This window comes from Grampus griseus (genome assembly GCF_964374135.1).
Source record: "Grampus griseus genome assembly, chromosome: 15".
In the NCBI taxonomy this organism is placed as follows: domain Eukaryota; kingdom Metazoa; phylum Chordata; class Mammalia; order Artiodactyla; family Delphinidae; genus Grampus; species Grampus griseus.
The window spans coordinates 59,430,726-59,572,254 of NC_139009.1; the positions used below are offsets into that span (position 1 = coordinate 59,430,726).

At 50.5% G+C, this 141,529-nt stretch overlaps 5 protein-coding genes across 6 annotated transcripts; 4 read left to right on the forward strand and 1 right to left on the reverse strand.

The window, feature by feature from the left end:
- Window positions 1–23,503: 23,503 nt before the first annotated feature.
- On the forward strand, window positions 23,504–50,218 carry VAX2 (ventral anterior homeobox 2; the record flags this gene model as incomplete). Its single annotated transcript, XM_082672039.1, has 3 exons — window positions 23,504–23,741; window positions 43,356–43,543; window positions 49,781–50,218. 3 exons carry the CDS (start codon window positions 23,504–23,506, stop codon window positions 50,216–50,218), a joined length of 864 nt encoding a protein of 287 aa, XP_082528165.1.
- Window positions 50,219–52,514: 2,296 nt separating this feature from the next.
- Window positions 52,515–78,800, forward strand: ATP6V1B1 (ATPase H+ transporting V1 subunit B1; the record flags this gene model as incomplete). Its single annotated transcript, XM_082672726.1, has 14 exons — window positions 52,515–52,632; window positions 59,228–59,283; window positions 71,835–71,933; window positions 72,142–72,235; window positions 72,827–72,904; window positions 73,793–73,932; window positions 74,838–74,939; window positions 75,456–75,553; window positions 76,532–76,655; window positions 76,801–76,951; window positions 77,191–77,273; window positions 78,116–78,220; window positions 78,417–78,546; window positions 78,637–78,800. 14 exons carry the CDS (start codon window positions 52,515–52,517, stop codon window positions 78,798–78,800), a joined length of 1,542 nt encoding a protein of 513 aa, XP_082528852.1.
- Window positions 78,801–92,268: 13,468 nt separating this feature from the next.
- On the forward strand, window positions 92,269–97,768 carry ANKRD53 (ankyrin repeat domain 53; the record flags this gene model as incomplete). The annotated part of the gene is made up of 6 exons (XM_082672754.1): window positions 92,269–92,520; window positions 92,707–92,940; window positions 93,277–93,476; window positions 94,772–94,936; window positions 95,311–95,431; window positions 97,049–97,768. The coding sequence occupies 6 exons, from the start codon at window positions 92,269–92,271 to the stop codon at window positions 97,766–97,768; spliced, it is 1,692 nt and encodes a 563-aa protein (XP_082528880.1).
- A 2,755-nt stretch (window positions 97,769–100,523) lies between these two features.
- On the reverse strand, window positions 100,524–106,817 carry TEX261 (testis expressed 261). The gene is made up of 6 exons (XM_082672450.1): window positions 106,642–106,817; window positions 105,675–105,754; window positions 104,126–104,279; window positions 102,208–102,275; window positions 101,423–101,525; window positions 100,524–101,160 (listed from the first exon to the last, which is right to left on the reverse strand). Exons 1-6 carry the CDS (start codon window positions 106,709–106,711, stop codon window positions 101,045–101,047), a joined length of 591 nt encoding a protein of 196 aa, XP_082528576.1. The 5' UTR covers window positions 106,712–106,817; the 3' UTR covers window positions 100,524–101,044.
- Window positions 106,818–131,781: 24,964 nt separating this feature from the next.
- On the forward strand, window positions 131,782–140,740 carry NAGK (N-acetylglucosamine kinase). Of its 2 annotated transcripts, XM_082672233.1 has the most exons (10): window positions 131,782–131,915; window positions 133,690–133,774; window positions 133,930–134,028; window positions 134,854–134,995; window positions 135,798–135,908; window positions 136,611–136,723; window positions 138,000–138,087; window positions 139,076–139,173; window positions 139,677–139,755; window positions 140,414–140,740. In XM_082672233.1, the coding sequence occupies exons 1-10, from the start codon at window positions 131,887–131,889 to the stop codon at window positions 140,602–140,604; spliced, it is 1,035 nt and encodes a 344-aa protein (XP_082528359.1). In that variant the 5' UTR covers window positions 131,782–131,886; the 3' UTR covers window positions 140,605–140,740. The 2 variants fall into 2 exon arrangements, with proteins under 2 accessions (XP_082528359.1, XP_082528360.1); XM_082672234.1 differs by lacking the exons at window positions 131,782–131,915; window positions 133,690–133,774; window positions 133,930–134,028; window positions 134,854–134,995 and adding an exon at window positions 135,078–135,332.
- The last annotated feature ends 789 nt before the right edge of the window (window positions 140,741–141,529 follow it).

The window sequence follows — 141,529 nt, forward strand, 5'->3', positions numbered from 1 at the left end:
CCTTCCCCTGACATATTTCATATTCCTGTTGTCATGTTTTATTTGTTCAGTTAAAGATAATTATTGTCCTCTTAAGTTGGCAAACACAGTAAAGAACTGTCACCCCGTGGTCTTGAAGGACCTAATCTCCCACATTGTGCCAAGAAGCTCAGGAAAGAGACAGGTGCTGCTTGGAACAGAGCAGACCCAGATGCATACCTCAAAACTGCTACCCACCATCCCTCTTCCCAGAGCCCTCCTGCATAGGAAAAGTCCACCGGATGGGCTCCAATAGATGCTACCAAGCTTTGCTCAGGTGCAACCTCTTGGTGACCCCTAACCCTCCTAGCACCAAGCTTGTACCTTATACCCAGAATTATTCTCCTATACGTCATCCTGCATCATTTGCTCCTATGTCTGTCTCCCCTCCTAGACACCCCAAATGGCCTCTAGTCACTAAGAGGAGGAGGGCGGTGACGTCAGGCCACAGGGAGGCCTGGGGTAGGGGCTGCCATTGTTCACTACATTAAAGTGGGTGTTTTCATCATCCTTGGACCCTCAGTCCTCGGGACGTACCTCAGGAATGAACATAAGACGCCCCTTGCCCCGGCCACAGTTCTCTGGGCTCCCGGTCCTAACGGCCCTCGGTCCCGCCCGCTTCCTACCCCTCAGGAAGGACCGGGGTTGGGCGAGTGCACTCAGGTAAACCAGAGAAATGACACACGTGACCAGCTGCTCGGCCTCTGTCCGAGACATTTCCCTCGCCCCCCACCACTACCCGGGACCCTGGGCGTGGACGGGAGTCACGGGGAACCCAGAGGGCCGGCGCCCACAACCAAGAGCGCATGCGCAGGGAACTGGCAGCTGGGCGAAACCCCCTCTTCGCTGTAAGTCCTTGACTAGCAGGGAGCGGCACGAGGCCGCTTCCCTGAAGGTGGAGACAAGTTAGCGGCGTCCGGCTGGAGGACCGGCTGACACCCGGCTGCGGCGGCGGGAGAAGGAGAGAAAGGGCCGCCCCCTCGCCTCGCGGTAAAATTAGCGGAACGACAGGGACGGGGTAGTAGTGCGCATGCGTGGCGCACGTCCCACGGTCCCTGACCCCCGGGACGGAGTAGTTACAAGCTCGCCCCGCTGTCACTAACGAATGACATGGGTGGGGTCCTGTGGTGCAGAGGTGAAGGAAACGGGCTTTGCCCTGAAACTGAGCGAATTTCAGTCTCACTGTTCACTGTGTAACTTTGGGCAAGTTACCGAACCTGCCTGAGCCTTGGCTTCCCCGTGTAGTAAATGAGGGTAGTAGAACCCATCTCTTTGGGTCATTATGGATCTCAGAAGCTCATGACAAGTGCTTAATAAATGTTAGCCCTTATCAGCACTTTTCTTATTGCATCGTAACTGCCTCTCTGCGCATCTGTCTCCTCCCCCCTCCCCGTTACCCGCCACTAGACCCACCACAGGTGCTCACACTGTGAGCTCCCCTGGGGAGATAACACGAGTCAGTCATCTTGGTATTACCTGGCCCAGCACCAGCCCTTATACAAAAATAACTGCTCAGGAAGTGAGTGAGAAGCCAAGCAGCTGAGTTGGGATGAGGTTATGGGGGTTTCACATAGGGCCCTACAGAATACTGCCCAGACCTCAGTCCAAATCAGACACTCAGACCCTCAGACTCCAGCCCCACAGAGCTCTGCTCTATCTAGGCAGCCTGGCCTCCCTACTGTGCGAAAGGAAGTACTGTCTCCCAGTCCCCAGTGGTCCATTTAGACCACACTGGCTGTTTAGTCCACCTGAGAGTGCTTTGCCTGCACCTGGGTCTCCATACATTTCCATCTCTGGCTCCACCTAACTCTACCTGTGCTTGTGTCTGTCACAGGCTGTGGATTCCAAAAGGAGGAAGAGGGAGCACCATCTCTAATTTCTAACTCAACTGCCAGAAGTTGGTATATATAATTAGCCCTCCTCAGCTCTCTGCCAAAGAAAGCAAGTTGGAAGCTCAACCCAGCTGCTTCAGTCTGCAGCCTGTGAAAATTCTACTCTTCACTGCACAATCCCACTCAGGCCCCGATGGGTAGGATCTCCCCCAGAGAGCCTGGGCTAACCTCCCTGGGGGACTGCTGGGAAAGGAAACATGTCCTCTTCCGGAAGAGATGGCTGTGGAGAGAGAGGTCCTGGGGACCCTCCCCTGGACAATTTCATGAGCTGGCCTGAGGCCAGGAGCCCTGGGCACTGGCTCTCTTGGCTCACAGGCAGGTCCACCTCTAACCCATGCAACACCTCTCTGAAAATGAGCTTAGGCTGGTTTTCAGTTCCCATTTACCTTCTGGGCCAGGCGGCCTTGTACACAAACTGCCCAGCTACATGGCAGAAAACTGCATCCTGCCAATCCACATGGAGAGGAGAAATTCAGACTGTGAATATGTCTGTGATCAGCCAGATGGCGACTTTTCCACCTCCACACTCCAGGGCCATGGAGGGGGGGAGGGAGGAGGGGAAGACAGTCCTTGTTCCTATGAAAATATAACACTTCTTACTCCCATCAGTGGACCCACAACTCCACATGGCTCCCTCCAGAGCCTCTGACTCTGGACCTGATGGAGTCTACAGGGCAGTTTCAGGAAGCTTGTCAGGGGGCCTCCTCCCCAGCTGCCTGGCATATCCTGGCCAAGATGGTTGACCACTCCTCTGTGCTCAGCTCTATCTCCTGGGCACCACCTTCTACGCCTCTTCACTTTTCCAAAACCAGGAGCACTTCTCAGTGATGCCTACTTTCTTCCCAAACTCTTGTCTGACTGAGTTCCAACTCTCCACTACAGACTTGAGGACACTGTTACATGTGACTACATACAATGTCTTCAAACGTACATTCTAAATGAAAGACAACACTTCTAGAAATTCATCTAAAGAGATGTGCAGAGATGTGTGTTCAAGGATGGTTATGGGAGCATTTGTTTGTGAAAACTCCTGAAAGAGCCCAGATGCCCATTAATAGGGAAATGGCTTACTACTTTATGGGCACCCAAGCTGTGGACTTTTATGTAGCTTATGAAAAGATTTTCAAGACATTTTAAGTGAGGGAGGAAAGTTGGAGAGTAATGTGAAAAGTCAGATCTATTTAGGTCTTAAGGAAGGAGAGGACCAACATAGCTAAATGCTTACGGACAGACCTGGGAAAGCCAAAAGACCACCAAGCACTTGGAGAAGTGCTCGAGATTATTAATAATCAGAGATATGAAGATTAAAACAAAATATCCCCTTATGCCTCATAGACCAGCAACTAGAGAGTCAGACATGCCAGGTTGGGGGCGGAGGGGATACGCAGATACAGAAACCTGTGTGCCCTGCTGGTGAGTGTGGACAGGAGCGGCTATCTGGACAGCAAGCTGCCAGTGTTTAGGCAAGCTAGACATTTTCATATCGTGTGACCCAGAAATTCTATTCATGGGTATATAACCCAAAGGTATTTCCCGTAGGTGCTTAAGGAAACCTGTACAAGGATGTTCATTGTGGCATTATTTGAGGTAGCAGGGGAGTTGGAGCCACCTGGGTATATTTCCCCAGAAGAGCAGATAAGTAAAATGAGATGGTCACACACTATGGAGTGTTATACAGCAGGGCGAAGCAACAGATTAGGTGTGCACAGAAAAACAGGGATGGATCTATAAAACCGTAATGTTGCTCTTCCTTCCTGAAAATTCTTCCCAAAAGCCATTACGTGGGGCCCAGAAAGGCAAATGTCCACACAAGGGAGCGTGTGTGCCACAGTGATCCAGCACGGGGGTTGGGATCCAAGTAGGGAGACCCCAGTGGTTCAGTCCTGAGTGAGCCCCAAGAGGGTGAGAAGGGCCCCTGCATTTGGAACGGGGGGTGGGCGGAGGCAAGGCAGCAATAAGAAACTGGTTACATGCCAGAGAAATGATCAAGTAAACAGATTGAGGTTACTAGGAGCCAAGTTTCTCACTTCAGAGAAGGGAGCTACAAATACAGAAAAGAAGAAGAGCCCTGTGATGTTGGATTGGAATTGGAGCTATTGGTGTGAACTCATGGGTCTCAATAAATGTAAGTGTAGATGTGTTATAGGTGCATTCACATATTCCCTGGCTCTGTTCACTGAGAGCGTCTTGTAGCTACAACCCCCAACAGCAATGGTCATGGCTAGGACCCAGATCTTTGCTTCTAAAATAACATTTTCCACTAAGAGAACCAGAACTCCTGGGGGAAAATGGCTGATTCAAGAGCTAGAGCATGGAAAGGTATGAGGTGAAACTGAAGCATCTTGGGCCAGAAAGTGAGGAAGTGCTCAAAGAATGATAAGCACATGTCAGAAAGAAACAGGAACTTTTTGACAAGGGTGCCAAGAGAATTCAATGGAGAAAGAATAGTCTTTTCCAAAAATAGTACTGGAGCAACTGGATATCCACAAGCAAAATAATGAAGTTGGACTCTTCTCTCACACCATATACAAGAATTAACTCAAAATGAATCAGAGATCTAAATGTAAGGCCTAAAATTATAAACCTCAGAAGAACACATAGGCCTAAATCTTTGACTTTTGATTTGACAAGGGTTTCTTAGATATAATACCAAAAGTATAAGCAACAAAAGAAAAAATAGATAAATTGGACTTCAACGAAAGTAAACACTTTTGTGCTTCACAAGAACACTACCAGAAAAGTGAAAGACGACCCACAGAGCTGGAGAAAATATTTGCAAATCATATATCTGATAAGGGACTTATATCTAGACTATACAAACAACATTTACAATTCAATGATACAAAGATAAGTAACCCAATTTAAAAATGAGCAAAAGATCTGAATGGACATTTCTCCAAAGATATATGAATGGCCAATAAGCATATGAAAAGATAGCATCCTTAGTTATTAGGGAAATGAAAATCAAAACCTCAATGAGATACCATTACACACCCACTAGGATGGCTGTAATAAAAAAGACAGGTAATTACCAGTATTAGCCGGGATGTGGAAAAACTGGGACCCTCATACACTGCTGGTGGGAATGTAAAATGGTGCAGCCACACTGGAAAACAGTGTGACACTTCCTCAGAAAGTTAAACAGAGTTAACTGTTTGACACAGCAAGTCCACCTCTAAGTATATACGCAAGAGAAATGAAAGCACATACTTACACAAAAACTTTTTTTTTAATTGAAGTATAGTTGATTTACAATGTTGTGTTAGTTTCTGGTGTACAACAAAGTGATTCAGTTGTGTGTATATATATATACTTTTTCAGATTCTTTTCCATTATAGTTTATTACAAGATATTGAATATAAAAAACTTTTACAAAAATATTCACAACAGCATTATTCATAATAGCCAAAAAGTGGAAACAATCCAAATGTCCATCAACTGATGAATGAATAAACAAATTGTGGTATGTCCACACAATGGAATATGAATCAGCATTTAACATGGATGAAATTTTTACCCAATATCTTGTAATAACCTATAATGGAATATAATCTGAAAAAAAGAAAAAAGAATCACTATGCTGTATACCTGAAACGAACACAATATTGTAAGTCAACTATACTTCAAAATAAAATAAAATAAAAGCTATGGGACTCCCAACTGGGAGAGGCTTCCTAAATTTAAATTTAAAAAAAATTTTAAATGAGTGAAGTAGTGCTACATGCTACAACGTGGATAAACTGTGGAAACACTATGCTAAATGAAAGAAGCCAGTCACAAAAGACTGTACATATTCCGTTTATATGAAATTTCCAGAATAGGCAAGGCTATAGAGATAGAAAGTAGATTAATATGCAGTTGCCTGAGTCCTGGCGACATGAGAGGCTTAGGAGTAGATGGCTAAAGGGTATGAGATTTATTTAGGGAGTGACAAAAATGTTCTAAAATTGATTGTAGGGATGGTCGCACAGCTCTGTGACTATACTAAAAACCATTGAATTGTACAGTTTAAGTAGGTGATTTGTGTGGTGCCTGAATTATATCTTCAGAAAGCTGTGTTGTAAAAGGGCGCAGAGGCCAGCTTGAAGGGACTCCCACTGACTACACTTGGGACACCTTGAAAGTAAATAATGAAGTAAATAATGATAGTAACAAGTTATGGCCCTACTGAATACAATAGGAATCCACTGGATTTTTTGATATAAACAATGAATAGAGAATTTGATAAGTAGCAGGATATATACATAGTCTCAAAGTTCTTCCCTGAACAATACGCATTAATTACAATGGAAAAAATAATTTTACAGGAAGAAACGTAGCAGACACCACCTTATACAATCAAAGTTAACATCACCAGTAATGGGATTAATCAAAATTATACCCCACCTGGTTAAGATACAATGAGAAGAATTCAACATCACTTCACTGATATTCCTGCCCAAAATGGATAATCTGAATTGAATCGTGAAGAAACATCAGACAAACCCACGCTGACAGCCATTCTACAACATAACTGGCCATGGAAGTCAAGACAAGACTGGACTGTTACAGACTGAAGGAGACTGAAGGGCCAATGACAACTCAGTGCAACACACAATCTCCCCTGGATCCTTTTGCCATGGAGATATTGTCAGGACGATTGGTAAAGCTTAATAGGTCTGAACAGTTGATGGCAATAATGTTGAGTTTATGATTTTGATGATTGTACCATGATTATTGGGGAGAATGCCCTTGTTTGTTGTAAATACGAAATAAAGCATGTGTCAGCAATTCATGCTCAAGTGGGTCTGGGGTACCGTAAGATCTTTATACTTGACAACTTCTGTGTAAGTTTCACATTGTTTAAAATAAAACAAGAAACCATAACGTGTATAAAACAACTGGTCCCTATTCTTCAAAAAGGTCTATGTTACAAAAGGCAAAGAAAAGTTGATAAATTGTTTCCAGCTAAAGAAGACTAGCAAGAATTTGAAAACAAAATGCAATGAGTGATACAGGATTAGATCCCGGACCATAAAAAAAATAATAATAGGGCTTCCCTGGTGGCGCAGTGGTTGAGAGTCCGCCTGCCGATGCAGGGGACACGGGTTCGTGCCCCGGTCCGGGAAGATTCCACATGCCACGGAGCGGCTGGGCCCATGAGCCATGGCCGCTGAGCCTGTGCGTCCGGAGCCTGTGCTCCACAACGGGAGAGGCCACAACAGTGAGAGGCCCGCGTACCGCAAAAATAATAATAATATAAAGAACATTATTGGAATAACTGGCAAATTTTGAATAAGATCTGAAGATTATATAATAGCATTGTATCAATGTTAAATTTCTTGATTTTGATCATTGCACTGAGGTCATATAGGTGAAGGTCTCCTTTCTTAGGAAATACTGAAGTATTTAGGAATAAGGAGGCATAGTGTCACTTATTCTCAAATGCTTCAACAAAAATAATTTTATAAATACATAGGGAAAGAGAAAGATAAAGCAAATGCAGCTAAGAAACGAGTATACTGGAGTTCTTTGTACTATTCTTGCAACTTTTCCATAAATTTGAAATTATTTTAAAATAAACTTTTAAAAATAATGTAAAAAATGAAATATAAAACCCAATGTACACAGGTGAAACACACACAAGAAAAAGACACAATGCATATTTTGTGAGAACACATAATGACAAAGATATACACAGTAAACAGAACCCAATGGTTCCTTACTGGGCCAGGAAGGAGAATGAAAGTTTGCAGGCTAAAGAGATAAATAAAACAATCTTTTAAATTTTATTTTATTTATTTATTTTTGGATCTGTTGGGTCTTCGTTGCTGCACGCGGGCTTTCTCTAGTTGCGGGGAGCGGGGGCTACTCTTCGTTGCTGCGCCCGGGCTTCTCATTGCAGTGGCTTCTCTTGTTGCAGAGCACGGGTTCTAGGCACGCGGGCTTCAGTAGTTGTGGCATGCAGGCTCAGTAGTTGTGGCTCGCGGGCTCTAGAGCGCAGGCTCAGTAGTTGTGGCTCACAGGCTTAGTTGCTCCGTGGCATGTGGGATCTTCCCAAAGCAGGGCATGTGGGATCTTCCCAAAGCAGGGCTCCAACTGGTGTCCCCTGCATTGGCAGGCGGATTCTTAACCACTGCGCCACCAGGAAAGTCCCAACAATTTCTTTTTTTTTTAAGATTGGAAGGAGGGCTAAAGGAACAACCGCCAAATTTCTCACCTCACAGTTTTGAGGAATGGGGTGGGATAGGAGTGGAGGCGAGCGTGAAGAGAGGAAACATCAGAAAAAAGCCACACTGCTTCATGTTTTATCTTTATATTCTGGAATTGTTTGAATTGTTTTATGATATAAAGGACATTCATGTATTATTTATGTAAGTTTTTCAACAGAGGACACCATGGTGAAACTTCCATATAATGATATCTAGACAGCTGTTAAAAATGAGACAGAGTTCCATCCATTGACATGTAAGAATGCCATGGCCGGGCTTCCCCGGTGGCACAGTGGTTGAGAGTCCGCCTGCCGATGCAGGGACACGGGTTCGTGCCCCAGTCCGGGAAGATCCCACATGTCGCGGAGCGGCTGGGCCCGTGAGCCATGACCACTGAGCCTGCGCGTCTGGAGCCTGTGCTCCGCAACGGGAGAGACCACAACAGTGAGAGGCCCGCGTACTGCAAAAAAAAAAAAAAAAAAAAGAATGCCATGGCCTTTCGCTGGTTTTCTTTTTTTAAGGGCAGTTTGTAGAGTAGCAGGGATAATACGAATCATTGTTACAAAAAACATATAAATAGTTGGCATAAGCAACATTGTAACTATCAGTCATGCTATTTCTGGAGGGAGGATTAAGGCGCGGAACTTGTATACACTTCAGTCTGATTATTTTACAATAATTTTGTTTTAACTTATGATTTTTAATTAACCACATAATACATGAATATATTCTTATTGTGGCAAAAAATCAAGTAATATATGTGTTGCTTTTAAGATACATATTACTGTAGCTAAGGGAAGGAATTATTTCTTAACGGACAATTGGTATATTTAAATAAGGAAATGTGAGCTCCTTTCAACAAAACGCAATTTTTACAAAGCATGACTAAGTATGCCTCTCTTAACATAGCATTCGTTTAAAATAGTGCAAATGCTCAATGATGAGGAAGGTTTCCAATTCCATTGGAAGGGGTGGTGAGTCTCACCTTTCCAGACTCTCCCACCCACTTTCTACACTCCCGCAAAATATAAGCCACTACGCCCTCTCCAAACCCACGAAGCTCTCCCAGCGCCCAGCCGGTGCACGCGAAGGTCACTTTGTCCTTCCCTCAGTTTCTACCTGACAAGCCCTGCCTGAGACTGTCTGCCGTCACCTCCACTTTGAAGCCTGACCAGGCTTTTTTCAGGCAGGGGAGGAACCCCGGCCTTCTCCCTACCCCAGAGCTCCCAAGTCTCATCTTCCCTCTCCTGGAGAGCTTACCACTTTGCGCAGCAATTCCTGCTGCGGGAGCCTGTCTCAGCAGAGCCTTGGGGCGCAGGGAAAAGGCTTTAAGGTCTGACCACCAGCACCACGCCCAGCCCATAATGACCCGAAAATAAATGCCTGTACGAATTGCTTTGGAAAGTGGTTTGGCAATACATAAGAGCAGTGAAAATGTCCCTATCCTGTTGTCCCAGTAAGGATCCTGAGGAAATAAACCTTCCTGAAAGAGAAAGCTATATATTCGATCATTTTGGTTTGACCATTATGTTAATGCTGAAAAACTGGACACACTGGGATATCTAACAATTGAATGGCTCTTTTACACAGTAACATATTATTACGTGGCCATTGAAAAGTATACTTATAGGGACCATAGCACCTGACAAATATGTAGGCGAGACCTGAAGTATTAAAGGCTGAATACAAAACTACATGTTCACCATGACCAAAATGATGTAAATTAAATGTGCAGTGAAAAAACACTGCCTCTTTTCCCTCCTTTTTTAAGGAATGAGGAGGAGGATTTTAGGTTTGGGCATAGGGATTTTTTTTCTTCTTTAAATTATATTACCGTTGCTGTAACCTTTTGAACAGTGTGCAGAGGTTGGAAGCGGCATTAAGAAGAGTCTCAACATTGTTTATATGATTTAAAAACCGAAAGAGGTATTTTCACTTGGAGGAACGCATTTTGCACCTTGACCGGCCAGTGGGGGCCAGGGAGCAGGAACGAGATTCCCAGGGCCTTTCAGAACAGAGCCAGAGCCACCGAGTGCATCTGGACGCAGCGGTAGGAAAGGGACCCCTTGACCACTACCCACCGGCCCCACACCCGCGACCAGAGTCGGGTTGGGCGGAGCTGAATGTCGGTTGGTTGAGTGAGTGGGATTTCTCCAGCGATCGGTCCATTTAGACCGGCTCCCAGCCTGCTTGTCCCCACCTAGACCAGCCGATCTGCCGACCAAATCGAAAGATTCAAGAGAAATTGGGGAAAAGGCGGATCACCGTCGGCGGAGACCCGGCGGCGCTTTGTTTGGGTCGCGCGCGGCCTCCGGCTTTCCGGCCCCGCCCCTTCCCCCTCTCCGTGACCCCGGCTCTGGCTCTCGGGCTCCTGGGACCTAGTTTTCTTGGTTTCTCTCCCCTACCTGCCGGCTTCGTCCCCGCTCTCTTTCCCTTTCTGCCATCTTCACACAGCCACCCTCCGCCCTCCATCTCCACGAAGTCCAGCACCGCCTTCACCATCACCGTCGCCCCAGGACTGTCAAACTTTGCCCCCGAGGAGTGGGCTCTTCTCGAGAGTTCTCCGCGGAAAATCAGGAGAACCCAATCCAGAGAGGCCGGCTTTCGTGGAGATCAGGACATATGCCTGAGCATCCCGGCTCCCTTTCTCCCGACGGCGCCGGCCTCGCCCTTGGAGAAGGGAAGGCGAAAGGCCGAGGATGGGGAAGGGAGAAGCAGGTCCCTGGGGAAGGAGTGACCGAACGTGGGGACACTGGAGATGGCGACCGGGGCGGGGCCACTTCCACCAAGTGACTCAGAGCCATCCGTCGTCTGTTTATCTACCAACACCAGAATTTGAGTGGATCACCCACTTCTCATCACGCAATATCCCCAAGTTTATTCTTCACCAGCATCCAAGAGATCTTTCAGGAGAGGGAACTCAAGTAATATGTGAATACATTCTCATTCTTCTTAAAAAAAAAAAAAGGTTCAAGTCAGGGGCTCCCTGAATGACACACACATCTCCATCACTCACTTCTTTCAGGGAAGAGCTGTCTCGCTCCGCTGTTCCTCCAGCTCTCCCTTCATACACTTTCAGGATTCACAGAAGTGTGGGCTGTGGGTGGTGTTTATCTTTACACCTAGGTGTGACACTCCGCAATTGTTCCTTAGCAGACGCCGCAGAAATCTGCCGCGGGAAGTGAGAGAGCCCCGCAAGAAATTGCTTAGCACAGCTCCGAGGAGTTTGTTGAACTATTTGCGTAAGAGATGTTCTTACCTTGCCAGAAAAAAAAAAAAAAAAGTTTATTAAAAATGGGGTTTAAATCTAAAAGAAAATAAAACATCTAAATAAAAGTAGGCTAACCCTGTTCCGCAGATACATGTGCGCGCATCGAGAGATCAGATACATTTGCTCTTTATTCATTGAAATTGTCTCGGGCGGGTCTCCGGGCTCACCTCCCTGCCGGCTTATTCCCCGAAGGCCGAGCCGCAAGCTCGGCGGGGTGCTAGTCCCGCGGCCGCCCGAAGGCGAGGCCTGCCCCGGGGAGGCCGTCCAGCCCCTCCGCGCCCTCGGACCTCGGGCTTCCCGGTCTAGCCTCCCCGCGATCGCAGTCCCCCCGCTGCCGTTCCCGCGCCCGGCCCGGAGCCCGCCTCTACCGAGGACCTTGACCTCGCACGGACCTCGTCGCCTCGTTTAGCTCTCCCTGACCTGCTTTTGAACCCGCTAATCCTGTCCCGAACTCTCGCCCCGTGGCGATCCCTCGCCCCGGCCCCGGCGCTCTAATTCCCGCTGACCCCGCCGCCCCGCCGCCACTCTCCTCTCTCCCGGCTTTGAAGCGCGCCGAGGGTTGCGGGTCTCCGAAAGCCGGGCGCTTTGATGCGCTGGTTACCACCGCCCGGCCTCGCCCTGACCCACGCTCACGCGACCTCCGAACGCAACAGCCGGGTGTTGCATTCTTTCCTTCTCTTGCTTTCCCTTGTTTCCCCTTAGATTAATTCGTTTCTTTTAGAAATCTATCAGACCCACAAAGATCAAAATTTTAGGTAACACCCTAAACTGGCGACGCTGTGGGGAAGCCACAAGAGTCTGGCAAGCAGTGAGGGCGCAGAAAGGGTAAGGCGGAGGCGGGCTTCCAGGAGCAAGCGCTGGGCCTCGGGCGAAGGCGGAAAAGGCAGGACCAAGAACAGAGGACAGTGTGACTTAATTCCCTTTTTAAGGCTGGGGTGGGTAGATATTTGTCCGATACGGGGCAACAGCTTGGGACTTCCAGCGATGGGGCTGAGGGTCTAGAAGATACTCACTTGTCACTTTATAATCCTTTGTGCTGTTTAGAATTTTTTCCCTCAGATGCATGTTTTCCTTTCTGAAGATCAAACTGATTGTTTAAAGAGTTAATGAAATTAGTGCGCACCGTATGCACTTACAAACACAAGCCCACAAGCTGGGTCCGCATGTTTGTTTGGGGGGGGGGTTGTTTGTATGCTTGTTTGTTTTGTTTTGTTCCATTTGTTTTGTCAGCCAACTGAACCGGACACGAGACCATGTGTTCCCTTTCTTGGCCCTTCGTTTAGTATAGGGCGGCTGAGGCTGCTCTAAGGTGTCTCTTTAAGGAGAGTTATTTTCAGAGGCGGTTCTCTAGCCAGGAAAACAAATCAGCTGGCACGTGTATATCTGTGAACCACCAGGTGGAGTGGCCTCCCGAGATCAAACTCCAAGGTTCCCTGTCCTGACCGTGGAGATTTGTGTCTGTTCGTTTCACAACTGTCTCCCAGTGCCTTGCACAGTGCCCGGCATATAGTAGTAGCTCAATAAATATTTGTTGAATGAAAAATATTCCAAAGAGTGTGGCAGCAACTCCTGGAGAATTGCTCCCAGTAGATATAAATTACTGGCAACATCTCTGGAGTAAGGGGCCAGGCTCCCTAAGGGACGATCACGGGATCACGAGGGGTTCTCGGCTACTGGTCAGGGCATTCTCAGCATTCCCACAGACGCCAACAGTTAGCCACCCAACGCCCACTGCCAGGCGGCTCCTTCCCCTTCCCTTCGGAAGTCCTTTCCCTGGGTCAGGTGATGGAGAATTCCTCCAGCCTCACCCTACTCCTGTCCCTAGGTAATCCCGTCTTTCACCGCACCCCTAACTGGACCCAACCCACCCAGAGAGAAAGGAAGCCTCGGGCCCGCCAGGTAGGGGAGACTCCAGAGCCAAGGTGGCCACGGAAGGGGTGCCAGCGACACTGCTCTTCCTCGCTTCCCTGCCAAGCTCAGTCTGGAACCCCACCTACAGGTGACGCTGATCGCAAATGATCACTTTTTGGGACAACAGGGCCCAAGGCTCGCGGGTTCCCCTGCGCTGGGAACTGGGGATCGGGGTAGCTGTTGACCTTGAATGTGCAGCGTTCCGGAGGGCACGGCCAAGACAGAAAGGCACCTGTCTACACTATAAGTCGCTGCCGGCCAGCTACCCGAGGCACACAGTCGGGGAGGGAAGACGAGCAGCTAGCTGCCCTTGATGGAAGCATGGAAACGAAACGCTTCTTCAAACCTCTTCTAACAGCATTTAAGAAGTTGTTTTTCTAGGTTTGTGTGAATTGTGTCATCCTACAAATTCAAAAGAAATCAAACGGTATAAAAGGCAGTCCCTGGGCCGCTGGCGCTCTCTCCTGGGCGTGCCTCGTGGGACGTGCCCGGGAAAGGGTGAAAGGCCTGGACCCTGCCCACCGTGAAGCCCCCTGCCTCTGGGCAGGACTGGGAACCTCCCGGGCTCGTGATGCTGTTCCTCGCCGCATCCCTGAGTCGTTCTTCCCTGGGCGTCTGGAAAGGCCGCCGGGAGGCTGGTGATCGGGAGAATCTGGCTTGGGAGCCACAAATGGCACGAGTGGCGCTATAAACACGCAAAGCTCGGCAGTGTTGGCGCCAGGGCTCCGAGCTGGAGGACTGAAGGCAGGGCTGAGTCCGGGTCTCACCGCTCACTGTCTTCTCTCAGTGGCCACTTTTGAAGGAGGGTTGGGCTACAGCAGGAAGAGTTCTGTCCCATGTTTCTCTGCACCCCGACGCCGACTCCAACCGTGGAAGCTGGGGTTGAGGGCCTGGAATCGGGGCTCACAACCCACAGAGCAGACAACCTCCCCCTGTCCCCCGGGCAGCGCAAGGAGAAGGACAACTACCAACTAGTGCTGAGAGTGGGCTCTCGGCTTTAAGCCTTAAACGATAAAAGAAAGTGTCAATATTCTTTCCTCCGGCACCCACAGAGTGCCAGATCCTCTACACAGACTAACTTACCCCTCATAACAGCTTCAGGTGCTTGGTACTAATATTATCCCCACTTAAGGGATGAGAACACTGAGGCAGAGAGACGTTAAACAACCCATTAAGAATGAGTTCTCAGTAGAGCCAGGATTCCAACCCTGCCTAGCAGAGAGCCAAGGCTCTGAATCTTTACTCCAGGGTCTATATAATTCCTACAAGCCTCCAAGTCCTGCCTGGCCCTCCTCTTTAGACAGAAGTAGGAAGGACACTTCTGGAAGGTGATCGATTAGCTGGGGACACACAGCCAGTGGATGGCTCTACCCTGAGCCTCACCAGTCTCCTCCATCTGCTCCCAGAAAACTTCCTCCCTCTTCTGGCCAAGCAGGGCACCCTAGGCCAGGGGAGCACCCACATTCTCACCCAGGTAAAATGGAACCAATCCAGATGTCTATCAGTAATGAATGCATAAACAAATGTGGTATAAACATACAGTGGAATGTTATTTGACCTAAAAAAATGAAGTACTGATACATGCTACAACATGAATGAAACTGAAAACATTAAGTGAAAGAAGCCAGACACAAAGGTCACATACTATATTATGATTCCATTTATATGAAACTTCCATACTAGCCAATTCCATAGAAACAAAAAGTAGACTTGTGGTTGCTGAGGGCTCAGGGGGGATGGGAAGTTATGGGTGATAGATAAAGGTACAGGTTTCTTTTTTTTTCCATTTTTAAATTGAGATATAATTGACATATATTTGTTTCAGGTGTTCAAGATATGATTCCATATTTGTATATATCGCAAAATGATCACCACAATAAGTGTAGTTAACATCCATCATCACACATGACTACAACTTTTTTTCTTGCGATGAAAACTTTTAAGGTTGACTCTCTTAGCAACTTTCAAATATACAATACAGTATCATTAACTATAGTCACCAACAACTTTCTTGTGGAGGTGGTAAAAATGTTCTAAAATTGACTGTGGTGATGTCTGCACTGTATATCTGTGCCTATACTATATATTTTAGTATACCTGTGAATATACAAAAACTATTGAATTGTACACCGTAAAGGTGTGAATTGCATGATATATTAATTATATCTCGATGAAGCTATCACCAAAAGAGCAAAAACAAAACACATACACAGGACTTCCCTGGTGGCACAGTGGTTAAGAATCCGCCTGCCAATGCAGGGAATAGGTTCGAGCCCTGGTCCACGAAGATCCCACATGCCACGGAGCAACAAAGCCCGTGAGCCACAACTACTGAGCCTGCACTCTAGAGCCCGCGAGCCACAGTACTGAGCCCACGTGCCACAACTACTGAAGCCTGTGCGCCTAGGGCCCCTGCTCCGCAACAAGAGAAGCCACCGCAATAAGCCCGCGCACCGCAATGAAGAATAGCCCCGGCTCGCCGCAACTAGAGAAAGCCCGCGCGCAGCAACGAAGACCCGACGCAGCCAAAAATAATAAAGAAATTAAAAACACACACTCACACACACACACACACACACACATACACAGTTCTAGGAGGTCAGTTCACTGTCCACATCAACCCAGGCTCTGCTCTGCCAGAGTCTGCATCCTCCAAGTCCAGATTTCCTTCAGTCACCACAGAGGCTACAGCTCCCTGCGAGGGTGGGTGCTTTGCCCCTCAGTCCAAAAGCCCCTCCCCGAAGCTCTGGCCCGGGAGTGCTTTCCTGTGTTTGGGAGGGAGCCGGGTTCTCAGAGGGAAGGAAGAGTGAGGGCAAGAGGTTTTTGCCTTGGTTGAGCCCCAAGATCGGCGCCCAGGTTTGAACCCACTGTTTGACCTTGGTCTCGGTTTCCTTCTCTGCAAAATGCAGCAACTGAGTCACCACCCTAAGACTTGTGACGATCTCATGAAATTATGAGCCTAGAATAGCTTTGGACAGTTAACCACATATCCCTTGGTAGAAAAAAAAATGAAGGTGCAATTGTTTTAGGGGATGATCCAAATAAAATCAGAAGGTGCTGGAGTGAAGGGGTTTTGTTAAGAAAGAAGGAAAATGTTTTAGAAGATTCTCTCAAGTCACTGGTATCTTTTCTTTGATTTTAACTCCGTGTGCACATCAGGATCGTAATTTCCAAAGACGGACAAGTAGAAGAGGGCACTCCTGCTGCAGCAGGGAGAGGGCTGAAGAGAAGGGGGAAAATAAGGGCTTGTGAGAGGCAGAGGGAGTGGGAGAGAGGATGGGGAAGGAGGATGGAGGGAGACTGCCATGGTCCAGAGGTTGGCCTGGTGGGGAGGACAACAGTGCAGGGAACTGATGGCCCAGAGAAGGGAGGAAAGCTGGACGACCTGAAGGAGAAAAGAAGCAAATGGAGAAGGAAGAGGTGGCCAAATCATCAGAGGAGGGGGAGCAAGGAATATTCACAGACAGCTACGTGGGGAAGAGAAGCAGGAAGCCAAGAAAGTTTTCTCATGGAATCTGCCTGGAGGAAAGCAAATGGGAAGAGAAGGTCGCCAAATCCTGAGTCACCAAGCTCCTGTCCTAGAACCTAGGGACACCCACCTAGCCCTACGCGGCCTTTTCCCTCACCCTTGGGTGGCCTCTACCCAAGAGAATACTGAGTCCTATGGGGGGGGGGGAGTTTTCAGATCAAGTTGGACACTTCGAGTTGGGTCCAGTTGTGTCCTGTCCAGGCCTATTCACCCTCTCTGATGCCTCTCCGTGAAACTGCCCCCACCCTCCAGCCCCAAGCATGCTGGCTTCCCCTCCCCCACTCCACCCAAGGTCTGGCTGAAACAACCATTTCTCATTCCCCGACCTGCCACCTCCAGGCCTTCACACCCGCCTTTCTCTCAGCCAGCAATGCCCGCTTCCCCCACTCTTGGCCCAGTTCAGTGGCTTCCAACCAAGCTTCACCTGGAAGACTTTCAAATATGGCGAGCCCTCTCACAACCAGATTTGAAGCCACTTGGTCTGTGGCCAAGCAGAAATTTTATTCTCTGAATTCTCCAGGTAATTTAATACGTGGCAGGTGTTGAGAACTCCTTTGTGTCCTCCCTTAAGCCTTCTTGGCCCTGGGCCAAGGCCAGAGTCAAGGCACAAGCCACCCCTGTGTGGTAGGTATCTGGAGAATCTCATCAGACCAGATGAGGGTCACTCCAAGGGGCTCCTCCTTACATTCTGGCCAAACCCACAGCTTCCCCTGAGCAGCCCTCCCAGATAGAACCCTGGACTCACAGGCTCAGGAAAGGCATCAGCAAGTTCTAACAGGACTGGGGTGGGTGGCGGAAGTTGATGGCCCTGGAGCTCAAGACAGCCCAGCTGGGATCCTTGCCCAAGCAGAGGAGGGGACAGAGCCAAGCAGGAGAGCGCTGCCTTGGGGAGGGTCCAGGCTGTGCCTAGGAGGTGGCTTTGGGAGTCCAGACCATACCCCAGGACTCAGAACTGGACAAGGTGGGGTGGGGAAAAGGATTCAGCAACCACCCAAGCTACCTAGAATGGGAAGCAACCAGGTGCCGGACAGGAAATGTCAGGCAGCTGGACAGGCAGCCCCAGGAGGTGGTGCAGCAGCAGGTGGTGCAACAGGAGGTGGTCCCCCATCTCACCTGTACCACGGCCCTGGCCCAGCCCACTGGGTTCCCTGCCCTCCCGACAAGGGTGACCTCCACCCCCATGGTGGGCACCTCTAGCACCCCAAGCATCCTGCTCCCTGCAGAATTCTCAGAGTGTAACACTGGCATCCAGCACAGACAAGCCCCAGTCGTCTTGTGTTGCCTGAAATAAGACAATGACACTGCAGTGACTGAGCCTGTGGGCAGCTACCGACCTAGGAGTGGCCTAAGCACTGGAATTTGAAGAGCCTCACTCTGGCCCGAGCACCTCTCCCAACAACCCAACATTAGAACTGCCCTCCTTGGGTTTCAGCACTGCTGACGTTCTCAGAAACAGATACATTTGATTGTGTTTTACAAAAATAATAATGCTCATTATAAACAACAAGAACAACATCCCACCTCCTTTTAACATGCCAATCCCTCCCTCCCTGGGGGTGGGACAGTGGCTCCCTCCCTAATGTGTCAGTGCAGGGATCCAGCTCCCAGGCATGTGGGGTGGGGCACAGGTGGGTTGAGGGAAGGAAGTGATGAATGGGCTATTTCTACAAGCTGGGTCTTGTGCCCCCCAGCTGAGTGTGTGAGGAGTGTCCTTCCCTGTTCACCCCAAATTCCCAGTGCCCTTCAGTTACAGGGAAACCCCCATCCCATCAGTGATGGCTGAGCAGATTCAATCACCTGGGGGAACTAGATTCCCTGGGGGCAGAGCAAATGCTGCCCAGGATCTCCCATGGACATTTGGGCAGGGCCCCAAAACCAGCGGGAAGAAAGGTGGACAGGAGATCCAGACATGGGGTGAATCAGGGCAGAGGAAGACAGACCCCCTGAGCCTGTAGGCTCCGGGAATGGGCTGGAGAGATGCACAGGCTGAGAGAGGGAAGTGGCACAGTAGAGACAGAGAGGCCAAGAGGGAGGACAGGAAAGAAAAGGAAGCCATCTGGGGAAGGCATCTGAATTGGCTGTAAGCTCAACCCAGGCTCAACAGCAGTCGTGGGGGAGTGGCCTGGCCCCAGCCTCAGCAAGGACAAGAGGCGTAAGGAGTGGGTTGAGCTGAGACCAGAGGTCCAGGTCTGGAGACCTGGTCGGGTACGCCTGCCAGAGCACACAAGGGATATGAAAGATGGGAGAATAACCAGACACAGGACCAGACCTTTGAGGTTCCAGGTTCTGAGCGCCAGAAGATGAGCTGAAGGCTCCTGCCAGAGGCCAGAGCTGCAGGCCAACTGGCAGTGGGGGACTGGAGGGCTGGGCAGGCAGGTATAGGTAGCTCCTGGGGGAACCCAGGATCTGACTCCCATCCACCCACATACACACCTTGGCTCCCCTAGAACCCCACTTCTGATCCTAGAAAGCCCTGATGCTGGGTATGGGAGGGGGCTATTTACCCGCAGGTGGCTGGGACCCCACTCTCAGCAGCCCAGCAGCTCGGGAAGTCAATCTCACCCACTGAGGCGCCAAAAGGCATGGAGAAGGTGGGTGGGGAGGGACTGAAACGTTCTTGGAGAAAGAGTGGAATAGGCTTACTCCCTGGCAAAGTGGCAGGAGTTGGAAGGAACTGGAGACTTATGGTACTGAGCCAGGCAAGGGGGTTCTTGCCCCAACTCAGGGGGTTCCTTGAAGAAACTCTCTGGAAACCTAGTCCTAAGGGGCATCTGAGGGGAGCTGGGGTTGGTGGCCCCTTCCTGATGACGCTCTCCCCACTTCATCTGCTGAGTGGAGAACCTGGGCCACCACGTGTCCGAGGAACTCCTAGTGGCAAAGTGTCACCCGACTCCAGCCCAGGACTCACCAGCTCTCTGTGCCCAGACCCACTCATCCCCTAATGCCCAAGGCCACTAATTCCCGGGGACCTGCTGAGGCCGGAAGGGAGATTGATAGCGCAGATCGAGCTGGGCCTCGAGCTGCCAGGGCCCTCCGGAACCCCGGAAGGGACGGATCAGTACCTGGGGTTTGTCTACGCTCAGCTGCCTCGGACCAGAGCCACTGAAAAAGCAGTTTAGGTTATCGCCCCGCCCCCTATCGGCTGAGATCGCCCCACATCTCCCAAGCTAAGGTTCTTCAATCGCTTTACAAAAAGGGTAAGTGTGTGGGTGGGGGCAGAGAAGCAGAGGAAATTCTAGGGGTTCCTTGCGTCTTGGCCGGGTCGAGATGTGTCAGACGGCGGTTGGAGACTGGCGGTGACGGTGAGGGCAGCAGGCATAGGCCACGGGCCCTCTGGTCCCCGCTGCCCGGTGAGGAATCCCGGATCCACCCAGATCCTCGAAAATTCGAGCCAGGCGGACTCAGGACATCTGGAGCTCTGTGTCCCACTTATCCTCCTGGGCCGGAGAGTCCCGGCAGAGCCAAACAGCGTTCCAACCTGTCCGCAGGCGCGCGCGCACGTGCACACACACACACACACACACACACACACACACACACACACACTCAACAAGGCCGATCCTACACATCCCTGCCACGTGGCCATACAGAGCACTGGCGTTCCCAGCCTTCCTCAGCCAGGGCTCAGAGGATGTAGTCCGGCAGGGCACGGGTGGGAGCCCAGTGGACTCGCTTCCTGGACGGGGAACTGGGCAGCCTAGGCAGTGTGCCCCAGGAGGGTCAAGAGCCTGGGTTTAAGGGTCGCCCAGGCTCCCGATCGGCTTGGTCAAGGTCTCTGCTGGGCCAGAGCAGGGGATTGACGAAAAGCTCCAGCCCACCACCATCCCCAGCCATACACACACGCGCACCACAAACTCCGCCTCAGGGAGCAGAAGCCCTGCGTTCCTCACTGGATCCCCGCTCGCACAATCACGGAGGCCGCGATCCCATTTCCCAGTCCTGCAGAGTAGAGAGAGCCGGGACTTCTGCGGGACGCCAAATCCCTTACTGCCTCTTAAGAGAGAAGGAGAGGAAAGAAGAAAGGGCGGGGGAGGAAGATTGGGAACTCCCAACAGTCAACCTGGGGCTGGCCTGTAGCCGCCTCCCATGCTCCCTGCCGGGCTCTCCCAGCAGAGAGGAAAGGGGAGGCGGCCCCAACTTCCCAGGTCACGGTTCCACGGGACCCTGCGGGAGGCCACCAGCCTCTCTCGGAGAACGGCCCGACTCCCCTGGAAGTGTGCGCATGCCCGGAAGCCCATCGACTGACTTTGGAAGAGGACGCCGGGACGTAGACCTGAGTTCCTGGCGCGTAAACCATCATTCATCAAATGAAAATTTAGAGGGGTGAAAACAAACAAAACCTGGTAGGGTTCAGCAGGTGCTGTTCTATTTTTCTTTGAACAGAAACCCGGGCCTCCCATGTGGTCGACGGAACAGCGAGGACTTGGGGGCCGGAGAGATTCCAGCCGAACGTTTGCTTTCTGCTTAGAATTTTTCTACACCAGACACGTCTTACTTGAATAATAAAAATAAACTTGAGAGAGCCAGAGAGGAAAGACTGAAGTGCAGAGCGAAGATGACGGGGGCTGGATCAAGCGACCAGCGTCCTACGGGGCTGGGGTGGAGGGCGGGCGCCCTGGCCCATTGAGGCGGGGTGGGGGGGTTCACAGAGGAGTTCGGCATCCCCTCCAGGCACCAGGCTCCGAGGGACCAAATGCAAGTGCAGGGCTCAAGGTGCCACGCGGCATGGGTCCTTCCAGCCGAGCTGGGTCCCTCTGGGTTACACTCCCTAGAGCCCTTCTGTAACTATAACCCTTTTTTTCCCTCTGAGAGTTAGGGCGCCACAAATTCTCAGGCCCCGCAGCTGGTCCGCGCTGCTCTCACGCTGCACACTCTGCCCTACACCCTGGGCGCGATCTCGAACTCCCCTCCCCCACCCAAACTACCTTGCGACTGTTTCCTTCCTTTCTCCCTCTCTCCCTCCCTCCCTCTCTCCCTCCCTCTCTCCCTCCCTCTCTCCCTCCCTCCCTCCCTTCCTTTCTTCCTTCCTTCCCTCCTTTCCATTAGTACGGACCAGCAGGCCTCCTCCCCTGCCCCCTTTACCCTCCCTTTTTCCCGTCCCCAACCCTGTGGGGAGGCGCCATTAGTCACCCAATTAAATAATTGGCGCGCCCCTCCCACTTCGCCTTCAGCTGGGGACATTTGAGATTGGACACATGCACACACTCAACCGCGCACAAGCACACTGAACACCCACTAAGGCACTGACTCACACGCTCACTCATTTACCACTCCTCCGGCTCAGGGAGTGATGGAGGCTGCACCAGCAACGCACTTTGCCACCCCACTGCCACTGGCACCCGGCACAGCCATGGGCCCTGCCCCCAGACACTCTCGATCGGACACACCGAAGCACCCCCGCTCGCTAGCATGCGGCACAGAAAAGGGAAGACAAGTCTGAAGTTATAGCGTTTTAGGGAAGGGGGTCACGGGCCCTCCCGCGCGCACACACACGTTTGCACACACGTCTTCGCTGCGGCCTCTCAATCTTTCTTCCAAGCCCCTTTCTGAGTCAAAGGAAGGGAAATCCGGGTCTGGCCTCTCCAGGCGCTGTCCAAGGAGAAGCTCGACTCACGAGAACACTAGGATCCTCATAAAGTGCTTGGGACTCGGAGGGCCCAGGGGCCCCACTGCTCAGCTTCAAAACCCAGCTCGGCTTCCAGCCGCCCTCACCTCCGCCCTTCCCCTCTCCCCAGCCCGGCGAAGCGGAACTGGGACCCGGGAAAACCTCTTCGGGGCCGGGAGTGGGGTGGGGGAGACAGGGAGATTTTCACCTTCTATCTCAGTCTGAGATACCCCGTGTGAAGGCCTCAGAGCCGCAGGGGACCTGGGCGTTTGCAGCCTACCACAGTCTCGGCCTCACTCGACCCTCTCGGCTCCCGGACCCGGCTATCCGTCTGCAAATCTGTCTTCTCACCCCGGGGAGTGCGGGTCATTCCCTCAGTACCCTTGCTTCACTGTCTCGGGCTCTTTTTACCACAGTCTTGGCCTTGCCCTGCAAGGAGCGCCGGGAAGGGCCTGCGATCTGTGCTCCTGAGTGTGGGCAGAGGTATGAGCCTGGAGGCAAGGGCGGCCACTGAACCCCAGGCCTGAGCCCCAGCCCCAGCCCCCCACCCCGCCAAGCGCCCGAGCAAGGCCAACTTCCTGTTTTCTGCTCGGTCTCGTAAGTGTCGCCTTCCTGGAACACTTGGGTTATTGATCCCGCTGAAAGAGCCGGCGTGCGGAGACAGCGCTTCCCTGGGGATGAAGGGAGTGGGGAGGGAGTAGGCTGGTGGTTGGGGGAGGGAGTTGATACAATTCAGGAGAGGATGTAGGGCCTCCCCGGCCTCCCTCTGCCGGGCTGAGTGTGGGGCTAGACAAGGGTGGGGGAGCAGGGCCAACGAACCCCCATCCCTAGGCGCAGCTCCCTCGCGCACCGCTGGGAGTCGGAGAACCCCGACTCGAGACCAATCAGCAGGGAGGGGTGGAGCTGCCGGACGGGGGCGGGGCCGGAGGAAGAGGAGGCGGGCGGGGGGCGCAGGGGGGCGCGGGGGGCACGGGGGGCGAGGGGGCCGAGGGGGGCGGGGGGGCGGGGGGCGAGAGGGGCGGGGAGGAGCAGGCTTGGCCGGCCCAGGCTGGCCAGGCGGTGGCTAAGGCGAAGGTGGCGGCCGGCATGGGCGATGGGGGCGCCGAGTGCGACCGCGGCACCTCACGCCGGGAGTCGCGGAGCGGGCGCGGCGGGGACCGCGGCGGAGCGGAGGACTCGAGTGCTGATGCTTGCGGCCGCAGCCCAAAGGAGACTGCCGGGACCTCCGCCTCCAGCCCCGCGGGCTCCAGGGAGAGCGGCGCCGACAGCGACGGGCAGCCGGGGCTCGGAGAGGCAGACCACTGCCGCCGCATCCTGGTGCGAGGTAAGAGGACAGCTCGAAGCCCTGGCCCACCGGACGCCCCTCCCATCCCCTACTGGCGCCTCCGACCTTCCTGCATCCTCCACCTCCCAATTCATATATTCATTCAGACAGTCATCATTCAGTCATTCATTCAGCAAACATTGTTTTGAGCGTCTATTGTGTGCTGGACAGCGAGCTGAGTGCAGGGGACAAAGCGGCGCCCGGTACCGAAGAAATCCCCATTTCACCGCCTTAACGATTCTCAGCTTCCCAGGCCCATCCGGGCGGGTTACTGTGGCGGGGGCGGAGTTGTGAGTGCGGGATGCGGAGAGCCGAGTCCCCGCCCCGCGGCCCTCGCGGCGGGTGCGGAGAAAAGCGTCACGAGCGCTTTGCGGAATCGGGACGAAGGGGCATCAGCGTCCGGAACCGCGGGAGGAAGAGGCCAGGCTCCGCTCAGCAGCTGGGGCGCTCCCCGACCCCTGCCCAGCCCTGTTTCCCGTTCCCAGCCACGCAGACGCACCGGGCTGCTCCCGGGAGAGGGTGCCGGGACGCGGAGGGCGGCGTGCGCCCCGCTTGCCCGCCTGGGCTTCGCTTTCTCGGTTCCCACTTCCTCGCGGCGCCTGGGCGCAGCCGGCTCTCGGCGCGGCCTTCTCCCGGCCGGGCCTTTTGCGTCTCTCCCGTTCTCCCTCACCCTTCGCCCTCCTCTCTTCTTTCCTGGCCATTTCTCTCCGCCGAGCTCGCATTCCCTTCCTGCAAGCGTCCGAGTGCCCAGCTCTGCCTGGCTTCCTCGCCGCGAGGCTGAGGCTACCCCGGCCCCCAAAGACAGCCTCACGCGAAGCTCTAGGCTCGCCTTTAGCCGGACCCGGGCCTGGCCTAGCGAGATGGGAGAAGAAAGGGAATCCCAGAGTCTTGCCTTCAGCCCGTCCGTAGGCCGTGGTCGGAGCCTGAGGTCTGTTCCCCTATCATCCCGGAGTCCCAGGACCGGGAGACCCAGCGCCTAGAAGAGGCCATTCGAGAGTAACGGCTGCCCCGGCCTCCTCCTCCAACTCGCTCCCGGCTTCCTCCCTCTGCCTTTTTCTTGCCCCTTCTTTTTGAGCACCTCTCCTGCAAGCCTAAGGGCCTAGAAAGAAATCAGCCAGAGCTGATTTCCTCGGCCACCGCCTAGGGAAGGGAAACCAGCCTGACTGACACTGGCTCGAGCTCGCTCCAGCGCTAGGACCCCGAGTTTGTCTGATCTGGGCTGGGCTGTGTGGGAGCTACCCACACGCAGACTGGGACACCTTGGCCTGGTCGGGCACAGCTGCTGGGTTTGGGTGGCTCTGGGCAAAGGGGCTAAGGTAGAGCATGGAGGCGGCCCAATGTGAAGTTGACTGATGACCATCTTGGACACAGACTCCGGGACCCTGGTCTTCAGAAAACACAGGAAACTCCAGGCCAGGTATGGTCACCCAGCACTGTTCTGGGTCAGGCTTGGGTCAAAGGACGGTATGGGGAGGTGGTCAAAGGACAGGGTATGGGGAGGTGGTCCCCACCCAACAGGGATTCCAACAGGTATGTGGACCTGTTGGGCACCTGGGATTAAATTCGATCTCATTCCATAGACTGTGGGATGTCCTGGGTACAAGGTGTTAGCAGCCAGCTTGGAGTTCCATTAAGGAAATCTGCAGGGCTTCCAGAAACAGAGAAATCAGCCCCTTAAGCCCACACTCCCAAATTTAGGACCTCAAGTCCCTGCAGGACACTCACCACCTCACACTCCATCTATGGGTAGTCATTTCCTTCTGCCTGGACAATTGTGAGTTCTGTGTCCCTACCATCCCTTCTGCTCTACTAACTCCACATGTAGGTCGAATAGATTTTGTGTATAGATGTCAATCAAATAAATCCTAGGTAAAAAAAAACATAATAACTCCTAGGTGTAGACTCACAAAAGGTAGGAGTAAAAAATTACCCTCCAAGAGACCACCCAGTCTAGGAGCAATCCACAGCCAGGAAGAGATGGACCCCCTACTGTATGTGGGGCAGCTTGTGTGCATTGGCAGGTGTACTTCTACAAATGCGTGTAGGCAATACAGCAGCGCCATTACACTTATACAGCATAATGGAAATAGAGCACAGAGGAGGTATTTATGCACCTAAAAGAAATAAAAGGTAAACAGGGCCCTCCTAAATCCCTCTGTCCTTTCCATTTAATGACAAGGAGGTTATTACAGGCCTGAGATACCAAGGACCTCATTTACCGCTAATCCCGCCTAGCCAGGGTCACCTGTGTCACTCCAGCCCCACTGGGCCCAGGGCAGAGGCTCTGACAGATGAAAGGCCCTGCACTGGTGAAGGGAAGTCTGCAGCGTCTTGGCCCCTGGCTGAATGTCCCTCCAGTAAGCTCTAAGCGAAGAGTACATTTTACCCTTGACTTCCAAGGACACATCCTCCCAAAGTACCCTTGGAGGAAACCATAAAAAGGGGGGAGGTAGGCGGTTAGCATCTCAGCTGTCAGGTTGCTGGTGGGGTGAAGATTCTGGGAAAGAGCCCCACTCTCTCTGGGTCTTTCTTTCTGTCTCTTTTCCACTCAGCACTTGCTCCCTTGAGGGCTCTACCCCAGGGTAGCAGATCTGCTGGGGGAGTCCCAAGGTGCAGGGGAAGAAGAGGAAAGCCTGGTGCTGGAATTAAGCGAAGTTGGTTTGCAATACAGGCCTTACTACAGCCCTTTGAACTTGAACTAGTGTCTTTGCCTCTCCGTGCCCCAGTTTCCTCATCTGTACAAAGAAAGCATAGTGCTTCCCTACAAGGGCTATGCTAAGGGTCAGAGATGGTGTCTATAAAACTGCAACCAACCGACAGGATCTCCATAAATATTCCATTGAATGAAAGGGGAGAGAACTCAGGAGACTCAAACTGCTTCAGGCAGTGGGCCTACTTCCTCAGAGGCCTCCCCAACTGCACCCCCTGGGCCCAGAGGCTGTGTTAAGTGTTGGGAGGTGAACGGCCAAGGGGTCAAGGACCGGCTAATGAAAGGAGGCCCAGTGCCACCTTGCAGACCACGCAGTGCGGCCCCCCGCATCCCCTTTGAGGAACCCTCGCTCCACCAATCACTCACGTTTCCCTGCCTCTGCAAAATGTGGGTCAGGGAGCCAGGGAGGCTGACCTTGCTGCATCCCCTGCCTCAAAATGGAGGCTGCTTCGTGCCACACATGGGCACAAACAAGGCCACTGGGATGACAGACGTACACACAACAGGCACCCCACACACCCCACCGGGGACACAGCTAGGCTTCCACAGGGACCTTAGAGCCGCCTAGGCTGCCCCACACCTCTGCTTGCACAGCCCGTTGACTGATGAGGGGAAGGGGTGGGAGATCCTTTTGTTTTATGTTTGGAAAGGACAAGAAGGGGTGGGAGATCCTTTTGTCTTATGTTTGGAAAGGACAAGGCGCGGGCAGGAAGCAGATGGAAGGAGAGCCATGGCTCTAAGTTAGCTGCAGCCTTGGGTGATATGGCTTTTTCCGTTGAGCCGGGATCCCTGCAATCAGAAGAGGTGGGACAACTCTCCCCCCAAAACTCCCAAACCCCACAGTCTACGCACACTCAGATGCACCTACGTGATTCGCAAGTTAATCGAGTCGAATTCAACAACCCCTCTGGCTAGAGCCGGAAATGGCTGCCTGCCAGCGTCACCCCACCCAGCAGATGTTATGAACAATGCCTAGCGCTGGTCCCAGCTCACCCAAAGCGTCCCTCTGACCTGCCAGTCTCAAAACCCCAATCAGGCCTCACCAACTCTGTGCTGCCACCTTGGCCTGAGTGGAGCAGGATTTAGAGGCTGCCGGCCGGGCACTCCCGCACCTTGAGGCCTGCGGCACTCCGGGCCTGGCTCAGCACCCCTCTGTCTGGGAGCAGGGAGACAGGAAAACTGTGGAATCCTTTGACTGAGTGAATGGCTACCCCCTCACCCCATAGCACCAACACCCACTAGCGGAAATGCTTTCATCTGGGAGCCTGATGTATGTGACCAGTGGCTGGGGATGTGGGAGGACACAGGAAGTCCAGGGCCTCTGGCTGTGGCTGAACAATTCCCTCTGTGGATGTGGGTTTGGGGCAGGGGGTCATTGAATTTAGTGGTGTTGCAGCCCCCTGAGAATCCGAGTGCAGTGATGGACCCGCGCTGCAGAAATGCATGGGTCAAAACACAGCACAATGGTGTACACCAGGCAGGGCACTGGACGGATGCTGCAGACATGTCTGAGGACGCTGGGCAAGGGGCCAAGCCTTCCGGGGCTTGAGCTAGTATCGACCCATGGGAACAGACAACCCCCTTCTGCAGCCAGGGCTGGGCTCAGCGTTGACCAGCATCACCTCCCTTTCTACTTGAATTTACAGCAGCCCCTGGACCTAGGAGGACTCCGCCCAGACCGATCAGTCCTCCCCCGGCAGGTTGTGGCAGCTCCACAAGGGCACACCTGCCATCTTCCTGATGGCGTGTTTTGGCAGTGGAGTCGGTGAGGCAGAGTGTTGTATTGGAAGGAGCACTGGATTGCGAGTCCCAGCACCTGGGCCCTCCAGACACCGGACCTCGGGACTATAGCCTCAGTATAAGTCTGCTAAGAGAGGCGATAACCCAGGACCAGCCCGCCAGGCAGTGGTTAAAAGGTTTAAATGATTCATGCAGGGGATTGCATTTTGGGGTTTTTGGTTTTAGTTTTAGTTTGGGGGCTTGTGGCAGGTATTAGGTTTCTTTTATATTTTCCTGGGATTGTATTTGTTTTATGTTTATGCCTTGTTTTTGGCAGAAGGACCCGCATTCTCGGGTGGGTCTGTGCTGGGCCCTTTCATTTTTGCTCTTTATTTTTCTCCTTTATATCCATGCCCCCACCCCACCCCCAACACACACAAGCAGAAGCAGACCTGCAGCCAAACGCATCGTCTTGTTGGTGTGTCTCGCGTGCACCGTTTCATTTTCAGGGAACTGTGCAGGGCGTTTGGCGGCTCCTTGTGTTCTCAGCTCTTGCTGCCGCCCTGGGTGGGCTCTTGAACTCGGGTGCCGGTGGACCCGCTGCCGCATCCCGCGCGCGCGCGCGCGCGCACACACGCACACCTGAAAGGTCTGAGCTCCCAGGTGGCCCACAGGTGACCCAGCCGGGCAGGGAGGGTGGGACTGCATGTGGGTACTCGGAACTGGAGGGGAGGGAACGGACTGCAGCAGCGTGTGTCCCTGGGCCTTTGTACGGTGACACCAAACAGATTGGGTCTCCGCACACTGTGCACCCCCCGTGGCGACAGAGGGCTTCTAAGGCTCCTGTTGGCCCTACGCTCTTTCCTCAGTTATGCCGGACTCAAGGCTGGGGCCGTAGTAAACAACGCGAGCTCCCTCTCAGTTCGCAGTTTCTTTGATTTGTACTTTAAGTGGGCGTGGGGCCGGCGGGGGCGGGATAGAGAAAAGCATGTGAATTTTGCCTTTTATTTCCTGTTTGCTTAATATAAACTAAAGATCGGCTTGACTCTCCTCGGAAAGCGGGTAGCGGATTGCTCTCCGTGCATCCGCGGAGTTGCGTACCCCAGTTTGAACATCTCTGACAGAGGACGCCGAGGCAGAGTAGGCCTGCCCAGGGATCCCGGGACCAGGGCTGGTCAGTGCGCTTGGTTTGCCCCCCACCCCGCGCCCATCCAGGAGGGAGGTTGGAGGGTCTCGGCTAGGGGTGCCGGGGTGGCAGTGGACACTACGGAAAGAGGTGGCAGTGCCAGGACCGAATCTGGCCTACAAAGCCGGGGAGTGGGCGGACCCGGAAAAGCCAGGGCTTCGAGCGCGGCCGGGGGATGGGGGCGACCGTGGGATGCTGCTTGCCACCCCTCCCCCCAGGCCTAGTAAAATCCCCCGAACCAACTCTCCCACGTTCTCCCATGATCTCCCCCTTTGCTTGCTAGTTGATTCATTCCACAAACATTAATGAGTACCTACTACGTGCCAGACCGACCCGGTGGGGCTGCTGGTGCCCAGCTTACCAACCGAGAGACTGCCTCGCAAGCGGGGACTTGCCGGGGTCCTGACCCGCCCCGGCGGCGGGGCCCGGGTGGCGAGGGAGCGATGTCGGCGCTAAACTCAAGGGAAGCGGGCGCCGGAGCCCGGTTCCCTTGATGCCCCGCGGGGACCACGTAGGAGGTAGTCACCGCCCTCGCCAAACCCACGCGATCTCCCCAGACGCGTTCCGTACACATACAGGAGGCACTCAGTAAATATTTGCCGAACGAATGAGAGGAGGCGAAACCATCCACATCTCGTGTTTCACGAGGTAGGAGGCCGCAACGCCCCTCCCTGGGAAGAACATCTGTTGTGAAATGACCTCCTTATTTTTTGACGTTACAAAGTCGTTCCTTACATGAAATGGTGATGATGCCAGAGCGCAGAATAAGTGTTAAAATATAAAGTTGACGACGCCATGTTTCTGTAATTTCGTGCAATCCTCAACTTGGGAACCACTGAAATGCAAAACCTGAAAAAGTTCAAATATGGTTTGTTTTACTGGTTCCTTGGATCCCCAGGGCCGGGGAGGCCCCCTAGAGGAGCAGGAGGCCGAGGGAAGCACAGGGCCGAAAGGGCGGTAGTGAGTCTCCCGGCTCTCTGCAGCTGCTTAGGGTGAGGTTCCACCCGCAAAGCCAACCAGGTAAATAACTAGCTAAATCCGCGCTCCTCCTCCCCGCCCAATTCACACGTCCCCAGTCCTCTGTTGGAGCTTGAAATAACCGGGTATTTAAAGTCACAGTTTGTTCTGTGTTTTGCTTGTCCCGCCGCCCACGGCGGAGCTGCGGGGAGCCAGGGCGCGGCGGGTGGAGGACCCCCCCCCCGCGAGGAATGTAAAGGCCACGCTCCCGATGTAGACAGGAAGATAGAGAAATTAAATTCAAAAAGTAATACGTACTCAAGGTAAAAACAAACAAACCGAAGTGGTAGAAGCCAGCGTACCCAGTTTCAGATTTCCTCGCTCTCCTATACAGACAGTAGCGAAAGCAGAGTCATATTACATAAGCTGTCTTGCGATTTACCATTTAAAAAAAAATACAGTCCGCAGGGATCATCTCTTTGGCCCGTTTCACACAGTTCCGTGACTGTACAGTACTCCTCTGGTGGGGGAATGCCGGATTCTCCTATCCTCTGGGAGGACGTTCCTGTTATTTTTCCCTGGTACAGGGAAGCATTGTTTGTAAGTGTGAAAAAGTAGAACCAACCTAAATATCCATCAACAAGGGACTGGTTAAATTAAATTTTATTATATCTGCTTAATGCAGTACTATGCAGTGGTTAGAGCACTTCCAGATACAAAGATTTTTTGTTTGTTTGTTTTTTTGCGGTACGTGGGCCTCTCACTGTTGTGGCCTCTCCCGTTGCGGAGCACAGGCTCCGGACGCGCAGGCTCAGCGGCCATGGCTCACGGGCCTAGCCGCTCCGCGGCATGTGGGATCCTCCCAGACCGGGGCACGGTGTCGACTCTCAACCACTGCGCCACCAGGGAAGCCCTAGATACAAAGATATTTATTAAATAAAGTTTATCAAATAAAAAAATAGTTTACAAAAAATCTTACTTTTGTAATATATAACTTACATATTTATTATTTTTCAATTACTAGGGAAGGTTTGGGAGATTGCGAAATGAGCTCTCAATGCCCGGGTCTTTGTGCCCTTGAGTGTTTCCAAAGGATAAATTCCTAGCAGTGGAATTGCTGCTTCAAAAGGTTTACACGCACTAAAAATTTTTTTAATGTGTTTCCTTTAATTTTAAAATAGTAACTATTTCATTTGATTCAAATATCAAAAAGTTGTTTTAAGCACACAGTGAATAATCTCTCTCCCATCCGTGTCCCCCATCCTTCAGTTCCCACCTGGCTCAAAGGCAGCCATTATTTACTGCTTTCCACTATGTTCTTCGAAATAATTTCAATGCTTATGCAAGTCAGTGCAGCTATATTACCTTTTTTCCTTTTGTTTTTTACTCATATGGTGACATCTCTATATATTTTTCTGCACCTTGTTATTTTCACTTACCAGTGTATCTTGGGATGTTAAGAACTTCTTGTTAGTTTTTTTACAGATGCATAGTATTCCATTTATAGAGACTGGATGGACCATAATGTATATTATATAACCCGTGCCTTAATGGCAGGCATTTAGCTTTTTTCTTATCTTCTGTTATTACATACAATGCTGCAATAAATCAGCTTGTTTCTTGGTCATTTCCATGTGTGTGAGTATATCTGTCAGAGAAGTTCCTGAAAGTAGGTTACTGGGTCAAAGAGTATCTTATTTGTAATTTAAAAGACAGTGCCCAGGAGCCCTCCATAAGATGGTACCCACCCACTGCCCAGCAACGCCTGAAAGTGCTTGTATCCCCAAATCTTGCTATCACAGTTCACACTTTGTATCTCGATAGATGTTAAGTTGTTCTTCCAGGGGAAAAAAATGTTTAGCAATTTATACCCCCGCCTTTGCCCTTTCCCCATATTGGACATTGTATATCTTACATACCTTTGCTAAGAGGTACCTCACCGACATTTTAATTTTTATTTCTTTGATTATTAGTGAAGTTGAGCATTTTTTCATTTTTATTGGCCAGTTGTATTTCTTCTGCTATCTATTAATTCATTTCATTTGACCATTTTAATTTTCAAATATTCCTTTCCTTACTGATTTGTAGAAATTCTGTATTATGGACGGTAGCTCATTGCTTTCAATATATGTTGCAATTGTTTTTTTAGTTTATAAATTGTTCTCTAATTTTGTTTCTGATGTCTTGTTTTCTGAAATACAAAATATCTTTCTAATTACAAAACCAATCTGTGCTGTTTTGCTGTATCATGTAAAAATGGAAAGTTCTTCATTTCCTCCACATAATACACTTCTACTCCCAATATGCAATCTCCCAAACTTTCCCTAGTAATTGGAAAACATAAATGTCAATTATATATTACAAAAGTGAGAGTTTTGGCAAACTGCTTTTCTTCATTTAATAAACATCTTTCTGTCTAGAACTGCCTCATTATTTTTAACAGCTGCATAGTACTACATTATGCAGATATAATAAACTTTTATTTAACCAGTCCCTTGTTGATGGATATTTACGTTGGTTCTAGTTTTTCACACTTACAAACAATGCTTCAGTGAACATCTTTGTATCCTAATTTGAACAGATTTTTTTTAAAGTCTCATGAGACAATGTGAAAAATATGTAAACAGGTGAGACATTTTATTAAGAAATGGTTGTTAATGTTTCTAATTGTGACAATAGTATTGTGATTGCTTTTTTAAAGGAGTCTTTAGAGATACGTATAAAAATGTTTCTGGATGAAATGATATGATGTCTGGGACTTGCTTAAAATTACAGGGATATAGAAGGAATAGGACTATTCCTGAGTTTATAATTGTTGAAGTTGAGGGATAGGTATATCAGAATTCATTATACTATTCTCTCTCATTTTGTATGTTTGAAATTTCTCATGATAAAAATTTTAAAATTATAAACATCATTTCACATATGTCTGGTATGCATATAATTACAGGATAAAGTCCTAGAAGTGAAATTTTAAAATACAAGTATATATGCTTAAAACTGTGATTGTTATTTCTAAATGCCAAGAATGTACAAATTTATACTCGCAGAAATTGCATATAAATGCGCCATTCCTCCACATCCTCCCAGCCCAGGATATGCTCCATCTTTTAGAGTAAAATCTTTTCAAGTGAAAAAAAATCTTATTTTATTTGGCGTTTTTAATTACTAGTGAGGTTAAACATATTTTCATATACTTATTTTTCATTTTTATTTCCTCTTCTGTGAATTTTTCATTCATATACTTAGCCATTTCTCTATTGGTTTGCTCATTGTTTTCTTATAGTAGTAAACATTATTTATACATATTTATATATCAATATATGTTATATAAATATACTTATGTAAACATATATATGTAGCGTATGTAAACATACAAACATATACATATTTTAAAATATTTTATAAAAGGGAAATGATCCCTTTTTCTGTGACGTGTTGCAAACATCCCCAGATCTTTTTCTTTTTCTTTTTTTTTTGACTTTGCTGTGAGTTGGAGGGTTTTCTGAACTCAAATTTAAACGTTAATCACATCTCATGGTCATTTCCTTTTGGACTTCTACATTTTAGTTCTCAACTAGAAAATTCTTCTCCAACAAAAGGTAACAATATTATATATATTATATATAATGTATATGTTATATATATTTATAATACAATACTCTTAAATTTTGTTACAAAAAATTCAGTATACATTACAATTTTTGAGTTTATAATTTATCTTTTATTTTTCTTTCTAATGTCTCTTCATTTTTGAAGTACAAAATACCCATTTTTAAAATTTTTTATTTTATATTGGAGTATAGTTGATTAACAATGTGTTAGTTTCAGGTGTTCAGCAAAGTGATTCAGTTATACACATACACGTATCTATTCTTCTTCAAATTATTTTCCCCTTTAGGTTGTTACATAATATTGAGCAGATATTAGGGAGTTTGAGATTGACACGTACACACTGCTATATTTAAAATGGATAACCAACAAGCACCTACTGTATAGCACAGGGAACTCTGCTCAGTATTGTGTATAAGATCCTTTTAATTACAAACCCAATCCATGCTGAAATCATGTGAAAGTTGAAAATTTTTCATTTCCCTCACACGATACACTTCCACTCCCAAGACGTAACCTCCCAAACTTTCCCTAGTAATTGAAAAACATAATTATGTACGTTATATATTACAAAAGTGGGATATTTTTGCACACTGCTAAAATAGTCTCTTCACAGACTGTGATAGTCTTGGCAACAAACCAAATAATAAAGAAGTGCATAAAGTAAGATGGGAGAGGGGCTTCCCTGGTGGCGCAGTGGTTGGGAGTCCGCCTGCCGATGCAGGGGACACGGGTTCGTGCCCCGGTCCGGGAAGATCCCACATGCGGCAAAGAGGCTAGGCCCGTGAGCCATGGCCGCTGAGCCTGCGCGTCCGGAGCCTGTGTTCCGCAACGGGAGAGGCCACAACAGTGAGAGGCCCGCGTACCAAAAAAAAAAAAGTAAAATGGGAGAAATCTCTCCCAGACCAGCTCCCACTCCACAGAGCAAACAGGAAAGAGAGGTGTTCAACCTGCCAGACTTAATTCTATGTAGGTACAAGCACGCACACACACAAAGTTTAGTTTTCCCTTTTGTTCTTTATAAAACTGGGTTTGTACACATGTACTTGTTGTTTTCACGTAGCAGGATTTAATGGACATCCGTTCAGGTCAGTGTATGGAGATGTACCTCATTCTTGTTAATGTCAATATAACAGCCAAAGGCAAGACTATACTGTGACTTTATCAACAGTATTCCTGTTGATAAACATTCAGCTTTTTCCTTTTTTTTTTTTTTGTCCTCTTACAAACTGCTACAAACAATGAGTCTATCTTTATGAAAGTATACCAATATTTCTCAGGGGTAGAAACCTCTATAAAATTTCTGAAACAAAGAAACTATGCATTTTTTAATTTAGCTAGGCATTGTGAAATGACCCTCCAAGAAAAACTTATTTTGTATTAATTTGTATTCTCACCAATAGAGCTTGAAAAAACCTATTTTCCCTCACCTTTGCCAGCACAACTTTCCCAGCCTGATAAATAAAATATGGTATCTGAAAAAAAAAATTATCTCATTGCTGTTCTAACTTTCATTTTCTCTAAGTCCCTCTGAGCTTGAGTATTTTTTCATATATTTTAGCCATTAGTATTTCTTCTCCTCTGAATAACCCTTTCGTTGAATTTGTTAAGTTTCCCACTGGACTGCTTGACTTTATTTATTAGACTATAGAGGCTGTGTGTGTACTAGACATTAAGACTGTTATGCATGTACCATTAACATTTTCTCCCAATCCGTCACGTGTCTTTTAACTGTCGCTCATCCTGCAGAAGCTTTTATTTCTAGGTACTCAAATCTGCCATTTATTTTTTTAAATTCTTCAGAGTTTTTATTCCATTTTTAGAGCTTTGTTTTTTACATCTCAAGTTTTAATCCATCTTGTGTATATTTTTGCATGCAGTGTGAGATAAATTACTTTATTCCAGATAATGAGCTAATCATCCAAAAGCCAGGTCTTTAATAATCTCATCTTTCCTCCAACTAACTTGAAATATCTTGATAATATACCAATTCCTCATATAGGCATGGATTTCCTTCATAACTCTTGTGTCATCATCGTACCATTTTAGTTGCTGTAGATATGTAATATATTTTGCTGTAATGGTAATACAGGTATTCTCTCCTCATTCTTTACATTTTTTCTCCACTATTCTTCCATTTTTAATTTTCCCAATAAACTTGAGAATGAATTTTTTATAAGGAATTTTTATAGTGATCACATTATGTTTGTTAAGGCAGGAAGGACCTTGTCACACTTAAAAATCAGCACAGGACTTCCCTGGTGGCACAGTGGTTAAGAATCCGCCTGCCAATGCTGGGGACACGGGTTCGATCCCTGGTCTGGGAAGGTCCCACATGCCACGGAGCAACTAAGCCCGTGCGCCACAACTACTGAGCCTGTGCTCTAGAGCCCATGAGCCACAACTAGTGAGCCCGTGTGCCACAACTACTGGAACCCATGCACCTAGAGCCCGTGCTCCGCAACAAGAGAAGCCACTGCAATGAGAAGCCTGCGCTTCTCAAAGAGTAGCCCCGCTCCTTGCAAATAGAGAAAGCTCGTGCACATCAACGAAGACCCAATGCAGCCAAAAAAAAAAAAAAAAAAATCAGCATGTTAACAGCTTATCATGCAAAGGAACTACCTGGGTGCTACCTGGATGAAGTCAGGTAGGACTTTGAGGGGGTCTATTGGGAGAGGTAGGTGGAGAGGGTAATTTTTGGTCCTGGAGGTCAAGAGCATTAGCTATCTGTTATCAAGCAGGGGTCATCACCTCTCCCATGGCAAAGACTCTTTGGATGGAACTCACTCTCCCCTCTACCCCTAGGGCTCACCTCTCTTTGAGGAGATCTGAAAGACAGCAAAACTCAGCCTTCATTCCAGTTAGACTTACACAATTCACCCTAACAAGACCCTACCCACAAAGAAGCTCTGCAGTTAAGCTGCCCCTCCTTCCCGGTGCTTCCCCCGCAACCCCACCTAGAAAAGGAACAATTCCGGAAAGGGGGCTCTGTCAGTAGGATGGACTAGATTTTGCTGCAGAGACAACCCAAAACTTCAGAGGTTTAACAAAACACAAGTATATTTCTAACTCACTTGATAAGTCCATCACAAGTGGGCAGGGGCTGGTCTTGGTACTCAGAAACCCAAGCTTCAGCTTGGCTCCCGCCTCTATGACTATCACAGTAGGGCGAAGGCGGCGTGCCAAATCACGAGCCAGCTTTTGACGTGTTCTCCTGAAAGTGACTGCATCCTTTCCTCTTGACTAAAACAAATTATATGGCCACATCTGATTGCAAAGGACAGAAAATCAGTGCAACCCTACCACGTGCCTGGAAGGAGTTGAAAACACTGGCGAACAGCATTCATGGCTTATACATTAACTTGACTTTGATGAGTGGCCTTCTGTGCCACTCCTGGCTAAAATAGCAAATAAAAAAAACACACACTATGACTCTTTTTTTTTTTTTTTTGTCTGCCTCGGGTCTTCATTGCTGCACTCGTGTTTTCTCTAGTTGTGGTGAGCGGGGGCTACTCTTCGTTGCGGTGCTCAGGCTCTAGGTGCACGTGCTTCGGTAGTGGCAGCACACAGGCTCAGTAGTTGTGGCTCGTAAGCTCTAGAGCACAGGCTCAGTAGTTGTGGCATACCGGCTTATTTGCTTCGCAACATTTGGGATCTTCCCCGACCAGGGATCAAACCCGCATCCCCTGCATTGGCAGGTGGATTCTTAACCACTGCGCCACCAGGGAAGTCCCACACACTATGACTCTTGTATGTTAGCTATTTGGAGAGGGTCAGTAATATCCCCTTATCTTGTTTTATTTTCTTCACAGCATTTATCAGTACCTTTCATATTCGTTTTTAAATTTATTATCTGTCTTTCTCCCTTACACAAGGTCTATGGGAACAGGGACCTTGTCACTTTTGCTCATTTCTATATCCTCAGACCTGAGAATACTATTTGGCACATAGCAGGCACTTCTTAAATTTATGTTGAATGGTTGAATAGACACAGTTGTTTTATTTACATAAATGGGGTAGTACTACTTACTTTCTTTCACTTAATGTCAGTTCATATAGATATTGCCTCATTCTTTTACATTGCTACATGACATTTTATAAAATATGAAATGGTATAAATGTACCACAGTTTGTTCAGCCATTTCCCTTACAGGGAACACTCAGGATGCTTTCGAATTTTCAACATTTTGAACAATGCTTCAGCAAACATTCTTATATATACCTTGGAGCACGTGAGCCTGTGCTTTTCTGGATAAATACCTACTAAACTAAAATTGCTGGGGCAGTAGTTGTGTGCATCTTTAAACTTGACAAATGCAGCCTTAAACGTTGCGACAATTTATGGTTCTACCAGCAGTGAATGGGAGTGTGGATTCCCCAACAGCGCATCATTGCTTTATTAATCATCTGCTAATGTCTTTCCAACCTTAAGGGAGATAAATGATTATCCATTGTTGCTTGAACTTGCATTATCCTGATTACTGTGAAGCTGTGCTCATTTTTTCATATATTTATTGGCCATTTGGATATCTTTTCTGTGAATGGCTCACATAAATTACTTGACCATTTTTGCTGCTAGACTATTGCCCTTTTTAAAAAAATTGTGTATTCATAATTGCATTTTATATATCTGGATATTATTTCCTTGCCTTTTAAAAAAAGATTTTCTTCAATTCTGTCTTTCATATTTTATCTTGGTTTTGGTGCCTTTGTCATACAAAAGTTTTTAGCTTTAATGTAGTCAAATACATCCTTTATTTTTCCTTTACAGTCCAGGTTTGCATTTTGCTCGGAAAGCTCTTCCCAAGCTTAGGATTCTGAAAATAGCCTCCTATATTTTCTTTTAATCCCTTTATCATATTATAGTCTATGATTTGCTCTCTAATCCATTTGAAACATTGTTCTTTATGGCGTGAGATGTGAAGTTAACCTGATTTTATTCCAAACGGATAATTTATGGTCATCAATCTACTTAACTCCACTGATAGACTAGACCAACCTGTCCCCATATAGAATGTTCCCTTTATCATAAACTCTGTCACTATATGTACATGGCTCTATTGTGTATTCCTTATTCCATTTTGTTTCCCAATATTCAGTTATTTGAATACCAACTTTACTATTTCTATTATACCCATGTTTCATTTATTTACTTAATATTTTAGCATAATATATTTTAAAACGAAATACCTACTTTAGCTTCATGCTAAGCATGTAAAATCATAGATTTAAATTTTTTCTAGTAAACCCTAAAATAAGTGCATATCTTTTGAAATGACAAAGGTTAATTTATGTACCATTCTAAATCATCTTACAAACCACAAGTGAAATGCAAAGGCATTTGGGGAAACACTATTGTATTCTTTCCACTAATGGATTTGTCAGTTTCTGTGACAAAGCATCGTTCTAGCTTCATGGCATGTTTTGTTGTTGTTGTTGTTAATGTTTTATTTTGAAATAGCTGGAGAATCACAGGAAGTTGCAAAAATGGTAGGGAAATCCCATGTATCTACAACCTAGCTTCTCACAATGGTCACATCCTATATAACTAAAATAATGATCAAAATCTGGAAATTGACATTAGTACAATGTAGTTAACTAGACCACTGACCTTCTTCAGAGTTCACCCATTTTTTGGGTGCACTTTTTTCTTTGTATATAGTACTATAGTACTATGCACTTTTTTCTTTGTATATAGTACTATAGTACTATGCACTTTTTTCTTTGTATATAGTACTATAGTACTATGCACTTTTTTCTTTGTATATAGTACTATAGTACTATGCACTTTTTTCTTCGTATGTAGTACTATGACATTTTATCACAGTTATAGATCCATATAACCACCACCCCAATCAAGATACAGAAACTGTTCTGTCACCACCAGGAAACCCCTATATAGTCACAGCCTCCCTTCCCTAACCCCTGGCAAGCACAGATCTGTTCTCCACTTCCGGAACTTTGTCATTTTGATAATGTAATATACATGGAATCATACAGTACGTAATCTGAAGGACTGCCTTGGCTTTTTTCACTCAGTATAATTTCCCTGGAGATGTATCCAATTTGTTGTGTCTATCAATAGTGATTGTGGTCCCACGGTTTGTTTATCCATTCACCTGTTGAGGGACATCTGGATTGTTTCCATTTGGGAGCTACCACAAATAACGCTACTATGAACAACTCCCTGTAGATTTTGATGTGAACCTAAGATTTCGTTTCTCTGGGATAGATGCCCAGGAATGAGGTCACGGGGTGGTTAATATAGGTTAAACTACCAGGTCAGTTTCCAGAGTGGCTGCACCATTTTACATTCCCACCAGCAAGGAATGAGAGACCTCGTTTCTTGGCATCCTCACCAGCCTATTGGCACCCCTTTTTTTTTAATTGAGATGCAATTCACGTAACATAAAACTTGACTTTTTTTTTTTTTTTTTTTGGCTGTGTTGGGTCTTCGTTGCTGCATGCAGGCTTTCTCCCGTTGCGGCGAGCGGGGGCTACTCTTCGCTGTGGTGTGTGGGCTTCTCATTGCAGTGGCTTCTCTTGTTGCAGAGCACGGGCTCTAGGCACGCGGGCTTCAGTAGTTGTGGTGCACAGGCTTCAGTGGTTGTGGTGCACGGGCTTTGTTGCTCCGTGGCATGTGGGATCTTCCCGGACCAGGGCTTGAACCCCTGTCTCCTGCATTGGCAGGCAGATTCTTAACCACTGCGCCACCAGGGAAGCCCCTCAGTCTTTTAATTTTTGCTACTCTGATACGTATTTCTCCTGGTTTTCATTTGTTTTCCCGTAATGGCTAGTGATGTTGAACATTCTTTCATGTGCTGATTTGTAAGGCCTGTTTGGATATCTGGGGACTGGTCTGAGGTGCCTTTGTTCCATGCTCCTGCCTCTCCTGGCCCTGAGGAGGAGGGCTGCCCTTGTCTGCTCCCCAAGGCAGGAATGCTCCTCTTAGCTCCTCTACAAAGAGGAAAGGAGGGGGCGCTATATGGTTTGACCTCAGTGGTCAGGAGCACAGGCTCAGAGCTTCAGGTGGGCTCCAGGAGGCTTACCCGGAAGAGGATATGAAGCTTCCAGCACCACGTATGATACCCCTCACCCTGTCTCCTGTTCACACCACCCCCCAAGACACTTTTAATAAAATCAGTGCCTGTGGAGCTGGGCTCACTTGAGTGTTGTGAGGAAAGTTCTGAGACTGGTTTCACAGTTGTAGACAGTATAACCTGTGCAAAGGGGACCCAGTCACAATGGGATCACAAATATTATGCCACTATTTTAAAATGTAGAAAGTATCGGGGTGAGGGGAAGCTTGAGTTGTCCCCAAAGGCCTACGGTTCTACCAAGCCTCCAAGGGCAGGGCGCCCTTCCGTGTGCTGTGCTCTGCCCAGCGCCCTGGCAAGACTAGCCCAGTGGTGGGGGAGGGCAGCCTCTGGGCCATGACTCTGTCCCCCACCCAAGCTCACCTTCTCCCCGAAGGTTGACTGAGAACACGAAGGTGCTCGAACCTCTGAGATCGGGGGCAGGACCTTCGAGCTAGGAGCCCATGAAGAGCTGAAGTGCACCCTGGAGGAGTGAACATTAACTGGCCCTAGCAGGAGGCAGGAAGAACCGGTCTCATAAAATACACTGAGGGACTTGGAGGGAGAGGTCTCAGGTTCACCCTCTAGAGTAGGGATTCTGAAAGTAGGCTTTACAGTCCTGTGGCTCAGAAGCAGCCTCTTAACAAACAGCACATCCCAAATGCAATTCCTTTCCTACATCTTCCAGGGCAATGATGAACACGTTCAGAAGATTCCATTTTCTACCCATGACAAAAGTTTTCTTCACTATAACCTATCAATTGAATCACTAAGGATTACTAAAAGAGGGTATTCATCAAGTAAAATGAGGGTGTTTCTAGACCTTATTAAACACTGTCAGTATGAACTTGGGTAAGTGACTTAAAATTTGTTCCTCCATTTCCCCATCTGTAAAGTGGGGATAATAACAGTTCCAACTTCACTGAGACATGGGCAAAGTTTAAGTGCTTAAAACGGTGCCTGGCCCAGAGCAAGCATTGCAGAGATGTCAGCTATTGTTATGAGTGGCCACAGCCACTTAACGCTTCTGACCGCATTGCAAACTTCCACTGTGCATGCCCCCTGGAGATGGGCAGAGTTCCTGCAAGCTTGGAGGTTTGCTTTGTTACCTGTGCTTGGTAACAAGTGCTGCCTTGAGTTGGTAAGTTTCCCAGTGACACTCACCTTCCTGTGTAACAGTAAATTACTCTTAGTTTAGCTTTATCGTTATTAACAGCACGTGTTGGGAGAGGTTTGGTAAATCCTACAGAATATGATGCTGCATATTTCCACACTTTAATTTTTGACATAAAACTTTTCTAATAACTAGATTTCAAGCCATCAGTGTATGTGGTTCAGACGTGGATCATCTTTGCCCCTATACTGAAAGCTGATGTGTGTATATATATATAAAACCCCCCACCCCAAGAAAATTTGCTTTTGCTGAGTTCTTTCAGTGGGACTATATGGTGAATGTGGGCTACAGATTTTTCAACCTTTCCTAAGTAGGCTCGCAGGGGACACGGGTTCGTGCCCCGGTCCGGGAAGATCCCACGTGCCGCGGAGCGGCTGGGCCCGTGAGCCATGGCCGCTGAGCCTGCGCGTCCGGAGCCTGTGCTCCGCAATGGGAGAGGCCACAATAGTGAGAGGCCCGCGTACCGCAAAAATAAATAAATAAAAAATATTAGAAACCCCATGCATGGAGGGCATCGGACCAGGGCCCAGGAGGGTGGCCCTGCTGAACAGAACTAGGCACACGAGGAGTGGCAGAAGTTCCCCCTCTCAAAGGCACCCCAGAAGCTTGATACAGTGGCAATGGTCCTCGGGCTCCTCTTGGGGATCCCAGCTCTACCCCACACCAGCAAGCCTCTTCATGGACCCCAGGAGGGTCTGTGGACAGAGACTGCACCCATACACACTAGACACACACACACACACACACACACAAACAGGGCTTAAGACCTGGCTCTGGACATTTCCTCTGGTAGGCCTTACCTGATTGATCATATCCAATTCTAATCCATCTTTTCCTCTGCACCTGAGGACTTGGTATTTCTCTTTCCATTTTTTTCTTATTCTGCTAAGGGAAGACAATCCTGACTGGGTCAGACTGAGTCCTTTCTGACCAGGCTATGATGATAGACCTGACATTTGTGCTGAGGCCCATTCGCATACATACATTAGATACAACATACTGCATTGGGTGATTAAGGAGGTAAGGCCCAGAGAGGGTAAACAACTTATCAGAGGTCACACAGCCAGGCCCAGACATGAGGAGCTCCCCATCAGATTATGCTGCCTCTCATTAAGATCCTCATTGGGGGCTTAAATCCTTAACTAGTGAACTAACTTGCCTCTTTTCATGACCCCTGCAGATGCCAAAGGAACCATCCGGGAAATTGTCCTGCCCAAGGGCCTGGACCTGGACCGGCCCAAGCGGAGCCGCACATCCTTCACAGCTGAGCAGCTGTACCGCCTGGAGATGGAGTTCCAGCGCTGCCAGTATGTGGTGGGCCGTGAGCGCACTGAGCTGGCCCATCAGCTGAACCTCTCGGAGACCCAGGTAAAAGGGCAGGGCCAGGCCACTCCATCCCTGCCCTGGCAGCCCGGGGAAGTCCTTGGGGTGTGAGGCCTGTGGGCTGCTGCTTGGAGACCCAGCTTTGGAGTTCAGACATGTACTAGGGAAGGGCTAAAAGTTACAGATAAACCGGAGAAAATAAATATAGTGCTGACGAGAGAAAGTTGGTATATGCCAACAGGGTGTGGGTGAGGGAGTCGGGGTGGGGGGGGGCTTCTGAATGTATCAGGTGCTACTTCCAGTGGAGTACGGGAATGGGAGGAAGGGTCATTCAAGTTGCCAGGGGGTGTCTGTTGGTGCAGGAGGGAGCCTGCAGGAAGGCATAGTGAGGGGTGGGCTTGCTGGGAGCAAAGATTCAGCGGCGAGATGAGGCATTACAAAATTGGGCTTGGGACCTCTCATTTCCCCATTCTGGGCCTTTTCCCATCCTCCCTTCATCCCAGTGTGCCTCTAAACCTCCTGTTGGAGAGAAGGGGTCTGAATGCCCCCTTCACCCAGGAAGGGCTTAGCACATAGCACTGAGCACCTACTCTATGTGAATGGAGGTATTTCAAGCTGGTAATAGAGCTAAATAATAATAATAGTAATAGTACTACTAATAGTATTGGGTTGGCCAATAAGTTCGTTCAGTTTCTCCATAACATCTTAGGGAAAAACCTGAACGAAATTTTTGGCCAACCCAAAAATACTTCCCCAGTACTTACTGTGCTAAGGCGCTGTTCTAAGTTAGTTGTTAGTTTCCTAACCCCTCCCAACAACCCTATGATGTAGCTACCAATATTATCCCATTTTACAGATCAGGAGAGGTTCTGCCCAAGGTCATATAACGACTAAGTTCCAGAAGTAGGATTTAGACAAGCAGCCCGGCCTCTTTATGCTGCCTGTAAACTGGGTAACCACCCTGGAGCTTGTCAAAAAAGACTTAGACACTCTAAGTCCAGCTACAGGTAAACAGCGAGGGAGGTCAGTCAATAAATGTATGGAAAGGGCCAAACCAGGACACATGAAGGGAAGGGGAGAGGAAGGAGAGGAGAAGGAAGCAGACAGTCTGGGGAAAGCCGCCAGAGGATCTGTGAGGCTCTCCGAGCACCGCCCGCTGCCGCCCTGGCCCTGGCCTTGGTACCGCCGTCCCGCGGCAGTGAGGTCAGGATCATGGGCAGCTGGGAGCAGCTGCTGTCCTGCAGGCCGGGGCATCTCCGCCTGGACTGTTTTCCTCCACCTGCCCCTGTAGAGCCCCAAACAACCCGGCAAATGGCCTGGGGCAGCTGGGCCCTCCGTCCAGCTGAGTCACTGGGGCTGGAAACCAGGCTGTGTTCAGGGGGCCTGCAGTGGCCAGGCGGGGCCAGAGCTCCGGGTGGGGAGTCAGGGAGACCCCCTCAGACCCTGAGGTCTAGGCACAGAGTCACCCCTCCTCTTTGCCCTAATTTCCCTCTGCGTTGCCTAGCTTTACCCCCAAACTCTCCCCTGAAACTTTCTTTCCAAGGGCACCTCAGATGCCCAGGCCAGAAGCTCCTTCTCAGTGCTCATCCTTCCCCTGCCCTGCCTGCAGTACAGGCTACATTTATCTGCCCTTGAAGGTCAAGGCCAAGCCCCTTCTCCCCCAGGAAGCCTTCCCTAAGCCTTCTTGACTTTGCTGCAAGACCTATTCCACATGGCTTGACCTGTGAAAGTGTGGGGGAGTGTGTGTGTGTGTGTGTGTGTGTGTGTGTGATGTGGTGGGCACCAACCAGTATGCACTTCCTAAAAGCAAGAATGTATTTGAAAGCCATATCTGCTCTTCAGGCCTCCCTGGGGAGCCCAGCACACAGCTGGGCACAACCCTCCTTCTTCTTTCCCCAGTTCTGGGGTTTTTCAGATAATTTACAGTGTAACTAACACTTACTGAGAGCTTCTGTGCACCAAGCACTGTTCTAAGTGCTAGGTGTGTTCTAACTGGTTTAGTCTTCACCACAGCCTCGTGGGATAGGTGTGCAGTTTTTCTTCTGACACCACTTCCCACATTAAATGTGTGGTGTTCTCCCACACCAAGAGCAACCAATTCTCCAATACCAGCTGGGTTTTCAGCAATGCAACTCCATTCAGTTCTGACCCTAACTCCTGGAGTTAACACAGACACTACAGGTTAAGGGCTCAGCCTCATGGGACAGTCCCACATCAGATGCCAGTAGCAAGTCCCAGGGCCACCCATACTTCTGACCAGCTACAAATAGGGGGGTTCCCACATCCCCCTCCTTAGGCTTGATAATTTCCTAGAATGACTCACAGAACCCAGGAAAACACTTCTCACTGTATTTACTTTTATGGATTTATTATAAAGAATACAACTCAGAAACAGGCAGATGGAAGAGATGCATAGAGCCAGGTAGAATGGGGAGAGTTCATGGAGCGATCCTCATCGTTCAAGAGACTTTATAACCCAGTCTCCAGCCTCCTCTGCTCCCTGGAGGGGTGGGGCTGAAAGTTCCAACCCTCTAGTCACAGGTCTGGTCTTTCTGCCACCAACCCCCATTCTGAAACTAGGGGTCCACTCTGAGTCACCTCATTAGCATAAACTCAGGTGTGCTCAGAAGGAACTGGTTATGGATGACAAAAAGCTCTGGGCCAAGAACCAGGTACAAAGACCAGGTGTATTTTTTTCAGTACACCAGAATGGCTTTTTATTATTTTTACGTTAAAGAGAAGGAAACTGAGGCACACAGAAATTAAATCACATGCTCAAAATGTAAAGCAGGCACATTCATTAGCTCTTCTAATCTTTATAAAAAGATGACTTTCAGGGCTTCCCTGGTGATCCAGTGATTAAGACTCCGCACTTCCGGGCTTCCCCGGTGGCACAGCGGTTGAGAGTCCGCCTGCCGATGCAGGGGACACGGGTTCGTGCCCCGGTCCGGGAAGATCCCACATGCCGTGGAGTGGCTGGACCCGTGAGCCATGGCCACTGAGCCTGCGCGTCCGGAGCCTGTGCTCCGCAGCGGGAGAGGCCACAGCAGTGAGAGGCCCGCGTACCGCAAAAACAAAAACAAAAAAACTCCGCACTTCCAACGCAGGGGGTGCAGGGAACTAAGATCCCACATGCCATGTGGCATGGCCAAAAAATTAAAAAAAAAAAAAAAAGATGACTTTATGGGTAATATTATCCCCATTTCAGAAAGCTGAGCCTCAGAGAGGCTAATTAACTTGCCCAAGTTTATATGGCTAGAATTTTGTGGAATTCTCAGTATATTCACCCATACTTTGGGGTGAGTATATTATTGAATGCCTGCTATGTACCAGGTGCTGTTCTAGGCATGCCCTCCCCTCTCTGTTACACCCAGAGCTGCAGCAGGACTGGACGGGTAGGAGATCACTGGTGAAATCTTCCCTCATCATTGGTGGCACCCCTGTTACTGCCACTCCCTTTGTACCTACTTGCCCTCCGTTTGCTGGGAGCGGTCAGTGCCAGTCTCCACTACATCCTCAGATTCCTGAGGCAAGGAGCCATGACTTCTGAGTCTGTCCTCTCCCTCTAGTTCAGAAGTAGGAACAGAGAAAGTGAGCAGTAAACAATACCTCACACTGAGTGTGGGCCAGGCTAAGCCCTCTACAGGGATTGCCTATTTGATCCCTGCCACAGCCCAGGTTTTTTGTTTTGTTTTGTTTTTTGGCTGCGTTGGGTCTTCATTGCTGCACAGCTCTTCTTTGCGGTGCGCGGACTTCTCATTGCGGTGGCTTCTCTTGTTGTGGAACACGGGCTGTAAGCGCACAGGCTTCAGTAGATTGTGGCTCACGGGCTCAGTATTTGTGGCTCGCAGGCTCAGTAGTTGTGGCACACAGGCTTAGTTGCTCCGTGGCATGTGGGATCTTCCCAGTCCAGGGCTCGAACCCGTGTCCCCTGCATTGGCAGGCGGATTCTTAACCACTGTGCCACCAGGGAAGTCCAGCCCAGGTATCTTTATCCTCATTGTAGAGATGAGAAACTGAGACTCAGGGGTTCTTGGGGGTGGTGCCTGGCCTGAGGTAGGCGCTAGCCTGGCCGAGAACCCAGGAGGCTTCTCAGCAGGGGAAAGGATTGCAGTGACACGCAGAGCCACGGTCCCCACGGATCTGGTGGGGCCACTTCCTGGAGCAATCAAATTCCAGAGTGACTACTAGTCACTTCCTTCAGCCAGACTTGGTTGAATCTTCCTCGGCCATCCCTTACCCATAACACCTTCAAATGTCACCTCTTCAGAGGTGCTGTGTTTGCCACCCCACCGATAAGATAGTCACCTCCCCGCCTCTCCCCTCCTTATTGTGCCTCCAAAGTGGCAGCCCACACACTGTTATCTGTGCATGCCAAGTTAAGTACAGAAATGGAGAACAAGTGTTTAGACATACACATAGCAATTTTTCTAGTAACTCATTTTAATTGTATTTTACAAAAGTATTGGTCCACGACAGATTGGAAACTTAAATAAAAAGTGGTTCCTCACCACGAATAGTTTGAGAGACGCTGCTCAAAGCACTTATTGCCACCCGACAGCCACGCCTGTTTGTTTTTATTGGTTGTTTATCTTCTATCTCCCCCTCTCCCGTGTGTCCACTCCACACGGCAAGGATTTGCTCTGCTTCGTGCACTGCTGATTCCGCCCGCTTAGAAGAGCGCCTGGCACAGAGTGGGCACTCAGTACCTATCTGCTGAATGATGAGTGAGTGAGTGAATGCAGCAATCAACCTCAAGTAGATCCCGGAACTCCCTGGTCACTTTCAGTTATTGAAACTCAGTCCAATCCCGTTTAAAACACCCAACTCACATCTGTTTCAAATCTTTTCTTCCCTCCCCCTTCGCCCACTCAGAACAGGCCTGACTCACTGCTGGAGGGACCTGCAGGGGAAGAGCCCCTCCCATCACAGCCGCTAGAAGGGAGTGTGCTCTGTCTGAACCACCTGTCACCCTCGCCCACCAGCAACCTCCCCCAGGGTAGGAGGGCAAGGAGAGTGGCACCTTCTGGCCTGAAGAGCCTCATGGCTAGAGGTCTTTGCTAGAGGGGCAGTTGCTCCCACAGGTGGCATGTCAGGCATGGCCCCAGGCAGCCTTAGCTCTGCGCTCACCCTGCCCAGGCCAGCCTCCTCTTCTCCACCTCTCCTTCACCCGGGACTACATGAGTTGCAGCTTCCCTTATGTCCTCTGAGGTTGGAGGGAAACAGCGGGTCTCCCCATGCTTTTCTTTCTGGGCCCTCCACTCCGTGGTCCCTCCTGGTCCTGCTGGCACAGACTACCCAGCCAGCTGCCAGCCTCTGGGCCAGAGGCAGGACCAGCCTCTGTGCTCCTGGGGACACGGGTCTGGGTGCTGCAGTGATTGACAGGTTTTCCAGCTGAGGAGAAACTGTCAGTCTCTCCTTCTCTCAGACATTTCCAGGCCCTGCAAGTGATTCAGGACCCAAAACCTGCTTCCTGGGGGGGAGCACCCTGTCCTTCCCAGAGAAGGGAGAAAATCCCATCACTGTCAGGGGGCCCGCAGAACTGACCACTGAACTCCTCCCCAACCCCCAGCCTTCCTTTCCTTCTACAGACTAGGATGGGGTTGGAGTGCTGGGTGCTGGGTGCTGGGTGCCGGGTGCCGGGTGCCGGGTGCTGGCAGAGGGCAAGTTCTCCTCCTCTCAAAGGCCTTGAAAAAGGTCTCTTCCCTTTAGTTGGTGGCTTCATTTAGGATGTCCCCAGCTTTGGGTGTGTGGCCATTGGAAGTGTCCCTCACCATCCTGACACATCTTCTTACACTTGGTATCACGTTGAGAAGCGCTTATAGGTGATGGGGTGGGAGGGAACTGCTGAGAGTTTCAAACAGGGGGATGGCCAGATGGGCTAGGGAGCTCCCTTCAGAGGCAGCATGGGGGCCGAGACAGGAGGAGGGGGGTGGCTAAGAGTGGAAGGAGTGCGGGCCAAGAGGGGAACTCATCTGTGCCCTCCCACCTCCACCCTCCAGCTGCCGATCCACCCCTCCATCCTAGGGTCAGCATAGCAGTGGAGGGGTGCCCATGATTTGGGGGGCCAGTGTCTCTTATCAGTTCCCCCAGTCAGCCTGATTGTGGGAAGATCTTAATGACAGTCTGATTACTCTTCTTTCCTCTCTCACTGCACCCCTGCTCCCCCCTCCCCACTCCCCTGCCCCTTCCTTTGCTCGCCCCCACCCCACCCCCCGCCACCACTTTGCTCTGCCTGTCCCCTCTCCCTCGCTGACACCCCTCCCCTTGCTCCACCCCAAGGTGAAGGTCTGGTTCCAGAACCGCCGCACCAAGCAGAAGAAAGACCAGAGCAGAGACCTGGAGAAGCGGGCGTCCTCCTCGGCCTCCAAGGCCTTCGCCACCCCCGACATCCTGCGGCTGCTGGAGCAGGGCCGGCTGCTGTCCCCGCCCAGCGCCCCCAGCCTTCTGACGCTGACCCCCGGCCCGCCGCGCCTGCCTGCCAGCCACAGGGGCGCCTCCTTGGGTGACCCCAGGAACTCGTCCCCGCACCTCACCCCGCTGACCTCAGCCTCAGCGTCGCCCCCGCTGCCGCCCCCTCCGCCAGCCCTCTGCTTCTGCACCGCCCCACTCCTGGACCTGCCTGCTGGCTACGAACTGGGCTCCTCGGCCTTCGAGCCCTACAGCCGGCTGGACGGGAGGGTAGGCAGCCCCGGCGGCGGCAAGAAGGCCAGCGCTTAAGTCTCCACCCCCCGTGTGACACTGGGTCCCCAAGCACAGCACCACCCTGGCCTCCTGGGCCCAGAGACGAGAAGGGGCAGCCACACACCCTGCCCCGCCCACCCTGCAGCTCAGAGACTCTCCAGTGGATGACGTTGGTACCGCAGCTTGTGTGTGTGAGTGCAGTGTGTGTGCGTGTGCCTCTAACTGAAATAAAAGGAAAACAATGACAAGAAGGGAAACGGAGTCCCCACAGCACTGCCACTGCCCCGCAATCCCCTCTCCCGCTCCTCACTGGGAAGGAAAATGGGCTACAGTCAGGGGGACCTCTGATGGGAGAGGCGGAAGCTGGGGCCACGTTCGCAACTGCGAGGGATAGGGGTACCCACCTGACTCCCACTGCCTGTTAGAGCTCCCACCGGGCGTTACAAGTCCCATGGTACCACCAACGATGCTTTCGTTGGTAAGCATTGCCCTCTGCAAGCTTCTCTTTCAAACATGTACTCGAGAGGGGGGATGTCAAGGCCTTGGAGAGGGTGACTAATGAAGGGTGACACCAGGATCCAGAGAGCTGGAGAGAGGGCATCACAGGTAAACCCAGGCATGACCGCACAGTGCTTCAGAGGACCCACCCATTACAAACACCCCAATTTGAAGCACTTTTTAAAATGTTTTCTTGCTTAAAGAAGACACTTTTATTTAACTTTTTATTTTGCAATAACTGTAGACTTATAGGGAGTTGCAAAGATAGTCCAGAGAAATCTGAGTATCCTTCACCCAGTTCCCCCCAATGGTTGCATCTTCCATAATTACAGTATAGTATCAAAACTGGGAAACTGGCATTGGTGCTGTGTGTGTGTGTGTGTGTGTGTGTGTGTAGTTCCGTGTCATTTTATCACCTGTGTAAGATTCGTGGAACCACCACCACAAACAAGATACAGAACTGTTGATCACCACAAAGATCTCCCCTGTGCTGCCCTTCGAAGTCACACCCATCCCACACCCCAGCCCAAGAGAGTTCTTTGAAAGACTAGGAATCGTGAGGGGGTTGAACCTGAAGTGGGAGATGGAGAACCCTGAAATGGGTTCTCAGGTCGGAGGACGCAGGGTGAGATTTTGACTCTGAATGAAGAAAAGGCAAGCACCTTCAGCCCCAGTCTGCTCTGGGAAGCATGTTTGGTTTCAAGTTGGCTGCCCTGAGTTACCCAGAAGGGGATGCTGGGAGACAGGGAGCCCCAGACAGCTGTGCTGTGGGGCAGTGTAGTCTGGGGAGGTCCTTAGAGAGGCTGGGAGATCCTGAGTCTGCAAGGAGACACGTAGGTCACCGGAGCAGCCAAACACGGGTGCCCACGGTGCCTTGCCCAGCAGACCTGTGCGTGCTCCACGGCCCAGGGGACAACTTCTTTAGCCACCAGGCATGAAGAGGGATCCTCTATTTGTACTTTCTACCTTGGGTTGAAAATGTCAGGGCAGACCTGCTGTCTGGGACCCTGGAGGTGAAATATAAGGTGAGACAGGGTCCTGTGATCAGTGGAGAGAGACATGCCCTGGTTCTCAGGGAGCCCTCAATATTATGAGACAGAAAGGCTTAAGGAGACCCAAGTCTGATGGAACAGCACAGGCTGATGGAACCCACAGCTCGTGGGGGCTCACAGCCAAGTGGTGGCAATGAGAGAACTCCCCAAAAGGCAGGACATAGGAAAGAGATCAGATGTGTGGTGAATCCAGGGTGCTGGAGGATCCAGGGAAGGCTTCCTGTGGGAGGTGGCACTGAAGCTGGCCCAAGAATGATCCTCTATAGATGTGCGAAAAAAGATGATGATGGAATTTTGCGGGGGAAGAGGTACTCAGATGTGGTCAGGGCAAGGAGGGCAAGGTGAGAGCAGGTTGGGAGGACAGTGAGAAGACCTGAGGAGATGGCAGCCTGCCGGAAGCAGGGTGTGGGAGGGAGCCCAGCAGGAGATGTGAGGGGCATGGGGCTGTCAGAGCACCTGAGGTTCCGGGGGAAGGGCTGACTTCACACCGGCTGCAGGGCGGGGGGCGGGAATGGAGGAACAGACAGAGGTGGGAGAAGCCTGCCCTACCCCTCTGCCCCTCCCCCAGCCTCCCACTCCCAGGTGGCCTAGGGCACCTCCCAGATCTGGAAGAGCTCAGAGCCAAAGCGCCCGGTTTCCGTGTTTACAGTCAACCCCGGGGGAGGAGAGGAGGGTGGAAGGGAGGGGTGGCCGCAGGGGGAGGCCGGCCGGCTCTCTCCAGCTCCAGCTGGGCCAGAAGTATTGGAGGCTCAGGCACTCAGCTCCCAGCCCTCCACCTCACCATGGCTGCAAAGGTAGACAGTAGCCCCGGGGGGGTCCCCAGCAGTGGCTCCAACCTGGGTGCCACCAGAGAGCACATGCAGGCGGTCACCCGAAACTACATCACCCACCCCCGTGTCAGTGAGTATGACCCCCAGTGGGTGAGGTCGGGCGGGCTGCTGGGTCTGCAGGTCCTCCTTCTTAGCCTCAGGGAAAGCGAAGGACCCGAGACCTGGGGAGACCTAAGGGGCTTTCGGTCCTGCGGAGTGATGCGGGTAGGGGGATGGGGGTCCCCAGCCCAAGGTACCCCGGAAGAAAGGGCAGGGGAGTAGCTGCAGGAACCTTCCTGTCATCAGTGATCTTGCACTGAGACCCCAAGTCCACAGAGAGCTCCCAACTGCCCCCAAGAGTGTGTGTGTGTGTGCACTCCTGTGTGCATATGTGTGTTTGGGGTGTGTGCATGTGTACACCAGAATACTCAGTGCAAGGAGTTGTATAATCAAGTGTCCCTGGGGGATGTATGTGGCAACGCAGAGTACGTGTGCGTTCTCAGGATGGGGAACACCTGACACCGTGTGTGTCACGTCATGTGTGCATTCTGGAGGAGGGTGCCTGGGTGTGGAACCAGGGGGGTGCCTGGGTGGGCGTGTGCCCCCACCTTCACTTGGGTGATGACATACGTGTGTGAATATGTATGTGACAGCGTGTGTGTGATCAGAAAGGAAATGTGTGAGACTGTGTGTGCGTGCTTGTACGCTCAGGGTGGGGGTGGGTGTGTGCAAGCATGAGTGCTCACGGGGAGAACATGGATGAGTGTGTGGTCAGATGATGTCACATGTCTGTGTGAGCAGCTAGGAGAAGGGCACATGCCTGGCATCCGGGGGTAGGGGTGTGGGGACCACGGGCACTGGAGTGGACCCTTGCGGGCTTCCGAGGGGGCATCGGGGGCGTCTGTGGGTGTGGCTCGAGTGCCCGTCCTGCAGGGGTGGGCCGAGTCCGGGTGTCTGGGGCAGAAAACCCTGGAAGTCCCCAGGACCAAAGTGAGCACCCCTGCTCCGGCCATATTTCCTTGTCCAAGGTCACATTCCCTGGTGTGGTGAATTGTTGAATTCTCAGAAGCCCCGTTCACTGGAGTAAACCGGCCTGGCCGGCACCAGCTAAGCAGAGCCAGAGGCTCCCAAGAGGGTGTGTATGGGGAGAAGCTGGCGTAGCACGGCCACCCCTCCCTCTGCAGCCAGCCAGCCCCACCGGGGCAGGGGGAGTGTCTGGAGAGGCAGCTGAGAGCTGCGTGTGCGGCGGGGCCACACCACGGAGAGCAAAGCAGGAGCAGAACGGCCAGACCCAGGGCTCAGGGGGAGCAGCGCCTCGGCTGGGTGGGCCACCACCTGAGGCCCGAGGCAGGCACCGCGGGGTGCGGAACACTCCAGCTAAGGAAAAACTGACAGCGAGTGGGGTCGGATTTATCAAGAAGGCCCCGCGGGCCCGGGGAGGACCAAGGTCCAGATCCTCCCCGACTGCAAAGCCGGGGTCACCAAGACCCAGAAATATGCAGTAACTGTGCCCCCCCGGGGTCCAGAGCCCGGGCCTGGAGACCTGAGTAGAGTCGGCTGACCTTTGTCCAGGCCACCCCCGCAGGCTCCTCCCCCGTCTTCCCCTCCCCCTGTGAGAACGGGAGAGCCGCCTGGGTGCTGAGTGGGGGGTGGGGTCTGAGGTCTGGACCTACAGCTCGGCTTTCCTCGTCCCTGGAATGTGCCCTCCCAGGGTGCAACCTTACCCGGGATCCCCTCCCAGCCCGCCTCTTATTGATAGTCCACAGGCCCTGGCACTAGGGCCAAGGCCCAGGAGGTTTGACCCCGGCTGGAAGCAGGAACAGCAGTGTCCCCCCCGCCGTTGGCACCATGCGGCCCCCAGCCAGGCAACTGTGTTCACACCCAACAGCCCACCCAGAGTCACGGGTGAGCGCGAGGTGAGCCCCTCGCCCAGTGCCGCGTTAAAGGTGTTGCTATGAAGACAGAGGCCGCTCCTGTGCTTTCGCTGCACACCGGCGTCCTGTCCTCACAGGTCCACGTTGGGGCCGGCCGGCACCCCCCGCCCGAGGGAGGCTGGACTCCTCAGAGTGCGTCTGCACCTGCAGCTTTCTCCAACACCTCCCTTCCTCCTCGGGGGCCTGGGCAGGTGGACTCCTGTGCCCCTCTGTGCCCTCCTGCCCCACCAGGGGACTCTAAGCACTTCCAGGCAGAACTTTGTGTAGAGGCAGAAGGAGCCTAGGAGGAGAGCTGGGGGACCAGAGGGCCAGGGGACGGGGCAGCTGACTCCCAGCCCCAGAGCTCGCTTGGCCATGGGCATGGGTCCAGGGGAAGACTTCCTGGAGGAGGAGGTGGACTAAACAGGCCAGAAGCATTAAAGGTGATTTCTCTGCAGTGGCTGAGGGAGGGAATAGGGCAGAAAGCGGGGTGGGTAGAATCAGGATGGGGAGGGACCCCAGCAGTATCCACCCTGGGAAGGAAGGGACCCCTCTGCCTTCCTCAGAGCTGGAGCTGTGCTCCACGGAGAGGAGGCGGCAGGAGCTCTATCTGGTGGTGTGGGGCAGAAGGGGTGGGGTGAGGGGTCGGGGCGCCCCGCAGGAGCAGAGGTTAGGACGGACGGGCTGGCAGTCTGGCTGGAGGGCTGGAGACCGGTCCGATGGCCCAGGGCCCTGAGTGCCAAACCACTGGCTGCCTTGGTTTCCTCAACAGAAATGCAAGGGAGGTTACACGGAGAGAGTTCCACCGTCAGGGTCTTGGGCCGATTCTAAGAACCCTCCGCCCCTGCCCTCCCTCCCCTAATCCCTCCAGCGGGGATCTGGGAGGAGGTGCAGGGCCTGATCCGCTCCGCCCCGCCCCCCGGCCTCACGCATGGACGCCCGCCTCTGCTGGCTCCCAGGACGCTGCAGGTGTGGCTGAGCCGGCCCTAATTAGCGGAGCCCCGCTGAGCCTTTGCCGGGGAAGGCGGTGGGGAGGTGGGAGCAGAAGGGGCCCGCAGCCCAAAGAGCAACCCGAAGTGTCAGCTAGGACAATGGAAAGGGGGTGGGCAGAGCAGCTGGAGGGAGTGTCTGCAACGTGTCCGTGCCCTTCAGGGGTCTTCTCCTCCAGCCCTTGCCTCCAGCACCACCTCCCGGGTCAGGGACGTGCCCTGGGCTGGGGTAGGGCCCTAGGCCTCGAGTGCCACAGGCTACTGTCCTGACTTGTGGTGGGCCCTAGGAGAAATCCGCCGACTTCCTGGGCCTCAGTTTGCCACTCCATGCGACGGACACCATCAGAGTTGGGGGTGGGTGCAGACAAAAGACCTGGCTTCCGGTCAAGGACACCTTTGTTGCTCAGCCACCACCTTGGCTGTGTCCAAACCAGACAGCCTCTAAGAGAAGATACTGTCTAGTCCTACAGAGGAGACACCCTGGTCTGAAGGGACAGACACGATCTGTCTCCAGTACCGGACAAGCTGGAGAGTAGGGCACCCACTTGGGTGGCAGCTGTGCGACTTCAGAGGGGAAAGGGCCCAGTGAGCTGCCGTAGTCAGTCAAGGGCGAGGCCTCGGACAAAGGAAGGCAATAGCCAGAGACTGAACCGAAATGGCCACGTAAGTGGATTATCTGCGATGAAAGGTCCAGGCTATGGAGCGATATATCCACCCAGCAACTAGAGCCCAGAACCACCGTGTCCTCGGGAATCCTGGGAAGGCAGCTTATGGATGAGGCTGGTGTGATGAGATGGGGACTTAGAGACCTCATGCTGCATAGAATTGAGAACTGCTGTGCACCCAGCTCTGCTGCAGGCAAGCACTTTGCCTGGGCTCCCCGCAGACCAGCCCCTCCTTGGGAGCTGGAGTGGCCCCCCCACGTGCAGATCGCTCCCCTCCTTGTGCATGTGACCTTCACCGCTCCTCCCCATGGCGGGTAGAGTTGTTGGTACTTTAGAGTTGTCTTGGTATCTTCTCCACAGGGCCAGTAAGATGCCAGCTCTTCCCCAGGGCTATTGAAAACGCGGGTCTCCCTGCCCCGTGCTCCTTCCCCTGTTCTCACAATCCTCCACGCTCCCTCTGCTGGGCTCCCTGGCTCCTCTCTACTTCACACAGTCCTAGTAACCCAGAGCGTTTGATCAAAATGCCCCCTGGGCAGGAAGGGCTGTTTGGTGATTTTCTTGGTGGGCAGGTGGATGCGCTGGCCTCTGCCCTAACCCCCCACAGGCTGGGGTCTTCCTGTGCCTACAGCCCCTTTAGCCTGTGTATTCGCTTTATCATCCCTTCCATTCTACCTTCCCAGGGGTGGCAGGAGCCAGAGTAGGTGACAGGATCCTCATTTGGTTTGGGGATGGGAAGGTGTGTGTGTATATGTAGGGGGAACGCATATGGGGATGTGGGATATACGGGAATGGGCTGGTGGGACAAGGTGACACCTTCCGTAATTCACCCAACAAATATTTACTGAGTGTCCACCATAGGCCCACACTCTTCTAAGAGGTGGAATCCAGCAGTGAACCCTGTTCCCCAAAGGCCCCAAGTTCTTTCTCTGGGCCCCTGGGCCTCCTTATCTCTGCTAGATGTGCCCTTTGCCCAGCTGTCTGGGTGCTGCCTGGATGACTGCCCTTGACCTTGGAGCCTCAGCTCAGATGGCCCTTCCTGCAAGGCGCCTCCGCTGTGAGCTCCAAGCCTGGTGTTCAAGCCCGTTCCCGCCCACCCTGCTCTTTCCCTTCAGACCAGTTGGCAATTGTTTCATCTTTATCCCCTTTTAAACTGTAGGCTCCATCTTTCATCTGCCTCCTTTATTTGCCTAGCCCAGTATTGTGAAGGCATCTGAGAGGCAGGCTTGAAGATAGGACGGGAGGAGGGAGGAGGGAAACAGAGCTTGCAGGGCAGGAGTGAGATGTCAAGAACCAGGTCCCAGCCTTGAGGTCCCAGCATCCAAAGGTAAGGAAATAGGCTGAGGAGTAGCCAGAGGGGTGGAGGGGCGGGGCAGGGCGGGGCGGGGCGGGGCGGGGCGGGGCAGGGCGGGGCCTCCAGGAACCTGCAGGAGAGAGTGCATCCAGGCCCTGGTCCCTTCCAGGGGCAAAGCCAGACTGGAAGGTGAGGTGTGGGTGGCAGGTGGAGAGGGCAGTGGAGCCGGGCTGTGATCGTCACGGGACAAGGATTGGGGTGGAGGGTGTGATTTTCAGATGGAAAATACCAGAACTTGCTTGATGAGAAGGCCACAGAGAGAAGGAACGCTGGCAGGTCACCCTAGTGCTCAGCCTTCTCTAGGGCCTGGTTCCCAGTGCCGGGGAGGGGCTGGCTTAGATGGAAGATGGGACACCACCTCCGTGGGAAAAGGACAAGAGAGTGGCTCAGGTGCACGTGGGGGCTGGTAGCTTGAGGGCAGGAAGGAGAGGGGAGTGCCCCAGCTCTGGGCCCAAGTCTGAGAAGAACTTAGCTTTCTTGAGTTTTCCTAATAGTCCTTAAGTTCAGGAGAACATAGAAAACATCTGTGCAAGGATCACCTTGCCCAGTCGGTCTTCCTAGACTAAGTCCCCAGGAAAGGAACTTCAATCTGACAAAAATAAGGGGTTGACCACTGAGCCCCGCTTAGCTTCGCCTGGCGGGAGCAGCTAGGCGGCAGGCCTGCTAAAACCATGAGGGCAGGTGGGAGCCCATGTGGTGTGATAGGAAGCACGAGGGGGGCCCTGCCCCTGCTCTGCCACAGGGGTCTGTGTCCCTGGGTGGACTTTCCACTCCTCTGAGCCCCATTCTCCTGGCCTGTTGAGAGGAGGGCTGCACCGCTCTCCTGTCGGAGGCCCTTCCAGCCTGGGAGTGACCCAGCGACCTCACAGTCACCCCTGACCATCCTGCCCTGCCAGTTTCCTTCACCCCAGTTGTCCCACTGGCACTTCAAAAGGACCCTGGAGAAGGGCTACCATGTCCCGGGGTCATGGGTGATGGAAGGACCCAGGGCCCCTCAGCTAGCGCCTCACAGAACCACAGTAAGCTTCCCGTCTGCCAGTCTGTGCTTCTCCTACTGGGGTCCCCAGCACTGGAGCTGGGAAGTATTTCCTGATGTCTAACCCAATCCCTCCCTGTAAGCCGCGCTCACATCCCCATCTGTGGCTCTCTCCAGCCATCAGGACGGGGGCAATCTGCTTCATCCTCCTTCTTTGTGGCTCTGCTCTCTCCCCGCTCCCACAGGCGCCCAGTGAGCCCGGCCTCGTGGCAGCGCAGGGCCCTGGCTGACTTTTCTCACTGATGCCTGCACCCCCCCCCCCCACACACACGAGTGCCCAGTCAGTGTGGGGTGATGGAGAGAAGTGTGGCCCTGCTGAGGTTCAGGGAAGGCAGCTCTCATCACATCTCTAGCTTTTGGAAAATGCTGTGGGTCAGAGAGGAGGGAGTAGTGGGTAAGTGGGGGCCGAGGCCAGACGGGAAGTAGCCTCAGAGTTGAGAAAGGCCTCTGATGGCTGGGGGTGTGGGAGGGAAGGACTCGAGGGGCCTCTGCCCTTGCCCTGGCCCTCCCCCAGCCTTCTGCAGGTGTCCGAGGCAGCGGGGGCCCTGCGGGCAGGGGCATGACCCTTACAGCAATGGTGGCTGGCCCTGTCACAGCTAATGACCCTGACGGCCCAGGCTCCAGAGAGGGGAGGGGGTGGTGCTTAGAGGGAGGGAAGGTGGAGGATGCTTATGTGTGTCTGTCTCTCCGGGTGTCGGTGTGAGACCCTCACCTGCCCCACCCCTTCCCCAGCCTACAGGACCGTGTGCAGCGTCAATGGGCCCCTGGTGGTGCTGGACCAGGTCAAGGTAAGACTTCTGTCTCTTCCCAGGCACCACGGCCAAATCCCAGTACTCCCGGCCCCTGTACTGATCTCTTCTAAATTGCCCTGCCCCTCGGTGGCCCCCATGCCCCAGATCCCCAGACACCCACCTCCACATTCTCCCTCCCTGGCCACCCGAGGTTTTCTCTTCCTGCCTTTTCTGTGGGCCCCGCTGTGGGCCTTAAGAGACCTGCTCCTACCAGCAATGAACAGGGGCATTGCAGCTATCGTGCCTCTTTCTTCATCAGTAGAATGGCTGTGTCCAGCTTCCCCGGAAGGCAGGACCCTCCCACCTGCCTTTCACGGGTCTTCTTTTTTTTCTTTTTTTTTTTGTGGTACGCGGGCCTCTCACTGTTGTGGCCTCTTCCGCTGCGGAGCACAGGCCCCGGACGCGCAGGCTCAGCGGCCATGGCTCACGGGCCCAGCCGCTCCGTGGCATGTGGGATCTTCCCAGACCGGGGCACGAACCCGTGTCCCCTGCATCGGCAGGTGGACTCTCAACCACTGCGCCACCAGGGAAGCCCTCACGGGTCTTCTTTTAAAAGGAAGAGGAGGAGGCGGCAGGCAGATGGATACTAGCCGACTCTCCAGAGCTTGAGGCTTTCCAAGGTCTTTGGACTGTCTCCGCCCGGGAGCCAGCAGCCTGAGCTTGAGGGAAGTGAGGCGGGCCTCACGGAGGAGGTGGGGTGCGGGCGACTTGGTGTCCTCAGGGAACCGTAGGACCATGGCAGACGCTGGCAGTATTCTGAGTCCCGGGGTTGGGGATTCTCGAGGCGTAAAGAGCTCTGCAAAGCTACCCGATCACTCTGCTTCCCCCCCAACCAGTTCTGCCCCTGTCTCCCACCCCACGCCACCCAACCCCAAACTGGAAATCTGGGTGCCACATTGAGTCCTCCCTTCCTGGCCCATGTTCTGTCGGCAATCTCCCACCCACCACACCCTTATCAAGGCCATGGCCTCAGGGGCCCCAGCCTAGCGCCCTCCCATCCTCTACCCTGCAGCCATGCAGCCCTGACCCCTTCCCTCTGCTGCTCCAACCTCACTAGGTCTCCCCATGGCTTCACCTCACAGGCCCTCTGTCCTTTAAGGGTCCTGCATACCTCTCCACATCTCATCACTCTCCCTTCCCCACTTAGAAACCCACAGTGTCTCTGTGTGAAGCTGCCATTCGATGTCTCTGGGCCTTTGTGCATACTCTGCCTTCTCCACTGCCTGTCCCCCTGGTCCCTTCTTCTGACTCACCTTCTCTTGGAAGCGGTGAGCCTGTCCCTGCTCTCAGCTTTGTGTATTGTCTTGCTGGCAGCATCCTTCGAGGCATTTGGTCACCACCTGGCCCCATGTCTTCTCCCTGCCCCTCTCCGCCCACCACAATGTGCCCTCCTATTGGACTTGGACGGTGTTTGTCAATCCCAAGCTCCCAGAGCCCCACGGTGCACTTTTACTGAACACCTAGCCCATCATGGGGGCTCAGTTTGTTCAAAGGAAGGGTGAGTGAATGAATGAATGAATAAGAACATGAATAAGTATGGGCCTGTCAAAATCTGAGCCAACTCTATTAAAGAGATCAGACCCACTCATTTCTGGAAAACAGATTCCAAGCTCATGGAGACATCACGGTTGGGCCCATTAGTGTCAGGGACGCCCTGGGAAGAAGTGTGGCGGAGTTGGTCTGCACGTGCGCACTGGAACCAGACCGTGTGATTCAGACCTCTTGAACTTTAATCCCAGATCCATCCCACCCTTTCTATTAACTACCCGTCAATTCTAGATCAGCAGCATCAGCACCACCTGGGAACTTGTGAGAACTACAGATTCTCGGGCTCTACCCCAGGCTGACAGAATCAGAAACTCTGAGGGCCCACAAGTTTGTTTTCACAGCCCTCCAGGTGATCTGATGCTGCCTGAAATCTGAGAACCATCCGTCTAGGATTGTAAATCCTGGTTTCCTCATCCATTAAAAGACAATAGGGGACCTCCTTTGGTCGTCCAGTGGTTAAGACTCTGCATTGCCACTGCAGGGGGCATGGGTTTGATCCCTGGTTGGGGAACTAAGATCCCGTGTGCCCTGCAGCAAGGCCAAAAAAAAAAAAAAAAGACAATAGAATTGTGGTGAGGATCAAATCAGTTAAATGTATTGTTATTATTCCTCCTTGAGAACAGCTGGCGAGAGCCCTGCCTGGAATGCGGAAATGCTAATATGCCTGATTAAATAAACAGTTGGTCAATCTCCTGCGCCTTTGCCCACCTCAGCCACACTCCCTGTCAGTCTATACAGGACTCTGTATGGAGAGTCAGTACCTATGCAGACATCCATTTTCCAGCTGTCAGGTGGGGCTGGACTAGGAAACTGGAGATAGATTCCCAGGCTATGGTTCTGTGATTACTGGACCCATCGGTAACTCGTGTAGAACAGAGTAACTGGGTGAGGGCGACACCCAGAAAATCCTGGGCTTGCAGAGGGAAGGAGAGGAATCAGAAGCTGACAGTCTCATAAGTGCAGGAGATGGAGAAGGCACCTTTATGCACCCCTCTCCACTGTCCCACACGCCTTGTTCTAGAGTTGCTTGGGCAAAAATGCCACAATTCTGTCTCTGTAGCGCCACCTTCTGCCCGAATTGAATCACACAGGCAATAACGCTTTCTGCTTCCATCCTTCTCAAATGGAAAAATATTGGGGGGAAGAATTTTGCATAGATCCAAAGTTCTTAGACAGGTAATCAGGGCCTTGAAATTGTATGAAAACCTCTTAAGGTAGCAGCCTGGGTTGAGGCCCAATAATGTGCATTCCTGACAAGCTCCCGGTGGCTAATGCTGCCGGGAGGGCCGGATCACCCTCGGAACCGCTGTTCTAGAGGATCCTCCGCCTGCTATATTCTGTGATTCAAACCGGCCCTTGTTTGAGATTCACATTACCCACCAGACTAGGTTCCAGATGTCTGTGGCTGCTCCCAAACTCTTCAGGGGAAAATCTTTCAAAAGTGTGTGCAGGGCTTCCCTGGTGGCGCATTGTTTGAGACTCCGCCTGCCGATGCAAGGGGACACGGGTTCGTGCCCCGGTCCGGGAAGATCCCTCATGCTACGGAGCGGCTAGGCCCGAGAGCCATGGCCGCTGAGCCTGCGCGTCCGGAGCCTGTGCTCCGCAACGGGAGAGGCCACAACAGTGAGAGGCCCGCGAACCAAAAAAAAAAAAAAAAAATAAGTGTGTTCATCAGCTCCAAAAACAATTTCCAAAGAGGAGTTCCCAAACTGCCCTGGGCGTTGTCATGGGGAGAAGCCTTGGAGGCTGCATGCCCTGTCCAAGTCCTGCCAGGCTTGCTAAGAACTTCCCAGGCTCCTGAGTGGATGCGACAGCACCCCTGTGCCTGACCCCTGGCTGGTTGGGAACTCGGTTGAATCTCCAGCAGAGGAGGTGGGCTGCCCTCCCTGCAATTCTCTTAGTAACCAACAATGAGAGCTGAGAGAATCAGGTCTGCGGCTGGGAAACGGGGTATAAATAAAAGCTCACTGCTGCACATTGGAATTCTCCCGCTGCACACACTGCTCTAAGTGGCTAAACCCACCCTTCCCCCCAAACAAATAACTGGCATTCTCTTCCTAAGGATTCCAGATAACACCCTCCATGCTTGGGCTCCATGGTTCTGAGAGTTCTTCCTTCCTATCTGGCTGTAACCTCTCTGCTGCTTAAAGTTCACTTTCTGTGATGTTTCATCTTTCAGGGACACACAGTGTGCCACCTCTTCTCCCCTCTCCATCACCCGCACAAATCCACATACCAACGATCGATTTTTTTTTAAGGTAATAGAGAATTTTTAAAAAATATTTATTTTGAATGTGCCGGGTCTTAGTTGCGGCATGCGGGATCTTTCGTTGCGGCACGCATGTGGGATCTAGTTCCCAGAGCGTGGAGTCTTACCCACTGGACCACCAGGGAAGTTCCCAAAGGATCGATTTTTATCAGCCTGCTGCCTGTTTTTCATTGGGCCCACTGCCTAATTGCTTTGGGGCCCGCTCAGGCTGGTGTTCTGTCGAGCATTTTTCCTCCTGAGGTTAGCAGCCCACCATCTGCGCCCCAGACAATGAGGCCAGTGGCCATTTCAGAGAGAGAGAGAGACACACAGGCCCACAGAGACCGGAAGAGGGGTTGGAGCCAGGACTTGTATTTAACTTGTTTCCCGGGGCCTCGCAGTCCTTGCTCTTGGGCTCCCTCTTGTGGTTATGAAGCCAAAGGCTGTCCGGCATCAGCCCCTCCGCGGACCTCAGCACTCCTCTTGGGGCGAGCTCCCTCCCCCAGTGACCCCATTCCGTGGGGCCTGACGGTGGTTTGGGAGGGAACAAGATCGCTTTCCTGTCATCCCCAAGCCAGAGCTTCTCTCAGTGACTGTCAGAGCTGGGAATCCTCCTGTCTCAGGTTCAACCTCCGGTCGCAGGGAGCCCTGGGGGGAGGACCCCACCCTACTCACGCCGCTTAGAGGAATTGAGCCATCCACCCCTCTTCGCTGGCCCTGAAGGTCACTGGTGTGTGGACAGCAGGGGATATAATGATAGTCGTGATGGTGACAACGACGTCACTGTACTTGAACATGTTCCCCTACTCTCCCCGCCCTTTTTTTTTTTTTGGCCGCATTGCGCTGCTTGCCGGATCTTAGTTCCCCGCCAGGCATGGAACCCCGGCCCCCTGCAGAGAGAGCGCGGAGTCTTAACCCCTGGACCGCCAGGGAATTCCTCCAACCCCCCCTTTTTTTTTTTACATTTTAATTACACGCACACGCAAAACATGCTTTTTGTAACTAGTGAAATAAAAGACACAAAGTTAACTATTTGCCCCTAACCTCTTTATTCCCACCCTCGTGTGATAACCAATGTAAAGATCCTGCTGTATATGGGCAACTATAAGCAAGTTAGATGTTTACGTTGGTGTTAGTCTCTTAAAATGTATCGAGTATTTTCCTCCATGTCAGTAGATACACATTTTACTCATTCTTTTTGATAGCGACTATGGTTTGGACATACTGTGGTGTGGATGTACCGTGATGTATTCCATTTTTGATAGACAATCAACATGTTTCCAGGTTTTGCTATTACAAATAGTATAGCAATATATATCCCTTTTATACTGGTGCCCTTATTGCTACAGGTTAGATTCCCCCCAAATGGAACTGCTGGTTCAAAGTTCTTATTTATTTTTAAATAGATATTGACAATTTGGAGCAAAATTGCTTGCCCAGCAAGGTTGTGGTAATTCATATTCCAACCAGCCATGCATGAGAGGACCCACTTCCCAGCATCCTTGCCAGCACTGAATATGTGCTCTCCAGTAATTTTGCCTAATGGTTAAGACTAGTCCTATCTTGCTTTTATTTGCATTTCCCTGATGACTAGCGGAGCTAAGTATCTTTTTATCAGTTGAGATCGCACTTCCTCCTCTGTGACCGTTTCCTACACACTGAGTTGTACGTTTTGCTTTGTTTATTGTTCACCTTTGTTTATGGTATCTTTGCCATACAGAAATTTCAAATATTTATATTATCAAAGATTTCTATTTTTTTGTTTATGGCTTCTGGATTTCTTATCTTGCTTAAAGATGTCTCTCTTATCCAGCTTTTAACTGGATTATTCCATAAAAAAGGAAAGAAGAAAAGCTTCTGGTATTTTGTTTTAGTTTTATATTTAAATTTTTATATGCCTGGAATGCGTTTGTGTTTATGATAGGGATAGATACCCAGTGTATTAGCACCATTTGTACAATAAATTCTTTTTCCCTATGAACTTATATGCCACATTTGTTCTCTAATAGTCTCCTAAAATCTGGGATCTGTTTCTGGACTCTAGCCTTCCAACATCTCCGTTCATCTGCCTCACCCCAACACTGACCACTTGACCTCAGTAGCTTTAGAGCACGTTTCAGTTATCTGACAAGGCAAGTCCTCCACCCCTGATCTTTTCCATAACTCTTTTTGGATATTCTCAGACATTTACATGAATTTTAAGATCGTTTTATCAAGTTCCAGGAGAAGCAATCCATTGGGAAAGCATTGAATTTATATATTTTTGAAAAGGATTTATATTTTTGTGATAGTAAGTCATTCTGTCTTGGAAAGCACTAGTGCTCTCCATTTGTTCAGGGCTTGTTTTCTGTCCTTCAGTAAGAGTTTATTATTTTCTTGTACCTTTCTTGTTAAATTTATTTCCAGATATTTTATGGGTTTCGGCCCTATTGTGGATGAAATATTTTTCTCCATTTCCTCTTCCGTTTATTGCTGGAATAGAAAATAATAGCAATTGGTTTTTTTCCACTTTTTGCATAAATTTTGTTTAATGATACGTTTTAATATTCTGTGATTCTTTTGGGGGGAACACTTTTCTTAATTGAAGTATAGTTGATTTACAATATGTTAGTTTCAGGTATACAGCAAAGTGAATCAGTTTTATATATATATATTTTTAAATGAGAAGCTTTTTTTTCTTTTAATAAATTTATTTTTGGCTGCATTGAGTCTTCGTTGCTGCACGCAGGCTTTCTCTAGTTGCGGTAAGCGGGGGCTACTCTTGTGGTGCGCGGTCTTCTCATTGCGGTGGCTTCTCTTGTTGCGGAGCACAGGCTCTAGGCGCACGGGCCTCAGTAGCTGTGGCACGTGGGCTCAGTAGTTGTGGCTCATGGGCTCTAGAGTGCAGGCTCAGTAGTTGTGGTGCACAGGCTTAGTTGCTCCGCGGCATGTGGGATCTTCCTGGACCAAGGCTCGAATCAGTGTCCCCTGCACTGGCAGGTGGATTCTTAACCGCTGCGCCACCAGGGAAGCCCTATATATATATATTTTCAGATTATGAGATAAATTAGGAGTGTGGGATTAACAGGTACAAACTACTTAAATAAAATAGATAAGCAACAAAGATTTACTCTATGACACAGGGAACTATACTCAATATCTTATAATAACATAATGGAAAATAATCTGAGATTGATTTTTATATATTTATCTTGTATACAGCCAAATTCTCTTATTACTCCTGGTTGGGGTTGTTTTTGTTTGTTTTCGTTTTTAACTAGATCCTCTTAGGGTTTTTTAGATATACAATATCATCTGCAAATAAAGGGAATCATATCTCTTTTTCCACTGGCATACTTTAATTTGACTTTTTATTGAAACAATTTCAAATTTATAAAAAGTTGCAAAAATAAAAATAGTACAAGGAATATCCATCTACCCATTTGTTCTATCACTGCTCTGAGTGTATGTGTGTGTGTGTGTGTGTGTGTGTGTGTGTGTGCTTAATTTTTTGTTTTTTAGGTATTTTGAGAGTAAGTTATGCCCAAAACTCTAGTGTGTATTTCTGAAAAATAAGGATATTCTCTTACACAACCACAGTAGTTATCAACTTTAAAAATTTACACTGATACTTTAATCTACAATCTATATTCCAATTTATAAGCTGACCTAACAAAGTCTTTTATAGCATTTTTCTCCCTCCAGTATAGGATCCAGTCTAGGGCCTGGTATCACATTTAATCATCATGTCTGTTTAGCCTCCTATAACCTGGAATATTTCTACAGCCTTTCTTTCTTTCTTTTTTTTTTTTTTTGATAACTATATTTATTTTATTTATTTTATAAAATGGGTCTTCATTGTGGTGAGCGGGGGCTACTCTTTGTCGCGGTGCACGGGCTTCTCATTGCGGTGGCTCCTCTGGTTGTGGAGCACAGGCTCTAGGTGCGCAGCCTCAGTAGCTGTGGCTCATGGGTTCTAGAGCGCAGGCTCAGTAGTTGTGGCGCATTGGCTCTAGAGCACAGGCTCAGTAGTTGTGGTGCATGGGCTTAGTTTCTCCGCAGCAAGTGGGATCTTCCCGGACCAGGGCTCGAACCCGTGTCCCCTGCATTGGCAGGCAGATTCTCAACCACAGAACCACCAGGGAAGCCCTCTACAGCCTTTCTTTAACATTTCTGAAGAATACGGTCTTCCCTCACTACCTTTTTTAAAAATAGAACATTCTCTATTTATGTTTATTGGTATACTTCTCAATTTCTTTTTTTGGTCTTATTGTATAAACCAAAAATTCCAAAACAATGCTATGTAACAACAGTGATACAGGCATCTCTCTCTGTGCATTACTGATTTTATTGGAAATGAAAATAGGCTTAGCATTTTACCATTTAGAAGGATGTTGATGTTGGTTTTGGTAAATAGTCTAGTATTCAAGGAGTTACCTTCCATACCTGTTTTACATAGAATTGCATTACAAACAGCTGCTGAATTATATCAAAAGCCTTTTGATTTCTATTTGCATAATCCTGTAGGGTTTTTCTTTTAGGTTCACAAACTCCCTATTATTATAAATGATGTTGTGAAATGTTGACTGATTCACAAAGGTTGATTGATCTAAGCTTGTATGCTTGGAATAAACCCTATTCGGTCATACATGTTTATTTATTTAATACATTGTTTGATTTGACTGGCCAGTAGTTTATTTATAATTTCTGCATCTATATTTATAAGAGAAATTAGTCTATAGTTTTTGGGGGGTACTAGATTAGATTTGGGGTTTGGGAGTTTTCCATTTTATAGTTTTGTTTTCTTCTAATCTCTGTTTTCTCTTCATCTTATTACTTTGGTTAGTTCCTCCATGCTGAATGGAATGATGATAGCAGGCAGTGTTGTTTTGCTCCTAAATTTAAAGAGACTGTTTTATACTTTTTACCATTGAGTATATTTTCTGTAGGTTTTCTGAGGCTACTTTTTGGGGTTAAAGAATTTCCCTTTTATTCTGTTTTCAAAGAATAGTTTTGTTCTTTGTTTTCAATCGTAGTTTTTTTCAAAACTTTTTGTAAAACTTGTTGAGATAACGTGTTTTTTAATCCTTTAATTCATTAATAAGATAAATTTATTAGTAGATTTTCTAATGTTAGACTAACCTTGAATTCCTGGAATAATCCCAACTTGGTCTTTTGTGTGTATGTGTTTATCTTCATTTCTTGAATTTTTTCTTTTATTGTTTGGTTTGTTTGTAACTTGTGGTCTTTTTGGTACATTGCTGGATTTAGTTTGCTAATATTTGCTTAGTATTTTTGCATCTATGTTCATGATTGAGATTGCCTATAAATTTCCCATTATTATCTTATTTTGTATCAAGATTATCCTTGCCTCATAAAATTAATTAAGACTGGAGTTTTTCTTCCAGTCTTTTGAAGAGCTTAAGTAGGTTTCAAATTATTTGTTCCTTGATTGTTAGAACTCACTAATTATCTGGGACTGGTGTTTTCTTCCTGGAAAGATTTTAAGTTATTTATCCAATATCTTGAAGATTATAGGACTATCCTGGCTTTCTATTTTGTTTTTAATTGGATTTGGTTTGATTTGTATTTTTCAAGACATTTATTCATCTAAGTTCTGAAATATATTGCATAAAGTTATTCATAATTTTAAAATTATTTTTAATATTATTAGTATAGCTAGCTTTGACTTTTTTTATTCCAACAATTATTTACTCATGTCTTTTAGTCAGTGATGCCTGAGATTTGTCTATTTTATTAGTCTTTTCAAAGAACCAGTTTGGCTTTGTTGGTCATCTCGATTATATGTTTGTTTCTATTTTAATGATCTCTGCCCTTTTATTATTTCTTTTATTTTATTTGGAATTTTAATGCTGTTCTATTTTCTAACTTTTCATGTTGCATACATTTAAACTACCTCTACCTTTTTTTCTTTTCTAATATAAGCATTTAAAGCTTTAAATGCATCACACGTGTGTTGAAAAATAGTTTCTCATTATTGTTTAGTGCTAAATGTTTTCTAATCTGATTATAAGTTTTTCTATATTTATTTATTTATTTTTGGCTTCACTGGGTCTTCGTTGCTGTGCGCGGGCTTTCTCTAGTCGCGGCAAGGGGGAGCTACTCTTCTTTGTGGCGCGTGGGCTTCTCACTGCAGTGGCTTCTCTTGTTGCAGAGCACAAGCTCTAGGCACATGGGCTTCAGTAGTTGTGGCATGCGGGCTCAGTAGTTGTGGCACATGGTCTTAGTTGCTCCACGGCATGTGGGATCTTCCCAGACCAGGGCTCGAACCCATGTCCCCTGCATTGGCGGGCAGATTCTTAACCACTGCACCACTAGGGAAGTCCCAGTTTTTCTATATTTAGAACGTTTCAAAATTTCCAAATGTATGAAGTTTTTCTAACTATCCTTTTGTTATTGATTTCTAACTTACTTTGATTATGATCAGAAAACACTGATGTGTTCGAAGTGATATCCTTTTCATTATTTTCTGTTTCTTCTGTGATTTTAGTTTTGATTTCTTCTAATGTCCAAGGAGTAACTTAGAGGAGTACTTTAATTTCCCAGAATATTAGAAACATTGCAGGGAGAGATGCAGTCTTTTTTACATTTATTCTTATTGGATTAAGATTATGACTTACCCCTGAAGTGAATCAAGGAACCCAGGTGGATGGGCAGCAAGGTGAGGGAGCCTGGGCGATGCCATGCATTCTCTCCAGGACCTCCCCTGGGAAGAAGGTGCAGGTGGAGGGCTTAGCTCTCCTGGTGCTGACCAGAGCTGAGAACCAGTGTCAGCTGGGAGCGTCTGCTCTCCCAGCCCAGCTTCTTTGGCTTGGCTCATAGCCTCGTCTAGAACTTGGCTCCTGAAGCACACACTGACAGCGGAGCTCAGGGATTCCCTTGGGGCAGACATCCACCTACCCACTTGCTGCCTGGGTTCCTGGAGGGACAGCCTGATTGGTTTTTAAAATTGAGTTATAATGTGTATACTATAAACTTCACTCTTTTCAAGTGTATAGTTCAGTGGGTTTTAGTCTGTACACAGAGTTGTGCAACCATCACCACTACTTGATTCCAGAACATTTTCATCACCTCAAACAGAAACCCTGAACCTGTTAGCTGTCACCACCAATCCTCCCTCCTCCAGTCCCCAGCAACCACTAACTTTTTGTTTTATGGATTTGACCAGTCTGGACATTTCATATCAGTGGAATTATATACTGTGTGGCCTGTTGTTTCTGGCTTCTCTCACTTAGCATGATGTTTTCAAGATTCATCCATGTTGTAGTATAGATCAGTACTTCATCCCTTATTTTTTTTTAATTTATTTATTTTTGGCTGTGTTGCACGCGGGCTTTCTCTAGACACGGCAAGTGGGGGCTACTCTTCCTTGCGGTGCGCGGGCTTCTCATTTCTCACTGCGGTGGCTTCTCTTGTTGCGGAGCATGGGCTCTAGGCGCACAGGCTTCAGTAGTTGTGGTACGCGGGCTCAGTAGTTGTGGCGCACGGGTTGAGTTGCTCCGTGGCATCTGGAATCTTCCCAGACCAGGGCTCAAACCCATGTCCCCTGCATTGGCAGGCGAATTCTTAACCACTGCGCCAGCAGGGAAGTCGCCTTCATCCCTTTTTAAAGCTGACATATTCCACTGCCTGGATATCCCACCTTTTGTTTATCCATTTGTCAGTTTGTGGACGTTTGGGTTGGTTTCACTTTTTGCCTATTATGAATAATGCTACTATGAGCCTTCATAAGCAAGTTTTTATGTGGACATGTGTTTCTCTTTCTCTTGGGTGTACACCTGGGAGTGGAATTGCTGGGTCATATTGTAACTCTATATTTAACCTTTTGAGAAACCACCAGATATTTTCCAAAGTTATCACACAATTTTACATTCACACCATCAGTGTCTGAACGTTCCAGTTTCTCCACAACCTTAACACGTGTTATTATCTGTCTTTTTTATTACGATCATATTAATGAGTGTGAAGTGCTGTCTCATTGTGTGTTTTGCGTTTCTTTAGTGACTAATTAGTTGATCATTTATGTGCTTATTGGGCACATGTATATCTTCTTTGGAGAAATGTTTATTTAGATCCTTTGCCATTTTTAAAATAGCGTATTTGTCTTTTTGTTGTTGAGTTGTAAGATTTCTTTATATATTCCAGATGTTGGCCTGATGCTTTCTACATTGATAAGAATGAATACTTCACTTGATCTTAGCCAAAAGCAAAGTGATTGCCTGATTCGTTTTTTTCCTGAAGCCTGTGAGGACTACATGTGAATTGATCCCAGCCCCATGGCTAGGGAAAGATTGCCACTGGTAGATGAGGACATCTGGGAGCCGAGGAGAGAACTTTGCCAGTGTGTTCACCATTAGTCCACAGGAGCAGAAACAATGGTGCTGTCAGGAGACCTAAACAGCCATAACAGCTACTACATTTTATTGAGCTGTTATAAGGTCCCGGCACCAGCTAATGACTTTCCATATATTTCATCCCCACAGCAGCCTTATGAAATAGATGTTAGTATTATTCCCATTTTAAAGATGAGGAAAGTAAGGCTCAAAGTCGGTACTCCTACCCACCCAGGTATACTGCCTCCCAAACAGAATTTAAGCTTTCCACTTACCAGTCTCTGAAGTTCATTTCCAGGAGTATCCGGGCACAAGATGGGAGAAAGGAGCTTGAGAATGGGTCAAGGAAGTCTGGGGAGGAGACAGGGACTTCACCTCTGGTCTCACTGACACTCTGGGGTGCTCTCCCCTCCTGCCAGTTTGCCCAGTATGCTGAGATCGTCAACTTCACCCTCCCCAATGGGACTCAGAGGAACGGGCAAGTACTTGAGGTGGCTGGGACCAAGGCAATCGTTCAGGTAAGTGGTGTCAATAAGATGTTGGTGGTTGAATAAATGAATGAATCCACAAGGTTTCCACACTATCTTATAAACTCCAAAGGCAGAAAATGTTCTATTTCCCCTGAGAGAGCTTTGCCCGGAGCTGGACACAAAGGGAGCCTAGAATGGGAGGCCCTGTTCTCCCCAGCAAACCGCTTATTAGACTAACTAACCTCTTACCCTGTAGGTGTTTGAAGGGACCTCTGGGATCGATGCCCAGAAGACCACCTGCGAATTCACAGGGGACATCCTACGGACTCCAGTGTCGGAGGACATGCTGGGTGAGGGGTAGGGATGGGCAGGGTGAGGGCGTCCCTCTGTCCAGCCAGCCCAGCTTCCCTGACCAAGTGCTTACCTAGCAGACCGCACTGTCATTGCCTCTTTACCTAGTCTGCCTCCCCTGGGAGCCCTTTAAGGTCAGAGGTTGTGCCTTGTCTTTGACCCCCAACCCCAGCTCAGGGCCTGACATACAGCAGGTGCTCAATACATGAGGAAGGCAGCTTCAGTAAATTAGAGGCAGAGGAGGTAGCCGTCTATTTGGGGTCAAGCTGAAACGAACTGCACATCCCTAATTTTCTCCCAAGATCTGCCATACCTGGCCCTCTCCTCTTTCCAGCCCTAAAACTCCCCATTAGAGTCATTGTCCTGGGCCAAGGCCTTGCCTGTAAAGGTTTCCAGGAGAGGAGGAAAGACCCCCAAGGAGGCAGTCACTGTAGCCAGCTCCCTGGGGGTAACCAAGGGCTGAGGGGAGGGGGACATGGGGCAATTGGGACACGAGGGCTGGGTGAGAGCTGCTGGTGTGGAGGGTGAGTGGCAGTGAGAGACCCAGGGCTGTTCCTGAGCACCACTCAACCCCTCTCACCCACTCCCAGGTCGGGTTTTCAATGGCTCTGGCAAACCCATTGACAAGGGGCCAGTGGTCATGGCAGAGGACTTCCTGGATATCAATGGTAAGTGACTGGAGGTTCAGGACAGCTCTCGGGACCCAGCCCCCAACTACCTTCCCCACCCCAGTCACTGCCTCTGTCACCTCGCCCTTGGAAATTCTGCCCCAGATGAAAGCCAGGGCCATTGCCCAGGGCTTACCCCCAGGACTGGTCATACTAACAGGCAGGTCAGGTGAGATACGAGAAGAGCAAAGGCCCCTCTGTCTGGGGCCAGCTGCATTTCATGTCCCATTCCTATAAAATGCTATCATCATTGTGCAAAGTTCCCCAGGTGCCCAAGACCCTCACTCTCCTGCCTTCTGGGATCCACCTGCCTGCCACTTCTAATGTGCCTGGGTGGCACCGTCCAAGGGAGCACTGGACTGTGGCTACTGAAATACAGACTAATTCAAATGAAATAAAAGTTCATTTCAAAACCACATGGCGGGACTTCCCTGGTGGCGCAGTGGTTAAGAACCCGCCTGCCAATGCAGGGGACACGGGTTCGAGCCCTGGTCTGGGAAGATCCCACATACCACGGAGCATCTAAGCCCATGTGCCACAACTACTGAGCCTGCGCTCTAGAGCCCGTGAGCCACAACTACTGAAGCCCGCGCGCCTAGAGCCCGTGCTCCGCGACAAGAGAAGCCACTGCAAGGAGAAGCCCGCTTGCAGCAAGGAAGACCCAACACAGCCAAAAATAAAATAAATTAATTTTTAAAAAAACCCCACATTTTGCATGCTCAATAGCCACACGCGGCCAGGGCTACGTTTTGGGCAGCGCAGTTAGAGCACATTTCCATCATGGAAGAAAATTCTTTTAACCAGTGCTGCCCCGGAGTCTGGGACGGGGTGGGGGAGGGCGGGCAAGGCCTGAACCCTTGAGCAGGGTCCATGGTCACCGTCTCCCAGGCCAGCCCATCAACCCCCACAACCGCATCTACCCAGAGGAGATGATTCAGACGGGCATCTCGCCCATCGACGTCATGAACAGCATTGCCCGTGGCCAGAAGATCCCCATCTTCTCAGCAGCTGGGCTCCCCCACAATGAGGTGAGGACTTCGAGGGGCCTGTGGGCATGACCAAGGGGAAGGGACGGAGCAGAGGCCGGGGCTGGTGGGCCAGCGAGGGGGGCCTCCTGTGCCGAGCAGGCTGGGGTCTCTGGCAGCTGTCTCCTGGCAGCTCAGGGACTCAGGGCCCCCAGACAGATCTCCAAGCCTCCATCCTGAGTGAGTGGGGCTCGCACTGGCTCATGAGAGAGCCCACGGGTAGCCTCAGTGTTGAGTGTCCTGCGCAGCTGAGCCCACGGCTCTACCACTGGTCCTTTAAATGGTCTTTACTTGCCTGCACTGAGCGAACCCCACCTCGGGCCAGCCCCACGGCCGTCTGAAGCCTCCCTGTGCAGGTTTGCTGCCCTACCCCCTCTACCCAGAGTGGACAGCCCATTTCTTCCGGAGTAGCTGGTGTGACAAGGTTTCTAGAGGGTCCCCCCCGACCACCCCCACTCCTCTACTCCTGGATGCACCCCGGCTCACCCTCGAAATGCTCAGAGAGATTAGACGGCAGAAGTGTCCCTGCCTTCCCCCTACACACACGCTCATCCTGGATCTGGACACGACGACTGGAAACTCCACACGCTGCAGGCCTGGGGCAAACCCCAGAGATACCCCTAGCAGGCTGCGGGGCAGAGGGGACTCTGAAGGGCCAAGTTGCCCCTAACCCACGGTAGGCAGTTGCTCTCTGGAACTGTTTTTCCACGCTGCTCCTCATGACAGGCACCCTGGGTCTTCAGGTGCCACAGAATAAGGCAGCCCTCCCCTGAGAGCGGCTGTAGGACCCAGGGCAGCCCTTCTTCCTTGCTGACCTTGGGTCCCTCCCACCGAAGGCCTTGGCGGCCGCAGTGGTGCTCAGAGGGCTGACTCGAGCTCTGGTTCTGCTTCCTTCCTCCCATCCCCAGATCGCCGCCCAGATCTGCCGCCAGGCTGGGCTGGTGAAGAAATCCAAGGCCGTGCTGGACTACCACGATGACAACTTTGCCATCGTCTTTGCAGCCATGGGGGTAAGAGGGGCTGGGCCGATTGGCAAGTTCTGGAAGCTATGGGCGGGCAGCCTTGGCCCCTGGCACACCCAGTCTTATGCGGGAGGCATTATCCTTCTTCTTGAGAAGCCTTCAAAGTCGGAGCCTGTCTGGTGAGAGAGGCAAGAGCATGACTGGAGGAGTGGGCAGTGTGTGCCCCACAGAAGCCCAGAGGCCACGGCAGCTATAAGATGAGCCCAGGACAGCTGGGATCCCGGGGGCCCTTAGAGGGCCCAAGGCAGGGACGGGGAGTTTAGCAGGGAAGCAGCGGGTAGGGGAAGGGGCAGGGGTGGCACTGAGCAGAGCTGAGCCTGAAGTCTGAACCTCTCTCTGGGGCTCTGATGAGACCCTATCCCGGCCTGGGCAGCAAACCCAGCCCTGCCCTCTTAAGCCCCAGGTTCACCCCAGTGACCGTTAGCAGGTCAGTCAATAGGCATTACTGAGAAGAGAGGGAAGGAGCCTGGTCCCCGCCTCCAGCCCTCCCTGCTGTGTGTCCAGGTGAACATGGAGACAGCCAGGTTCTTCAAGTCCGACTTCGAGCAGAACGGTACCATGGGCAATGTCTGCCTCTTCCTGAACTTGGCCAACGACCCCACGTGAGCCGTCCCCTGGCACCCATACTGCCCTTAGGCAGCAGGCCCTGTCCCCTTCCAAGACCCAGAGTACCAGGTCTCAGGCATCCCAGAACTACAGCCATGGGCCAGAGCTGGGAGAACAGCCCCTCATTGTGGAGATGGGGACACCGAGGCTGGGGAAGAGGTAGGGACAGCACACGGAGAGACAGGGAGCTGGGCCACAGCCCGCCTGCCACCTGTCGCCCCTCCGCCCTGCCCTCAACCTGTGTCTAGCCACCATCCCAAGTCAGGACCCCTCATCCGAGACTCACTTCCACCAGGTCACCACTAAAGAGATATTTCCCTAAACGATTCGCTTAGAAAAACTGCTACTTTAAAAGTTGAGAAAATGTGAGTTTAAATCTGCAGCTTAGGTGATGAAAAAAAAAATCTAATAAACTGTCCTGGGAACTGAAGGTACTCAGAAGGAACTCAAACCAGGTAGCAGAGTTCAGGAGGCCCAGATGACGTCACCAGAGAAAAGCGCCGCAGAGCCCGGGGACTGAGAGTGCCTGGACTGCCCCCAGTGGAAGGGCTGCCAGGGCAGGCCAGCCTCTGACCCATGCCCAGCAAGGAATAGTGAGGGGAACAGTCAGGAAAGGACCCCGAGGACACAGAGTGTGTGAGTGCTCCAGATGCCCAAGCTCGGGTGTCCTGGGGGACGAGGGACACCGTCATCCTCATCAGTCACTCCTGGCCCTGCCTGTCCCTCTCTCACCCAGCTCCCTGCCTGTCCCCGCCTCTGTCCTCATTCCTACCTTGAATAGCAGGACGTGATTGAGGGCCCACTCCCAGGAACCATGGCCTGGATCTGGGGGCTGGGGCCTGGGGCTCATCTTACCCAGTCCTCTGCTGCTGTGCACTGTACCAGCTTCCCAGTTCACCACCCACTCAGCACTGGGGCTAAATGGAGCACAGGCCTGGGCCTCGAGGCTCTCTAAACATTGGCCGTATCTGCAGGATCGAGCGGATCATCACCCCGCGCCTGGCACTGACCACGGCTGAATTCCTTGCTTACCAGTGTGAGAAGCACGTGCTGGTCATACTGACGGACATGAGTTCCTACGCAGAGGCCTTGCGGGAGGTGAGGTGGCTGTAGTCACTGTGCCCAGAGCTGGCCCACGCAGGCCTGTCCCCACTCCTTTCCTCATGGTCACTGAGACCCCACTCCCCTTCCTTGTGTCAGCCTCTTGCCCCCTTTCTTACCCCAAGGCCCACAAACATTGCAGGTCTCAGCTGCCAGAGAGGAGGTGCCCGGGCGCCGAGGCTTCCCTGGGTACATGTACACAGACCTGGCCACCATCTACGAGCGGGCAGGCCGTGTGGAGGGCCGGGGCGGGTCCATCACTCAGGTCCCCATCCTCACCATGCCCAATGACGGTGAGCCGCCTCCCTGCCCACTACCCTCTGCAGCCCTCCTGCCCTCCCATCCTACCCAGACACTTAAAGGACCCATGCTTCTTTATATAGGTGTGCAGTAGCTCTGTTCCTCCATCAGGGTAGACACTGTCCCTTCCTTGCGTCCCCCGAGCACCCACTCCCATGAGGGAATAGAACCTACATGGCCCTGAGTGGGTGGAGACCTGGATCTACACTGACACCAGTGCCTTTCCTTGCAGACATCACCCACCCGATTCCAGACCTGACGGGCTTCATCACAGAGGGACAGATCTACGTGGACAGACAGCTTCATAACAGACAGGTACTGTCCCCTCCTTACCCACTTCCTGCTCTCTCCACCATCTCCAAGTACACTGACTAATAACCAATGTCCCACCACCCCCTGTACTTCATCGCCCTGTGAATGAGGAGGGGCCGGACAAGGCTAACCGCTAACAGGAGATAATCCCCAGGAAGACTGTTTGGTTCCCAGACAGAAGACAAGTCTGGGTGGAATCCAGCCTACCTGGATGTGGGACCTTGAGAAAATCATTTCATCTCTCTGATCCTAGGTTTCCTCATCTGTAAAATGGGAATGATAATATATGTCACACAGTTGCATTGTGGAGAATAAAATAAAATAAGTTGGCCCACAGAAAGCGTCTAGCAGATCGTAGATACAAAATAAATATCACTTCTCTTTCCTTTCTAGTAATTTGGTGAACAAAAACAATAGGTAACGGACACAAGTAGGTGGTGAATAATGTACCAAAGGGTTAGAAAATGTGTCTGTCCCATCTTAGGCCACCCCCTTACTCTTTCCTCTTTGTTTGGCAGTTTTTCTTTGCAACTATGAACTATTAAGTTTCTACCTGGCTTTTGTCCAAATAATCAGAAGTTTTGAAATAGCGAGACTTTCATGAACTAATGTCATGTCATCTCCCCCCTCCACTCTCCTGTCTAGGTGCGCACATGTAGACACCTGTATACCCAAGCCCTAGAATTTGTGGGCGATAGAGGGCGGGGTGTGGCCAGCTGACCTCTCTGTGGGATGAATAACGACCAGTCTGCTGAGAACCACAGGGGGAGGGAAGACAAGTAGAGGTGGGAAAGAAGGGAAAGTTTGGACCCTGCCTTCTGACACGCCTTCTTCGCCCCGCCCAGATCTACCCCCCCATCAACGTCCTCCCTTCCCTCTCGCGTCTGATGAAGTCCGCCATTGGGGAGGGCATGACGAGAAAGGACCATGGCGATGTCTCCAACCAGCTGGTAAGGAGAGAGCCCAAGGGCTGGTGGGGAAGCTAGTTTCAGAAGCTGGAGATTGGAGCCCTAGCTGGACCACGAACTTTTCTCCTGGAAGAAAAAAATTCCTCCCCTTTTGGGGTCCCCGCACAGTCACATGGGGGAACACGGGACTCCTGCGGTAAGCCTGCCGTGACCGCTGAACCCCTCCCCCCTTCACCAGTATGCCTGCTACGCCGTCGGGAAGGACGTGCAGGCCATGAAGGCAGTGGTGGGGGAGGAGGCGCTCCTTTCCGAGGACCTGCTCTACCTGGAATTCCTGCAGAAATTTGAGAAGAACTTCATCAACCAGGGTGAGGCGCGTTGGGGGCGTTCAGGCAGCAACCCCCTTGGTCCGACACCCACACACGCACACACCCTTAACACTCCTGCTCTGTCCCTAGGTCCCTACGAGAAACGCTCGGTGTTCGAGTCTTTGGACCTGGGGTGGAAGCTGTTGCGCATCTTCCCCAAGGAGATGCTGAAGCGCATCCCGCAGAACATTATCGATGAATTCTACTCCCGCGAGGGGGCGCCGCCGGACCCCGAGCCCGACACGGCGCTTTAGCCCCGCGGGAAGCCTGGCCCCGGAGCCAGGTCCTGGCACCGCCCTCGCCGGGCGCCCGATCTACACACCCCGCCCTATCGTCTTGGTCCGCACACCTTAACCCATCGCTCCGTGCCCACCCTCAGTCCCCTACAGGTTATGGGGGGCTCCTACGCTCCAGTCCTCTCCCTGGATTCCCCGACATGGGAAACAGAAGGTGGTTAAGCCTATATTCTCTGTCTTGTTCTGATAGGAGCATTTGTATTTTAAAAGTACCACCGCCCTCTCCCAAGAATTTATCTCATGTAAATACAAGATTGGCAAAACACTGATAATTGTTGGAGCTGCGGGGGTACATGAGGTTCACTAAACTATTCTCTCCACCTTAAAAAAAAAAAAAAAGGCTACATTAGTGTCTTAACAGGTGACAACAGAATTCTTCTTAGGGAGATATTTATCTTTGTTAAAAAATATCTTGATAAATTTCTTGGGTGGAATGTGAGCTCATGGGCCATAGAAAGGACAATCTCAAGGCCACAAAAGATGTATCTGATTCTAAACAGCTCTGCCTAAGAGATGCTAGGAAGGAATTTGGTTTGCTCCAGATGGGGAGGGGAGTTGCTGGGGAGATGGCCTGAGGAACAGTGGGGGCAGTGTGCAAAGGCTGAGGAAAGGCCCCCCAGTTAAGAAATGGGCGAAGAGCTTCCTAAAAACCAGGATACCTGGTGTTCCTTTGAAAGCTGCCTGCTCTTCTGTAATGCCATCCCTTCCTGTCTCCTCTGCCCCACCTACGATGGAGTCATGGGTGCTTCCTAAGAGGTAGGGCAGGTTGGGAAGATAGAACTTCAGCAGAAGGCTGAGTTCCATTTCTGGGTCAATGTGTTGTGGAACCAGGCCAGAATTCTCGGATCAAGAGCTGACACCAAAGGAGGACTTGAGAATAAAATTCCCATCCCCAAGACAATTTCCAGCCATTTTAGGGAAAGCTTCTGGGTGTCCACAGGACATAGGGTTGTTCTGACTTAATAACAGCTTTATTGAGATTGATTCACGTACCATACAGTTTACCTATTTATAATTGTACAATTCAACAACTTTTAGTCTATTCACAGAGTTGTGCAATCATCACCACAATCGATTTTAGAACATTTTCATTACCTTAAAAAGAAACCCTGTACCCCAAGTTATCACTTCTCAAACCACACTTCTGCCCCCTCCCCAGCCCAAGACAATCATTCATCTTTCTATCTCTGTAGCTTTGCCTGCGCTGGTCAACTCATATAAATAGAATCATACAATATGTGGTCTTTCGTGTCTGGCTTCTTTCACTTAGTGTAATATTTTAAAGGTTCATCCACGTTGTAGCCTGTGTCAGTACTTCTTGCCTTTTTATTGCTAAATAATATTTCACAGTATGGATACATCTTTTATCTCTTCATCAGTATATGGACATGTGGTTGAAGCAACTGTTCACTGTCATAAATAATGCTGCTATGAACAGTCATGTACAAGTTTTTGTGTGGATGTATGTTTTTATTTCTATTGCGTACATACCTAGGAGTGAAATAACTGGGTGTCAGATGGTGACTCCCTGTTTAACCATTCGTGGAACTGCCAGACTGCAAAGCTACTTCCAAAAGTGGCTGCACCATGTTACATTCCCCAACCATGCAAGAGGGTTCCAATTTCTCTACAGCCTCAAGCACACTTATCTTTTTCCCCCCTTTTTAAATTGAAGTATGATTAACTTCCAATATTAGTTTCAAGTGTACAACCTAGTGACTCGATATTTTTATACATTACAAAATGATCATCACAAAAGTCTGATTACTGTCTGTCACCATAAAAAGTTGTTACAATATTATTGACTAATTTCCTATGCTGTACATTACATTCCTGTGACTTATTTATTTTATCTACAAGTTTGTAGCTTTTTATCTCCCTCATCTATTTCGCTCATCTTCCCCTACTCCCCTCCGGCAACCACCAGTTTGTTTTCTGTATCTATGAGTCTGTTTCTGTTTTCTTGTGGGTTTTTTTTTAGATTTCATATATAAGTGAAATCATACAGTGTTTGACTTTCTCTGACATTTCACTTAGCATAATACCTTCTAGATCCATCCATGTTGTTGCAAATGGCAAGGTTTCTTTCTTTGTATAGCTGAGTAATATTCCATTGTGTGTATATATGTATATACCACATCATCTTGATCCATTCATCCATCAATGGACACTTAGTTTACTTCCATATCTTGGCAACTGTAAATAATGCTGCAGTGAACATAAAGGTGCATGTATCGTTTTGAATTAGGGTTATTGTTTTCTTCAGAGAAATACCCAGATGCAGAATTGTTGGATCGTATGGTAGTTCTATTTTTTTTTCTTTTAAAGAAGATGTTGGGGGTAGGAGTTTATTAATTAATTTATTTATTTTTGCTGTGTTGGTTCTTCGTTTCTGTGCGAGGGCTTTCTCTAGTTGTGGCAAGCGGGGGCCACTCTTCATCGCGGTGTGCGGGCCTCTCACTATCGCGGCCTCTCTTGTTGTGGAGCACAGGCTCCAGTGCACAGGCTCAGTAGTTGTGGCTCACGGGCCTAGTTGCTCCATGGCATGTGGGATCCTCCCAGACCAGAGCTCGAACCCGTGTCCCCTGCATTAGCAGGCAGATTCTCAACCACTGTGCCACCAGGGAAGCCCTGGTAGTTCTATTTTTAATGTCCTGAGGAATCTCTGTACTGTTTTCCATAATGACTGCACCAATTTACATTCCCACCAACAGCACACGAGGGTTCCTTTTTCTCCATCTCCTTGCCAATACTTGTTATTTGTTGTCTTTTTGAAATTAGCCATTCTGACAGGTGTGAGGTGATATCTCATTGTGGTTTTGATTTGCATTTCCCTGATAATTAGTGATGTGAATATCTTTTCATGTGTCTCTTGGCCATCTGTACTCTTTGGAAAAATATCTGTTCAGGTCCTCTACCATTTTTTAATCAGGGGAAAATGTCTATTCAGCTATTCAGCCCATTTTTCAATTGGGTTGTTTGTTTTTTTGATGTTGAGTTGAATGAGTTCTTTGTGTATTTTGTTTTTGTTTTTGATTTTCGGGACTTTTTTTTGGCTGCACTGGGTCTTCATTGCGCCCCGCAGGCCCTCTAGTTGTGGCATGTGGGATCTTAGTTCTCCAACCAGGGATCGAACCCGCGTCCCCTGCATTGGAAGGCAGATTCTTAACCACTGGACCACCAGGGAAGTCCCTCTTTGTGTATTTTGGATATTAACTCCTTATCAGATTTATCATTTGCAAATATCTTCTTCCATTCAAGGCAGTCTTTTCGTTTTGTTAATAGTTTCCTTCGCTGTGTTAATCTTTTTAGTTTGATGTAGACCCAATTTGTTTATTTTTGCTTTTGTGTCCCTTGCCTGAGTAGAATATTGCTAAAACCGACAGCAGAGAGCATACTGCCTGTTTTCTCTAGGAGTTTCATGGTTTCAGGTCTTACATTTAAGTCTTTAACCCATTTTGAGTTTATTTTTTTATATGGTGTGAGTCCAGTTTGATTCTTTTGCATGTAACTGTACAGTTATTGTGTCTTTTTTTTTTTTTTTTTTTTTTTTTTTAGCGGTACGCGGGCCTCTCACTGTCGTGGCCTCTCCCGTTGCGGAGTACAGGCTCTGGACGCGCAGGCTCAGTGGCCATGGCTCACGGGCCCAGCCGCTCTGCGGCATGTGGGACCCTCCCGGCCCAGGGCACGAACCCGTGTCCCCTGCATTGGCAGGCAGACTCTCAACCACTGCACCACCAGGGAAGCCCTATTGTGTCTTTTTGATTAATAGCTGTCTAGGGGGTGTGAAATGATATCTCATTTTTGGTTTTGATTTGCATTTCCCTGATGACAAATGATATTGAGCATATTATCTTTTCATGTGCTTATTGGCCATTTGTATATTTTCTTTGGAGAAATGTCTGTTCAGATCCCTTGCCCATTTTAAAATTAGACTGTCTTTTTTATTGTTGAATGTAAGAGTTTTTTATGTTTTCTAGACACAAGTCCTTAATCAGTAATTTGTAAATATTTTCTCTCATTCTGTAGGTTGTCCTTTCACTTTTTTGATAGTATCTTTTGAAGCACAAAGGATTTTAATTTCAATAATGTCCAGTTTGTTTGTTTCTTTCAATGTCATATCTAAGAACCCATTGCCTACTCCAAGGTCACAAAGCTTTGCACTTATGTTTTTTTTCTAAGAGTTCTATGGTTTTAGCTCTTACATTTAGATCTTCCTTCATTTTGAGTTAATTTTTGTTATGATACGAAGTGAGGTCCAGCTTCATTCTTTTGCGTGTGGATATTCAGTTGTCCCAGCACCAGTTGTTGAAAAGACTATTCTTGCCCCCATTGAATTATCTTGGCACTTTCATAAAAACTCAATTGACCAGGGGCTTCCCTGGTGGCAGGGGACACGGGTTTGATACCTGGTCTGGGAAGATGCCACATGCCACAGACCAACTAAGCCCGTGCGCCACAACTACTGAGCCTGCACTCTAGAGCCCGCGAGCCACAACTACTAAGCCCGCGTGCCATAACTACTGAAGCCCGCGTGCCTAGAGCCCATGCTCTGCAACAAGAGAAGCCACCTCAATTAGAAGCCCTCACACGGCAACAAAGAGTAGCCCCCTTTCGCAGAGAAAAGCCCGTGCGCAGCAACGAAGACCCAACTCAGGCAAAAATAAATAAATAAATAAAAAACTTGATTGACCATTAATGTGAGGATTTTTTTTCCCTGGATTCCAGATCTATCCCATGGATCTGTATGTCTATCCTTTTGCCAGTACCAGGTTCCTTAAGATTTTCAATATACAAGATCATATCATCTGTAGAGATAGTTTTACTTCTTGCTTTTGAATGTGAATGCCTTTTATTTCATTTCCTTGCCTCATTTCTCTGGCTATAACCTTCAATACAACGTTGAATAGAAGTGGCAAGAGTGGACATTATTGTCTTGTTCCTGATCTTAACGAGAAATCAATCTTTCACTATTATGATGTTAGCTGTGGATTTTACACAGATACTCTTTATCAAGTTGAGGAATTTCTTTCTATTCCAAGTTTGTTGAGTGCTTTATCTAGAATAGGTGTGGAATTTTGTTAAACACTCTTTCTGTGTCTGTTGAGATGATCATGGGTTTTGTCTTTTATTCTATTGATATGGTATATTACATTAAGTGATTTTCAGATGTTAAGCCCATATTGCATTGGCTGGGATAAATTCCTGGGATAAATTCCACTTTGTCATGGTGTACAATCTTTTTTATATGTTACTAGATTCTGTTTGGTAGTGTTTTGTTGAGAATTTTTGCATTTTTATTCACAAGAGCTATTGGCCTGTAGGATTTTTTTTTTTTTTCTTGTGATGTTTGGTCTGATTTGGGTATAAGGATAATACTAGCCTTACAGAATGAGTTGAAATTGTTTGATCTTTTAGTTTTTACTTTTGGAAGAGTTTGTAAGTAATTGGTAATAATTCTTCTTTAAATGTTTGGTAGATTCATCAAATGTCTAAACCTGGGATTTTCTTTGTGGGTAGGTTTTTTAAAGTTTATTATTACTAACAACCTCTTTACTTGTTACAGTTCTATTCATATTTTGTAGTTCATCCTGAGTCCATTTTGGTACTTTTTGTCCTAAGAATTTGTCCACTTCAGGGAATTCCCTGGGGGTCCAGTGGTGAGGACTCCATGTTCTCACTGCCAAGGCCTGGATTCAATCCCTGGTCGGGGAACTAAGATCCCACAAGCTGCACAGTGAGGCCAAAAAAATTTTTTTTAATTAAAAAAAATTTGTTTTAAAAGAAGAATTTGTCCATTTCATCTTAGCTATATAAATTGTTGGAAAATGATTGATCATAGTACTCCCTTGTAATCCTTTTTGTTTCTGTTAGGTCTGTAGTAATGTCCCCTCTTTAATTCCTGTTTTAGGAATTTAATTCTTCTTTTTCTCTTGGTCAGTCTAGCTAAAGATTTGCCAGTCTTCTTGATCGTTTCAAAGAATCATCTTTTAGTTTTGTTGATTTTATCTACTGTTTTCTATTCTCTATTTCATTAATTTCTACTCTAATCTTTCTTTCCTTCTACTTGCTTTGCTTTACTTTGCTCTTCTTTTTACATTGTTAAGGTGGAATTTTAGATTAGTCATTTGAGATCTTTCTTCTTTTTTAACATAGGCATTGACAGCTATAAATAGTCTGCTTAGCACTGCTTTAGCTGCACCCAATAAGTTTTGGTATGCTGTGCTTTTGTTTTTATTCATCTCAAAGTAATTTCCCTTGTGATTTATTCTTTGACTCATTTGTTATTTGGAAGTGTGTTTCTTAATTTTCATAGATTTGTGAATTTCCCAAGTTTCTTTCTGTTATTGAGTTCTAATTTCATTCCAGTGTGGTCAGAGAACACACAATTGGACGATTTACACTTATTTAAGTTTATTGAGGCTTTTTAATGGTCTAATATGTTGTCTATTTTGTAGAATGTTCCATGTACACTTGAGAAGAATGTGTATTCTGCTATTTTTGGGTGAAGAGTGCTATAGATGTCTGTTAAGTCATTTATTTATAGTTTTGTCAAGTCTTCTATTTCCTTGTTGTACTCTGTCTCCTTGTTCTATCCATTGTTGAAAGTGGGGTGTTGAAGTTTCCAACTATTATTGTTAAGTTGTATATTCTTTCAATTCTGTCAGTTGTTGCTTCATATTTTGGGGGCTGTGTTGTTAACTGCGTATCTGTATAATTGCTATATCTTTCTGATGGATTAACCCTGTTATCATTATGAATTGTCCCTCTTTAGCTCTAGTAACAGTTTTTTGTGTTAAGGTCTTTTTTGTCTGATACTAGTATAACCGCTCCAGCTTTCTTATGGTTGCTGTTTGCAAAATATAACTTTTTCTTTCCTTTTATCCTTTTACTTTCAACCTATTTGTGTCTTTGAACCCAAAGTATATTTCCTGTAGAAGGCATATAGTTGGATCTTGATTTTTATTCAGGTTGCCCATTTCTGTCTTTTGATTGAATTGTTAAATCCATTCATATTGACTATTATTTCTGATATGGTAGGATGGACATCTGCCATTTTACTTTTCATTTTCTATATGTGTCTTTTTTGTTGTTATGGTTCCCCTATTCTTCCTTTAACGCTTTCTTTTACATTAAGTGAATCTTTTGTAGTTTAACATTTTAATTCTGTTAATGATGAGTTAAACTCTTGTTTTTTATTTATTTTCTTAGTGTTTCCTCTAGGGCTTACCATATACAATCTCACCTTAGCAGAATATATTTTAGACTTACATTAACTTAATTCCAAGGAGATACTGAATATCCTATATGTCCTGTATATCTCTATTTTCTCTTCCACTTTTTTGTAATATTATTATACATATTACAATCTGTATATATTACATATGCATTGTTACTATTGCTTTACGTAATTTTACATCCTTTAAAGAAGCTGAGAACAGTATATATTTATAGATTTTGTTATACTAACTTTCTAATTTACAATTTCTGGTTCTCTTCATTTGTTCCTGTGGATTCAAGTTAAAATTGTACTTTCTGGGACTTCCCTGGTGGTCCAGTGGGTAAGACTTCGCACTCCCAATGCAGCAGGCCCGGGTTTGATCCCTTGTCGGGGAACTAGATCCCGCATGCATGCGCAACTAAGAGTTCGCATGCTGCAACTAAGAAGTCTGCATGCCACAACTAAAAAAGATCCCACATGCCGCAACGAAGACCTGGTGCAGCCAAAATTTTAAAAATAAATAAATAAATATTTAAAATCTTACTTACTTATTTTCTTACTCCATACAGCTTTGCTCCCATCTACCTCCTTTGTAGATGTAGTTGTTATTGTGAAATATGTTTCTATATGTTATAGGCCCAACAATACAATTATATGTATATTGTTTTATACAACTTCTTTTAAAATCAGTTAAGAGAAAAAGGAGAAGAAATACACATTTATATTGTTTTTTATAAGTACATAACTACCTTTACCAGTGCTCTTTGGGTTTTTTGTTTTTTTTGTTTTTGTTTTACAAGGATCCAAATTATGGCATGGGGTCACTGGCTAGTAGCCTGAAGAATCTCAATTAGTAATTCTTGTGAGGCAGGACTGCTAGCAAAATATTTTCAGTTTTTGTTTTCTGTTTTTGGGGGGGTGTAGGCAAAGTTTTTATTTCATCCTCATTTTTTAAAGATAGTTTTGCTGGATATAAGATTCTTGGTTGACAGTTTTTCTCTTTCAGCATTTGCGTATGTCATCTCACTGCCTTATGACATTATTTCTGATGGGAAGTCAATTGCTTATCTTTTTTGGATCCCCTTGTATGTGGTGAATCACTTTTCTCTTGTTGTTTTCAAAATTTTCTCCTTGTCTTCAGCATTTTTAGTATGATTGCCCAGGTGTGAATCGCCTTGTGTTTTTGTACTTTAAGTTTGTTGAGCTTCTTAAATGTGTAGATTAATCTTTTTCAACCATTACTTCTTCAAGTATTTGTTCTGCTCCTTTCTCTCACTTCTCATCCTGGTACTCCCACTATTTGTATGTTGGTGTGCCTACTGATGTCCCATATGTATTTTTCTTTTTTTTTTTTGAGGATCTGTTCATTTTTCTTCACTCTTTTTTTAATCTCTGTTCTTTGAATTGCATAATCTCTATCCACTTATCTTCAAGTTTGCTGATTCTTTTTTCTGCAAGTTCAAATCTACTCTTGAGAATTCCTAGTAAACTTTTCATTTCAGTTATTGTATTTTTCAATTTCAGAATTTTCATTTGGCTCTTTTTTTAAAAGATAATTTCTCTTTATTGATATTCCTTATTTGATGAGACACTGTCATACTTTCTTTTAATTCTTTTTAGTATGGTTTCCTTTAGTTCTTTGAAAATACTTATAATAACTGTTTTGAAATCTTGGTTTGTTAAGTCTGATATCTGTGCCCTTTCAGAGACAATTTCTGTTGTATGCTTCTTTTTTTCCCCTGCTTATGGGTCATACTTTTTCTGTTTCTTTGTATGTCTCATAATTTTTTGTTGAGAACTGGACTTTTTAAGTAATATATTGTAGCAACTGTGGATACTGATTTTCCCGCCCCCTTCTCCAAGGTTTGTTTGTTGTTGTTTTCTTGTTTATTCATTTAGTGACTTGGATGGAATATTTCAGTGAAGTATTTTTCCCCATCAATGTGAAGCCTCTGATACGACTGCTAAGAGGATGCAGCTCTGGATATATGCAGGTAACTCTGGGATGGCAGTAGTTTTAGCAGGACTCTCTCAGACTGTCTCTTTCCCTGAGTCCTCTGTTAAACTGGCTGTCTCTGCTGGTATCATACTCGACTTTTAGGCTCCACTAATTGTCAGCTTATTGCTCTATTGTCAACAATGCCCTAGGACATAAATTGCTCTAGGGTCCGATTCAATTAAACTTGGGTCCCTTTGTGAAGGTAGTTTTTAAAGCCATTCTTTGAGGTTTGTTCTGACCCCAGGAGGGCTCTTCTAAGATTTCTCTTTCCCTGGTTCTCTCTGGTAAACTAGCTGGCCTACAGCTTGTTGTTTTTAATTGCTTACCACCAGAATCTCCATTGTTTTCAGAGCACTCTTAAGTTTGAATGTCCCCATGCTCTGTTCCAAATAAAGTCAGTGATTTTTTTTTTTGTGGGTTTGTGGCTTGTGGGATCTTAGTTCCCGGAGCAGGGATCGAACCTGTGCCTCCTGCAGTGGAAGCATGGAGCCCTAACCACTGGACTGCCAAGGAATTCCCTAAAGTCAGTGATTTAGGGAAGAGCTTCGGAGCTCTTAGTTTTTATGGATTGACTGGGCATAATCTCTGAGTCTCTGTTGAGGAGCTGAGGGCAAGGACAGTGGCTCATATCTCTCAGAATGACATCCGGCTTTGAGAGCAGGGTTCTGGGCACTGGTGGTAGCCTCTGATCCTGTCGATGGACATTTAGGTTGCCAGTAAGCCTCTCCCAACACAGAACCCCTGCCCCATGAGCATGTAAGCTGGGACAAGGGTGATCAGTATTCTCAGAATGCCATGCCTGAAATGAAGCCTCTGCCCTGTTGGTGAGGGCTGGGTGAAGGAAGGGAGCCCCAATCTTTTGGCTACACTCACCAGGAATTTAGCCTCTACAACTTGGAGCAGAGAAAGGAGGCATTGGTGAGATGCCGGCAGCCTGCTCCTCTCAGTGAGATACCATATCTCTTGACTGGGAGCTAAGGGGAAAAGGAACCCCATTTTCTTGGCCACACTCACCTGGATCAGAGCTTCAGGCATTGCTCTGAGATGGGGAGAGAGGAGGGAGGGAGCAGGTTGTAGCTTAAGTGCCACAGACTCTCACTGTTCTCGCTGAGATTTAGTAGATTTTCTTGAATAAGTTTCTTCATTTGCTGTATGCCCTTAGGAAAATTTCCAGAGACTTTTACAATTGATTTGTAAAATAATCTTTACCAGTTACGGTAGGACAGTGGGTCAACAGAGCGCCTCATGCTACCATTCCAGAAGTGGAAGCTGGGCATAGGGATTTGAGACAAACTCACTCTAGCTCTCAGCAGTTCAAGAGACATTAGAATTACATTTTAGATCCCTTCTGGGGTTGTTAGAATTAAGCATGATACTCAGGTGCTAGCCTGATTAAATCATCTCCCTGTTACTGAAAGCTTCATGATAACCTCCAATCTCTGAGACACTCGGTGGTGGGTTGAAAACACCAGCCCAGCTAAGGTTCTGCTGATCCTTTGGAATTGCTCTGAGGCTGAAGCAAAGGATTCATTCAGATTTGACGCCTTCATTGAGAGTACTAGGGAGAACAGATAAGAAAATGGGCACACAAATCTGAAAGAGGCCTCACTCTGTGACCTTTCCTCAGGGGTTCCTGTCCTGAACAGACTCCACCTCCATGCTCACAATGTAATAGGCACCCAGATTCCTGTCTTTCTCCAAATCTGGTCTCAAGAGGCAGGCATTCCCTCTCCTACCTCTTAGGACCTGTCTTCCAAGCTTCCTTTCTACCGCAGATGGGAGTGTTTACCCCATCAAGGTAGCATTATTCCTCCCTCCCACAACTACAGCTCAAACTACCTCAAAATCAGTCAGCCCTGTTTCCTATGCCATTACCACCACAGCCAGAAACCAGACCCATCACTCGAGGACTTCAAGTGCTTGCAGCCAAGATCCCCTGTCCTACGACCATTCTCAGACAATGTGCTAGCACCGGCCAGGCACAGTGAGAGTGGCAGCCTCCCCCTGCCCTAGCCCAAGTGAGTGTGCCGCTGCTCAAACCAACCAGTCCTGGCGTCCAAAGCACACCCACCCCTTAGGAACTGGTCCCAATGTCCTCTGGGGTTCCACAGTGCCCTGGCCCACACAGCAGCCTCCAGGGACCACCCCACTGGTCCCAATAACTTGTTCCTATGGAGAATTTAACCTCAGGAAGTTTTTACTAGTCGGGCTTTAGTTAAAAGCGATAGAAACAATCCAAACTAGCTTAAGCTTCGGAAGGATCTCGGAGCGGCTTCGGGAGCAACGAGGGGCGGGCCTTGGGCACGGGACCGCGGTGTGGAGACGCAGGCTCTGAGGTCCTGCCTCCGCTTCTCTCTGGGTTTGCCTCTTCCCTCTGCCTTCCCTCACCCTTGCCTGGAGGCTGTCAAACCAGTTGTTCAGGAGATATACCCTCACCATCCCCTTCCAGAGAGGAAATCCACCCGCTCTAGGCACTTTCTGCCCTCTGCCCTCCCCGTGGTCTGGCTTCTGTTGTCCCATCAGGCACTGTCTGCCCAGCCGCATGGCTCTAGCTCTGGCCAAGGGGTCTTTAGGGTAAAAGCCATCCTCTCCTCCCATCTCCTCCTGCCTCCCTCTGTGACCTTCTTTCCTCAGGATCATCGGCAGCCTCTGGCCTCCTCAGGACGAGGACGGAGGCAGGAATGCCTCAAAGTCCTTCTCAACCCTGGCCGCATGTGACAATCACCTAGAGAAATTTACAAAACGCCAACTGCTCAGGCTCTAAACCAGATCAATTAGTTGACCCTTGAACAACGTGGGGGTCAATCCTCACCTAACGTAGAGTTGGCCTTGCATAAACGCGGTTCCTCCTTATCCGCAGATTCAACCAACCAGGGACCATGTAGCATTTACTATTGAAAAATATGCACGTATGAATGAACCCGCGTTGCGCAGTTAAAACCCGCGTTGTTCTAGGGTCAACTTGTAATTTGAATCGCTAGGCACAAGTCCCCCACATTGATATGCACCCCCCACCGCCAGGTGATTCCAATGTACAGCCAGGGTTGCAACCACCGCTATAGAGACCGCAAGATACCCCAGGTGAAGATAAAGAGCGTTTACTTGAAGAGGTCCTGAGATACACCCTCCGACCCCTAACACAGACATAAGGTCTTGCTGCCATTGTTTGGATCCTCATATTCCAAAAGCAACAGCCCAAAGAATCCCTCAGCTTCCAGGAAATCCTCAAAATCTGTCCCTGCAAAGCACTGTCACTTTATCTTACTTTGAAGCCAGTTGCTAAGGCCCCACCTGGGGCAAATATCCAGTAGGAGTTGCTGGTTTTCAAGGTGCTCAGGAGAGGTGCTGACTCCTTCTGACCACTGGGATTCGAAGGCAAGTGGGCTACAAAAGGAGGTTTCCCTGGAAAGGGGGAGAGGTCCTTCTGGTTGGAGAATCTGCATTTTTGTCTCTCCTTGCAGGTCACTGTGGTCATAATAGACCCTCTCCCCTCCATCATAGACCTTCCCAGTGGAAACACTGGGAAGTCCGGTGCAGAAGGAAGAAGGTCGTTAGAAGTGGGTGGTGTGGCCAGATAAGCCTAGAGTCGACCCTGGGGCCTCAGTAGCCCTCTAATAAGCTTGGGGTCTGTTTCCCCTGAGAAGGGGTGAAAATGTGGATGGTTCAGTAACACTAACACTGATTCAAGCAACACTTATTGCTTGGCTACTTGACCAAAGTCACGCGGCTGATTTACAGTGTACCCGGTTCGCTTCAGGTGGAAGTGTAAGGGAATAGAAAACCTTGCTGGAGGGCAGTTTGGAAACGTATATAAACAGCTAAAAAATGTTCATTCCCTTTCACTTAGTAATTCTACTCCCAGGAATCCATCCCAAGAAAACAACCAGAAGTGAGCCATTTAGTTTTCTGCAGCACATGTGAAATTGACAGCGCACCCATCACGATGTTGGGCTCTGGTTGCGTCATAATACACGTTTAGTATGTGGACTGACAATGGAAGCTGGCTCATAATTTAGCGCTGAAAGAAAAGAGGCACAAAAACGTATACAATATGCATACGCATAGAGTAATAGACCGTGATTTCTGTGGGTGGTGGGATTGATTTTTAATATCTTCATTGTCCTTTCTGTTTGGTACAATCAGCACTTAACCAATTTTATAATCATAAACAAGAGGTACGCGTCTTTCAGTGTGGGGTGTGTGCGATGTCGGGTCTCCAGGACGACTGGGCCGCGGGGGTGGGGTGGCAGGCTGGGCGGCGCCGGGGCCGAGGAGGCGAGCGGGACCGACACCGCGACCCTCGCCCGAAAGCGCCCGCCCGATCCCCGGAGCGCGAGCTGGAACCTCGGCGGGCGAGCGGCACCCCGCAGGCGGCGGCGCCTCTCAGGGGTCGTCCCCATGCAGCTGGCGGAGAAGGTGTCAGCCAGGTGCGGCGACTCGGCGGCCCGGCGGCCCAGGTGGGCCTGGGAGCGGGTGTGCGGGCGTCGGGGCGCGGGAAACCGCTCGGGCCTCCCGGAGCGGCCGGGCGTGGAGCGGCGGGGGTCGGCCGGGTCACGCTCGCCTCCTGAGCGGTGTCCGGGGCCTTCGACGACGGTCGCGTCCCCATTGCCCTGCCGCGCAGCGCGCCCTGGCCCGGCCTCCAGAAAGGCCTTCGTGCACGTGGGGGCCTGGCCCGCGCGGGCCCCGCAGGCCGCCGCTGCCCGGCTCACTCCCGCCTTCCTCCCCGCGCCTGCTCTAGCTCCGTGAGTCTCGCCGAGGTGTGGGACCAGAGGGCGATCGGGAGCTACCACGAGCTGTTCGCGGCCTCGTTGGGCAACCTGGAATGGTTGCGGTTCTGTCTAAATCGGCACCGGGGGAAAATCCCGGCCGATGACAAGGTAAGGCCTCGGAGCTCAGGGGCGGGGACCGAAGTCGTCTCCACCCCACAGAGAGCTCCGTACGTAGTAGTTACCTGGCGAAGAGTGACAGTGGAGCATCCGGAGATGTCCTTTTCTGGGTAGATGGTCCTAATTCACCTTCCGACCGTCTGGAAGGCCATCTTGGGGGAGCGAGGAAGGGTGAGCGATACGGGAGTGGGAAAGGGGTACGTGCGATTCCCCGGGGGCACAGAGACGAGGGGGAGGGTAACCCCAAGAAATTGCTCTCTAGGTTAGGTTGTGGGCCCTGGGTGCCAGTCCTGCTCAGCCTCTTCCCGCCTCCTCTGGCCCCCACAGGGTTTCACTGCCATCCACTTTGCAGCCCAGAGCGGCAAGCTTGCATGCCTGCGGGTCTTGGTAGAGGAGTACAAGTTTCCCGCGGACCTGCCCACCAACAATGGCCAGACACCTCTACACCTTGTCATCCGCAGTGACAACAAGACCACGGCCCTGCCCTGCATTCACTATCTGATTAAGCAAGGGGCAGCCCTCAACACGTGAGTCCAGCCTATGAGGGGAGAGTGGCTTGGAGCCTGGGCAGATAAGAACCCCACTTCCAGGCAGGCAGATCCAAGCAGGACAGGCAGAGGGGCTGTGGGGTGACAAGGATTGATTCCCACATGAACAGTCAGAGAGCCCACATGGTGTCGTGGTTAAGAGATTTTGGGAGAGGACAGACCTAGTTCGTATCCCAGCTTTGCTACCTGCTACCAGACAGAAAAACCTCAGGCAAGTCACTCAACCCTAAGCCTCAGTGCTCTGGTTCCCAAACCTGTCTGTACACTGGAATCACCTGGGGAGCTTCAAAAATACCAATGCCTGTGTTCCAATCCAAAGGCTGTCATTTAACTGGTCTGAGGTGTGGCCTGGACTCTGGAAGGCTCAAAAGATCCCCAGCTATTTCCCATTTGCAGCAGAGTTTGGGAACTTCTTGCCTCAGTGTCTTCAACTGAAATTTGGGGGGATGACAGTGCCTATCACGTGAGACTATTGTGATAATTGAGAAAATGCGTGGAAAGTGCATGGATGGTATATAGGAGACTGCATTCATTCAAAATACTTATTCAGCATGTAATGTGCTAAGCGCTGGGCCAGAGCTGAGGAATACAATGGTGAACATACAGCAATGGTCCCTGCCCTCGTAAAGCTGATATACTAGCGCAGGAGCAGACAGCCAATTAGCAAACTAATGAATGAACAAAATGACAGAGTGTGGTAAGTGGTTATGAAGGGTATAAACAGGGTGGTGGGGTGGTGAGTAAAGCGGGCAGGGAGAAGATCTATTTGGGAAGAGCAGTTACCTCTAAGGAGAGAATGGAGAGGTGAGCCAGCCTAGCAAAACCAAGGACAAGTGTTCCAGGCAGAGGTGTAAAGGCCATGCTGGGAGAGAGCGGGGCAAGGTCAGAGGGCAAAGTTGGGGAGGAAGCAGGGCCCCGGCCATGCAGGCCTTGTGGGCCATGGCTAGGTGTGGGGAAGGGGCAGGAGGGCTGAGTGGTTTAAGAGGAGATGAGGTTAGTGGTCTCTGAGCTCCAGCCAACCAGCTCTCCTTCTAGCATTTCCTCACGGGCACACACCCCATAATCAGACTTTTGCTGTTCATTTAGTACAAACCCTCCTTCTACAGTTGAAGAAACTGAGGTACAGAGAGGAGAAGGGACATGCCAGGGTCACCCAGTGGACTGGTGGCAGAGCAGGCCTGGAAGCTGGTTGGCTCACCTATCTGACAGGCAGATGCCCTTGGTCCTTCCTTTCTGCCCTCCTCCCACCCCCACCCCGGCGGGGCCCTCCACAGTCAGACATGCAACGGCTCCACACCCCTGCACCTGGCAGCCCGCGAGGGCCTGCTGAGCTGTGTGAAGGTCCTGGTGCAGAAAGGTGCCAATGTTCATGCCCAAGATGCCATGGGCTGCAAGCCCATCGACTACTGCAAAATATGGAACCACCGCATCTGTGCCCGGTGAGGCTGTGAGAACCAACCCTGCCTGTCACCCTTCCCCAGGGCCCTCACCCAGAGCTGAGCATGTAAGAGGAGGGTCTGGGGATGAGCCTGCAGAGGGCGCCTCTCCCCAAGATGCTATTCCCAGGGCTGTCCACAGGGCCTCACCCCTGGGGTTTAGCACTGCCGTGAGGCCCCAGCTCCTCGGCAGGGGGGTGGTGATCCATCAGACGCTTTAGCCAGAGGGGCCTCGGGCAGTGGGGATGGGTCATCTTGCTCATCTCACCTCTGGCAGCTCTGCCCACTCCCACCCAGGCCCTCAGCAGCAGCCAGTCTTCCCTGCCCAGGGCGAAGTTCAGTCACTGGGGAATGACACGCCCCCGCCTCGGCACCAGGTTCTTGAAGGATGCCATGTGGAAACAGGACAAGAAGGACTTTGCCCATGAGATGGGGAAACTGAAGAGGCTCAAGAACCACCTGGCCCTCATGGAGGAGGACTACCTGACTGAGTATCAAGTAAGGGGTAGGGCCAGTAGGACGGGCAGCGGCACCGGCCATCCAGGCATGTGAGCAGAGGGGGCAGGGACCCACATGCACAGTTAGTTAGAAGAGTGGCTAGAAGTGGTCCCATCCAGAAGGAGGCTCCCTCACCCCCTCCTCTGAGGAGGAGGGCCCCAGGAGGGTGCCGAAGGGATGATGCTCAAGAGGACGCTTTAAAGGTGGGCAGCAGTTGGCCACATGAAGAATCAGGAAAGGACTAACCTGGTAGAAGGAACAGAGAGCCCTGCGGAGGGGCATAGGGGCACATGAGAGCGTGGAGTTTGTCAAGAAGTGCAAATTCAGTACAGCCAGGGGATCAGATGTGACCTGGAGACTGACAAGCTAGAGACCCGGCAGGGGCCCAGATCAATGTCAGACCTCAGCTGGGACAGACAAGGAGAATAAAGGATTTTAAGCAGGTATAACGACACAGGATGTAAGAACCAGAAAACCCCAAAAGAAGATGCTGGGACTCCTAAGCGGATCCGGGAGTTGGGAGGGCTTCGGGGCTGGCAAAACCCGGTACTCCAGCTCTGTTCCAGCTGCATTCCTCGCCAAACTGCCCTGTCCTACCCTCCGTTGTCAGTGTCACCCAGCCTTCACAGTCATGTATGTATCCAGAGGAGGCAAAGCCCATCTGTTCCCGTGGCTCTAAGATTTCCCAGAAGCCCCTTGAAGATCTCCCCTTATCTCTTATTGGCCTCAACTGGATCATGTGTCCATTCTTGTTCCAATCCCTAGAGCTAAAAGAAAGCCATGTGTTGACTGACTTAGGTCTGGGGCGAGGCTGATGGAATTACTATGATTGGCTTAGCCTAATCAGAGCCTACATCTGAAGCTGGGTCAATCTCCAAACCACCTGACTGCTTAGCAACAGTCTGGCAAGTGAGACACTGAGATGGGGAGGGGGGAAGGGATCGGTTCTGTGACGAGTTGAAGGTTCAGCTCTAGAGGAGGCAAGGACAGAGAGCATCACCCCCTAGCCTGGAGAGCCAGCCAAAACTGTCTCTCTCCCTACACTGACCACTCAAGGCTCACCACTTCCAAGAAGCCTGCCCAGATTAGCTCCATCCAGTTCCTAGCCTTCCAAACTTTTCTGCTTTCTCCTTCCAGGGTCAAGGATAACCCTACATCACTCATTTGCCTTTTTCCCCATCAACCCAGAGACTCTCTTAGGGCAGGCATGTCTCCACCATCAGACTGGGAACTCCTTTAGTGGGGGTGGAGGCTGGTCTCCCCCATTAAGACTCAAGTTTTTCCATAGGGCAGGGACTGTGTCTCCCCCCTCAAGTTGGAGACCTCACCTAGGGCAGAGGCTGTGTCTCCATCAGATTGGAGGTCTCGCCTATGGGAAAGGCTCTGTCTGTCCCATGAGCCCAGGGGCCCCCTCCAGGCAGTGGCTGTCTCCCCAACAGAACAAGGGCTCCCACAGGCAGGGGTTTCTCTCATCAGACTCCGGGCTCCCCGGAGGCAGGAAGGTATCTACTCAGTCAGGAACCTGAGGTTTCCAGGGCTGCAGCCACAGGGCCCCCTTCCACAGAAGCACACGGGGGGTAGCCCTCCAGAACTATCTTGTGCCTTCTGATGTTGCAGAAAGAGCACCAAATTCTGAGAGAAGCTGCTTTCAAGAAGTGGCTCCATCGCAAGCTGCCGCCCCAAGGCCCATCCCCCAGCCGCGACACTCAGGGAGAGCCCCATCCTCCACCCCAGGCCACCGTGCTCTCCAAGACCCCCAGGCACGGGGCGCTGCGGCCTCCCAAGAGCTTCTACCCCTCCCAAGAGGCGCGCCTGCGGCAGGCACTGCAGCCCAGTCAGCCCTCGGTGATGCCTATACCCACCTGCAAGCAGCTCATGGTCAGGCGGCCCAAGGTGTGGAATCTCAGCAACAGCCCTGTCAGGTCCCCCGCCGCCCAGATTGGCTACCCGCAGGGCACCCGCCTGGGCGTGCATCCCGACCCCAGGCCGGAGCACGACTTCCGCTGCTTCCTCGAGGTGAGGTCCGACGGGCACGGCGGTGCGCTCCTGCGCACGGTGGCCGGCAACCAGGTGGCGCCTGTGCCCCGGCTGCCTTTAGAGGTGATAATCCGTGAGCTGTACCCATCGCTGCAGCCGTGCAGGATGAAGGTACCCCAGGGCTTCTGTTCTGTCACCATAAGAGAGGTGCCCCGGAAGCGGCGCCTGGGCGATGGCACCTTCTGGACCGACACTCTGAGCATGAACCTGCGAGAGACGTTTGACGAAGGCTTCCTGGCAGCCGTGCGAGCCCATCAAGGGCTCCTCATTCTGCCCTCCCCCAAACCACCCCCCACTTAAACTTATTTTGGTAGCCTCCCGACTGGAGGCTGCCCAGTGAAGGCTGAGGTGTGGTGATTCTGTATGGATGGGGAGGAAGGGGAGTGCCCACAGGCTGCCCACCCCCAAGCTCAAGGATTGGAGCCCCCTCCCCGACAAAACCCAGCTCCCAGGTCTCCCTTCTCTCCACAAAGGAATCTCTTGGACCCCCCAGGAGATCCAAGTTAGGGCAGTAGCCCAAGGCTCAGAGTGGGGATCCTCCTCTATCCTGGGCCTTACCATTGTAAAAGTGACACCTTGGTGTCCCCATTTCCCTTCCTCACACCCAACAGCTTACCAGGGACAAGGATTCCAGGATGACGGACCACTGGGAAATTCTGCCTCTTGTTCATATTAAGTCCTTCCTGCTGCAGGTTCTAAGCCTCACTCTGCATCTCCAGAACAGGGAGGAAGAGAGCTAATGTGTCACCCTGCCATTGGCTTCCCTGCCACTATGGGCTGCCATCCTTCATTCCCAGCTGCCACTGGGGTTTCTGCAGCACAGGGAGGCACAGGCAGCCTTTCTGGAGAAGGGAGAGAGGACCTATGGCTTCAGTTTGAGACTGAAAGCACTTGTACTTTCTCCAGGAAGCTATCCTGGGTCCCCTGCTATCCCCTGTACACACCACTACAAATCATTCATTAAACAAACATTTATTGAGTACTTTCTATGTGCCAGGTGCCAAGCTAGGCACGGTTGATACAAAAACTGAAGGACGATTCCTGCCCTCAAGGAGCTTACAGTCTAATGGGGAGATAAACCAGTAAGCAGGCAAGTAAGCCCAGAGTGATCTGTGTGGTGTGCTGGAGGGAGAGGGGACATTCAAAGTTCCTTGGAGGAAGTGAAATCTAAGTTGAGAACTGACAGAGAAGGTACTCAGGCGAGCAGAAGGGAATTAAAGTGGCATCTCTGGATACAGGAGGCTGAAAATCAGAATGCAAGGTGGCAAGTGATGAGGCCAGATGCGAGCGAGAGCTGGGACACCATGAGCCTCATGAGCCATGCTCAGGGGTCTGGACTTTATCCTGACGGGGGGAGCCGTGGAAGGTTGTAAGCCAGGGAGTGACTAGATCAACCGTGCATTAGAAAGACAACTCTGGCTGTGGGATAGAGAAGCAGAAGGAGGCTGTCACAATAATCCAGGTGAAAGGTGCTGACAGAGGGAGTGGCTCAAATCAAGAGATGTTAAGAAGGTAAACTTGACAGTCGTTAGAGATTGGATGTCAGGGCAGAAAGAGAAAGCAGGTTTCTGGTTGGGCTCCTGAGTGATCTTGGGGCCAAGGCAGGTACCCAGAAAAGGCAGGTTGCAAAGGGTGGCACCAAGTGCCATCTGGGCCATGAGAGTTGCCTGTGTGCCCAAAGGCAGCAGAACTGTGGTTCAGAGGACCGAGAGGGATGCTGGGGCTGGCTGTCGGCTCTCAATTCCTTGAAACCATCAGCACGGATGGGCTCCTCCAGGGAACACACGACCGAACCCTGAGAAACACCACTGCACGGGGGGTGAGTGGAGGGGCCTGCACAGGACCCGGAAAGGAGCAGCCCGAGAGGGAGAACCAGCCACAGAAGTGCTTGGGACGCTGGGGGGACGAGCCCTGCCCGATGCTGCACAAATCCAGAAAGAGGAGATACGAAGAGGGTCCGCTGGACTTAGCACACGGCCACTGGCAGCCCCCAGAACACTGGCAGTGGAGCGAATGGAGGGCAAAGCCACACCACTGGGGTGAGAAACAAAGAAATGGACAGCAACGGAGGGCAAGGCCAGCTGCTGGCCAGCAGTCAGGACACTGGCCTCCAGTGTCCTCCACCTTGTCCTCCCTTGTCTGCATAGGACAAAAGGGCCTGGCCATCTCAGTGCCACTGAGAGAAGGCCCAAATGTACTGCTCCTCCCCAGGAAAGGGGAAGGCTGGGATTTTTAAGAGAACGGGAATGCTAGACCCAAGGAAATGAAGGGCTACGGCGGGACTTGAGGCAGGACGTAGAGGTAAGATCTTCAAGCACAGAGGTCTTCCCTGTGGCTGAAAGGTACCACAGGCGTGCAGTCCATCTCTGCACCTGTCTGCTTTGCTGTGAGGTACAGGACATGTCCGGTGATGGCTCTCGTGGGGACCTCATTCGCATAGGTACTGCTGAGTACTTGTAAGGCACTGTAGTTGGAACGCAAGGCCAACAAATGCGGGCCTGTGCCCAGGACCCGGCCTGCCTTTTTAGAAGACTGATCACCTCCCCAGGAGCCAAGAGCGCTCAGAAGAGAGGGCCAGCCCTTGTGTGCTCTTAGAGTGACAAACAGCTTCTCTCACCAGCCCTGTTTCTTACAAACAGGCTGTAGCCCGGGCTGCCAAGAAGCCAGTTTTTAATGTTTCTCCTCGAGCCTGAGATAGAATTCAGCCAGAAACCGCTCTCTTCCCTAGGCGAAGACTTATAAATAGGACACTGTACATGTTCTCCTGAAAGATCTAACCCAGGCCCACACCATCCCCTCTCTGCCCCCAGTCTGACAGTCACGGAGCCCTGAGGAAAGAAGAGATGCAAGGAGAGAGAAGGGCGTTAAGAAAGGCCGCATCCATCCCCACTCCCCCGCCTCCCACTCCAGGCTCGGCTCCTCATCTCTGTCCCCTTCCCACTAAGGGCCACAAGAACAGTCCCTTCGGAAAGGCAAGACCCAAACCCAGAAAAGGAGCCCCTGGCACAGAAAAGCCAGTCCAGGCGGAAGGTCAGCAGAAGAAAGGAAGATGAACTTTCAGGGTATTAAGGCAAACAGGGCCACCTAGAATCTTTATTCAAACGGGAATCAGCACTTGGACAGAAATCACAGTTCAACAGCAAAACTTTCTCTTGCAAGTGCTAAGCCACGGCCCCTCCCCACGGCCATCTGCCCATAGCAGTTATCACTGTCTGCTCTCCAGCTTCACGGCCCCTGCCCTGCCTGCCCTGGGAGAGCCAGAACTCCGGACCCATCACAGGAAGCGGCGGGAGGGCCACAGGAGCTCAGCTCTGCACACCCAGGTGGGCCACGGCCTCCTGGCTAAGCAGGCACCGCATCCTCCCTGGCGCCCTCTGAGGTCTCAGCCTCCGGCAGCATCACATCTGAGCCAAGCTGAGCCTCCTGAGGACGGTGGGGATAGGGGCTTCCGGGGGAGTCGAGGGAAGGAGGGCCAGCGCTGGGGGAAGGTGCCTTCCAGCTCCCGGCACCCACCTACTGCAGAGGCCCAGGGGCCTGACTCTCCTGATCTTGCCCCAGCATCCCCTCCGCAGAAGTTCAGTACATCTTCTGCCGACTGGGTAGAATGGCCTCTTTGATGAAGGAGAAGACAACCAGGATCCCTAAGCGTTTGCCCCGCTTGCCTTTGGTGAAGTAATTGGAGACCACGTCATCTGTGGAGACACAGGCAGGGAGATGAGAGAGAGTGTGTGTGTGTGTGTGTGTGTGTGTGTGTGTGTGTGCAGGGAGATGAGAGTGTGTGTGTGTGTGTGCAGGGAGAGTGTGTGTGTGTGTGCGCGCGCGCGCGTGTGAACACAGCTCTGCCCACCCAGAGTCCAAGTGTCTCCATGACAGGGCGGGCTCCAGCTCCCCCAGCAACTCAGGCCTTGCTGGCGTCCTCCCACCATGCCTCCCACCTTACAAACCCCTTCTCACCTCCAGGCTGCATGGTGGAGGGCAGGACGTTCTCCCCAGCCGACAGTGACACAAAGAACGCAAACGGGATTATCCACAGACAGAAAGTGAAATAGGCCAGGACCTGGCAACAGAGACACCGAGATGAGGGTACCCCTGGAGATGCCAAGGCTGGGCCAGGTGTGCTCACCATGTATCTTAGAGAGGCGGTCAAGCGTGCCCCACACTTGATCTCTGAAGGGGACCAGGGCCCGGGAAGCAGAGACAGGACACCCCCAGACATGGAGAAAATTCAGTGGGGAAAGGTGGAGACCAAAGATGACTGTGTGGCCACAATCCCCAAATCGTGGTCACTAGGACAAGCAACTCCTCTGAACCAAAGGAGGCAGATGGAGGGCAAAACCATGAATGACCCATGTTCCCTAGAGAAGAGACCTTGTTCTTCCCCAGGGGTTCAACCTGGAGTAGCAGGGTTCAGGGTTGTGGCCCACCCCTGCCCTGTGAGGTCTGCGTCAGACCAGGCCACCCCACCGCCCCTTCATGACCTTAGGATGCTAGGCTGGGATGCTGGCATCCCCTAAGGACTCACTGGGAGACAGCAGTGTCCTCCCCACCGCAGCCAAAGGGGTCCCTGCTTCTCATCCTCACTGCTTTCTAAAATCACCTATACCATTTTTTTTTAAAATGTGTCATCCCTGAATAAACTCAGTTTCAAATCATAGTCAAGTTCACAAAGAAATCACGCAAGTCCCTTTTACTCGCTCTGTCCCGGTTAGTAGTTTGATGACGTACTGAATACTTCTTACCTCTGAGAAGGGATAATATTCCTCTGCAAAAAACTGAAACGCTAGGTAATGATTCACCACCACTAGCCCTGTTGAGGGAATGAAGAGTCATTTATTCTGGGGTGGATAACATAAAGCAGACTTTCAACCTTCACAAGGCCCCGGAGGTTGGGAGCCGATGCTTAGTCCTGACCTCACACCCAGCTCAGAGTACGGCTCCGTGCCAAGCGCACTACTCTCCAGAACCCAGTTTCCCGTCTGTGAGAACGGAAGAACTAGCCCCCACCCCACCTGCCCGCTGCAGAGGGCACTCATGAATCCAATTAGAAGTAGGTAAAACACTCTTCGAATATTATAAAAACGAGACTCCAGTGCTACACACTCCAAAGCATGGTGCCAATTGACCTGGTCTTTAGCAGCCATGAGTCCTGAAGAGAGCTCCGCAGGGCTGTGTGGAAGGGTGTCACGGGCGTGCAGAGCACACGCTCCCAAGGAGTCCACTCCAGTCGGGGCAGCAGGGAGGAGGCTCTCACTCCTCAGGAATGAAAGGGCACAGTTTGCTAGACGGTTTGCAGTGCAATCTTAGGGTTCCTCAAAATTCTCGGGGAGGGGTCCGTCCTCAGGATAAGGTTCACTGGTGTGAACTGGTATGTTCTGGATCCCACCACCTCCTTAGCATGCAGCCAAATTCAGAGAGAGATCCCGGGGACTCGCTGCTCCGAGACAGGCATTCCTGCCGGTTCCCACGGTGAGGTGAAGGGCAGGCACCAGAACAAGGCATCCCCTCACACCCAACACCCCTCACATACACCTCACAGCCAACTGCCACGAATCTTTCCTCTTTTCTCTTCTCTTGCCTCTCCCCTTCTAAGGCAGACAACCACAGCTCTGCCGCTCCTAGCCGCGCTCTAGGGCGAGGGCATACTGGAAGATAGGATGGTACCTGACACCCACAGATCTTCAGAAAAACTCTCCCAGGCACCTTGAGGGCAAGTCAGGGGAGTGACAAAGGGAAGCCAAGGGAGCTCCCCAAGGGGTGGGGGGATTGGGGAGCACCCTCCCCCCTGGGAAGACGCAAGAGGAGCCTGGTCTCCAGGGAAGGATCCTCACACCAATCCCCGCAGAACAAATCCTTTGGTGGAATCACACCAAGGCACTCAGTCCTGGCTTTAACACTGTGCCCTCCTTGTGAGTAACAGTCTCTTTCCAGATTCTCTCACAGAAACAGAAAAGCAGCTCTAAGAAACCCCAATCAATCTGATATCTTGACCAAAGGCTACGATGACCAGTAATGACTAAAGGGAGAAAAGGCAATCCCGGTAACCAGATACTGTCTAGAACCTTTTCCGAGAATAACTATAGCATCTATGTGCCAAATGAGTCTCCTAAACATCACTGAACAGATGGAGAAGCTAAGGCCAGAGAGGGGAAATGACTCCCTGGGGTCAGAAACTGGTGGCAGAGCAAAGGCAGGAAGGCCACGGTCCTCCAAACTGGGTCTGTCAACCCCAAGGCAGCTGTCTGCAGGGACCCCCAGAGCCCCAGGAGGCTCGTCTTAATCACGACTTTGGGCCAGAGGACTGGATGGGGAGCTGCCTGCAGGCCAGGGAAAGGCTTTGGGCTTTTCCTGGCCAAGTGGTTTCTTAGGGGCTATAACTGCTCAGCCAACCCACCTCTTTTCCCTTCTCAAACCCTTTGTCAAACTTACCTCCCTAGGAAAGCCCTCCCTTTCTGAGTATCCCAGCCCCCCAAATTCTAGTCATTAGAGCCAATGCGGGCCCTAGGCTCCTCATGTGTGAGAACCCCAGCCTCCAATCAGCCTGGTCTCCTGGAGGACCTCAGTGGTTTGCCTCTTTTCTTTATATCCCCTTCAGTGCCCTAGACTGAGCTGGGCACGTCCAACCAACTCAGTTGCCTCCCCAACTATGTCCCCTCTCACCGCACGACAGGATGAAGTTAGGCGAGGTCAGCATGATGAAGGGGAAGGTCTGGAGGAGGCCAAAGTAGACAAGGTTGGTGAAGAGGCCCACACCAATCATGTAGGTGGGGAAGCGCTCAAAAACGTAGAGGCCAATCAGCACAGCTGTGGAGAACTGAAAACAACCAGAGGCACACAGTGCGGGGAGCTTCTTCCAGGCAGCCTTTCTGGACTCACTAACCCCCAGCCTACTCAGGGCAACACTCTGTTCATGTTTCAGTCTCTCCTTGTTTCACAGCCACAGTTCTGACCTCCCCAGCTAGTCTCTCAGCTCCCAAAGGGCAGCACTTTTCAATCTCAAAGTTTGTTTGACAGCAACCCACAGTAAGAAAAATAGTTTACACTGTGACCCCAACACATGTACATATACATGATCAAAGTTCAGATTTCAATTCTAGTCTTTCCCATTCCTTTTTTTTTGTGGTACGCGGGCCTCTCACTGTTGTGGCCTCTCCTGTTGTGGAGCACAGGCTCCGGACGCGCAGGCTCAGCGGCCATGGCTCACGGGCCCAGCCGCTCCGCGGCACGTGGGATCCTCCCGGACCGGGGCACAAACCCGTGTCCCCTGCATCGGCAGGCAGAACTCCCAACCACTGCGCCACCAGGGAAGCCCTCCTTTTTTTTTTTTTTAATGCTGATAATGATCTACTGAATTGATTGCACAACCCAATAATGAATCCTTCCTGCAGTCTGAAAAACATTGTTCTGAAGGACTTATAGCTGTCAGTGCTCAACAAAAGGCAGGCAGTTGGTTGAATGAAGGTCTAATTCCTGTACCAACACTCATGAGCTGGGCCTCTGAACCCAGAGCTGAGAGCTATGGTCTTGTCTCCACCACTAACTCCCTACCCCAGGCCATGCCCAAAGTGGAAGTGGCTTTTGACAGCAGGTGACTTGAGAGGCACTGGGCTCGTCCTGTCCAAACGTGCCCCCAGACCCTCCCCAGCCTTTCCTGCAGCTGCAGAAATCTATCCACCAGCAGTCACTCCTGTGGCTTGGACATCAACGGCAAGGATTGTGTCTTCAGGAAGAGAATCCTTCCACGAGCCCTGAGCAGGGCAGGGCCTGGGGCAGGGAAGGTGTCTCCCTCTTAGACCAAGTCACTTGATCCAGTTAGAAAGAGGGCAAAGAACAAGTACTCAAAACTGTCCTTAAGGTTCCTCTCAGTTCTAAATGCTGTAAGCAGAGCAAGGGGCTAAGACCCCTGAAGGTGGTCAAACAAAGGCAAAGCCACAGCCCTGTCAACAGAGAATGGGCACTCAGCTCTCGCCTTAAGGAACCAAGAACGAGGCCCGCAGTGAAGCGATGCCACTTGGGGAAGGAGGCCAGGGAAGACATAGGCCCAGGAGAGCAGACCCAGGGGGACAAGGTACAGGGCAGGGAGGTAGGGGGTGGTACCCTCAGGAAACAGCAAGGACACAGGTCTCATCACCCAGGCCAAACTTTCCCCACTTCCTCCTTCTGAGGCAGGGCAAGAGTGAGGGGGATCCTGGGGAAAACTGCCACTTACCCAGATCATGTATTTTATGATCCTGCTGGTGGCCACTGTGTATTCTTCTATCAATTCTGCCAGGTAATAGAGTCCGGCCGCTGGCAGGGGGGAAGCAAGCAGGGAGAACATTAGCCAGTGTCACTCCCACCATGCTGATCACCCCTCTCTCTGCAGCTGGATTCCACTCAACCTTTCATGATTCCATTAGGTAAGAAACAAACCAAACAATCCGTGTGTTACCCTCCCAAGTCGGAAGTAAAACTCTGTCAGGGCAACTAAGGAGAGATTTCATAAAAGTGAATGGAAACCTGTATCTGATGCCTCCGCACAAACCTAACCTCTGGCCCATAAAAGGGAATTTCTTTCGCTCATTCAGTAAATATTCGCTGGCATTTAGTATGCGCCAGCTGCTGGGCTGAGAGCTGAGTACGGCACGGGACAGACGAGGTCCCTTCCCTGACCAGCTTTGCGGGGGTGCGGGGGTGCTGAGTGGGAAGGGGAGTCAGACGATCCCAGTAGGACAAGTCAAACCCCATAAGGAGTGCTTCCCGGAGGAGGTGAAGTCTCAGCTGAGATCAAGAGTAGGAACTAGCCAAAAATGGAAAGGCCGTCAAAGTCAGAGTGGGAAGCACCAAGGGCCCGAGGCGAAAGGGCGGGGGTAGGTGTCTGGGAAAAGTTCGGTGCGGCCGGCCCCGCGACGGAGGGCGCGGCAGCGGTTGGCCATGCGCGGGCAAGGGGCACTTGAGTCAGCCTCCCCTGGGCACCGCTGGGGCGGACTCTGTGACTCCTGGAAGGACCCGAGGTCAGGCTAGGCTACTGGGGTCAGGAGGAGGGGCAGGACCAGGCGGGGCAGGAAGGGGGATGCGAAGGCCGGAAGGAACGGGCGGGGGTCTCCCGGCTCTCTCCGGCGCCCTCGTGATGCGACCCCCGGCGAGCACAGATGCCGGAGCTGGAGCCCGCGCGGCCCGGGGTCGCGCACTCTCACCGACGGCCAGCGTGATGAAGGCCACCTGGATGAAAAGCGACAGCCAGCTCAGCACATACATGAACCACATGGCGCCCCCGCCCCGGCCGCCCGCCAGCCCGCCGGGACGGGCCTGCGCGCTCGGGCTCCGGCAACACGGAGTCTCCGCCACCGCCGCCGCGTCCCCGCCCCGCGGACGGTCGTGCGCCGCCGCCGAGAGCAGCCCGGCCCGAGCACCGCCCCCAGCCGGGTCCGGACTAGCGCCGCCCGCCGGCGCGGAGGGCCAACCGCTGCTGCCCAGACCGGCGCGCGCCCGCGGACCGCCGGGCTCCCGAGGATGCAAAGAGGGGGCCGGTCGGCAATGCAACCACGGGGAGGCGGGACGGTCCTGAGGCGCGGGGACGCAGCGCTAGTACCGGAGCTTGGAACGTAGCCACCGGCCCCTCCCTGTGCACTCCCGCGCCAGCCTGGAGTTGCCCAGGGCTTTCTTTTGCTCTCGCAGGTAACAGGAACAAAACTGTTGAGTGCCTAACGTGTGACAGGCACTATGCTAAAAGCTAGGCTGTAGGTTCATGATGGAAATTAATCCGATGATGTAGATCAATTTATGGATGGGAAGCCAGGGCCTAGGAAGGTTACTTTGCCTCAGGTTATTGTACATCTAGGAAGAGGCACAGGTAGGAATTGGGGCACCTTTGATTAATCATCCTCAAGCCTAACTCTCCCTCTCTGTTGACTTCGCCCATTAGGCGCTGAATGCATTTACTACACCTCTGGAAGAGCTAACTGAGGGGCCCCAAGGAGCAGGGCAGCCCTTGTCAAGAAGTTCCCCATCTGGTGGCCGAGACAGGCATGCCAAAATAATGTATAACGGGCCCCTGGTATATTTCTTATCTCAGAATTTTTTCATGTATAAAAATAAATAAATATTCCTCAGAAAAATTAAACATAGGATTACCATGCTATCAAGAAATAAAGAAGCCCTTATGTATTTTTTAATCGTGGTAAACTATACATAACATAAAATTTACCATTTGAACCATTTAAAATGTACAGATCAGGGCTTCCCTGGTGGCGCAGTGGTTGAGAGTCTGCCTGCCGATGCAGGGGACACGGGTTCGTGCCCCGGTCTGGGAAGATCCCACGTGCCGCGGAGCTGCTGGGCCCGTGAGCCATGGCCGCTGGGCCTGTGCGACTGGAGCCTGTGCTCCGCAATGGGAGAGGCCACAACAGTGGGAGGCCCGCGTACAGCAAAAAACAAAACAACAACAAAAAACACACATAAGATTACAAAGCAAAGAAATTACACTGAAATACAGATATCAAAAAGTTTTTTAGAAAACTGTGTGACATAATAATATATATGTTTCTTTATTAAAGCGTAACATAACCCAATCTAACAGAAAGTCTAATAACTACCTCCCAGTGACACAATAAGAAACATACATTTGGTCTCTGCCCCCAGTTCCTGACACAGAACTCCTAAATTCCTCGGAATTTCCTGGGTGATAGGAGCATCTTCTGTTCTAATGAGGTGACTCTTGGTGGGTCCTGGTTAGCTTCAGTAAGGGGGCTGGTCACCAGATTGGAAGCTTGGAACTGTTTCTTCTTTGGCCATACTGCGTGACTCGTGGGATTTTAGTTCCCCGACCAGGGATCGAACCTGGGCCATCAGCAGTGAGAGCGAGGATTCCTAATCACTGGACCATCAGGGAATGCCCTAGAAGCTTGGAACTCTCAATCCTACCCTCCATCCTCCAGGTAGGGGAGAGGCACTGGAGATTGACTTAATAATCAGGAGGAAGCCTCCATGAAGATCTCGAAACCATAGGGTTCGGAATGGTGAATACATCCACATGCTGGGAGGGTGGTGCACCCCAACTCCACGAGGACGGAAGTTCCTGAGCTCAACCCTTCCAGACCTCACCTCTTCTCTGGCTGTTCATCTATGTCCTTTATAATATCCTTTACGATAAACTGGTAAACTAAGTAACTATTTCTGAGTTTGGTGAGCCATTGTAGCAAATTATCGAACCTGAGGGGAGGTATGGGGGAACCCCCAGTTTTGTAGCCAAGTCAGACAGAAGTATGGTACCACAGGGGCCCATGACTGTGACTGGAATCTGAATTGAAGGCAGTGTTGTGGGACTGGGGTCTTAAAGCTGTGGAGTCTGACGATACCTCCAGGTAGATAGTCTCAGAATTGAATAAAATTATAGGACACCCAGGTGGTGCCCAGAGAGTCGGAAAATTGATTGATGTGGGGGAAAAAACCACACATTTGGTGTCCGAATTGTGGTGAGTAAAGAGACAGTTTTCCTTTACTACCACAATGACAAAGGAGGGATGAGTGTAAATATTTTCAAAATATCTTCAATCATATAAGAAGAGAGAGTCACAGATACTGCCAACTACCGAGTTTGTTGCCTGCATTCATAATGGAAGGAAATGTTAAATTTCAGTTAGACCTTAGTGTAAATAAAGAGGGGAACTTTTTCCCTTCCAACTTTCTAGAGTCCTTCAGTTTGTCTCCCTGAATTTTATATCTGCTGACTTCTTAGGGGTCCCCACACCCCTGGTTAAGAATTTCTGAGGGTTGTGTATAAGGAGAAGTGGGACCTTAAATGACTGTGTGCTTGGACTTCCCTAGTGGTCCAGTGGTTAAGACTCCACACTTCCACTGCAGGGGGTGCAGTGGGTGCGGGTTCAATCCCTGGTCAGAGAAGGGGAAGTTCCTTGTGCCGCCATGCGATGCGGCCAAAAAAAAAAAAAGACTGTGTACTTATTTACAAAGCTCTTCATTACAGCACCGGGAGAGACTGAAAACAACCTAAATGTTCATTATTAGGAAACTGGACAAGTACGTTTTGGTACATTATAAAGCAGAGCCGTAAAAACAATTGAGGGGGCTTCCCTGGTGGCGCAGTGGTTGAGAGTCCGCCTGCCGATGCAGGGGACACAGGTTCGTGCCCCGGTCCAGGAAGATCCCACATGCCACGGAGCGGCTGGGCCCGTGAGCCATGGCCACTGAGCCTGCGTGTCCGGAGCCTGTGCTCCGCAACGGGAGAGGCCACAACAGTGAGAGGCCCGCGTACCGCAAAAAAAAAAAACAAACAACAAAAAAAAAACAATTGAGGATGTTCTTTAGGTACCCATAGAGGAGGATCCTCTTTTGAAAAAAGCAAAAGAATCTGCATAGATATTTCTTTATATGGAATATCTCTGGAAGAGTCCATTAAAAAATGGTAACTTTGCTTGCCTCCTAGGAAGAGAAAGAGTGGGGTTCAAGAGTAAGAGGGCATTTCCTCCATATTCCTTTTTATATCCTTAAAGCATTGAACTATGTAAATATATGTAAATGTATTACCTATTCATGAATTAAGTTTAAAATTTAAATGTTTGTAGTATGCTGGACCTGCCAGGATGTCTCAAGTTGTCTGTCGTGATAATCAGTCCCTTTGTGAGAAAAGCATGGGGCGCCTTACAGGTAAGTCAGCTAACCTTGGATCACGTGACCTGGCCACCCCTGATTGGCCCAATAGGGGAGCTTCATGGTTAGGTCTTTTCTGTTGGGGAGTTTGTATTTGAGACACAGAAGCATCAGTGAGTAGAAGCACAATAAAATCTCAATTCGTCTTAGTTTTTCCTAAACGTTATCCTCCCAAGGAGGAAGGAAAATATAAAAGTATTCTCCCACGCCTCCCCAGAATTGTAGATAAGGGAAAGTTGAGGCTGGAAAATGTTAAGGGCATTCAGATGGCTGACCCAGGACGGTTATTCCGTCCTGCAGAAGCTGGGCATTTTGACTTCCCCACAGTCTCAGAGCCAAAACTGGCCCCAGGTACCAAGGCTGAGGATTCATGTTTCCTCTGGACAGCAGGAAGAAGCCACGATTTCCCAAGAAGGTGGGGCAGGGCTCATGAAGGCTCTTTGGGACCTGTGCTTAGGCAGGAGGTCACCAGGATGAAAAAAAAAACAACCTCTCTTGAAGGAGGGATGGGGTGACGCAGAAGGGCTCCCATGCTCAATTCAAGGAACTCAAGAGTGAAAAGATTTGTAGATTCAAAGGTTTGTTGATTTACATATTGACAGACCTCAGTAACTACATACACTTATACCAGTGTTACACATACTCCTTTAACTTGTACTGATTCACGAGCTCATACGTTACCATTTGATTTCCACGTGTGTGGGGGTCAGTTCCCATACATCTCATGATGATGTTCTAGGGAAACTAGCTCTTTCAGCATCATGTGGATCTCTTCCTCATAAGACAATCATTTCCTTTTGTTTCTTTTTATAGTTTCTGTAAGTGCACTCTAGTGCGCGTATAGTGTTCTTACTCTGCGCCAGACACTGTTCTGAGTGATTTGTATGTTTTAACCCATTTAACACTCACATCTAGCATAGGACATAATGCTATTACTGTCTCCATTTCACAGATGAGAAACCGAGGCTCAGAGAGGTTCAATACCTTCTCTAAGGTCACACAGCTAGTACTTGGAGGAGCTGGGGCTTGAATCTGGACAGTCTGGCTCCAGACCCACGTGGTTTTCTCTGGTCTCTTTAACTAACCTGCTGTCAGGGTGATTCTGCCTGCCTGGTCGTGGGCTGGGCCCCGCTTTATCTCCCTGAAGGCTGCCTGGTCCCCTGGCTCTTCCTTGTATCCCTCTACCTTTATCCTTATAGGAGCTAATGAATACACATCAGGGTTCTGGCTTTGGCCACCTCTGTTCACCTCTGGTCCCCATCAGCATCTTCCCTAGCTAACCTTCTCACATTCTCACACACTTACACCTTCACTGCACCCAAGGCTGGGGACTGGCTTTAGTTTGTTCTGTGGTCTCAGTGGTTATATGGCCGGGGCCTGAGCATCCCTAGGTGCTCAGAAAGGCGGGGAAGCGTGGAACGAAGAGGCTGGGCAGTGCGGGACCCTGCAGCTCCAGTTCCCCTGACCTGGCTGTGTTCGCTGCCGCCCTCTAGTGGCGACCAGAGGACCGGAAGAGGACCAAAGCCAGGGGCGGTTCAAGAGAGAGCGAGCGCACACGTGCCCACTTACACTACACACAGTTGGAGACAGGGTCTACCTCAGCATCCGGGCCTCTGCTGCCCCTGCCTGGATTGGCTACAGACAGTGATTGTTGTGTGAGAGACACCATGGAGTCAGAGACAGGCAGGGACAGGCCTGGAGATCCAGGCCCCTCTTCCGTCCTCTTCCTCTCCTCCCGCTGTGTAGCTCTTGCCCCTTTCCTGGCCAGCTCCCCAGTGCCAACAGAAGCACAGTGTTGGGGTAGGTACCTGTCGCCCCCCTCCCACTCTATCCCTAACACGTACAAAGTCCCCTCTCTAAGGAGCCCACACCGTACAGGAACACCTTTCCTGTGACAGTCCACGTAGTCAGCAGGTTTCTCGTTTGGAAGCTCACCTCTTAGGCCTTGGTTCTGCAGCAGGTCAGCCAGAGGAAAAGTCTAGGAAGAGACGAACCAGAAACAGTGAAAAACAATGGCCACTCCTATGTCCCCATAATCCACAGGCCTCCTGACCCTGTTTCTCTGCTATGCCTCTGCCCCACCCAGGCAGCTGCCCTGGTGTTCCTGGCACCCCTCCCCCATCCCTGTCACATGCCTGGGGCCCCAATTCAGGTGGCTGAGTTAAAGAGCTTTCTAGTGACAAGTCCTCAAAAGGCTCTGTTAATTGCCTCAGCATTGTCTTCAGCTAAGCTGCCGGGCCTGCGAGCTGAGAGGACCGGATTGGGGGTGGGGAAGGGGGTGTGTGTGTGTGAGAGGACCGGATTGGGGGTGGGGAAGGGTGTGTGTGTGTGTGTGTGTGTGTGTGTGTGTGTGTGTGTGTGTGTGTGTGTGTGTGTGTGTGTGTGTGTGTGTGTGTGTGTGTGTGGTGTGTGTGTCTGGAGAATGACAGGAAAGAACAAGGCAGGGGAAGGCAATACTCTGGGATTCGGCACATATCAACTGAGACCCTTGCAGATGTCTCCCTCTCCCTCTCCCTCTCTCTCATACAAACACACACACACACACACACACACACACACACAGAAGAGCCCCTGAGCAGGGTTGTGGGACCTCCTCTGATGGAAGTCCAGCCAGAGCTGGGAGCTCCTCTCCAAGGAGAGGAGGTGGCCCCAGGAGCCCGGACAGCAGCCAGCCATTCACATTCACTCCACCTTTACCCACACAGATAGCTGGAGTGCCTCCCTGTCTTGATTCAAGCAGCTCTGAGTGGTCCCCCGTGACAGGAAATCCTGATTAGAAGAAGAGGGACAGCTGTCTCTGACGAGCTACCTCCCCTCGTGGGGGGAAAGAGGAGGCTGAGATGAATATATCAAAGGACTAAGAAGGGCCAGGGCCAGGAGGAAGTTCTACCTCCCACTTCACAAAGCAGGCCCAACATGTGCCTTTATTTGAACACCTTGAAAATTCACTACCCCATGATCTGTGAGGAAATATTTCTTTGTACTGAAGAGAGTGGTCCAGTTTTCCCCTTTGGGACTACCCAGAAAAAGTCTATACACCTGCTGTGATATTGTTATTAATGGCTAAGATTTGTTGAACATGTCTTTGTGCCAGGCATCGAGCTAGGTCCTTTATACAAACTCTCTTGTTTAATCCTCACAAAAAGTCTTTAAAGTAGGTATTATTTTTATACCCATTTTACGGAGGAGGAACCCAGGGCACAGAGAGGTTAGGTAACTTTATCAAGGTCACACAGCTAAGAAGGCCCAGATTGGGTGGCCAACCCTGCTGCTCTGGCCAGGATACAGGACTTTCAGGGCCACAACCAGGAAAGTCAAGGGCTAACTGGACTGAGTTGGTCACCCCCAGTCCCTCGTCTTCCTGGCACCGGTACCCGCATGCTTAACCCCAGAACATCTTGTACCCGTAACCAGTGCCAGAGGAGGACTCCAACTATGGGGATCATCACAAAGGTCATCACAGCGTCAGCCACTGGAACAAAAGTCCAAACACTTCTGCCCGCTGCATCTGGGTGTTGGAGTCGCCAAGGAAAACACAGCGCGGTCAAGCACTGAACCGCCCAATGCTTTCTTTACTCGTGTGAAGACAGAGCAAGGGCAGCTTCAGCCGTGGGCCTTGGTTCCTCATGGCCAGCAGGTGGCCCTGATGGCAGGTGCAGCCACCGCGGGGCAGCTGGCCTCTGTGCACCCCTCTTGTGCTGAAGCAGAAGCATCCCAACCCCTCCTTCCTGGAGTCTGGAATCCTGAAAGCTGGGGGCGTGCCGGAGGGGCACTGATGTGCACGTATAAGTGGGACAAAGGAGCACACGCTGAGCTTGAAACGGGGAAGGATATTCCCACGCGAGGTGATAAGCCCGGCACGGGCTGTATGGGCTCATTATCTCTTGGGGAGGAAACGTTCCAGGCCCAAGGCCTGTCCTTAGGCCCAGTTAGGGTAGAAAGACTGCACACAGGAGAATGCCTTTCCCAACAGATACACTGCCTCCGAATATCCACTCTTCAGATATTTCACACACACACACACACACACACACACACACTCTCCCCCCAGCCCTCTCCTTCCAGTCGTTCTCATATGGAACACTTTCGCCTCCTATGCCAGCCTCCTCTGCTTCTGCAGGCTTTTCGTATCACCTCCTGTGATGGGCAGAGTCAGGTGCTTACCGTACGAGGGAACGAGGATGTGTAGACTGAAGGGCTGCTGCCCGATCGCCCTCTTTTCCTTTTTCCTTCCTAACAGAACGTCTATTTTGCTTAGGGCAGCGATGTGTCCTGCTTTTCAAACAAAACAAAACAAAGCTCTCTGCTATCAACTTCAGCCCAACCATTGGGGGATTGGGTGGTAGCAGTAGGCAGGGGAAATACGGTGCATATCAAACCCAAACTGCACCTTAGCGCGGTGCCCCATTAAGGGTCCCTCCTTGCGCAGGCGTTCTCTCTCTGTTCACACAGAGTTAAGGGAGTTGGAGGTTCCTTCTCTTTCTGTGGTGTTCTTGCCTGAGACGCAGACTCCCCAGCCTCACCCGTTACACCCTTTCCACCCGGCAAACTCCTACTCATTCTTCAAGACCCAGCTCAAATGTTTCCTGAGACGGCGATGAGCATGTGCTCATTTCCTTGTTCCCAGTGCCCAGCACAGGGCCTGGCACGCAAGAACCATCCTGCCTACAGGGCTGGCCCCTGCAGCAATATTTAGCCAGATCACACTACAGATCGCACTAGGGGTGGATCCTTAAGGACAGCCAGATTCTCTTTCCCAGAAGTGGAAAGGCGGCCTGAGAGAAAGCGGGGCCAGCCTGTGTGTAGCACGTGGCACTTAGCCAATAAGATGTCAACCTGAGAGCCCACTATGTGGGTGACAACAAAGGAAGCTAGGCTGTGGTGAGAAGGCCCCGGGCTGGTGTGTGAGAAGATATGGTCAGTGGGGTGTGGCTTAGTCTTTCTGGATCCCAGTTCCAATCCCTTCCCATCCCAGCTTCCTCTTACCGAAGTTTCTGTTTCTTGCAACTCAAGAGTCCTAACTGCCCCAGGGGAAGAGGTTACCAGGGTTCAAAAGACACTGATGCGAAGTTTGCACCCCCCCCCCCCCGCCTTCTCCGATGTCAGCTGCATCTACTCCCCCCTCGTTGTTTAACCCTGAGTCAGGGGGTTCTTGGTCCGGCTGCACAGCGTAACGACTTCAGACCAAGTGGGATCAGACCCTGGGCTGGGGCCCCGGCTGCGGCAGTTTTTCAAATGCCCCCTTTGCACCGGATACCCCACTGTTTGCACAGGGCTTCCACAGGGCAGCCAGGATGGGATCCACTGCCCTGGGGGAGAGAAGTACACAGGGCACCAGAGTCTGGAGTACCCACCCCCCTCAGGTAAGACAGTAGTAACGTTGGCCGTGGAGGGGCCTGCCTGTGTGGCCAGCCGTGCCCAGCCTGCCCTTCTTCTCCCTCCCCTTCCTTCCAGCCCCTACTCAGCAAAGGGCAATCCCTGAAGCTTTCCCGGCTCTATCCCCCAGCCCTACACGACACTGAGTCATGGCCCTGGAGCCCTAAAGGACCTTGCTCCTCCTGGCTGCCTGCCCTGCACACACCCTCCTCGCCCCACTCACAGTGCTCTTCCTGCCCTTTCTCTCTGCCCAACCAGTCCCTACCAGTTTTTCAAGACCCACTTAATATTCCTCCTCCAGGAAGTCTTCCTGAGTGTTCCAGCCCATTCTAGCCCCCATCTTCTCCGGCCTCCTGTTTGCATCCAGAGTCCACGGTCCTCACCGGGCTCATTTACTGCCTCCTCGTGACTTTTCCAGGAGCTGACATTTTACCTCCGCAGCCAGCGTGTGAGACCCACGCCTGCCCTCCCCCAGTCTGGCCAAACCCCGGGGAAAGCACGTGGACAGGCTCAGAAGCCAGGGCCCTGGTTGCCGCCCCCAGCCCCTCCCTCTCGCCTCCTCACTCCTGAGTTTCAGTGAGGGCCCACCCTTAGGAGGGTCCAGAGAGAGTCAGGTTGGAGGGGAGTACACAAAGATGGAACTGTGCCGCTGCGTGGATACACTGGGGAGGGGGCTAGATTCCCTCTGAATTGCCTCCCAAATCTGATATCTCTGAGCCCCGCCCACCAGCTGCCGTCCAACCAACCCACCTCCTCTCCTCGCCGCCACACTCCGTGCCCCTTCAGGGTCGGCGGTGGCAGTGACGAGAGTGTGAAACCACAGCCAGAGGTCAGTAAGAGGCCACGATCAGTGCGGGACTGGTTTGGGGGCCGCCGGTCTGGCCAGCCATGCAGCGGCGGGTGACAGTGACAGCAAAGGCAGAGCTAGGTGCGGGCCTGTGCCCACCAGCCCAGCACTGCCGCATCCCCCAAGAGCTGCTTGTCTCCCACCACCCAGGCCACCGCCTGGACCAGAACGCAGGAGGCGGCTTCTCCCCGAGAGCTTCGGGGTCATGCTAGGGAGCAGGGTGTTACAGCTTCAGAGGCTGACAGGCGACGTACCGCGAGACCCCTCACACACTCACACCCAGAGAGGTACGTACCCAGAGAGGCCCCCACACAGCCGGCACGTGCGGGGGCCACGGAGGTGCTCATGGGCACAGAGGCACGGGTACTCGCCCACAGACACACAAACAACCAGGAAGGACCCAGACTGACCCAGACACCCGATGCGCACCTGTACACACGCACACAAACAGACCCGCAGACGCAGCTTCCCAGCAAGACACAGGGACACGGGCCCCACGCCTGCCGTCATCCCGAGACGCCCCAATCCGTCTGCCCCCCTGGAAGGAAGCCTCTGGCTGGTTTGATGGGGTGACAACAGTTTTCCCACCTAACAACCTCCCTTTCCTTTCATCCACCCAACCTCTGCCAGAGGCCTTCTGCAGCGGGCCCGCTAAGCTTCCCCTCCTGGGCCTGCGAGGCTCTCTGGCCAGGGCTGCGGGGTTTGGGAAATGGAGGACAAGGTCCGAAAGCAGCTTCTGGAACCTTTGCTGGGGTCTAGAGCCTGCCCTTCCCACGGAGCGGCGGGGTGAGGGGCAGTGAGGCCCCAGCTTTCCCAAGGCCCAGCCCTGGTTGCTGCACGCGCCAGGCCTCCCAAGGGAAAGTCTGGGCTGAGGGAGCCTGGTCCAGGGTCTCCAGTGTCCCCAGCAGCCTCTTAGCAGTCCCATCACGCCATCTGCCAGGGGGCTCCACACATCAGGGCACCCACAAGCAGCCTTGCCTCTGGTAACTAGGACGCAGCTTCAAGGCCAGTTTTAAGCCCGGCTGTGAGAGCCCTGTTCTCTTTCCCTGGGCACAGGCTTCTCCTGTTGCTGGTCACCATGCAGACACATCGGCAGAGCTGAGGGGCCTACCTGGGGATGGTGCCTCGCTGTGCTGGACAGTGGGATCGGACTTAAGGAGGGTGTCAGAGCTGCCCCTCAGAGCCGAGTCGGGCAGGTAGGTTCTCGCTGAGGGAGGTCCCCAGGCCTGGTCCATCAGATGTCATCCCAGCCGTGCAGTCTCCCTTTTCCTCCCATCCACACCACGCCCACTGGCCACGTGGTGGAATTCCAGCTCCCTCACTCTGGCCCCCCCTCTGCCCTCTGTCTAAGGCCCTCCTCCAGATATTCACAGGATGCCTCCTCCGCACTAGGTCAAGGTCACGTCCACAGGGGGCCCTCCCTGACCCCAGTGCAAAATAGGAACCCCATCCCATTTCCTGCTTTGCCTCTCCTCGCAGCACTTTCCACTCCACGCCAATATAGTAGGTGTTTACTTGGTTCTCTTCTGTCTCTCCCACTAAAATGTAAGCCCCGTGAGGGCAGGGACTTTGGCCGGCTCAGTCCTAGAGTTCCCAGCTTTTGCCAGGTAGGCCCACAAAGCACGCACTAAACATGCTGAAGGAACGTGAGCAGGTGCACACACGCACACTGACACACGAGCCCTGGGTGACGCATGTGTCACACGCACCACGTGCATGTACACACACAGGCAGAGGCACACGTGCTCATGCGTCTCACTTGGCCCAGCTCCTCTGAGCCCAGGAGAAGTGTTACCACCCACACTCCCCCATGCAGGCAGCCTCCAGCCAGATTCCACTCAGCCCTCCTGGTGCTAACTTGGCCTGACGTGCCAGTTGCATGTGGGGGTTCTCGTGGAAGCCGAGGCAAGCCCACTACCACTGTGGTGGCTGCTAACTGGCTCTGTGTTGGGCCCTGGGTCACCGCTCGGTCAGCCATGGCTTATACCTTCTTCCCACTTGTCTCAGGAAAGGCGCTGCTGTCCCCTCTGCTTAGGCCTCAGACAGTCACTGAACCGCACATGCCCGGCCGTGTGGGACTTCTGATGGTGGGCCTTGCCCCTCTCACTCTTGGGAGAGAGCAGAGATGGCTCAGCACACAGGACTGCCCTGGGGAGGGGGGAGGTGTGATGACAAGGGTATGAGGAAGGCCCCGAGCCCAAATATCTATGTAGGATGACCTGTTAACAGTGACCTGTTACAGGACTTCCAGGGAAGTCCCTCTTCCAGAGTTTTTCAAGCTGGAATTAAGAGAAAATCTGGGGACTTCCCTGGTGGCTCAATGGTTAAGAATTTGCCTGCCAATGCAGGGGACACGGGTTCGAGCCCTGGTCCAGGAAGATCCCACATGCCGCGTAGAAACTAAGCCCGGGTGCCACAACTACTGAGCCTGCGCTCTAGACCCATGAGCCACAATTACCGAAGCCCGTACATCTAGAGCCCGTGCTCTGCAACAAGAGAAGCCACTGCAGTGAGAGGCCCTACAGCAAGGAGGGGTAGCCCCCGCTCGCCATAACTAGAGAAAGCCCATGTGCAGCGACGAAGACCCGATGCAGCCACAAATAAATAATTTTGTTTAAAAAAGAGAGAGAAAATCTATGTGTGTGTGCGTGTGTGTGTGTGTGTGTGTGTGTGTGTGTGTGTGTGCTGGCAGGGGCAGATGTATTAGGGGCTTAATACCTCTTGTGAGAAAAGACTCCCGTGGTGCCACCTTGTTTACTGAGCCATTAAACAGGACAAAACGGGTTTCTCTCCTTTGGGGCTTTTCTGAGCCTTAATGTACTGATGGGCAGCCGGACTCTCCAACAAGGGTGGAGCAGGAAGACTGAAGAGGACTCAGCCCAGGGCACAGGAACCCTTTGTTCTGGAAGCACCCATTAAACCTTCCAGGAAACACCATTTGGGAAACAATGCAGAACTGATCTGTGGAACAATACCTCATTTTGTTATCGGCAGTGACAGGTAAATCCCGCTCAGAAATTATTGGAGGACAGTTTTATAGAACTGAAAACCAAACACTTCTCCTTCTAAAGACACTTGAGCCATATAACCTGTCATGGGTCATTGGGGCGACTGACAGAGTTGCCCTAGGACTCCTCTCCAGAAGTGATTTTTTTTTTTTTTTTGTGGTACGCGGGCCTCTCACTGTTGTGGCCTCTCCCGTTGCGGAGCACAGGCTCCGGACACGCAGGCCCAGCGGCCATGGCTCACGGGCCTAGCCTCTTTGCCGCATGTGGGATCTTCCTGGACCGGGGCACGAACCCGCGTCCCCTGCATCGGCAGGCGGACTCCCAACCACTGCGCCACCAGGGAAGCCCCCAGAAGTGATTTTTTGATAGAGCAACCAATTCATCCCATTTTTAAAGCTGAAAGTCCCATGTCACAGGAACTCCGTCAGTCCTGAGCAAACCAGACCATTGGTCTCCCTATTTCTTAGCAGGTATTGAAATAGGGGGGATTGGCTCCAAAGAGCCCTTTGAGACCTGCAGGGCACCATGAAAGGGACTGTTTTAACTGATTAAGCTGTTGCAGGAAAGAACGTCAGGGGAGAGAAGACGGTGGGAGAGAAGACGGTGGTGTCCCAGGTCTCAGGGCCTGGGACGGCCCCCACATGTGAGTTCTTGGCTTCTTGCAGGAAAGAATTCAAGAGTGAGCCATAAAGTACAAGAAGTTTTATTCAGGGAGATACACACTCTACAGACAGAGTGTGAGCCATCTCAGAAGGCGAGAGAGGCCCCCCAGATCTGAAGTGGTTAGTTTTTATAGGCTGGGTAATTTCATAGGCTAACTGAGTGGGAGAATTATTCCAACTATTTTGGGGAAGGGGTGGAGATTTCCAGGAATTGGGTCACCGCCCACCTTTTGGCCTTTTATGGTCGGCCTCGGAACTGTCATAGCGCCTGTGGATGTGTCATTTAGCGTGCTGATGTATTACAATGAGCGTATACTAAGGTTCAAGATCTAGCGGAAGTCGACTTGTCCACCATCTTGGACTCAGTTGGTTCTAACCCGTTTATGTCGTGTCCTCAACAGCTATGTCATTCTTTTAAAGGTTGTGCCCTGCCCTCTTCCTGTCTCAAAGCTACCAGCCGGCCCTTCCTCTTCCATCTGTCCAGTCTCCCACCCTGCCGGTCACACTGGCCGGGTCTCCTGGGCAGGTGGAGAAGAAAAGGAAAGCTGCCTGGCTCTACCCCTTGCCCCCGCACGTGACACTCTGAGTCATGGCTCTGGAGCCCTAAAGGACCTTGCTCCTCCTGGCTCCCTGCCCTGCACAGACCCTCCTCCCCCCACTCACAGTGCTCTTCCTGCCCTTTCTCTCTGCCCAGGCTTTCAAGACCTACTTAACATCCCTCCTCCAGGAAGCCTTCCTGGGTGCTCCAGCCCATTCCAACCCCTGTCTTCTCTGGCCTCCTGTTTGCACCCGGAGTCCACGATACTCTCTGGACTCCCTGACCACCTCCCTGTGACTTCCTGGTGAAACCGAGCAGGACCATGTGGGGCTCCTGGGCATAAAAGTCTTTCTGTGTCCCCCATTTCTTGTTTGTAGGAAGTAGGTTTCGGCCTCCATGACCTTCCCTGAGTTCCAAAGGGCAATTTTAAATGGTTGCTAATCAGGGAAGGGAGGGGATGCAGAGGCAAGGGAGGGGCAGTCAACAAACAATAGTGCAGCCTTGGGGCAGGGTCCTGGTTCCCCCTCAAGGGATATATATCACTGTATCTTTAAAACCACCTGACTCTGGATGAGCTCTGGATTGAAGAAATGCAGGCCCTGCAGGTACCCTGATCCTTATCAGCAACCCATCCCCTTGACTATAAAACTCCTCACAGCACCAGGAATTCCCTGGTGGTCCAGTGGTTAGGACTTTGCGCTTCCACTGCAGGGGCTGAGGGTTCAATCCCTGGTGGGGGAACTAAGACCCCCCCCATGCCGCACAGCACGGCCAAAAAGCAAAACAAAACTCCTCATAACACCTCCCCATATCCCCCCGTCACGACACACAGTTTTGTTTTAATATTTATTTATTTATTTGGCCGTACCGGGTCTTTGTTGAGGCATGCAGGATCTTCAGTTGAGGCATGCAAGCCCTTAGTTACAGCATGGGGGATCTAGTTCCCTGACCAGGGATCAAATCCGGGCCCCCTGCATTGGGAGCATGGAGTCTTAACCAATGGACCACCAGGGAAGTCTCGGGACACACAGTTTTGTGGGCATTAGCCCACCGTGGCCCCCTTTGCCTGACAAAGCGATAAAGCTGTTCTCTTCTACTTCACCCAAACTCTGTCTCTGAGATTCAATTCCGTGCTGGTATACAGAGGCCGATTTTTGGTATCACTGGCTTATTGAACTCTCCAGGGGTTGACTCCTTGCCTCCCCAGCCCGTCTGGGAGACCCATGTCTGTCCTCCCCCAGGCCTGACCAAACCCTGAACGAGGCACCTGGAAAGGCTCAGAAGCCGGTGCCCTGGTTGCCCCTCCCAACCCCTCTCTCTCACGTCCCCACTCCTGAGTTTCAGTGAGGGTCCACCCTATGGAGGGTCCAGAGAGAGTCAGGTTGGATGAGAGCACACAAAGATGGAATTGTGCCCCCGGGATGGATAAGTTGGGAAGTGGTTTGCAAGCCCTCAGGATTCTGGGAGGAAGGCACTCAGCCTGGAAGGAGAGTCTTTGGGGCATGTGGTAGGGAGTGGCCGAGCCAGTCGGGACAGCGGTGCCCTGAGCAAGTCTCCCAGCCTCTGATTTCCTCACACACTTTGTCTCCCGCAGGCTCCAGGTCCCTTCTCTCAGCTGGGATCTCCCTGGGGCCCTGACCAGTCCAAGACTCCAGCTGCCTGCAGAGACTTAGTGCTTGCTAAGGAAGTCCTAGCCAGGATCATCTCCAGGAGCTGAGGATAAAGCTTCAGAGGTGTCTCTCCTGATTTCCCTCCTCCTCCAGGGAACCCTCCTGGCAGAGGTCTGTCTGATCCTGGCACTGCCTCTGTGCTCATCTTGCCCCTGGTAACAGATGGTGCTGGAACAGGTGGTGACTTGCGCTGAGAAGAGTCTCTGCCCAGCCCCCACCAGCAGCTGTCTGCTCCAGCCTCTTCCCACCACAGGTCTGAGCATAAAGGGAGGCCCTACTCTAGGCAGGCACTAGTCTGCCCCAGGCCCGGTTTGCCCCCTCTTTTCATCCTGAGGCTCTCATCAGCCCGCTGTCCCTGCAGACAGTCCCTCCAGACCCAAGGAGGGATTCTCACATGCAAGGGCTCGAGGGTTGGTACCAAAACAGAGCTGCTCCTCATTTCCCAGGTTCTTCTGTGAGGCTCAAGAGTTTGCAGATAAGGATCCATGACTTTATAACCTTTATGTACATTGCATAGATTTTTGTATTAGTGAAATATTTAACTAAAAGGAAAGACAGCGGCACTATTTACAATAGCCAAGACATGGAAGCAACAATAGTGTCCATCAACAGATGAATGGATAAAGAAGATGTGGTGTATATATACAATGGAATATTACTCAACCGTAAAAAAGAAACAATGCCATTTGCAGCAACATGAATGGACATAGATACTATCATACAAAGTGAAGTAAGTCAGACAGAGAAAGACAAATATCATATGATATCACTTACATGTGGAATCTTAAAAAATGATACAAATGCACTTATTTACACAACAGAAATTGACTCACAGACATTGAAAACAAAGTTATGGTTACCAAAAGGGAAAGGAGGGGGGATAAATTAGGAGTTTGGGATCAACAGATACACACCACTATATATAAAATAGATAAACAGCAAGGACCTACTGTATAGCACAAGGAACTATTTTAATACCTTGTAATAACCCATATATATATAACTGAATCACTTTGCTATAGAATCACCTGAAACCAACACGACATTGTAAATCAACTATACTTCAATTAAAAAATATATAAGAGGGCTTCCCTGGTGGCACAGTGGTTAAGAATCCGCCTGCCAATGCAGGGAACACGGGTTCGAGCCCTGGTCTGGGAAGACCCCACATGATGCGAAGCAACGAAGCCTGTGTGCCACAACTGCTGAGCCTGTGCTCTAGAGCCTGCGAGCTACAACCACTGAGCCCACGTGCCACAACTACTGAAGCCCACGTGCCTAGAGCCCATGCTCCGCAACAAGAGAAGCCACCACAATGAGAAGTCTGCGCACCTAGATGAAGAGTAGCCCCTGTTCACCACAAATAAGGAAAGCCCATGTGCAGCAATGAAGACCCAATGCAGCCAAAAATCAATGAATAAAATAATAAATTAAAAAATATATATATAACAACAGCAACAAAAAAGAAATATACAATATCCACACCATGGAATACTACTCAGCAATGAAAAGGAACTATGGGACATGCCACAGCTTGGATGAACCTCCAGGGAATTATGCTGCATGAGAAAAGGTTGCGCACTGTCTGGTTCTATTTACATCCCCTTCTTGAAATTATAACATTTTGAAAATGGAGAACAAATTATTGGTTGCCAGGAGTCAGGGGCGGGGGTGGGGGGAGGGAGGGCAGGTATCAAAGGGTGACTTGAGGCATCCTTTGCAGGAACAGTTCTGTCTCATGACTGAGGTGGTAGATACACGAACCTATACATGTGATAAAACTGCAGAACTAAACACACACACAAATACTTGTGAAAACGGGTACAGGTGAAATAGGAGAAATTGGAAAGACTGATGGATGGAATCTGTCAACATGTGGGTTGTGATATCGTACTATAGTTGTGCCAGATGTTACCTTTGAGGGAAATTGGGACCTCTCTGCAGTATTCCTTACAACTTCATGTGAATCTACAATTATCTCAATAAAAACAATTATTTATTTATTAAAAAAGAATAAATTTTATAAAAGGGGAGCTCTGGTTTCCTCACACTTGCCAAGGGGCAAGACAGGAGCCTGGGAGAGATGAGGCTCCTCCTCTACATGTCTGTCCAACCTCCCTTGCAGGGGGACCTCTTCCAGAGGAGGATTCTGGGAGAATCCGGCCTCCGTTCTGGTCCACATAACCCACCCCACCTTGAGTCTTTGGGCCCTCTTTCTTAGGACATAGACTGTTAGTAGCTCAGAATGTTCTGTGTCCAGGGCTCCAGCTAGGCACCAAAAACAAATCCTGATAAAGGAGCGGGACAGGCTGGGGAGGAGAAATTGGTGAAACTTACGCCACTGGCTTTACATGTGACAGACTTCCTAGCGGAGGTTCAGCTCACAGCCTTCCCTCCACACACACTTATTTCTGGCATTCCCGTTGTACCGCAGTGTCGAGAGCAGTACCTGCTGCTACACGGTCAAACGATGGAATTGGGAATTCTATGATTACTTAAGTACCAGTGGCCTAACCCATCATGATCAAAAGCTTGTACCAACTGCCCCTAATCCATGGAGAACTGGGGAAGTCTGGTAGAGTGGAAAAAGCTTTGGAGTCAGAGAGAATTGAGTTCAAATCCCAGCTTGGCCCCTGACCTCTGGGAATTTCAGCCTCTATAAGATTTATCTTATAGGGTACTGTGCTGTGAGGGGATGTGACACTGCTTCTCTTCTTCTGTGACTCCTGGAGGCGGCAGACTGGAGGGAGTTCAGGAAGAGGGAACCATAATTTGCCCTGACACCTGCCAAGACTACAGGTTTCAAAAATGGCAACGTGCACTGGGAAACTGGATTCTTCACAGGGCCGAGGGAATCTCAGGAGATGTCAGGAGACTGGATGCGAATAAGCAAAGGCCTGGATGGGAAAACCGCACCATCTCAGCAGATGCCTGGAGCCGCCCCTCCTCACGGCTGCTGCAGTGCCCTTTACACCTGGCCCTCAGACACAAACACGGGGAACCAAGAGGCAGACGAGTGTTCGATCTAAATTGAACCTGAAATGCCCGAGTTCCCCTGTAAGTGACTAGATTAAGAGCGGAGGGTTGAGACAGAAATTACTTTTAGTTGTGGGAAAATACTTAGTTGCATTTTTGCACCCCTGAGTCTATGGTCTATAAAAAAAATTGGACACATTACACAAGACACGCTTTCGTATACGTACTTCTGCACTGATATACACAGACCACCGACATTCTCACACATGACAAACATCTATCCAGTGTGTGCTGGTAAATGTTTAACAGTCAGCTTTCTGGGAAACAAAAATAACAACAATGTGATTGGTACCAGTTGCTGATTTCTATGGTATAAATACTCACACCGTGGTAAGTTAGAGCTACCAACACCATACCACTGAACAGAAGTTAGAAAGATGTGCACAATTAGCTCTCTGTGAGCTAGTGCAGGCCAGCTCCAGCACAACCTGCAAAGTTACACTTGTACATCTGTGCATCTGCTCAAAGGTGCCTAGATATGCAGGTTGCTTAGGTTCCTTTAAGAATTGAAATGCTGGTACTTCCCTGGTGGCTCAGTGGTTGGGAATCCGCCTCCCAATGCAGGGGACACGGGTTTGAGCCCCAGTCCGGGAGGATCCCACCTGCCACGGAGCAACTAAGCCTGTGCGCCACAATTACTGAGCCTGCGTGCCACAACTACTGAAGCCAGCGCACCTAGAGCCTGTGCTCTGCTACAAGAGAAACCACAGCACTGAGAAGTCGGAGCACCACAACGGAGAGTAGCCAAGTGGCCCCCGCTCGCAGCGACCAGAGAGAGCCCGCGAACAGCAACCAAGACCCAATGTGGCCCAAAATAAATAAATTTATAAAAAAAAGAATTGAAATGCTAATTCTAATTCTGTACATACACTAGTACAAAAGTGCATAAAGATATTATCTCAGGGTCCTCCCTGGCGATCCAGTTGTAAGACTCCACGCTTCCACTGCAGGGGCACGAGTTCCATCCCTGGTTGGGGAACTAAGATCCCACATGCCTCCAGGGGTGGCCAAAAAAAGATATTATCTCAAATCATGCACTTGTAGACACGTGTAGTCACTTAGAAACATATACAAAGACGAGTTCAAATATATAAATAAATGTACACACATCTACGTATAGATGACACAAGCCAAAACATGCATATAAACACATACATAAACACCCACATGTCCAGTAAGAGGGAGAAAACCAACAGGATTTTCTGGAGTAGCTGCCTTGGCCCAAAGCCCCCCTTTCAGAACCACTTCAGATCAAGGCAGAGGAGACTTGAAGGGCAGACTGTGTATAGCCAGGTATCCACACCTGCTTCTGTGTGCACCCCGCCCCTTCTGGATTGTTCCTGGGGGACCTGCAGGTCTGGAAGAGCTCTTGCCTTACATCAACCAGCCTTAGAGTCCCACCTCCACCCTTAGCAAGGCAGCCCCTCACCTCTCTCTCTTTCACTGTAAGAAAGGCAACTCCAGGGCTTCCCTGGTGGCGCAGTGGTTGAGAGTCCGCCTGCCGATGCAGGGGACACGGGTTCGTGCCCCGTTCTGGGAAGATCCCACATGTCGCGGAGCGGCTGCCCCGTGAGCCATGGCCATTGAGCCTGCGCGTCCGGAGCCTGCGCTCCGCAACGGGAGAGGCCACAACAGTGAGAGGCCCGCATACCGCAAAAAAAAAAAAAAAAAAAAAAGAAAGGCAACTCCAGCCTCTGTCCCTGCCCTCATCCTCGGTCAACAGAGTACGAGGTCAGTATGATCCGCACCCCAACTTCAATCCCTCCCATGACCTCTGCCCTGTCCCTTATCACTTCCTTGTTCATCTCTTCCTGGGCCATTGCCCCAGCCTTCTAAGTGTCTCCCTGCTCCAGGCTCTTCCCTCCCAGTTGTCCTGCTACAAGGAACCTGCCAGATTAATTAGCCTAAAGTGCAGTGCTGAGGTCACACATGTACTGGCAATCTCCCAATGCAGGGCAGATTAGGGCTAGATCCCTCTGAGGCCCCCTGACCACTTGTCCAGCTCCCACTTCCCCAATTTGCAGTTTCATTTCTATTTTCTCCAAACGTCTTTCTCTTCCCCAGTCTGTTCTGCAAATTGGCTCTGCCGTAGAATCTGCTTGCTTCCTTCTTTAGTTCACAGTAGCATTGACTAGCTCTCATGTTTGTGGTACAGTGCTTTATATGTTATAAGTACTCTCAAAACCATTCATGGACCTCCTATCTTGTGCCTGATAGTGAGGTTGGCCCTGGAAATACAGTGCTGAGTAAAAACAGATGTGGTTGTGCTTCCATGAACCAAGTCAACACAACCTGTTGAGGATCTCGGGTCACTAAATCCTCTGTCCCAAAATCGTTAAGTGGATTTGGGAGGGGAGATATTTTTCCCTCCTGTCCCTCTTACCTGACCCCTCCAACCCCCAGGAAATAGGGCCTCTCTGGAGTCGTGGGGACACACTAGAGAAGACAGAATATGAAACTGTGGCTTGCAGATACTTAGGGGACTTTACCAACCTCGTGAGCTTCACAGGAGCAGCTGTCAGGATGCTGCAAGTCCAATACAAAGGGGCATTAAACTTTTACAAGCTATACAGTGGTGAACACTTGTCTGCCTTGCAACATCTTTATTTCCTTCCCATTACGGGAACTACCCACACACATTTTAAGCAACATCTCTTATTTGTGTGAGCCTAGGCTAATAACTTTGATTTCAGAGTTTCCTCACTTGTAATATGTGGTTAGAAATCTGATATTTTCATGGGGTTGTTAGAATGATCAAATGAGATAAATGTACCTAAAAGAGCTTTATATAGAACTTTAATGTACAACACAAATGTACAGTCATTTATTCAATGCAGTTTTCTTCTTTAAATCAATCATAGTTCATAAACAGGTACTCAATGACCGAAATATTCTGGCCCAGATGTCTAGGAGACAGGATATAAAATAGCACCGTGCAATAGAAATGTGTGAGCCACATGTATAATTTTAAAATTTCTAGTAACTATATTAAAAAAGATAAAACAGACTGGCAAAATTGATTTTAATAATATATCATTTTAACCCACTATCTCCAAAATAATATCATTTCAACATGTAACTTGTGTAAAAGTTATTGGAGATATTTTACATTCTGTCTTGGTACGAAATCTTTGCCATCCTGTATTTTACACTCACAGTGCATCTCATTTTGGACCAGCCACATTTCAAGTGCTTGATAGTCACATGTGGCTACTGTGTTGGATGGCAGACACTGATTAGTAATGCCAATAAAAATCAGTTAAGATCTATGTAGTACTTTACGGTTTTCAAAACTCTTTTGATGGTTAAATCCTGTGTTAGCCTGAGTAGGCGGCTGTTTATCATCTCCATTTTGTAGAGGAGAAGCAGCAGCAATTATGTGTAATTCACCCAAGGTCATCCACTAGTAAATGGTGAAAATTCTTATCTTCACACCTTGCTCTTTTACTTCCTTTTCTAACAAGAAATACAAAGGGAAACTTTAATATTATCGTACACATAGATCCCAAGACTCATTGCACTAGTGCATGGAAAGGTACAGTCTTTTCAAAATCCACCTACATCTCCTTTCCTTCAAAAATCCTCCCTGTTTTGGGACTTCCCTCGTGGCGCAGTGGATGGGACTCCACGCTCCCAGTGCAGGGGGCCCAGGTTCGATCCCTGGTCAGGGAACTAGATCCCACATGCTGCTGCGGCTGAGAGTTAACATGCCACAACTAAGGAGCCTGCGAGCCACAGTTAGGGAGCCCACGTGCCTCAACTAAGGAGCCGGCGAGCTGCAACTAAGGAGTCCACCTGCCGCAACTAAGGAGTCCACCTGCCGCAACTAAGACCCAGTGCAACCAAATAAATAAATAAATATTAAAAAAAAAATCCTGCCAGTTTAATTTCACCAGAATCTATTACTTCCATTATTCTAAATATATGTGTTTGTTGGATTAAGCGCCTTCCAGGTCTGATGTGCTATGGATGTAAATGATATAGGTGGGCATTAAAAAAAAAATCCTACTCCTCTCTCCAATATTCCCTATGATGCAGTGCTTTACTTTTTAATTATTCTTGGGGCTTAAACTGAAGTGTTTCAGTGTCCCAAATATGTAAGAACTGAAAAGACTCCTCTCTTCTAGTTTAAAAAGTACATATACACCAAATGTTCACACCAAAGCATAACCAGACCCAGCTGGCTATCAGGGAAAGAGGATCCTAGTGCAGGGTTTCTCTTTAAGAAGATGGGAGTCCCATCCACTGCGCCACCAGGCAAGTCCCCAAACTGGCAGTTTTGAAGGAAAGGAGATAGAGGTGGATTTTGAAAAGACTGTACCTTACCATGCACTAGTGCAATAAGCCTTGGGATCTATGTGTACGACAATATTAAAGTTTCCCTTTGTATTTCTTGTTAGAAAAGGAAGCAAAAGAGAAAGGTGTGAAGATAAGCATTTTCACCATTTACTAGTGGATGACCTCGGGTGAATTACACATAATTGCTGCTGCTTCTCCTCTACAAAATGGAGATGATAAACAGCCACCTACTCAGGCTAACACAGGATTTAACCATCAAAAGAGTTTTGAAAACCATAAAGTACTACATAGATCTTAACTAATTTTTATTGGGCAGGTAGATGGGGGTGGGGAGTGGGGACAGGCCAGCTTGAGAATGGCCCTGCTAAGGACCCCTCCCTAGACTGATGTTCCAGAAGAGACACCAAGGGCAGCTGACTGTCCTTCCAGCACGAGTTGCTGCCCTTTACGGGCCCAGAACCGTCTAGAGGAGCCCGCAGAGGCACGCAGGAGCCCCAGCTTGACTCCCAGACCTGGCATCTTTCCCCTTTGTCCCCCCTTTCCCTGTCACGACCCCGTGTAAGGAAGGAGAGTGCAGTGGTGGCTGGAGGGCAACAAAAGGCTTGTAAAACCTGTCAACAAAAAAGTAATCAGTTGATCTAAGAAAGAAATGGAAAGTTTTATTCCAGCCAAATTTGAAGATTATAACCCAAGAAGAGCATCTCAGAAAGCTCTCAGCACTGTTCCACCTGTTAGAAGTCAAAGCACAGTAATAACAAGTTTTTTGAGAAAGATGGCTGTACATTAAATGATGTATTATTGACAGTTTACATAATCCAGATCTAAGTGCCACGTGACCGCTTATCAAGAAGGAATGTTATCTTTAAGGAGTTGTCTTACCGATGTTAGGAGAACGTTGCTCTTTATGATTAAGCTGGTAATTCTGCCGACGGAGGTTTTGTTAGGGGAACCACTGACCGAAACCACCCACACTGGCCAGCCTCCAAAGTAACCATTTGCACAAGTAGTTTTATGGCAGGAGGTCCTGGTAAGGAACATGGAACTAACAAGCCACCACCAAACCAAAGAATTTGGTAAAGGTCAAAAAGAGACTCCAGTCCATATTGTCCTACCAACCTTCCAGAATCCTCCTCACTGGAATCCATCTTGGATGAGCGATGCGTGCACCACCACGAAGGACCCTGAGTCAGAATGATGGGCCAGAGACAACCTGGAAACCAATCCCATCACCATAAAACCCGAGACCACAAGCCACGTGGCAGAGCAGTCCTCCTGGGTTCCCTTACCCTCCTGCTCTCCACCTGGGTGCCCCTTCCCAATAAAGTCTCTTGCTTTGTCAGCACGTGTGTCTCCTCGGACAATTCATTTCTGAGCGTTAGACAAGAGCCCACTCTCCGGCCCCGGATGGGGTCCCCCTTCCTTCAAGAGTTTGGGGAAGCTTGGTCGATCCATAATGCAGATACACAATGCACAATAGGGGGGAGAGAGGAAGCCAAAGGGGAGATAAAACTTTTCATGTTTAAATTTTTGTCTTGCCATAAAATACGAATTTTATTTCACAAACTGTATCTGCTAGTTCGCCTGGCAGTCTACAGCCCCCAAATACCCTCTACAAAGAACCCAACTTTCTTTGGAAAGTAGTGAAAGCTGAACTCTTTCATCTCTAGGCTTACAAGGACAGCCTGGGGAGCTTTCTCCTTTCCCAGCCTGCTTCTGGTTACTCCTGGTTACACATATTCACACAAGTCCAGCGTAAAGTCTTAGTGGGTGCTCGTGTGCCCACGGTGTGACTCTGCCATCGCCAGGCAGGTGTTGGGTTGAGCAGTGCACTTTTTTAGGACTCCCAGTGGTCCCCTGGCTTCGTGCAGCTCCCCGATCCCACACCCCAGTGGGGGTCTGGCCAGGTGTACCTCACTGTCCTGTTTCACCCAGTCTACGTGGCTCCCACGCATTGCGCACGCGCGAGGCGGAGCTGCCAGCAACTTCCGGGCACTGAGGGGAGAGCAAGGCAACGGGTCTAGGGGGTCCGGCCCAAACACCCCTTCCTGGCTCCTCCGCTTGGGATCCCGTATCCATCTCCAGAAGCAGGACTCAGGAGGCGGGGAGGCGATCTGCAGGAGCCGCTGAGGACCGCACTCACCCAGCCCGGTGCCATAGCCAGACCAGCAGCCCTGAGGCTTGGGGCGGGCCACGGTGCCACGCCCCGCGCACGCGCACTGGGAGTCGGCTGGACCGCACGGACGTTCACGTGACGCGGGGCGGTGCCCAGCGGGCTGGAGGTCCGGGATCGCCGACAGGAGGGAAGCAAACGGCGGGATCCGCGGTGGCGGTAGCAGCAGCATGGCCGCGCTCTATGGGGGTGTAGAGGGGTGAGTGCGGTCCGGAGGAGGGAGTCCGGAAGGGGCGGCCTGGGCCACTCTCTGGCCCGAGGGCGGGGCGGAAGGCCGTGGCCAGGTCGGCAGGCTGGTGACCTCCCACCTCAGTCAGGGTCCGGCCACTTTGGGCTTTTGGGCTGCGGGGTCTTGTGGAGGAGGAGTGTGTGCCCGCGCGACGGTGCTCTTGCGCGCGCGGTCGTGTGCTTTGTAGGCACTGTGTGCCACAGCCACACCCCGGGGCAGGTCCTTTGTGTTTAGCGGCGGAACCACAGCCCTTTCTCCCACGAAAGACCCACTCCACAGTGCTCCGCTGGAGAAGCTTCTTTTTTCCATTCCCGCTCCGGAGAGAGTTTTGCAGAACAGGTGTCGGGTGTGAAGTTGCTGGACTGGGGGTCGGGAGCGGGGGTGTGGTGGAATCCCGGACAGTGATCTTTGCCGGAAGGTATCTGGGACCTAAAGCTGGGGGAGGCTGAAACCCCTCCATTCTTGGCACTCCAGGCTACTCACTCTAGATCCAACCCTCTGTTATTCTTGCTTATTTCCTGTTCGGAAGCTTGTCTGCAGGACTTTTTGTAATAGCTCTTCCCCTCGGTGTGACTATGGGCAAGAGTTTTGCCCTATCTGGGCTTTCGTTACCACGTGTGTGAAGTTATAAGAGGGATGAACCGAATGATCTCTAAGTCCCCTGCATGTGGGTGTGGGTCCCCTGGGTGTGTCAAATCAGGGCACAGTAGAGGGTCTGAGCCAGGGCACTTACTTTTGAATCTGACATTGCATTACTTCAGTGGCAGTCACATTTCACTGCTGACTCATGGACCCCAAAGTCTTTTTTTTCACATGCATTGTTATGATTGATCTCCCCTGCCCTGTATTTATTGCACTGTTTTTTTTTAAAAAAAAACTACAGAAATTTGCGTTCATCCCTGTTATATTCATGTGTAACATATGACCCATTTTTCCAGTTTGTCAAGAGGTTCTTTGGGACGATAATCTGCCGCCTCATGCATTAACTACCCCTTGAAACTTCTTGTCATCTTCGAGTTTGATCAGCAGGTCTTCAGTGTCCTTTTGTGATATTCCTAAAAGTACTGATCAGTAAAGAAACATACATCGCACCACCACAGACCTCCGTCCAAACTACCATTTCTCCCAGTAATAAGCATTTGACCCTTTAGTTGCTTAAGCAGGTATTAACTCTTCGTGTCATCTGGCCAGCATTTCTCACAAGGGTGTCTTGAAAATCTTGGCAGCTGGAGCTGCTAAAGGCAGCCTTTAGCTATTGTGAGAGAAGCAGAGAGACGTGCCATTCTTTTTAGTCACGTTTACTGAGTGTTACCTGTGCCTGGAATGAGGGTAAATAAATGATCCAGAGCTTGACCCAGTGGAACTTGTAGTCTAGTGAGAGGCAGACAGGAAAACAGCTTAACGCACTTCTAATACAGAGGAGTCCATGGGGGCACTGACATGGCTGAACTAATGGAGCTGTAGTGGTGGGCCACACATCGGAGGTTTCAAGGACGAGGTGATATATGAGTAGGGTCTTGCAGGATCGGTAGGATACCCCCAAGGGAAGCTGAGCAGGAACTATGTTTTGGAAGTCCAAGAGCCCAGCAAACACCCAGCCACAGAGGAGGGTTTGGGAATGGTGATTGGGCTTGCTGAAGCTGTCCCCCTCACTCTGGGCTCTGCCTATGACAAGGACTGCACAAGTTTAGCTGTATCTGCAGGTTTTTCTGAGCAAGACTGAGTGCCCCCTTGTGTTCTGTAGGGGAGGCACACGATCCAAGGTCCTTTTACTCTCAGAGGATGGGCAGGTCCTGGCAGAAGCGGATGGACTCAGCACAAACCACTGGGTAAAGGCCACACTGAGGGGACCAGTGGGCTTGACTGTGGCTTTATTCTCTGTAACTCCTGTTAAGGTGGGGGCTGGGGGCTCACTTGGCAGCCTGTAGGGGCGACAGAGGTCATGCAGGCCTTTGTAACTCCTCCTTCCCTTGACTGGGGCCAGCTGATCGGGACAGACAAGTGCGTGGAGAGGATCAACGAGATGGTGAACAGGGCCAAACGGAAAGCAGGGGTGGATCCTCTTGTTCCTCTACGAAGCCTGGTGAGTCTGGGTAGAGTTTGGGAATTAGGTCACAGCAACACTGAGACAGCGAGTTTGAACTAGATGGGTCCGATGACTGCAAAGGGAAAGGCCTTGAGGGCTTAGTCTCTGGTCTAGAAACTCACCTGATCACATCCACTCTTGTGGCTGCATTGTCACCTACAAGCCACAAGGATTGGAAGGGCACAGGGCTTTGGAGAGCCATGAGACCTCGGTTTGAATCCCAGCTTTGTCACTCAGCATCTGTGGTGTGTGACCCTAAGCAGGTTACTTATGTGCTCGAAGCCTCAGTTTCCTCGTTTGGAAAATACGGAAAACAGTAGCTACCTCAGAGTTGCTGGGATGGTAAAATGGCATGATGCATCCCAAAGTGGTTTGCACAGAGCCTGACCCATAAGGTCTGATTAAGTGTTACCTGTTATTCCTGGCTCAGCTTTCTCCCGAGTTGCTGTAGCTCCGGCTACTTCCTGGACGTATCCTCAGGGAGATGTCCTGCAGGCACAGCCAAACCCCACGCATTCTGAACCAAGCTTACCTCTCCTCGACTTGCTCCTCGGCCTGATTTTTTCTGTTAAGGGCACTGTTGTCCTCCCCGGCTCCTAACCTGGCATTGTTGAATCCTTCGTCTTGGCAGGGCTCAGTCCAGGTTCTTCTTGCAGCCGCAGCCTTCGATGAGGCACTGTGTGTGGCAGAGGGAGGACTGGGGCTGCATGAACAGGGTATGCCCAGCGGTAGCAAGCAGGGAGCAGATGTAGGAGGGGAGGGGGTCGAGAAAGGAGCTGGGTCTGGGGCGCTGCTTGCTCGTTCACCTCCCGCGTGGCCTAGGGCCTATCCCTGAGCGGTGGGGATCAGGAGGACGCGGTGAGGATCCTGATGGAGGAGCTGAGGGACCGATTTCCCTACCTGAGCGAAAGCTACTTAATCACCACTGACGCCGCCGGCTCCATCGCCACAGCTACGCCGGATGGTGAGGATGTGGAGGGCGGGGTGAGGTTGAGAACCGGTTTTCCTGGGGAAGCCCCTTAGATTTAGCTGGCAGAAGTTGACTAGTAAATACCTGGGAGGCAGCCTTCATCACAGCCCCTGCTCCCTTCATTAGCTGAGGTTTGCCAGAGCAGGCACTGGACAGAAGGAGGGGGGGCAGGAAGGGTGTCTTGATGGGAAGCAAGAAAGGAGTCCAACATGAGACTCCGTTGCAGAGGAGGGAGCCCCTGGGCAGTGCAGCGACGAAGCAGGCTGGAGAAAGCAGCAAGTGCTGAAAAGACAATGGGAGGAACTCTGTGACGGGAGTATAAAAAGTGCTGGTATCGTGAGATTGGCATTTGAATCTCAGCTCCTGTTTTGCCAGCTATACTATCTTGGAGAAGTTATGGAACGCTCTGAGTTTCAATTTCCTTATCTATAAAATGGGGGTAATTGTATTCATAAGGTGGTTTAGGGTACTGAATGAGTATCACTGTGTGAATAGGGTCTGACACAATCCCTGGGACTCAGTAAAGCAGGTAGTCACTTGAAGGCTGGCTGGGCAAGGAGACCCAGACTCGTGTGCCTCTCTGTTCCCTAGAGAAGGGTACTATGTGATTGGAGTTTCTATGAGACCCAGGCCCTCCACCTTCAGGCAGGAAACTAGCTGGGCTCGGTTTTCTCTACAAAACTGGGTGGTGATCCCTTTGCTTGGGGCTGGTTTCTGTCCTTTCTTTCCTCAGTCAGAAGCTGTGTGCTCTGTGCAGGGCCTCGGCCACACTGAGCCTCCTGTGCCCTTTCCCCAGGTGGGATCGTGCTCATCTCTGGGACAGGTTCCAACTGCAAGCTCATCAACCCCGATGGCTCTGAGAGCGGCTGCGGTGGCTGGGGCCACATGATGGGAGATGAGGGCTCAGGTGAGCTCACGCCGACTGGGCCTGGCTCAGGGTCCTGGACCGTTCACTTCCTGCAGCTCCCCATCTTCCTCTCCCCTCCCCTCAGCCTGCTGACCCCCTGGGGCTCTCTGGGGAGAGCGCCTGAATCTGAGTCCAAGATAATGACTAAGAGATCTAGAGATGCAAATGCTGGACTACTGGCTGGCCGTGCTCTTCAGCAGTGATTTGCACCCAGGACTCAGATTCATGCCTCAGCATAATAGCCGTTGCCTACCTGTGTTGACTTTTGGAGTCCTTAGGAGGGAGTTGACGCTGTGAAGGTTAAGGCCATAGATGTCAGGAAATGCCGTACCAGTCTGCTAGTGGGACGGGGGTCTAGAAGCTCCTCCCACCATCACCTCTTCATAGGTAGCAGGTGGACATTTTCATAAGGGCCCTTAGGGTCCAGCTCCTGGCAGTGACTCTCGTGGTTTGGGTGGCAGCTGACTGACCTGGTCTTTACGTGGGGATGGGAACTGATGTGACACAGCTTCGCCTGTTCAGTCTTCCCCCTCCAGCTTTCCCTTACGTGGGTCAGTCAGATACGGTTTAATTAGAGGACCCTAGGCTGGGAATTGGGGCACCTAATTCTCTGTAATACTCAACCCTGTCTAGGTGTGAGTTTCCTTCCCTGTGAACTCGGGGAGATTGCCCCATCTTCTTAGCCCTTTCTGCTCTCTGCAGCCTACTGGATTGCACACCAGGCAGTGAAAATAGTGTTTGACTCCATCGACAACCTAGAGGCGGCTCCTCATGACATTGGCTATGTCAAACAGGCCATGTTCAACTATTTCCAGGTACTCCCCCTGCCCCTGGTAAACATGCACACCTGGGATAGGGCAGCGGGAGACCGAGCAGGAGTGAATTCAGGAGAGGGACTGGGTGGGCCCGGGGAAGTCGGGGGGAATTGTTTGTCAGAGCTGGAGGATAGAGAAGTCGTCTGTGAGGACCGGATTCAGAATGAGGTGGGCACGCATTCCCCGCATGAGGAGAGGGTAGGCTGCGGACAGACTGGGCTTCATCCTTGGGCAGCTGGACTCTGCAGCGAGTTGAAGGCAGATGCCATTTGGGCTGAAGTGAGAGGTGCAGGGTGAGATCAGGAGACAGTGCACACAGACACAGGGACAGCAGGTGAAGTCTGAACAGGTATGTTGGCCAGTGAGCTGCCTCTGGCTGTATGGGGCAGGGAGGAGAGCCTGTTAAAGAGGGGCAGGGAGAGTTCTTGGGAGGGTACAGCTTCCCACCCAGGGAGGGCATCAGGGATTGACTACCCTCCTTGTCTGGGCTGTGCTCATTTGTAGTGGGTTAGGAAACAGCAGCCTTTAGCTGCACCAGAGGTGGAGGCTGAGAGAGGAGAAGGCAAGTAAGTTTATTTGAGAGACATCTCTCTGGCTGAGGGCCACTTAGGCGAGCTGACTCAGCAGATTGGTTCTGAACACCACTAATAAGTCTACTACTCCCTCTCTTATTGTTTAGTCATTAAGACATTAGAAAGATTAAATGACAAAGTATGTATGACATGCTTAATACGTGGCCACAGATGCTCAAATTCTAGCCCCCCACCCCCTCTTCCATTTTAGTAACGTATTCTAGGGAATCTCTGGTTCTTGGGACCTTCAGAGGCGTCACAGGTGTGTAAGGTAGTTGAGGTAGAAGATGGACTTTATGTGGTGAAATAAGTGTGGGAGAAACAAATCAATTTTGACTTCTCAGAGCCTTTGATCTGCATTGTGACTCTTAAGGGAGAGGTGCAATGAGCAGTAGTGGTTAGATTCCTTCGACCAAAGAAATCTTTTCAAGGGCACCTCAAGGAACTGCAGAAGACTCTGGTGAGCGCAGGTCTCTGCTCTGTGTTGCGTCCAGGCTAACCTCTAAAGAGCAGTAGAGCCATGCTGGGGAAAACAAATAACTTTTCTCAAATGAGAAATCTCAAATCCTTGTACTCTAGAGCATAAACAAATATTATTCCAGCTTTTCAAACAGTAGAGACATCAGGAAGGCCAACTGGGTGGGCAGACTGGGAATTTTCCTTTGCTTCTGATGACTATCTTGTGCCTTTTCTCTGTCTCTCAGGTGCCAGATCGGCTAGGAATCCTCACCCACCTGTATAGGGACTTTGATAAATGCAGGTTTGCTGGGTTTTGCCGGAAAGTTGCAGAAGGTACTGGAGATGGGGTAGGGTTTTTATCTGACTTTGTTCTGCAAAGACCTCCCTAATTGGAGAGTGGAGCAGGGTTCAGATGGGGATTGGAAGCCAATTTCCCTTTGACCAAGTGCCATCAGTTTTCTGCCACCGTGGGCCTTGGTACTGGTGAGCATTGAGGTGGAGACAGAAGGACACGCAGGTTGTACTGCCAGTCGTTTTACATTACCTGTTTCTCTTCGTGACAGCTGTCACGGCTTGTGCAGGCTGTATGTCTGTTTCTGAGAAATTTATGAAGCAGTTATCCTTTGGGCAGATCTATAACTTTCTTTTTTAACGAGTGATACCCAGAGGCCTAGGGAATCACGGAGCGGTTAGGCGTATTTGGTTGGGTATCAGGAGGAGCTGAACCATAGGGCTTGTTTGCACGTTGCTCTTGCTCCAGTGTGCGGTCCATGCTCCCTTAATTTGGATTCCTGAAGCCTCAGGGCATTGTAGGGCCCTCTTAGCTCCTGCTGGTCTGAGGCCCTTTCAGAGCAGAGCTAGGAAGGGGCTGGGCTGACTAACAGCAGACTGTTGGAGGCGGGTGGGCAGCCCCGAGAGGAGTACCAGCCAGCTGTTCAAGTAGGGTCCTGGGTCCCCAGAGCAGAGAGACCTTCGGGGACAGACTGAATAACTCAGTGTAAGTTGGAGTACAGACCAGGTGCCAGTGTTTTCCCCAGTGGGGCTGCCCTTCTTGAGTGCCTGGAGTGAGCCACCTCTGTCCAGGACACCCTTCCTAGGGTGAAAGTAGCTGGTGGGGGCCGGTGGGTAAGGACGAGAGGCAGCTCTGGAGGCTGGCTTAACCCACACGCCGTGAGGTGAGCATCTGTTCCTGATTGAGACCTCTGCTAGCCATCGTACTCGCACTGCACTGTTGCTGCCCTGAGACAGAGAGAGAAAGAGTCACTGAGGACCGGAGCCTCCCTGGGTATTCACCCACTCCATTCCTTCCTCCCTACCCCAGGTGCTCAGCAGGGAGATCCCCTTTCCCGTTACATCTTCAGGAAGGCTGGGGAGATGCTGGGCAGACACGTTGTGGCAGTGTTGCCTGAGATTGACCCGGTGAGTCGAAGGGGGGAAATGGAGGCTGGGGAGCTTCTGGGCCAGACTCGGCCCTTTCCCATTAGAATGAGACTGTCCCACCAAACTGTGTAAACTGGGTACGATTTTAAAGGAACTTAGGGTATGAGAAAAATTCTGCGGGAAGTCTGTAACACAAAGAAGTTCTTTGGGTCAGTGCCCTCCCTCATCCGTGTTTATATATAGCAGATTGGCTTACTGTGGTATATGTGCTGTCCCCTTTCTTTCAGTTCTGCTTCTGTCCATTTCCCTCCCTTCTCTTTTCTTCCTCTGTGTTGCTGCTTAACTCTTTATTCCCTTCCGTCCTCTACCTTGCCTTTATGAATCTCTCTATTTTGCTCCCTTTTTTTTTCTTTTGAGTCCACCTTCTGGTTCTCAGCTAGAGGGAGAGTGACTGAGATAGGTTGGGCTGGTCTTAAGAAACGTCCCCCTCTGGCACTGGGGAGGCTTGGTTGCCCCCAGTATCCATTTCTGCTCTCCTCCAGGTCTTGTTCCAAGGGGAGATTGGCCTCCCCATCCTGTGTGTGGGCTCTGTGTGGAAGAGCTGGGAGCTGCTGAAGGAAGGTGAGTATAGGGTGGGGGGCAGGTTGAGACAGGCAAGGGCAAGAGATGGGGCTGGAAAGGGGGTGGTCTGGGAAAACAGCCTGCCCTGGGGAGGACTTGGGACCTGGGCCCTGAGGCCTGGACAGGCCACTGATGTCTCAGACCAAGACCCTCATCCTTCACTCTTCCACGGAGTCCTTTTACAATGTCCCATCCAGCTTCCTTGAACTCTTAGAAAGACATTCTCTTCCAGAGGATTTATTAAATAGGCACCACCTTTTAAAAATTAAAGACAAATCTGACTTGAAATTGGAGCTTCTGACCAGCATGTGGTGACATCCCAGTTACCATAATCCTAGCTAGAAGGAAAGAAATGTGCCTTTTGCAACCTTGCAGCTTGTTTCAGGTGGCTGTGTGGTTTCCATTAGATACTCTGAAGTAGCTCCAGGATCCCTGATGCTGCCTAGGAACCGCTGGGAGGCATCGGGGCCTGGGGGCCTCGGGCTCCAGTGCCCCACAGCCGTTGCTGGACTCACGCACCCTGGTGCAACCATCTGTTAGGGATTTGGCATGTGGGACCTCCACAGGATGCCTCAGGGCCTGGGCCTCTTCTTTCCCTCCCTCTGTCCCCACCTTCTCCCTGGTCTCTCATCTGCATCCTCTACGTTCTTTCCTCCAGGTTTTCTTTTGGCGCTGACCCAGGGCAGAGAGATCCAGGCTCAGAACTCCTTCTCCAGCTTCACCCTGTTGAAGCTACAGCACTCCTCTGCCCTGGGCGGGGCCAGCCTAGGGGCCAGGCACATCGGGCACCTCCTCCCCATGGACTACAGCGTCAATGCCATTGCCTTCTACTCCTACACCTTCTCCTAGGGGGCTGGCCCTGGTTCCACCCCCTCCAAGCCCAGTGGACATTGGGTGCTGGAAGGCAGGAGGCTTTTTCTCCTTTTCCTTTTCTTTTTTTTGAAAAAGAAACATATAGAAGAAAATAAACGCACTTTACCCACTCCCCAGTTGGATTGTGTTATCAAGCACGTTTGCTGTGTACATCCTCAGCTCACCTGCCAGCAGGTATCCCAGAGGGCTCAGAGATGATTTTAGCCCAGGGTTTAAAGCCCCACCCCCAGATGCTTGACCTGTGGTCTGCAATCTGCTCGCCACACGGTTAGGCAGATAACCTGTGTGCTGCCCCTGCCCACCACGTTAGATACTTATGCCATGTGGCTGCCAGTTAACCTGTGATCTCAGTTTTCTCCAGTCAAAGGCAAGGGTCAAGATTGCTGCCTGACTATTTTTAGTGGAACTAAGTGTTGTCCATGGAGAACATCACCAGCAATAACCTTAGCTATATCACACCCTCTCTTGATAGTCCCAGTAGGATTTAGGGGACAGGGGACAATTCTAATCTGGGAGAATTTTTACCTCACTGGATTTGGTACTTACAGGTGAACAGCACATTTTGCAGTTTTTCTGCATGAATGAGCTCTTAAGAAGTTGTGCAGATGGCTGATATCCAAGAAGGCCAACTAGGCACAACTAGGCAGCCTACGTGTTCCTGGTGACTGCTGGCCTGGCTCTGGTTACAGGATGACACTGTTGTGTGGCAGCGGGAATGATGAACATCAGTGAGGAGCAGATATGATTTCCTGTCCTCTGGATACTGCAGGTTGATTGGTCAAGACAAGCCCAGAGCTTCCTGTTCTGCCCGTGCTGCTTGGCGAAGACCGAAGCCAGAGTCTCGATCCACAGTGGCTGCCTCTCCAGGTGTCTGGAGCGTAAGCTGTTAGAGGCATGGGTC

Excerpts from the sequence above, each read along its gene's own strand:
- NAGK (XM_082672233.1), top strand. The coding sequence starts at position 131,887 with ATGGCCGCGCTCTATGGGGGTGTAGAGGG. Across the intron at positions 134,029-134,853 it reads TTGTTCCTCTACGAAGCCTG|GGCCTATCCCTGAGCGGTGG; the intron begins GTGAGTCTGGGT and ends CGCGTGGCCTAG. Across the intron at positions 139,174-139,676 it reads TGTTGCCTGAGATTGACCCG|GTCTTGTTCCAAGGGGAGAT; the intron begins GTGAGTCGAAGG and ends GCTCTCCTCCAG.
- TEX261 (XM_082672450.1), bottom strand. The coding sequence starts at position 106,711 with ATGTGGTTCATGTATGTGCTGAGCTGGCTGTCGCTTTTCATCCAGGTG. Across the intron at positions 102,276-104,125 it reads TAACTTCATCCTGTCGTGCG|GGCTAGTGGTGGTGAATCAT; the intron begins GTGAGAGGGGAC and ends TTCCCTCAACAG. Across the intron at positions 101,161-101,422 it reads CTCCACCATGCAGCCTGGAG|ATGACGTGGTCTCCAATTAC; the intron begins GTGAGAAGGGGT and ends GTGTCTCCACAG.